General features: G+C 45.2%; 1 protein-coding gene and 1 non-coding gene across 3 annotated transcripts; one reads left to right on the plus strand and one right to left on the minus strand.

Annotated features, from left to right (window-relative positions):
* Positions 1 to 15378: 15378 nt before the first annotated feature.
* On the minus strand, positions 15379 to 88232 carry MFHAS1 (multifunctional ROCO family signaling regulator 1). Of its 2 annotated transcripts, XR_011470729.1 has the most exons (4): positions 84680 to 88232; positions 28974 to 29100; positions 23120 to 23227; positions 15379 to 18243 (listed from the first exon to the last, which is right to left on the minus strand). XR_011470729.1 is itself a non-coding variant. In XM_070408319.1 (3 exons), the coding sequence occupies exons 1-3, from the start codon at positions 87672 to 87674 to the stop codon at positions 18210 to 18212; spliced, it is 3156 nt and encodes a 1051-aa protein (XP_070264420.1). In that variant the 5' UTR covers positions 87675 to 88232; the 3' UTR covers positions 15379 to 18209. The 2 variants fall into 2 exon arrangements, 1 of the variants encoding a protein (XP_070264420.1); XM_070408319.1 differs by lacking the exon at positions 23120 to 23227.
* Positions 88233 to 110960: 22728 nt separating this feature from the next.
* Positions 110961 to 111092, plus strand: LOC139007895 (small nucleolar RNA SNORA51). Its single transcript, XR_011471028.1, has one exon. It is a non-coding gene; the product is annotated as a small nucleolar RNA SNORA51 (small nucleolar RNA).
* The last annotated feature ends 33087 nt before the right edge of the window (positions 111093 to 144179 follow it).

The raw sequence follows: 144179 nt of genomic DNA on the forward strand, positions 1-144179 counted from the left end.
GCTAAAATGTACTTTCAGGAAATGTATTATCTGATAGAATTGGCCCTTGAGCGCCAAATGCTGTGTTTTCAGGAATTAAAATTTTTTTAAATGAGAATTACATTATATAAATTTATACTTAGCTAGATTGCATTTAAAACAAAGATAATAAACACTCAAAGCTCATTGTTACCTAATTATTTCATTACATTTTATTATTGCCTGTGCTCTTGAGCGCATTTATACGTCTACTGTATCCATACAACAGAAATCCTATATAATGGGGTTCTACTGCACATCTCTTCCCAGCTCCAGGCCCAGTGACATCAAGTTGGAAATCTACAATTGGCCACTTGGGCCCTAGCAGGTTTGACTCAGTGGCTAGAGCGACGGCCTGCAGACTGAAGGGTCCCAGGTTTGATTCGGTCAAGGTCACGTACCTCGGTTGCAGGCTCAGTTTCCGATAGCAGTGCACGCGGAGGCAACCAACAAATGTGTCTCTCTCCCATAGATGTTTCCCTCTCTCTCTGTCTCTCCCCCTTCCACTCTCTTCAAAAATCAATGGAAAAGTAACCTCAGGTGAGGATTAACAACAACAAAAATAAGTAAATAGGTAAATAAATGCACACAAAAATTTTTTAATTAAAATAAAATGGGCCACTTGGAACCTGGCCATGGAAACTAGCAAATGATCAGCTCTTTGTGGGCTGGCTGTTGAATGTTTACCAAATACCAGTGGGCAGGAGGAGAAGGGGAGTCCACCCATACCAGTAAATGATGCTGGAAGTATATTTTGCCTTCTCTAAAGTCGAACAGGGAGGTTGCTCAGGAATGGGGTTAATAGAAACGTTATGGCTCATTCCTCTAAATGAGGGATTAGGAAGTTTTCTCCCCGTTTGGGTGGCTGTCTTTGAGGATACATTCGGGGAATCATCTCTTGTAGTGACAGAAGGGAATGAGAAGAATCTAGACTAAGTGAACAAACGACAAATTAAAGACTGGGTTGTGTGATATGAAGAGCTTGATCCGTTAGACCTGGGTGATGAGGGACACGGAACTTAGGATGTCTGCGGCATGGAGTTGTGAAATCCCTGCGGAGCCTGTTGGAGCACAGCCGACCCCCTGAGAGCCTGGCCTGCACACAGCCTGTCTGGGCCAGCGGCAAGCTCAGCGAGCCCCTGAAGGCGCTTCCAACTGGCAGAGACCGGACAGCTGTGGGATGAATTGGATGAGACTGTCAAACCCATTGCATAATCCGCACTTCAAAACCCAGACTGCAGAGTTTTCTCACACCTTTTAGATTCACTTTCCGATGAGCTCATCAGACGAGTATGTGTTGGCTCTCTAGTACTTAAACCAACACTGAGAAGTGCTGTTTCAATTTTTATTTTTAAGAGCTATAACTATAAAGAGAACATAATACTTTCCCAAGGCACCCAAACTGTTCCATACACTATAACAAGTAATAATTTGCTTTAAAAAAAAAATCAATGATACTTGCCTGGCCAGCATCAGTGGTTGAGCGTCGACCTATGAACTACGAGGTCAGGGTTCAATTCCCTGTCAGGGCACATGTCCAGGTTGCGGGCTCAATCCCCAGTGTGGGGCGTGCAGGAATCAGCCGATCGGTGATTCTCTCTCATCATTGATGTTTCTATCTTTTTCTCCCTCTCCTTGCCTCTCTGAAATCAATAAAAATATATATTTTTAAAAACATACATTTATTCAAAAAGAAAAAAGGGGAAAAAAAATCAATGACACTTTAGCACAGTGATTCTCAACCTTCTGGCCCTTTAAATACAGTTCCTCATGTTGTGACCCAACCATAAAATTATTTTCGTTGCTACTTCATAACTGTAATGTTGCTACTGCTATGAATCATAATGTAAATATCTGACATGCAGGATGGTCTTAGGCAACCCCTGTGAAAGGGTCATTCGACCGCCAAAGGGGTCGCCACCCACAGGTTGAGAACCACTGCTTTAGTAAGTGCCTCCCTCTGGAACTCGGATGCCACCAAAAAACGGCCGCGTGTTTCCTCACCGGAGTGTGCACACTGTCATTTTTAGAATTCCTTCTGTCATACGATGTCCTCATCGCCTCAGGGGAGAGAGATGTCACGTCGGAGTCATCTGAGACCCCAGCTGTCTCGCTGTCACCAGCCCTCTCCGAACTATTTTGGCTCTGCCACAGCTGCGGTACAGCCCAGGGTGTGACCAGGCCTGGGGACAGCAGCGACAAGCACAGCAGACGCTGACAAGGTGCCACCGTAACCCACTGGGGCCACGGCCCCTGGCAGTGCCTTTACAATTTTAGCTATATGTACATTATTAAAAAACAAACAAACACATGCTCATGGTTGAGTATGTGTAAAATAGAAAAGCATAAAGATGAATTTCATTTTTAAAATTTCCTCCCAGCTTTATGGAGCTATAATTGACCTATAACATTGTATTAACAACAGAATGATTTGATACAAGTATGTACTGTGAGACCTTTACCAAGTTTCCTTCACCTCACAGTTATCTGTGTGGTTACAGTGAGCACGTCTATGATGCTTGTTAATTATAGTCGCCAGGCTGTACACGAGATCTCAAGGACTCTTTCACTTATGGCTGGAAGCTTGTACCTTTTGACCAGCATCTTCCCATTTCCTCACCCACCTCCCCAACCCTGGCACCCACTATTCTACTCTGTTTCTATGAGTTTGTTTTATTTTATTTATTTGTTTTTAAAATATATTTTCATTGATTTCAGAGAGGAAGGGAGAGGGAGAGAGAGATAGGAACATCAATGATGAGAGAGAATCATCAATCGGCTGCTCCTGCACACCCCCGACTGGGAATCGAACCAGGACCTCCTGGTTCATAGGTCAATGCTTGACCCACTAAGCTATGCCAGCCAGGCTATTTATTTACTTTTAAATCTTTATTTTTGAGAGTATTAGAGATATCCCCCTCCCCCCGGCCACCTGTTGTTTCCCTCCACCAGTTCCCACCCTGCTCCAGGCCTTCACCACCCTATTGTCTGTGTCCATAGGTAATGCACATCTATATATATAAAAGCCTAAGTGACTGTTATGACTGAACGACCAGAATGACCAGAACAACCAGTCAACCAGTCGCTAGGATGCGCACTGACCACCAGGGGGCAGATGCTCAATGCAGGAGCTGCCCCTTGGTGGTCACTGAGCTCCCACAGCCAACATTCCACAGCTGGCCAACCTCTCGCAGCCCCTTCCCCCTGCCCAGTCAGCCCCCATATCGGCCCCAATCAGGGGTGGGGGGCAGCCAGCCAGACAGCTGGCCAACCTCCCAGGGCCACTCTCCGGCCAGCCAACCTCCTGCAGCCCCTCCCCCCCTGCTGACCACTCCCCCTGATGGCTCTGATCAGGGAGAGGGGGGCAGCTGGCCAACCTCCCGAGGCCACTCCCCCGCGGCCGGCCAACTTCCTGAGGCCCTTCCCCCCGGCCGGCTGGCCAACCTCCCAGGGTCCCTCCCCTCAGCCAACCAACTCCCTGATAGGCCTCAATCACCAGCCAGGCCAAGGGACTCCACCCGTGCATGATTTGTGCACCAGGCCTCTAGTATGCATATAAGATCTTTGGTTAATCTCTTCCTGCCTCCCCCTGCCCCTTTCCTTCTGAGATTCATCAGTCTGTTCCATGTTTCCATGCCTCTGGTTCTATTTTATTCATCAGCTTATTTTGTTCATTATAGTCCTTATTCATTTATTTGGGGGTTGTAAGGAAGTGCTCTCCCTCCTTCCCATCTATTTATTCACTTATTTATATTAGTATCAATACTCGTGGATTCTCATTTTAGTTTGAATTATAATCTATTGCTCTCTCTTTATTTTGAGACTTGGTCAGTGGAACCCCCATAACCTGGCTTCTATGTCCTTTGGGTATGTCCCATCATTTTTTGAGCACGTCCTTGCTTATTTGCACAGCAAGCTGCTCCAGCCCTAAAACCAGTCAATTCTCCAAAGAATTCTAGCTCTTTTTAGTAGACCATGGTATTTAAAAATCCAGATGTGGGCACTACGTGTGTTCATTGCTACTGGGATATCATTGCTTTTAGTCTCTCTCAGCAAACAGGAATATATGTTTATGTTCTGAGATTCACATTGATTTGTGTACCTATGCATTTAGAAACCATATGTTTATACTGATACTTCGAATTCCAGTACAGTAAGCACCACAGGGTGCATTCTAGCCTCCTCCTTTCGTGTATTTGAAATTCTCTTCTCTGGTAGTTAAAAATCTGGATCCTAATATTTACTCACTCTGAGAGTATCCATAAAGTAGTTTCAGAATTGTATACCACTGGAAAAAAAACCACAACCTTAATCACTACCGTAATTGCCAATAGTTTTTGCCTTTAGCCTGAGGGTGTAAAATCAAATTACTGTGTTCAGAAATTACTTGATTGATTCCCTATGCTCCCTTTCTGTGTGGTTGTTGTTTATTTAAATACTATTAGGATTATTTGTTTCTGCTCATTTATATTTGCAGTTTTTATCCCACATCCTCAGTGATTCTATTTACTAATGCTTTTATTTATCCTTTGAGTATGTAAAACATAAACTAAGTCTTACCAGTAAAAGTCATTGCTTGTTCATTTAACAGTATATCCTGGAAATCACTCTATTTAAGTTTATGCTAAGACCTTCATTCATTTTAATAGCTGCATAGTACTCCATTGTGTGTATATACAGTCATTTATTCAACCTCTCCTCTATGTATAGGCACGCAGGTTATTTCCAACAATTTGAAATTACAAATAATGCTGCAATGAATAACCTTGTACATGTGTGTTTTTGTTTTGCTGGAGTTGCACCTTCAGAAGTGGTGTTGCTAGGTCAAAAGGTCATTTTAAATAGGTACGTAGCTATTATTTATTGCCAAGATTCCTTCCAAAGGTGTTGTACCAGTTCCAGCCAGCAATGTATGAGAATGCCCGTTTCCCACTATTTCTCTAGTAGAATGTGTTGTCATACTTTTTAATTTTCACCAACCTGGTAGGTAAGAAATAGTGTGGTTGACCATTTTTCACATTTAAGCTATTCTTAGATTTTTTTTATGAGTTGTTATTACTATCTTTTCCTCTTTTTCCTATCTTGTGTTTTTTTTTAATCTTCCTTTAGTTTAAAAAAGTTTTTATATGTCAGGGACATTATCCTTTTATCTGTGATAAATGTTGCTAATATTTTATCCAATCAGGTAAATTTTTATTTTGTCTATTTTTTTGGCAAAAGATATTTTCATCTTCATCAATCTTTTCTTTTATTTTTTGCTTCTGTATGTTCTTAGGAAAACTTTCTTGGCATACAAGTTATAATATAATCACCCCTGCTTTCTTCTAGTGCTTCTATGATTTTATTTTTACAAAATTCAAATAGTGAATTTTGTATCCTTTTTAAAAAGGCAACATTATATATGAAAGCTTTCCTGTGTAATAAAAATTCTATAAAAATATGGTTTTATAAATACTTCATTTTCTTTGAGTGGGTTGAATATAATTGATTTATCTTTATTATTGGATATATGAAAAACTATTTTTATAATGTAAATAATGTTATTATGATATCTTTATGCATAAATCTTTGAACAAATCTCTATTTTCTTAGAATAAATATCTAGAAAAAGACAGCAGGCAATTTTCTGCTTATAGACAGGTGAATGGATAAATAAATGAAATAAGTGATTGTATACCATACCTGGAGTACCACTTAGCAATAAACAGAAATTTACTAGATACACGAAACAACATGGATAAATCTCACAATAATCATGTTGTGTGAAAAAATAGAGACCAAAAAAATAGAATGTGCTGTACTATTTAATTGACATAAAATTAACTTATAGTGACAGAAAGCACAGCAGTGGTGACTTGGGGGTGGAGGTGGAAAGCTGAGTAACTTACAAAGAAACACAAGAAACCTTTGGGGGGTCATTCTCGTGATTGTGATGATAGTTTCATGGGTGTATATGAGTATTAACTTATTAAATTCTGTGCTTTAAATATGTGCAGTTCATTGTTTACCAATTATACCTCATAAAACTATACAACCAAAAAGATATAAGGCCAAGTGGACCTGGAGAGAAAAGTTAACAGGCACCTTTAAAATTCATAATACTTCCTGCCAACTGCCCAGCAGTCAGCTGTGCCATCTTAGACTTTACATAGAACAGGTGCATGACCACTTACTTCTCCACGCTCATTGCTAGTTTGGTCTGCACAGTCACAAGATTGTTCTAATGTGCACTTTGTTAATAATGCAGCCCAACATTTTTAAATGTGTAACTGCTACTTGTATTTCTTCTTGTATGAATTGTCCAGGTTCATTGATCATTTTGCTACATTTAATTAGCTTTTAAGATTTCTTTTTATAGTATGCCATCTCTTTAGTTTTTCATGTTGCAAATATTTCTTTAAATTTGTCTTTTACTGTCTTATTTTGTCCATGGTATTTTTACATGGACAGAACATTTAAAAGGTATGTATCATCAAGGTGTGGTGATCTCCTTAAACTCAGGTAAACATTCACTCTACTTTCTTAATGCTTGTTTAATTTCAATTTTTACATTGAATCTCCTTATTCCCCTTGGGAATTGATTTAGGTGTATGCTAAGAAAAAATATCTAACATTTTACCTCACAAGTGATAAAACAGACATAAGAGGACCATTTTTGTGATATTTCCAAAGAATAAATGACCATTAAAAAGTAAGGATTTCCATTTCCATTGTCCTGGTTTTCCTGTCTGCAAACCAGGTATGATGATTTCCATCTCATCATTGCATCACATCTGGGAGACATCAGCCCGCATCCCACCAGGCTATTAGTCCTTATGTGTAAGATACGCATTTTGAAAAGAGGATGTGAAACCCCGATGCCCTGAATTAATGTACCAACAAGGGTTTTATTAGCTATGTCTGTGCTCCATCTGAGCCGAAATGAAGCACGTTGAGGGAAAAGTCCTCACTGGTGGCATTCTCAGTGCTATTCCTGAGCATCTTGTTTTTCTCTTTTCCAGTCCCTGGATGGACCATTCATCAGATACAGAGGAAGGTAAATCGCATCTGCTGCAAGGCAAGGAGAGGGCAAGAAGGAAGCAAATGGGTAGTAAAATTCACCAGGTTAACAAAGAAACCTACAAATAATTTCAGCTACACGAATTTGACTCCAGATTTCCCCCTCTGTATGCTATTCTCATATTTATTCCTCAAACACATAGATTTGTTTTTTTAAAAAATGATGTAGTGGCATACTGACTCCCACCTTATATAGACTTATTAACTACTAGAGGCCTGGTGCACGAATTTGTGCACAGGTGGGGTCTCTTGGCCTGGCCAGTGATCGGGGCCAGCTGGGGGAAGGGACCATGGGAGGTTGCCTGTGGGAGTGCACTGACCACACATCATAGTGACCAGTCAACCAGTCGTTCAGTCGACTGGTCATAATGGTCACATAGGCTTTTATATTTATATAGATTGCAGATATAACCCCTAATTTTGCACCTAATATGCAAAATTCCAAATTTATATAAAATATAAATTAGAAAGTAAATGGGCTACTGCAAAATTATGTACTCTAAGGAACTTTTCAAAGAGTTAGTTCTCCTGATACATTTAAACCCCCACCAAACAAAAGACAATGAAGTTCATGTCATTTATTTGGCTTTTAGTCTAAAAGCAGTTGAACTTCTACCCAGGGAACACTGCAGTCCTCTTTTTGACCTTTTTCCAGAAAGCATTAGGTAAGTGGCCTGTTTTAATAATATAGCATGTTATGATCACAGGCTTGGATAACCCACTGATTGCATTATGAATTTATTAAATATAGTCACAATCAGGGTCACTGCCTCCACAGCAAAGGCACACGATCAGCTTTGTTAGCATGTGCAGCCTTGTGGATACTAGTTCGTTGCTTCCTCCCACGCCCACGTTTGGAAGTCTCTGCGGGGCTATTGGTGCTGATATTACCAGTGGCATTTGCAACCATGAACAATGGAAGTGAGTTTGCAGTGTGTCTGCGGGGAGAAAGGCATGGCTGTACTAAACGGGGAGACCAAGCAATCTCAGGTAAGGGGGCAAGGGTGGTCACCTAAAGGTTTTCTGTGATGCAGTTATAAATTCAAGGTAAAGCTTATTGTGGGTAACTTGGAAAGCAGAGTGAAATATAAAGGAGGAAGGAAAAGAAATCAGCCGTCCTCCCAAATCTAAAGTAATCTCTGTTAGCATTTTAGGTGCTTTAGAATATTAAGAACCAAACAGTGAAACCACTTTTAAACTGAGATCCCTTCTTACCGCAAATCTTGAGAAGTCGCAGCCACGGGTCTTCTTGGAGCAGAGCTGGTATCTGGGTGCTGTCATTTCAGCAAAATATTCATGCAAGAAACCTTCATTTTTCCTCCTAATTGGCCACATGGAATTTTTTTTTCCATATATAAGCTTTTTAAGGGAGGTGGAAGTTCGCATTTGAGGATGGTGACCTGTCATGTCCTCTGGAGAGATTGCTGTCAGGAGGCCTTGGAGAGAGCTGTGTGACAGGAGCCTGGTCTGTCCCTGAGGTGTCAGCTCTCCTGTATTTGGTGGGATCTCTGCGGAGGGGGAGGGGCCTTCGGTGGCACTCTAATTCCTGCATTTGTCCTTACATGTGTTGAAAATACATTAGATATAGCCCTGTCTGGTTTGGCTCAGTGGATAGAGCGTCGGCCTGCAGATTCAAGGGTCCCAGGTTCGATTCCAGTCAAGGGCATGTACCTTGGTTGTGGGCACATACCCAGTAGGGAGTGTGCAGGAGGCAGCTGATCGATGTTTCTCCCTCATCCCTCATCGATGTTTCTAGCTCTCTATTCCTCTCCCTTCCTCTCTGTAAAAAATCAATAAAATATATTTTTAAAAAAGAAAGAAAATACATTAGATATAGCCCAGCCAGTGTGGCAAAATTGTTGAGCACCAACCTATGAACCAGGAAGTCACAGATTCCCATTCAGGGCACATGCCTGGGTTGCAGGCTCGGTCCCCTGTGTAGGGTGTGCAGGAGGCAGCCAACCAATGGTTCTCTGTCATCATTGATGTATCTATCTCTCTCTCCCTCTGCCTTCCTCTCTGAAATCAATAAAATATATATTTAAAATAAATGAATAAATAAATAAGAAAATACATTGAATATAAAACTTATAACCTCATTTTTTCACATAAATTGTAGCAAAGCCTTTTGTATATTATTGTAAACCATTCTTCAGAAGCATTATTCTAATGGCATTTCCCATCATGTACTTCATCACGTTCCCACTGTTGCTTTATATGTTTATGAGAAACATCCATATACTTATACCTTTGACCATATCTCTAGGATGTTGGAATAGAGTCCTGAGAGTGGGGTTAAATTTGGACACATTGAAAGCTTTTTTTTAAAAAAATATATTTTATTGATTTTTTACAGAGAGGAAGGGAGAGAGATAGAGAGTTAGAAACATCGATCAGCTGCCTCCTGCACATCTCCTACTGGGGATGTGCCTGCAACCCAGGTACATGCCCTTGACTGGAATCGAACCTGGGACCTTTCAGTCCGCAGGCCGACGCTCTATCCACTGAGCCAAACCGGTTTCGGCCATTGAAAGCTTTTGCTAGCTATTTCTATTCCCCTGGGAGTCCCACTCTTCTGCCATGCCTCAGGCTCTGAGTGCAGACAAGGTAACATTTAAAGGCACCTTATTTGGGAAAGTCCTAGTGGCAGATGGCACAAAGTGACAAAAATAAGGTGGTTTATTGGCACGATCCCTCTCAGTATCTTCACTTTACAGTCCTAATAATGGAGCACAATTCCGTTTGCATTTCCATCTGGGGAGTTTGGCCTCAGAAACGCCTCACATTATAGTCCAGTCAGTCCATGTTTTAAAAACATGGGTTCCAAGAACAGCATTCCAGAGGTGCACCCAGGTGTTAACATCTCTAGTGAAACCAGACTCACTGTTTTCCTTATGCTGTGTTGAATGTCCTCCTCGTTTTTACAAGGGAGCACCCTTGCATAGAAATGTACCACTCCTCCAACCTGTCCACTTAAGAACTTGAACACTGAGTTCTTTTCACTTGCGTTTGAAAATAACACTGTGACCAAATCCTTGAAGGCCGGTGATCACATGAACTGCTTCATTAACTATCTGTTGGTCTCTGCAGCTAAGGAGACTGCAGTCCTAGAGGCTGTTCCTGTGAGTAAGAGGAAAAGTGTCCCAGCACCAGCCAGATCCAACTATTCAAGGCCACTGCATGACAGATGCAGGGCTAGCCACAAGGAGAACCAGGTCAGAACGTGTGTGTGGATCTGTGCAATTAGAAAAATTGACCAAATGTTGACAGGTCAGCTGCAGTAATTTTGTAGCTGTGGGACAACAGCCTTATGAACTGACATACTGGTAGATTCTATTCAAACTGTGGAGAGGACTGCAAGCAATCACTAGGAATACAGATGAACAATCTGTGGCCTAAAGAAGTCCCATCCCATGTACAACATCCCATGGCTAGTTAGAGGCTATCCGGGTCTTTATCCAGGTCATCTGATAGCAAGCTCAGTGCTCCTTCTAGTCCTGCATCAGCTGTATCTCTGGCCAGGTCCATGGGGACTTGGCAAGGCCCACGGTGCTTGGCAGAACTGGTTGAGAGAGAAGCCTGGGTATGTGAGAAGACATCCCTTTTTATTATGTTGCTGTCACCTGCACATAAGTAGTGGAATTTTCTGATGCAGCCCGAACACGGACAGCCATCCACTTGTCTTCATTTGCATCTCTTAGGAGGAAATAAAATTATTTAAGAATCCCAGCCCCTTATTTATAACAAGCTCCTTCCTTGTGCATGAAGGAATAGCTCCAAATCAAGATTCTTTCCTGATGAGATGCAAACCAGTGTGCAGTGAAACATGTAACCAGAGCTGTAATTTCCTGACCTCAGCAGCACTAAACCTCACCAATAGCATGCCAGTAGCTGGTTTCCATGTAATGGCATAAACACAGTTTTGCCAGTTCAAAGCACTTGGAAGTATTTCATTATGCCTTCTTCCTAGCTGGATGACACTGACATACGCCAAGTCTGAAATAATAACTAGCTTGTCCATCGACTAGTGATGTTTTGGATTTGTAAGAAGGCAGCTGGACCAAACAGTCTTTAGATATATGTCATCATTTCAATTTTGCTCTAGGATCCAGGGTGATAATGAGGGGCTCATGACCATATGCTCAGATGCGGAAGCTGGGAATTAGGGGGAAGGGTGAATGTCCACCTCATTTCTTCCTCCCTGGTTCCTCAGAGGTCGGATGTAGAACCAACACACATTAAAGCAGCGGTTCTCAACCTGTGGGTCGAGACCCCTTTGGCGGTTGAACGACCCTTTCACAGGGGTCACCTAAGACCATCCTGCATATCAGATATTTACATTACAATTCATAACAGTAGCAACATTACAGTTATGAAGTAGCAACGAAAATAATTTTATGGTTGGGTCACAACATGAGGAACTGTATTTAAAGGGCCAGAAGGTTGAGAACCACTGCTAAAGGGATGGAACGTGGAAGGTGTTCCCAAGGAGTTCAAGTTCCTGAAAATAAGATATAAATAACTTCAACTCTGAGCCAGAATGCCAGAAGTGCCATTTGGTCTGGGGCAATGGAGGCAACTCTAGGGACCCCTGATTGTCTCCAGACCCACTCACAGGGGTGTGGCCTTTGGCCTCATTGTTGAGTTCTATTCTCTTCTGCCAGCTTCCTCGACTTCACCCAGATCTCCTCCATCTTTACTTTGGTCTGGAAGTGGCCCTAATGGCCACTCTGACCCTTCTCTCCGTATCACGGCATTCTTCCTACTTCTGCTGTTGGTTGGTTTCTATTCTAGGAGCGGGAAACTTATTTGTCTGGACAGTTTTTGCATACCAGGCCACCAGATGCCCATGCCTACTTTAGCCAGCACTGTAGAACTGGCGGAGGGGCATTGGGAGCTGTGGGCAAGGTGTTACCGTTAGACTTGAGTGTGGTTGCACTGATACTCTCAAGTACACCTCTAGAGGGAATGGAGTTTAGATTTATGCCAATTGACTGAGGAATTGCCTCTATGCAGGAGGCACATGTTGTGAAAGGCTTTCATCTGGTCATAGGCCACGGGCTCTATATCCTTTCACGGTTTCAGACTCTACCATGCCATAGGCAAGCAGCCTAACAACTCATTGCCTCCAAATATCTTCCTTTATTTCAATTTTGTGTCTTCATTTGAAAGACTTGTCACTCCATTCTCAACGTGGCTCTATCACTCGGTCTTTGTACACCGAGGCTTTCTCAGAGAAGCCTGTGCTCTCAGCTTTCATAACTGCAGACTGACCTCCATCATATGAGTAGGCCTCACCCAATCAGTTGAAGGCATGGACAGAACCAAAGGCTGACCTTCCCTCAGAAAGTCAGAATTCCCCTGCCAAACAGCCTTCACACCGGACATCAGCTCTGCAGGTACTGGACTCGCTAACCTCCCTAGTCAATGAGCCAATTTCCTATCATCTGTCCCCAATGTATCCTATTGGTTCTCTCTCTGGAGAACCCTAATACACTCCCCTAAAAGAAACCCTGCACCCCTTCGCAGTTATTGCCAAACCCGCCCCCCCCCCCCCTCCTCGCCCAGAGCAACCACTATATATTTGCCTATTCTGGATATTTTATAGAAATGGGGTCATACACTATGTGATCTCCTGTGACTGGTTTCTTTCACCTAGAAGAATGTTTTTAAGGTTTCTCCAAGTGGTAGCATGTATCACTACTTCATTTCTTTTTATTGCCAGATAACATTCCATTGTATGAACATACCAACGTTTTAGTTCTCCATTCATCAGTAGATACATATCTGGGTTGTTTCCATTTTTTGGCCATTATGAATTGTACTGCCATAAACATTTATTGACAAGTGTTTTTTTTTGGATAGACACGTGCCTTTTTTTCTCTTGGGTATAGACTGAAAGTGGAGGAATAGAATGTTTAACATTTTGAAGAACTGCCAAACTGTTTGCCAAAGTATCTTGATCATTTTAGCAGCAATGTACAAGAGTCCCAATTTCTCCACATCCTAGTCAACACTGCCATTGTCTATCTTTGTTATGACAGCCATCACAGTTGTGAAGTGGGATCTTACTGAAGTCTTGATTTGTATTGCCCTCATATTTTCTAATAATCCTTTTGGTTTCTTCTTTGACCCATTGGTGATTTAGCATTGTGCTGTTGAATCGATATTTTTATGCATGTCCTAAATTTCCTTTTCTTCCTGATCGATTGACCTCTTTTCGTAATTAAATATCCCTCTTCACCTCTCATTTTTTTAAATTTTAATGTCTATTTTTATCTAATATTAGTGCAGTCAGTGCAGCTCTATTGTGGCATTTGTTGTTGTTTTTTGTTTTGGTTTAGTTTTGTGTTGTGTGTGTTTATGTTTTGGCCTGGTATATCTTTGTCCAACCTATATTTTTAAATTAAAATCTGTGTCCTGTAGAGAGCATAAATTTTTAGTCCAATCACAAAACTCTCTTATAATTGAGCTGTTTAAGCCATTCACATTTAATGTTATTTGTGATGTTGTTAGTGCAAACCTCTCAGGTTGCAATTTGGGAAAACTGGTCTCAGTGATGTCCACAGACAACTCTTGGGAAAGACTTCCTTCCACAGTCAGATACACGTGGAAATGCTGCATTCTATCCCCTTCGGACACTCACCATTTAATCGGCATCTGAAAGGTTCTGAGTCTTGCAGCAATAACTCTTAAGCTTTGTTTAATGCAACATTTCTCAAACTTACTTGATCTCAGAACTCTTTTGCAGAAGAACAAATCTCAGGAGACATGGATGTTTCATGGAGCAGTTGGGGAAACATAGTGTTTAGAGTGAAATTAATTTCATTCAAAAATCTTTCCTGTATATCAAGATGAAGAAGATATTTCTTACCTGTGCTTAAATATTCAAACAGGGCTTCTGTCACCAGGTGAATTTTCTCATGTCATCAAACCCAGACAACTTCAAAGGGCCACTGCTTTCTAGAACTTCTTCGGAGTCCCCTCCCTGCAGCAGCCGCAGGTTCTACCAGGGGATGTCCCTTCTGGCACCCAGGACCAGTGGGTGCCACAAGCAGACACAGTCAAAGGCAAACCAGGGCTTTTGAATTTAACCACCTGTGGTACTCAAAGCAAATCTGGAATCTATTTCAAAAAGCTCACAATTAGGTAGGAGAAATAGACTTGGGAGGGAATGATTGATGTGATAAATCAAGAACTTCTATTGTCACCACGGACACCCGCTGACCACGTTTAAAGAACTCGAGGTCCTTGGTAAAGAAAAACCACGCCCACAGCGATGACTTCTCTTCTGCCCTGTTCACCAGGAGGGACAGAGGGCTGGGCACGGGGCCTTACTCACCTGGACCAGCTTGTCAGAGCAAAACCATCTATGCTGCTCTTTTGAAAATTCCGCCAGCCTCGTGGTTTCATCCTTTCCATTGGCAGAGGTACGTTTGGATTCAGGGCTCCCGGTGGCTCCACCTACCTTCTCAGGAGTCTCACATGAAGCCTCCTGGCTGAGGGGGCCCCTTCCTCCCTGTGCCCCCAGGTTGGGGCTTTCCTGCTTTGGTTCTTCTCTAGAGGCTGTGGCGTCTACAGGAAGCAGCCTCATTCTTTTTCTTTCCTTAGCTTCTCAACTGTCCTTTCAAACAAACAGGGAGAATAGGGCCTCTGGTCCTGGTACCTGGTCCCAGCCTGAAATATACACCCTCCTTCCCCGATAGTAACATGGTGGTGGCAGGCTGCTAAGAGCCCAGGGAGAGAGAACTTGCAAGCTTATCACACATTCATAAGCTCTGATTCAGGAGGATAGCAGATCACTGGGAAAAGGATCTGATTTAAGAAACCAGAGTTGAATCTCCAGTCTGAAAACAGAGGACAGAGTGGGTTTTTTGTTGTTGTTTTAAATATGTTTTTTATTGATCTTTAGAGAGAGGAAGGGAGAGGGATAGAGCGATAGAAACATCATCAATCAGCTGCCTCCTGCACCCCCCCCCCCCCCCCCCACACACACACACACACTGTAGATTGTGTCTGAGCATGTGCCCTGACCAGGAATCGAACTAGAGACTTCTTGGTTGCTGGGTTGGTGCTCAACCACGGCGTCACACTGGCCTCCCCAGAGGGCGGGGTTTAAACAATTTTCTTCTTTGGAACTCAATCCCCAAACAGAGCTGCCACCACCCACCTCCCAAAGCTCAAAAGTGACTTAGCTAAAAATATAAAAGTTATTCCATAAGTGATAAAATCAAAACTAAAAAAAAAAAAAAAAAAACACACACACACAAAACACCCATAGAAAAAACTAAACTCCGGAAATATAGTTGCTTAAACATTTGTATTTTTATTGAACTTTTTTTTCATTTCTGCCCGGTTACAACAATTAAATAGGAAACCGCAATTACAATTCACAAACTGTGGCATGAAAAATAACACACATCCCATCACCCATCAGGAATGACACCAAGCCCTTTCCATGTTTTTCAGTCATAGGAGTCCATCACACAAGTGTCAAATATGAGCACTGTCATTTTTCTTGGAAGGGGAAAGACATTAATCCTGGCAGCACGTCACAATTCCAGGAAGCGGCTCTGATACTGCGAGTTGCAGGGATAGAAACCATAACCAACGTGGAGGGTGTTTGTTGGGGGGCCAGGGACTACTTGGCGGGAAGACTCCCCGTGTGCTGAAGGACCTGCCTGTCGCCTCCGCTGGCTGAGTCTTCCCAGGTGTGGAAGGAGGAAAGGACTTCCTGCACAGATGGTGCAAGTTCCCCGTAGAGCAGAGTGTTTCCTGTATCTTCACCCCTCCCCCACCCTGGGGCAAGGTCTCAAGCTTTTCTGGAGCTGCTTTCGGTCACATGACCCTCGACTGCATGGTCTTTTTACTTAAACACATGTGACCCCAAGATTTCTTCTTACTCTGCTTCTCTAGGGTTCGGATGACAGCACAAAACGTCACTTGTTGAAAAATTGATATTAAGAACGTGGGCATTTACGTTCATAATAACAGCACACACTCTTCAGGGTATGTCACCCAAAGGGGCATTTTTTTTCTTCTTCATTTAATATGGTCCCAGGAGAATTAGCTCAAAGTCACACACTTAAGAGTCTTTACAAAAGACGGGGCAAAATCCGTTAACGTGACAGTTTAGGAACCGTCTCGTGCCAATTAAAAACGTTTATGATTCAATGGCCCACAAAGCAATTAAACATTAGCATTCAGTTGACACACACGCACACACGCCCATGCACACACACGAGAACTGTGACAAAAGGCTCCACCAGACTGATTTTGTGACTGTTCTCATGAGAGCAAAATCTCAATTTTGAGGTGTCATATTCAAGTATTTAAAAATAGAGAAACAGTCCGATTCCACGTGGTTTTCTGATCATCAGAAATCACCCTTGTTTAACTGGAGATTCTGGAATTGGTCAAGTTAACTCCTGGGGGCAGAAAATAGTCTATAAAAATTGATTCGTGATTTTTTGTGACGCAGCCACTTGCTCCTTGACACTTGGTGGACCGTGGCATTCCAAGAGTTAATACTTTATGAGAGAATACGACCAGCGGACTCGCTTTTCCTGCCTCACACGGGTGAGAACAGTCTTACACATTTTCGATCAACATGCAGAGGAGGCAGATGTTAATGGGCCCTCACATCCCTCAGACGAGAAGGCGTTACTACTGCAGGAGATGCTGCTTGGCCCTAATTAGGAATCGAAGGGAAAGCAATTTGTTTGGTTTGCTTCTTATGTTTTGCTTCGTGGAGATTTTAAAACAAGTTTTCCTAGTTCTTGGCAGAAGACCGACCAGTCAGAGGCTCTGTATTTATAAATAACCAACGGGGGATTATGCTCTCCAATTAGGCCATTGACTATCTGAAGCCTGACAGCCAGATGTGGAGGCTTGCCAAGTGCTCTGCTAAATTTCACAGACTCTGTCCTAGAAAAAAAGAGCACTCACTCTGAGAGTTCTCTGCGTGTTTCAGAACTGACTCCTGATTATCTTAAGCTGTTGAAAGACTCAGGCCCTGCCGGCGTGGCTCAGTGGTTGAGCGTCGACCCATGAAACAGGGTGTCATGGTTCTATTCCCAAGCAGGGCACATGCCCGGGTTACGGGCTTTGTTCCTAGTAGGGGGCATGCAGGAGGCAGCAGATCAATGATTCTGTTGCATCACTGATGTTTCTCTCTCTCCCTTCCTCTCTGAAATCAATTAAAAAATGTTTTTTAAAAGAAAAGACTCAGGTTTTCAATGGACTCGCTAACGCTTCGGCCTCCTGCTAAAGAACCCTAACCCCAGACCTCCATCGGTGCATCACCAGTGACCACAAACGGTCTGCGAGGAACACTGTGCTCCGCAGGAGTGACATGTGGCAGTGAAAAGGAACCACCCCAGCACCCTGCCCAGCGGCTCACAGGCAGGGCCTTTCGTCAGAAGGAGAGGAGTCAGTGCCTGCGTGCACCTTGCAGACTATTGGCAACCTCTACGAGCCAACCCTTACCCCATGGGCAGACAGGTATCTTTTTTTTTTTTTTTAATCTGCATAGGATTACAGAGTAAAGACTGAACAGAAAGGTCTTATGCTAAAATAAGAAGTCAGCCCCATCTTGGCACAGTTCTCATGCGAATATTGCACCCAGTGTTAACTAACGCTAGAAGCTTCCAACTGTATAAATTTAAATGTCTTTGCATATTATAAAAATAAAGATAAACATGTACATATTTTACACTAGTTGCGGAACAGCAATGAATGGTCAGGCGCGCCCTCGTTCACATTGAACAGAACTGAAATCTGAGTGCTCTAAATACCGCCACCTGCGCTGGAACCATGGCTTATATGTGCACAGAAAGCAAAGTCCCTGAGAAGCCATTCGACTTTTTTTTTGTCTTTTCTTTTCTTCAAGTAGCGCTCTCCTTGGAGGATCACAGTTCTGAGGTTCAGGTTGTAAAACACTTGCTCCATATTCTCTCTCCCGACCTCCCCCCGCCCCTCCCCACCTCGTCGGCAGGCCAGGCGGGCTCCCTCCTCTGAGAGCACCCTGAGCCGTGCGCTCAAGTTCACGACACACTGGGCGTGTGGAGGGTTACCAGGTACGAAACGTGGTCCAGGTGAGTCTCTTCACGGAAATTCCACAGCCATAAAGGTCACTGGTTTCTGTGCTTTTCACCAACGTTCTTCCTACGTGGGTGGGTGAGAAGAAAGCACAGGAATGACAACAGGCAATGGTATTCTCAACGATAAGCACAGGAAGCGATGCTCTAAATCTACTTTGCACGGATTTTATTTCTATTTCTAGAGCACCTTATCGTTGCCTAATCATGTTCCTACCAAGGAAAGAGCCCTTTCACGAGACACCTGTCGGACATTTCTGTGACATGAGGCTCAGACATTGAGACTAGACCAGCCGTGGGCAAACTACGGCCCGCGGGCCGGATCCGGCCCGTTTGAAATGAATAAAACTAAAAAAAAAGACCGTACCCTTTTATGTAATGATGTTTACTTTGAATTTATATTAGTTCACACAAACACTCCATCCATGCTTTTGTTCCGGCCCTCCAGTCCAGTTTAAGAACCCATTGTGGCCCTCGAGTCAAAAAGTTTGCCCACCCCTGGACTAGACCAATGACAAAGAAGCACTTACTCCACTGCAATCTCAGTTCCCTGGGTCTGTAATTAAGAACCCCGAACTCTAAACACATCACTGCCCCCTGACCAGGAACTCACACGCTAAATAAATAACCCTCTAGGAGTAGGGATGTATACTAAAGAGTAAGAAGGACTGTACTTAAAGTGTTGTAAACAAGGCTGCTGAACTACACTCAGGAGCCGGGTGAATAAAAAATGAAGAAAGGGCTGTGTCTTCAGTTAATTAAACGAAGTGACCATCAATTCAGACAAAAGAGAGAAAAATGGCAAATGTCCCCCTCCCTTATTTCAGCTTTCCTACAAAGGCGAGCTGTGATGTTTTAAGAACTGCTTTAGCAACGTTTAGAAAAACATACGAAGACATACAGGGGTGAGGATCCCCCTCCCTCACCCTCCAACCTCCATCTCTCCTAAGGCTGCTTGATCTTAAGGAAACTGATAATTCAGTATCTACCTAAGACATCTCTCCAGCCCATACAAGAATCTGCTGAACATAATAATAATGTCACCAAAAACATACACCTTCCATTTACTAACAACATACTACACGCCGTGAATAGCACCATCCACTGTAGAGCATTATTTCACGAATCATCAGCTCAGCTCATCCTGCCAGGTAAGAACGTTTCCCCTGCATTTTACCAAGATGCAAACCAAGGCTCCAAGTGGTTAAATAACTTCCCTGAGGGTCCACACCAGAGAGCAGCACGGCCAGGACTTCAAAGGAGTTGCCTGACCCCAACCTGTGCTGGGCGGGTTGGAATATTCAGGGCCCCGAGGACAGTCTCCGGCTTCTATGGCACTCAGCCACAAGGACACTTTGAAGGCCTGTTAATATAGTAACTTCGGCCCTAGCCGGTTTGGCTCAGTGGATAGAGCGTAGGCCCATGGACTGAAGGGTCCCAGGTTCGATTCCGGCCAAGGGCACATGCCTGGATTGCAGGATCGATCCCCAGTAGGGGGTGTGCAGGAGGCAGCCGATCAATGATTCTCTCTCATCATTGATGTTTCTATCTCTCTCTCCCTCTCCCTTCCTCTCTAAAATCAACAAAAATATATTTAAAAAATAGTAACTTCACAGTAGAGAAAGATTTGAAGACCACCTGAAATTCAAGTAATAATACATCTCACTGTAAAGAGGACGCCTCGTGAAAACAAACATTTCAACCAAGCAGTTAACTTTGGCGCTGGAAGATGTGGATTCATGCGAGAGAAGTGCTACGTAAATGTTTTGTTCACGGAATCCAAGAACCTGCGGAAATGCCGACAGCTGTGTCTGGCTATCGGCTCCCCTGAGCCACACGTGAGATTGAGAAACACAAGAATCCCTCACCAGGGGCACCTACAAGGGATTCTCCAGCGCGGAAGGGAATGAAAGGAAAAGCAGTGTGAACATTTCCCCACATGCATACCACTCTTCATGTTCAGGCTCTTAGAGAAAAAGGATCCATCGAGTCACCGCTTCCCCATCTCAGTTAGCTTGTCCTCACCCATCAATTAAGATCCACTCAAATTCCTAGAACTTCTCCCTGGCTGGTGGTGTTCTTTCTTCCCTGTGCCTACAGGACTTGGCTGATCCCCCGGTCAGCAGGTATCACATTTTAGTTGTAATTACTCACAAGACTGCCTGGTTGTAGCTTTGGTTCTCATTTTCCCCAAGGAGGCTATTAGATTCTTGAGGGCAGAGTCTAACTCAGTTATTTCTGCATCAACATCTGGCACAATGCCTAGCAGAGGTTAAACACTCAACAAAGATCCCCTGAATGAATGATTAACAAGTTGTGATGAAAAAGTCACAGGTAAAAAATAGCCAAGCTACTGTGAGCTCACTGCTATAATGGAGGTGTATAGAGGTACTGAAGAGATGTGAAGGAAAGCGTGACCGGTGAGTTAGAAGGGCTGATGGCTTCTCAGAGGTGACACATGGCCTTGGCCTTAGGAATAATGGGCCTTCACTGGGTGGGAGGGAAGGGGTGGCAGCCGGCTGAGGACTGAGACCCGGCCAGGGGTGCAGTATGGCTGACCCCCTCTACCCCCCACAGTAAGAGGGTGTGGGAGTCATGCCCAGGATTTAAACCTGAGACTATAATCACTAGGAAGCCACTCAAGGCTTTTTCATAAGGAGAGAAGTAACAGGGTCTCACACTTGACTTGAGACTTAATCACAGAAATCTTGGCAAAGACAGGTGGATATAGAGAATAGTGTGGGTCGAAGAGAAAGTTACACGGCGGGGTTCACTCCTGTTGAGACACGTGGATATGACCGTAGAAGGTGTGCACCTGGAGAAGGGGGTCAGTGCTGAGGCTGACGGATCCTTAGCTTCACAGATGGGTGCAAAGCACAGGCTGATGAAGGGCTTTGGGGGAGAAAGACAGTAATTCACACCCATGACGCCTACAGCCAAGGGGGTTGCCAGGTAGGAAGTTGGAAACAGAGGCCTGGAGAAGGGAGAGATCAACTGGGGGTCGGGGGGGAGGGTTTGAGACCCAGCATCCTCTCGGGTTACTGAACACGCATTCCTGGGATATATGTTATTGAAGGTATTGAGAAGCTTAGCCCAACACTGAAGCCACACCATGATGTGATAGCCATGCCTTTTACTTCCTGAATTCTGAAGTTGTGACATCAGGATCTTGCTGCCCCTGGAGGGGCTGCCCCTCCAATGTGAGCCAGTTGCCAGAGATGGTAAACAACTCAAATATGAATGTACTTCTCAAATGCAAACCAGACCCCACAACCTCCTCACTCTCTGGGCCACCATCCACCTGCCCCAAACACTGCAAGGGTCCCAGACAACCAGGCCCCAGAGCCCCCTGAAACTATCCCATCTGGCCAGTGCTAAGCCTGACCCTCTGCTTTCCCACAGAAACCACAATACAGGCCCTTACCCAGTTCCTCCCTCTCTCTCTGCCTCGTGACCAACCCAGTGATTCCCCATGTAGCTCCCCGCTCAACCCCCCGCGGCATGTCTGTCCTCTAAGGAAATGTGAGTAATCAACTACCTTTTCAATGGCAGCCGTTTCCTGATCTGCTGGCCTTACTATACCTCCAATGTTCTATTAATACACTATGTTTTGAAACCAATGTGGAAGGAAGAGCTTGCTGTGAAAACAGCACCGACTGGGAGCCACGATGCAGATTTCAGCCCAGCGGTGCCCTCAGTAACTGTGTTGTGGGCTCAGTGCTCCGGCCTATGGAACTTAAGGCACTGTCGGGAGGAGCAAAGGAGTCGGGGTCCCCTCCGAGGAGTTCATCCAGTCACGTAGGCATGCGTGACTACAACACGAAAGAAATGCTACTGCTTATCTCTTAGCTCCTGAAGCCTGGGCTGGGTATCGATGCTCACTGGTAACTGCAGGCGGCCTTACCAACAGATCCTCGTGCATTCTACCTGGACCCCTTCATGGAAAAGGCAGGGAAGGGAGGCCAACACCCTCACCTACCTATCCCGCACTCATGTGTACCTTCCGTGGGCAGGCACCTCCATTAACAAGCTAAACCCTGCTAGTAAGTCAGAGGGTGGATTTTACTCAAGTATCTCTATGTGTATTATGAATTTTTTTCATTATTACCTGTATGTGCCACCCCCAGTGCACAACACTAGTAATTCTGGGTAGAAATAAGAGCAACTGAATTTATTGAGCTATATTTACTCAGTGCAAGGAACAATGCTAAATGCTTTCCCCGTGATAGTCTCTCTAATTATTATTATTTTTTTTATTTTTTACAGAGAGGAAGGGAGTGGGACAGAGAGTTAGAAACATCGATGAGAGAGAAACAGCTGCCTCCCGCACACCTCCCACTGGGGATGTGCCCGCAACCAAGGTACATGCCCTTGACCGGAATCGAACCCGGGACCCTTGAATCCGCAGGCTGACGCTCTATCCACTGAGCCAAACTGGTTAGGGCTGTGATAGTCTCTCTTAATGCGCCCAGTAACCCCAGGAGATTAGCGCTTCCGTAATCTGCATCTGACAGATGCTACCTCACAGCTAAACAAGTCAAGTCCGGAAGATTCCAACTCAGGAAGTTAATTCCCGAGCCCATCAAAGTGCCCTGAGAAAATAAATACAAACATGGCTTTTAGAAAGCTATCGGCTGTGCTGATCAACTGAGCTTTTCCTGATGTTATCGTCTTGTCTAATATTGGAGTAATTTTTTTAGATGACTTCTTTTTTCCAATAAGGATCTGATGACTGATACATGCCGGATTACAGTGAACTGGGTGAAAGAATCAAGCATTTTCCTTATCCTTAATTCCCAAATGGGTCTTGATTCTGGACAAGTAAAAGATTTGTAAGCTGTCCTGCTCTATACAATCTCTTCATCCCAAACCCAATCCCCCCTTTGCCCCTAAACTCTCTGAGTCAGTAGTTCAGAAACCCTCTCTGCTTCCCAGAGACTTACCCTTAACACTGGTGCTCCTAAAGTCAGAGCGGGCACAGTAAAAATGGTGGCATAAGGGAAAGAAGCACTATCTTTTCCACTTAATTTTCCAAGAAAGTATGGAGATACCTAAGCAGAGAGGGAACAAATGCCATATCAATGCGGCTGACGGGAGACTACATCACCAAAGAAACACTGCTCCTCACCTGTGAAAGCGGCAAGGCAAGGAGCTGCTCACTTTTTGCAAAGAACAGGACAAGTCAATGCAAATCAACCTGCTCCACACCCCAGGCAAACTCGCAGGCAGCCTGCCCCGTCCTCCGCTCCGCATTTAAAAAATTCTGTGACCAATGAAAAAGTCCCCACTGTGATAAAGCCAAATTTAACTCATTCCATTGTTTAAAGGAATTTTTTTTAATCGAGTTCATATTAACAAATCTGAGTGCGATTAAACATACTCTGCCTGTTTAGTTGGTGAGATACAGGCCACAGGGTCTTCATCTTACTTTTTATAAAAGGCTATTTCAATTGGTCTTGAATATCCTTGTCATAACAATATAACTGCCAACATTCCTATGCAAAGTAATCACTGTATTTTTGAGAATACTTACAACAGGGCATAACTGGAATTTTACTGGGATCTTGCTTGAATGGAACGCTCCAGTATATACACAAGAGCCCATGTTTAAAAGGCAGTTTTGAAATGCGGTACCTCAACCTTGCCTCCTATTATTAGTAGTACTTTTTGGAAAAGGAGGAAGCTCAGCCCAACAATTTTCAAACCGGCCCATTTTTTTTCTCGCTCTGCAACACACGACCTGCCAAAATCAGAACTGAAGGTCCTTTTTCAGTGCTACCACCCCACAAATGACGGAGCCCAGACAGACATGTACCAACACAAGAGGGATGGCAGCTGTCGGGAAATAAAAATGATAGATTCCCATTTCCTGTACATTCAAGGATCAGTCCATTAACAAACCACAGGGAAGAATGTGGGCTGCGCTCCAGGATGGAAGGTAAAGCATTTTCATATGCTAACCTGTTGAATTCTACCTTTTACAGGAAAATCAGTAGATACACTGGGGTATCTGGCTGGGGAGGGGATGGGGCGGGGTTGTCCTACATGTTTTTGGAAATGAGAAAGAGAAATATTCTACAGGGAACCTAAAAATGAAATACACAGGCTGCTTTTTGCCCAAAGTTCCCACCTTCCCTTCAGAATTGGAATTTTAAGAGGCTCAACATGCATAGCAACAGGATGGAGACGGGAATTCACAAAGAAACACTTTTTCAATAAAATGTAACCATTATCCATCTACCTTCTCCTTTCTTTTCTGACTGAAAGTGTATTTTTGTCCCTTATGACTCCTAACGTCCAAGGCTCAGCATCCCTTTAAAGCCTGGGGGTCGGCTGGGCTGCTGTCCAGGAGCCCTGAAGGGTAGACATGTGAGGGGGTGGGGGGTGGGTGTGTTCCTTCACTAGGGGCTGGCCACCCGTTCACAACGTGCACACGTTAAATCACCAGGGTGCATACTTTAAATATCTTACAACCTTATGTGTCAATCACACCTCAATTAAGCTGAAAAGACAAAGACCAGTGTCTGCCAAGGGTTAAGGGGGCGAACACAGAGAAGTTTTAGGGCGAAAAAATCTTGTGTACGATACTGTAACATGTATGATATATGTCATTATACACTTGTCCAAATCCACAGAATGCACAACACCGAGTGAACTCCAACATAAACTGTGGACTTGGTGATTACGTGTCAGCGCAGGTTCATCAACAGTAACAGTAACAAATGTGCCCGCTGGTGGGGGTGGGGGTGGGGTGGGGATGGAGATGGTGGGGGGGCTGTGCATGTGCAGAGGCAAAGGGCATATGGGATCTCTGTACCTTCTGCTCAATTTTGTTATGAACCTAAATGGCTCTAAAAAATAAAGTTTATGTTTGAAATTGCTACCTATACTTAAAAAAAAGACAAAAACAAAAAACAACTTCCCTCCAAGCAGCTCTAATTCCCCTCTTTGTCCAGTAAACTAGCGGCGGGGGTGGGGGAGGAGTGGGGGGGGGGGGGTGCAAGTCAACTCACTGCCTTTAGACTGAATGGGACCAGGGATAACAGGTGTTTATAAGAAATTCGTTAAAACTACAAATCTGTTTAATGCCATCACAACAGGCAGCAAAGCCATTCCTGAACGTGCTACTAAAAATCTGTACTGACTGCAGGGAGCTAGGTGTTATACCAAACACAAGTGATCACAAATGGGCCGGAAGTTTCTCTTTGGACTGTTGAAAATGTTCTAAAATTAAACTATGTTGTCAGTTGCAAATATCTTCATAATCTCTGAATGGGCCAGTTTTATGGTATGAAAGTCTATCTCAATAGAGCTTTAAGAAATGTACCCTTAAGAAGGTCAGAATTTTTTAGAGCAACCCAGCAAACTTGCTGCTGGATAAATTTTCATCTCAACTCAAATGCAAATCTTTGAAAATCAGCCCCAAAGGGCAAAGTATGGAAATGGCTTGTATCTCTATCTGATAATCAACCCCTCAGTGTCCCCCTGGAGGCTGAGGTGCAGGAGCAGAGGCACTTCATTTCCTTCAGGACAGATAACCTTTCGCCAGGGCAATGTCTGTCCAGACCTCAGCCACCAACCACTGAGACAAGCCAGAATAAATCACTCCCTATTCTTTGTTCTCTGTCTCTCCCGACTTGGGAAGAAAACACCTAGAACATTTGTAAATGAGCAATAGAAAAGCTTAGAATTCGTAAGGAATATCCGATCAATCACAGTCCTCAGTGGATTTTCATCATAAAGCTCACTGAGCACCACCGTGTACACATGGTCAAAGGCAGGCAGCTGCATGACCAGTCTCTGACTTGGCCAATAAAGGGGAGGAGTAAACTGGTCCAAGAAGAGCTTGGAATGTCTTTTTAAAAACCACGCTAAGGTCTAGATCTGTGACCCGAGAGCAGGGTGATTACTCTGTTCTGCCTGGGACAGCTCTGGTTGATGCCTGGTGTCCTGGTGTAATAATTAAACAGCCCGCCTGCCACTCTCAATCCTTCCCTGATTTGAACAATAAATTATGTTCAGCTCTAAAAGTGAATTGGGGGTGGAATGGGTGTGCTCATCCAGGCAGCATGGCTCAATTTTGCTCAGTGAGGCCCCCTGGCCAGGGGATCCACACTTAGAGCCATCCACCTGCATTTTATGGGATGACAGAAGTCAAAGATCACTCTACAGTGACCTGCTTAAGTTAACTCGGCTGGAGCTGCAAGGCCGTCCCCCACCCCCACCCCCTTGGTCTCCCTATTTCTCCTGCCCATTTGGGCTCCAAGTCTAACTCTCAGGCTCAGCCCACAGCTGTGCTGATGTAATGCCCACCTCCTGTAACAGATTTCCTCATTGTCTCCTCAATCTCCTGCTTCCAATATATTGTCATCTACTTGTAAGTTAGACCTCCCACTGGGCCTGGCCTGGATGTGTTTGTTTTCACAGATTTCCTTCATTTAGAATAGAGACCTACACTCCAAACCTGCCATCCACTGTATGAGGCCTTCAAAAAAAAAATCCATTTCAAAATAAAACCATTCACAGAGCGAGGCCAACAGCAGTTCAATCCTAAAGGCATTCCCTCCAGCATCTTGATGTCTGAGGCGAGGAGGCTCTGGTTACTGGGGACTTTAAAGACCTGTTCATTTAGGTATAATAAACTGTGGGAGAGACAGGGCTGATAGCATTTTTCCAGGTTGGTGTAAGTGTCTTTCTGTGGCAGGACAACAAGAAGCCCCTGGGAAAACACCGATAAAGCTGGCTCCAGGCCACGGCGGTTTCTCCTGCAAATGGATATGTGAGTCCTAGCTCTCTTCTGCCCATTAAATGCCACGTGGCTAGGGCAAAGCAATAGGTTAATGCCTCTCCTGGCTCAGGAAAGTCTACACCAATGCAAAGTGTATTGAACAACTGTTTCTCTCCCTCCCACACCTGCTGTGCCTGTACTGTCCCCGTGTCCTTACCCCGGTGTATCTGAAAGAAAGGGACCCATTCAAAGACCAGGAAAATTTCTGTGGTCTGATAGGTTCATGACTGGGGATTTTCTGGTTAATAAGAAGTTACTGTGTAATTCGACTTAATATTTAAGAAGCACTTCAAGATCTGACAATGTCTTAGGGGCATATTGGCGAGGCATCACACTGTCTCTATTGTGTTAGCTAAAACAGCATTCTGAATATATTGACATTAGATATGTGTTTCTGTGAGTGTTCTTATTTCCCAGGAAAAAGGGGTTGGAGGTGTTCTGTCTAATGAGGCGAATGAGTGTGACAATGAAGGCCCCTCCCTCCTCAGAGAGCCCCCCACAGGCAGGAGAGCCGACACCCCAGGGACACAGCTCTCCCCAACACAGCCTGGTAGCAAGCTTCTCCAGAGGAGATGACGGGTCACCATCCTCACATGTTAACTTCCCAACCTCTCTGTAAAAAGCTTATATATGAAAAAAAAAATTTCTATGTGGTCAAGTAGGAGGAAAAATGCAGGTTTCCGGCCTGAATACTTTGCTGAAGTGACAGCACCCAAGATACCAGATCTGCTCCAAGAAGACAAGTTTTGTGGTAAGAATGCATTTCATCTCAGTTGAAAAGTGGTTTCACTGTTTAGTTCTTAATACTACGAAAGAAAGAAAGAAAGAAAGAAGAAAGAAAGAAAGAAAGAAAGAAAGAAAGAAAGAAAGAAAGAAAGAAAGAAAGAAAGAAAGAGGGAGGGAGGGAGGGAGGGAAGGAAGGAGGGGGGGAGGGAGGGAGGGAGGGAGGAAGGAAGGGAAGAAAGAAAAAGAAAAAGAAAAAGAAAAAGAAAAAGAAAAAGAAAAAAGGATGAGTTTTATCTATAATACTAAGTTAACATTGTATCCAAAAGTCTTAATTCAGCCCTAGCCAGTTTGGCTCAGTGGAGAGAGCGTCAGCCTGCGGACCAAAGGGTCCCAGGTTCGATTCCGGTCAAGGGCATGTACCTCAGTTTGATTGCAGGCTCCTCCCTGGCCCAAGCCCTGGTCAGGAGGCAACCAATTGACATTCTCTCTTTCCCACTCTCTCTCTAAAAATCAATGGAAAAATATCCTCGAGTGAGGATTAAAAAAAAAAGTTAATTCACACAGGTGCATTCTCTGTCTTTAAGCCCCTTTTGGGGAAGATGAGAACAGACAACACAGCCTCTGACTACCAAGGACTGATACAGACCAAAGGCCCAGAGGAAAAGTAACCTACTACCGCTTTTCCGCAAGCTTTTCTTATTTAACTAGAGACCCGATGCACGAAATTCATGCAAGAGTAGGCCTTCCTTCCCCTGGCTGCCGGCACCGGCTTCCCTCTGGCACCCGGGACTCAGGCTTTCCTCACAACCCCGGCTGAAGGACATCTAGTCTAATTAGCATATTACGCTTTTATTATTATAGATGGGCACTCACTGTTCCCTGAGGTGAGGGCCCACTTACTTCTGCAATGACAGAATTAAGACTACCCATGAGAACAATGCTTTTTTTTTATTGCATTTAGCTGCAAAAACGAATTATACATGTTTGATGAGTGAATTGTATGGCATATAAATGATATCTCAATAAAGTTGTCAAAAATGCTCTGACTTTTTTTTTCTTCAGCAAAGGTTAAAAAAAATCACAAATAAGAAAAAAATAAAAGCTCCTAGTTTGCTACATAAGCCACAGTGTTGATGTCACCTAGATAACTAGGTCTGTTCTGGGGGCTGGGGGAGACACTTTGTAAGGTCTGTTGAGATATACTTGAACTTGGCTTTTTGTCATCACAACTACTGAGGCAGGATCAGGAGTGAGGGGCAGGGGCGACCACGTTCAGAACTCACTTGGAACAGGGGCTGATCACAGTCGGTGTAGGTGGGTAAACCAAGGCAACATTCACTCGCTCACTGCCGTTCTTGGGGCAAATGATCTCGGCCACTCCTTCCGGTCTGGGCTGACTCAGCAGCTCCCCTGCAGGAGGAGAGAGAAAAATGCATGCATGAGATTTGCCTTAACATTGGGACCATCTGACAGAGGAACAGAGCTGGGATGAAGGAAGCAAGGAGAGGGCAGGTAGTGGGGAAGCGCCGGGTCCACAGCCCATGGGCTCCCAGAACAAATATGCGACGAGAACAGCAGCCTTGGCTCTGCGCCCACCTGCGCTGCCGAAATTCTCATCTGCACCACCACGGAGAGTATGCTGAGGGTTGTGGCAGGAAGGCCATCATCCCCGACAAAGACAGCATCTGCCCCTAGTCTCCTCACCTTCCTTTTCACAGACTGACTCCACGGAGCATCTTTATTTACACTCAGGCAAACTGAGCCAGGGTCCCCAGAGCCCAGAGAAGCGGGCGCTGCCAAGGAGTTGTACACCAGGAGGACGGGGCAGATGGGACGCGGGCAGAGGGAGCAGCCTTTCAACAAAGCCCCACACAAATGACCTGGAAATGCAGCCACCAAAGGCGTTATCAAGGTGAACAGCCCAGCCTCGCACTGGCAAGAGGATTTCCTGGGTAGGTCTGTGTGCGGATTTGAAAAGACCAACACAATACTATCTTATTAGTAACGGGGTCTAGGAAACACAGATAATTAACATAATGGATTCCCACAATACCCAAAGGAAACCTGTGTCCCCAGCACGCCCCGGATACAATTTCTCTCCAACTGGATCGTTAAATCCCAAAGAGCAGGGATGAAGGCTGCTCCTTAATACCCCCCACTCCCCCACCCCCCACCCAGCAGCACTTTCTCTGTTGCCATGGCCAGCACAGTGCTCTCGCTCAGTACAACCGTACACTCCAAAAGGCACAGTGACAGTATTCTTAGGATTTAAGAAATGTGCCCAATTGCTAAATTAAGAAAATAACAAAAACGGCTTTTTCACCCCCCCCAAACCTATCTTAATCACGAGTGCAGAGAGTGGCTCATAACATGTGCTATCTACTAAAATAGAGGCTCATCGTCTCAAATGTCTTTAACACAAATTTGATTTTAAACTAAAGTGCAGCCACTCCCTGAATATTTAAACAGAGAGAAGACCGTGCTGTGTGCGAGGAGCTGCAGAAGGTGCAGGGGATACAGGAGTCTAAGGCAGGGTCTCCCGCGTGGAGGGTCTCAGCATCCGACAAAGTCAACTTAGCAAAAGGGCAGTCCTGCGTGATGGGTGCCAGCAGCCTGAGTGCCCGTCAGTGGATACAGAAGCTGGGGCACATTTACACAATGGAACACCACTCGGCTGTAACACAAGAAGGAGATCGTACCCTTTGTGACAACAGGGATGGACCTGGAGCGCACTCTGCTGAGTGAAATCAGCCAGTGAGAGAAAGACAAGTACCCTATGGTTTCACTCATATGTGGAATCTGATAAACAAGATGAACTAACAAAATAGAAACAGACTCATAGATAGAGAACAGACTGACAGCTGTCAGAGGGGAGGGGGGTTGTGGGGCTGGGTGAAAAAGGTGAAGGGATTGAGGGATTGAGGGAAAAAAAGCATAAACACTCATAGACACAGACAAAAGCATGGTGGTTACCAGAGGGGAAGGGGGTTGCGGGGAGGTGGAAGGGAGCTAGGAGGAGGTAGAAGAGGGTATGGGGCGGGGAGCGGGGCGGGGGGGGGGGGGGGGGGGGGGCGGAAATGGTGACTGAAGGAGACTTGACCTGGGTTGGTGAATACACAATACAACATACAGATGACGTATTATATAACTGTACACCCGAAACCTATATAATTTTATTAACCGATGTTACCACAATAAATTCAGTAAAAAAGTAGGCCTTGCTTTCTGACAAAAATTATACAATGATTCCTCATAGCAAGACTATTCACAACAGTGAAAACTTGATAACCCTCTCAAATGTCCAACAACGGGGACATGATAAATTGTCTGTGGTCACTAAAAACTCAGACTGACATTTCAATGTGGAAATGTAAACTTGAAAGCACATTCTAATTAGAAACATAAATTGACAAAGCACACACGTGAACTTAGAGCGAAATGGGTCATTCGAGATGAAGAGGCCCTGGGGTTGCTGGCTTGTTTATTTTAGGTGTGAGCCAATAAGAAGAAGAGAACAGAGTTTGCCTCACACTGAAGGGAGAGGCCAGTGTGAAGGGCCAAGGCTTTCTCCTCTGCGGGAAATTGTCTAGTCATGTGCAACGTACAATGAATGCAATCAGTCTTCCTGGAGATGCAGGCATTTGGCCTGATAAACAGACCCCTCCATTAACTGAAGCTGTGTTAGGCCACTGAACTGTATCCTTGTGCCCATGAAAGTTATGAAAAACTATTCTTAATTGCTCTCGCTCAAGATTTCTGGCATGAAAATGCGAGCAAACTCTTATAAACTGTGTTCCCCCGCCCCTGTGAAAGGGCAGAACACACCACGTTTTATGATGGTTTTTCAAAGTAAAATCAACGGAAGATAAGTAAAATGAGCTCAGCTTTTTCTGCCCCTCATCAGAACTCTCCCATATGAGGCACATGATGAAAATACTAAAAATGTACCACACTGACAACCCAAACCACAATATTAAAAGCCCCAAACCTTGCTTTTTAAGTGCAAATAAAACCCACTTCCTGATCCAGGATAATGGTGTAGGTTAGGAACATCCCTCCAAACAGCAAAAGGAGTCTTGACATTAAACAAGAATAGAAGGTTCTATTAAATAAGACATTATCTGGATGTCTTTAGGCCTCTTTCAGCTCCAATACTGTAAAATTCACACCCTCCAGCCCTGAGGCCCACTCCTGTCTTTTAATTAATTTAATTAAGTGAGACTCTGGATGTAGCTATAACGAGACACACGAATGCATGTTTCCCACGTCTCCTCAGGGCAGAGGCAGCATCCGCTGCAACCAGTGAGCGGGCAGGTTCCGCACCTGGAGAGCTCAGCATCGTCGGGGGCCGCAAGCACTGGCGAACTCCTCGGTCCCTTTTATGTGGAACAGGAAAGCCAGAGATAAAAGGACACCTGGTCTTAAGACAAAATAAAGCCCAGAAAGCATATTCACAGGAGGAGTAAACACGGAACAGTAACATGTTCACTTTAAAACCGTGCCACTGTATCTGTTGGTGCCAACGTCGCCAACCGTCCACAGAGGTGGCTGCCCTATGCGCTGCAGGGCGGGTCCCAGTGCCCGCACCTCATCCCAGCACCAAGGTGCCTCCCTCAGGACCACGGCTAAATCAATCAAATAAATAGGCCAGGTTGTACTTTTGGGTAGCCTTGATTTAAAAAAATATTCCACTGGGTGAAGTGACTTTGGTCTCGGCTCTTGATGATGAACGGTAACATTTTTTGGAAGAGAAAGTGACAGCAGGAAGGAGCAGAGCAAGTCTGTGTAAAGAGCAGAAACAGATCTGGGCCTTTGTCGCCGAGCCCAGGGCTGTGCCCATCTCTGACAGTCAGAAGTAAAAACTGCATAATTTGCAAATAATTTGTAAAATTTTTTTTTTAAAATTAAAATCCAAAAAGATGCAGGTCATAAAATGCCATGTAAAGGTGTTTTCTATCATACTTAAAGTAAAGGTGACGTTTAAAAGAAGATGTTAAATGCAAATGAATTAAAGGTAATATAACTTTGGAAGTGTTTTAGGAAATGTTACCATAAACTTTAAGTAAACAGCAGATTATCAATAAACCTGGAGCCAGGAAGTGCTTCACTGGCAAAAGACATCCTGGTATAAATTAGAGGAGAAATGAAAGAAGGAAATCCTATGTCCCAGGCCTGGCTCTGCCACTGAATTCCCTCATTCCTGCAACAGCTGCAAACTAGCCCTTGACGAATGCGAGACAGGCACCTGCAGAATGAGAACGGCAGGGAGCAAGTCCCCAAAGATCCCTGATTTCATGGAGCTTATAGTCTACAAAGAACACTAGTAAAAAAACAAACTGCATAACCGATAAAAACTTGTTATCCAGCCTGGCCGGTATGGCTCAGTGACTGAGCGCCAACCTATGAACCAGGAGGTCATGGTTCAATTCCCAGTCAAGGGCACATGCCCAGGTTGCGAGCTCCATCCCCAGTAGGGAGTGTGCAGGAAGCAGACAATCAATGATTCTCTCTCAACATTGATGTTTCTCTCTCTATCTAACTCTTCCTTCCTCTCTGAAATCAATAAAAAACATATTTAAAACAAAAAAGTTGTTACCCAGGTAATTAAAACAGGCTAATGAATCGGAGAGTGACTGGGTGTTTGCTTCCCCTGGCGTGTCCAGGACAGAATGCCTCTCTGAGGAGGTACCATTAAGCTGAAATCTAAATAATAGGAGACGTGAGCTACAGGAAGAACATTCCAGGCAGAGAGAACCTCTAATGCAAAGACCTGAAGTAGGATGATGCTTGAATGCCCAGAGAAGAGCCTTGGGTGGTTAGATCATGGGTGAAGGAGAAAGCGGACAAGGAGAGGAAGCGAGGCAGTGAGGGTCAGATCATGGGGACTTGGTTTTCATTCTAAGTGGTAGGAGCCATGTGCAAGATTTTAAACAGAGTTACGACATCTGATCTGTTTTAAGAAGGTCACTCTGATGAGGGCAGGGTCACTATTAGGAGGCTCACACTCCTGCCCAGATGGTGGAGGCCTGGTTTGGAGAGGTGCTGGTGGAGATGGGGAGACTGGGGTGTGTTTTGTAGACAGTCAACAGGACTTGCTAATGAACTGGATGTGCAGGTCAGAGGCAGAGAAGAACCAAGGATAATTCCAAATCTTTGGTTTGAGAAACTGGCAGATGGTGGTGGTACTATTTGCAAGACTAAGAGAAAACGTGGCTTGTTGGGAAGCGGAGAAATGAAGAGTTTTATTCAGGCCAGGTTAGATTTGACTGTTAGACAAACATGGGACTAGGTATTAAGTGTGTAATTACATAAACTACTCTGATTTGCAGGAAAAGGTGAAGGCTGGAGGTAGGGATTTGGGAGTGGTTGGCCAAGAGATGATATTTAAAGGCATAGAAGTAGATGACATCACCGAGAAAAGTGAGGAGATAAAGAAGAGAAAGGAACCACAGACAAACTCCTGGGGGGCTGAAAACCTAGAGGCTGGGAAGAAGAAAGAGAGCAGCCAGAAGCTGCCAGAAACAGAAGGAAAACAAGAACGTGGCTTCACAAAAGAAAACAAAATCCTCAACAAAAGGAAGTGATCAGCGGTGCCAAGTTCTGCTGAGAGGACAAGCAAAATCACAACAGAAAAGGGACCCCAGAGTTCAGAGGTCCCTGGGGGCCTTCAGCAGAAAGGTGGGATGGATGTGTGCGTGAAGAGTGTTTGCCTAAGAAGGTTTGGGAGTGAAGTGGAGACCACAACCAGAAGTGGTGAAATATGTTGTACACATCACTTATAATCTATGAGCTGGACAAACCACATCTGAAAAAAAAAAAACAATTAGAAAAATGGACTCGCTCCTCCTGGTTTCCTCCGAGGCTCTGTGTCTGAACTACCAACAGGAATGAAAGATCCCAGGGCTTAGGAGACAAAGAGGAGAAAGGAGCCCCGGAGGGGAAGGCACTGGGTTGCTATTTTGAAAAGATAAACAGACGTCTACTCCTGTTCTGGGAGGGCTTCCGTGAGAAGGAAGCCATGTGCGCAGTAGACATCTCCGTTCTTAAAAATAATGACCATGAAATAACACCTGTGCGCTATTTAAAATAGATTTTTATCAAAAATGTAAAAGCAGACTAAACGCCTTAATCACACTAATCAACTTAATGTACTGGAAATTACTGGTCCTTGAGAAATAATCAGATAGAGTCGAATCTGCAGTCAGACAGCCTTAGTTCCCAGCCTGACTAAGACTGATGGCTGCAGGAATCAGCCAGGGTCTAGTCACGCGACAGAAACCACAGAGTGGGGCTTAATATAAACAATTTGAGACTTTTTTAAAAATAAATTTTATTGATTTTTTACAGAGAAGAAGGGAGAGGGATAGAGAGTTAGAAACATCGATGAGAGAGAAACATTGATCAGCTGCCTCCTGCACACCTCCTACAGGGGATGTGCCCGCAACCAAGGTACATGCCCTTGACCGGAATCGAACCTGGGACCTTTCAGTCTGCAGGCCGATGCTCTATCCACCGAGCCAAACCAGTTAGGGCAACAATTAGAGACTTTTTACAGGGAATTTATTATCAAGAGGAAAGAGACTTCTAAAGGCCACCCTGAGACTGAGGGAGATTATCTAAGGAAGAAAACCTTGGATGTGTAGAGAGCCCTCCCCAGCCTGGTTGGATAGGGTATGGCACAGCCTCCTAGATAGTAGAGAGGTGGGCTGGGTTGCCCCGGGTCAGACCTGCCCACAGTCAACTGACCAAAGCCAGAAGGGATCTGTCCTCTGAGTGCCAACAAAATTCCTGGGAAAGCTGGATAGGGTACCTGCAGATTCAGCAGGAATCTTCTGGCTGGGCCACTGGGAAGTCAGCTGGGTGGGCAGAGATATCGTCCAGCACTTGGTCACATAGACTCTTAGGGAGTTCTGGGACTCAGAGAGGTCTCCCAAACCACAGGGATGTAGCATTCTTCTCCCAGTGAGTTCTAGGCAACTGAACGACGTCCAGCCATTGGTTGAATTCTCAAGTCCAGTTTTGATTCTGAATGCTGGGACTTCTTTCTAAAAAACACTCAGAAATGCACTTCTATGCCTTGAACTTTGAGGACAATTTTGTATTTTCTCACCTATAAGCCAAACAGAAGCAGGCCAGTGGGGTTCTTAAAAATGCCCTTGAACTAGGGGCACAACTCATACCTATCCTCAGTGAGTTTGTGTGGTCTGGTCATCAGGCTGCAGGAAACACACTAAATCTCAGCACTTCACTTCAGCTTCTTCCCTACATTCTCCAAAGTGGTGGCAGCGGTGATAGTTACAGGCAGAAGGAACAACAAAAGTCACGCTCCTGAGCACTTCTATGATGTGCACAATGATCCCAAGTTGCAAAGTCCTCCCTCCCCTGATGATTAATGCAACTGAAGCCCCACGCTGGGCACAAACGCTTCTTGTTTAGCCCAGTTCCTCACAGAAGGTGACTGTCCTAATAGTAATGTCTGCTTATAACGACACAAAGCGTTTTTGTTTGTGTGTTTGGGACAGAAGATGACCAAGTAGCTCAGGTGTCTATGCCGAGAACAGTGGCATTTGGTCCATGGGGTTTCCCTGATGGGTCATCACTGGGGTCTATTCTGGATCAAGAGCTGTGACCTCAGATCACAGCACCTATTCCTGAGCATTTGACTAAAGTTCAACCAAGGGGAGAAAAATCTGCTGACAAAATTTGTTTTCAAATGTCTGCCTGAGTTCAGGCACATCCCTCATATTACAAGCTAATACTTTCCTTTGCTAATGTCTCTTTTTTGTCTGTTTGTTTGATTTGCACACATCCAACCTGCTTTCCTACCGGCTACCTCCAGTCTGGCTATTTGAAATTCTCTCCCCTACATCCTCCCACCCCCATTCCATCACCTGCAGTGGAACAAAAGCCTCATCCCACCTCCTCCAGGCTGTTCTGCCTGGATCCTCTCCACCTGCTCAACCAGCATCGGGGTCTCCAAATCTTCAGAGTTCCTGAGAAGTTTCCTAGGGCGACATGCCAGGTAGAAGCTTCTGGAAGATTCCACTTGGAAGTGAGGCTTCAACGACACAAAGTGAATATCCCTGGGGCCAGAACAAACATCCGGGCCAGCAGGTGAACGTGGCTCCTGCGGCATTTATTAATCTGCAGGAGGAATTACTCCAGGGAAGCTGCAGGAAGCTAAGGCGCCTACCAGGAAGGGCTTTGCTTTTGGTTCTAAAAAAGTGAACAATAGCAAATAAAGGATTGTTTGATATCAAAGTTCCTTCTACTTGCTGTTCTCAGCATCTTCATCAGTTTCACATTAGGCCAGATAATATACAAACCGCAGTAACACAAAACCGAGGGATCCTGTCTTTAGATTCTGTGTGAGATTTTTCTAGAAGGTCTAAAAATGAATCACCCTGCATCCTAGAAACGCAGAACCACGAGGGCACCACGTGAAGCTTAAATGGAGTGGTTTCATGACAAGAAACCATTTGTATTGATGGCAAGCACACTTTCAAATCGCAATGCCCACGAGAAGTAGCAAGGGTTGGCCTAAAAAGGTGTAGACAAATCCGTGTGTGTCAATCAACAGTGGGACACACTGAGAAGGTCAAGCTTCCTTCTGAGGCTGAGTCAGAGAAAACTAAGGCTCCCACATCACTCTTCTCTTAGTAACAACGAAAAAATGAAGTGACTCAATCATTCATATACATACAGGGTGGGGCAAAAGTACGCTTACAGCTGTTTGTATAAATATAATAAATAAATAATAACACAAGAATAAACTCTGTGTTTCGTGTACTCACTACTGTTAACCTACTTTTGCCCACTCTGCATATGTAGCTCACTGACATCACGGTCAGGGGTTAACTGATTTGCTGCTGGTTCAGCCTACGCTGTGCTATAATGGTCCACAGATAGGCATGTCCTTCAGAAAATGCATGTGAGGTCTCTTACCACCCTCTCCTCGCTGACCCTTCAAAGGTCTGCCACCATCTGACCCACGTTGAAGCCGACTGGGGCAAAGGGACAGCCTGCCCTGCCTCTTCCCGCCATTTATTCATTCACTCATTCATTCATTCGCTCCACCTTGCCTCCCCGTGGACGCGTGTGCCTGCCACTTGGATCCATTTCCATTGCTAAGAGTTTATATAAATACAAATCCACCCAAGAAAGGAAAAATATTTCCCTTTTTCCTGCTCTGGATAAAGTTCCAGCAGACTTGGCTGAGGATTAGACATGCTTCACAGATCAAAGGGGGAGGGGGGGAGCAGGAGAGGGGAGGAGGATCAGAGCCTGGCCTTCCCTTTCTCCAAACGGAGTGAGGAGCGGAGAAAAGCCCTCCCTGCCCCTCCCTGCGGCTGCCGGGATGAAGTGCTTGCAGCGGCTCCTCTTCATGGGGCTGGCCTGTCACCTACCCCTTCCTGGAAGTGGTTCCAGGCTCAGAGAAATGAACGCAGATGGCATCAAAGCGTTCAGAATAAAACTGTCTCCCTCCATCATTAGTCTTCTTTTCAACTAAAAATGGGAGGAACTTTTGTGACCCGAATTGAAATTTGAAACGCTGGCCCAGAGGTCTTCTCCAAATCGACCTGATTCTGAAATACTCGGGAGCCATTGGAACTCCTCAGCAATGATCAGAAACCACACATTTCTTCCCGTCTCCTAACAAGGAAGATGATAAAAGTCTCTGCACACTCGTTTCTTTGGAGGAAAGGAGGGTGGAGGAGGAGTGAATGTCGGGCTGGGCAAGGGGAGCCCGGGAGCCTCTGCGGGGCCTGGAGACAGAAAATCCACGGAAGTGAGAGTGGGACAGGACCGCGGCGCCTCACGGCTGGAAGGAATCTCGAGATGGTGGACCTCCTGACCTCCTCCTTTTGCACATGAACAGGATCTCCCACGTGCATAACCAGCAGTGCAGGGGGCGTGGGACAGCTGGGCCCTCTCCCAACACCAGCTTTTTGTATCTACTCCCCTACCCACGTTCATTCCCAGCAGATCCAGCCCGGACTGGAGGCCACTTTAACCAAACAAAAAGCATCTGTGATGACCTGAAAAGCAGTAAATTGCACGGACAATCAAAACTGAGCGCTCCTCAGCCTCCGCGGCCTCCTAAAGGTTGTCATTACGGACGAGAAAGGCTCTTTCTGTGTCCGCTGCGCTCCACCTGCAAAGCCGAGGCAGCTGGCTTCCAGACTGAAGCCCAGAGGCAGACAGACCAGGAGGACACACTCACGGTAGCCACAGCCAGTGACAAAGTACGGGATCGCCACGCAGGACCAGCTTCACCGGAGGCAAGGGCGGTGCCGGCTCAGTACTCAGGGGAACCACCACGTAACTAGGCCACTGGCCTGGCCAAGGTCTCAGTTGACCTTCAGTCCTGAACTCTCGCCTGAATATCAGACTGAGATCAAAATATCCACTAAAGCCCTGGCCGGTGTGGCTCGGTGGTTAGAGTGTCGGCCCTGGGACTTAAGGGTCTCAGGTTCGATTTTCGGTACCTCAGTTGCAGGTTCCATCCCAGGCCTGGGTCAGAGCATGTGCGGGAGGCAACCAATTGATGTGTCTCACTCACATCGATGTTTCTCTCTCTCTCTTCCCCCGCCTTCGCCCTCCCTTCCACTGTCTCTAAAAATCAATGGAAAAAGTAATAAATAAATAAATAAATATCAATGAAAAAATATCCCCGGATGAGGATTAAAATATCCATCAAACATTGCCACTTGGATACTGATGTGTATCCCAGACTCCTCCATATCCAAAAATGTCCACTCCATGGAGTCATCTTTGCCTCCCCCTCTCTCTCACACACAATGAACCCATCAGCAAGTCCTGTTGCTCTGCCTTCAAACCATCCAGCATCTGACCACTCAGCAGCTCACAAGTCCACACCGTGGTCTCCTTAATGCTCCCCTTCTCTGCACTGCAGCTTGGACACTTTCGAGGCAATTCTGGGACTCGTCCCCTTTCTGTCTCTCAGGATAATGTCCTTTGTTGCCTGATGCTCAGGGTCTTAAAGATTATTATTTTATATATTTTACTTGTTTGGTGGTTTTTTCCACGTGTGAGAGTAAAGACAGGCTCTGTTACTCTATCTGAGCTGAAAGTGGAAGTGTGGCTATAGGTCTCGAAGTACTTTTGATCCCGTGAATAAAATAGTATCTTTCTGTATGGCAAGCCCATCATCGCAGTGAAAAACCTATACTCTTCCAAAGACACTGAATGAAAGACAAGACACTGAGAGGGAATATTTGCAAAGCACATATTTGACAAAGGATTTGTACCCAGAATAAAGAACCCTCACGACTTAGTAAGAAAAATATAAGCAGCCCAATAAAAAAAACTGGGCAGAAGTTTGAAGAGACATTTCACCAAAGAAAGTATACTAACAGTAAATAGCACATGATAAGATACTCTGCATCATTAGTTGTTAGGGAAATGCAAACAAAACCACAGTGAGATGCCACTTCACACTTAAGTTGTCTAAATGGAAAAGGCTGACCACACCCGGTGTTAGTGAGTGTGTGGAGGAACTGCAACTCTCATACACGCTGGTGGCATTTCTTGAAAAGATGAAACATACACCTACTATGTGATACAGCTATTCACTCCTATTTACCCAAAACAAACGAGAGTATAAATCCAGACTAAGACTTACACATGAGTGTTCACAGCAGCTTCATTTGAAGTGGCCAAAAACTAAAAGCAACCTAAATGGTCATTAAAGGTGAGCAGGTAACAAACTGTGGTACAACCATGCAATAAACTACTACTCAGCAATAAAAAAAAAAAAAAGATGAAGCATGGATATGTAGAACAGAGATGAATCTGAAAATTACTGTGCTGAGTAAATGAACCATACCAAAGAAGAGTCCATGTTGTATGATTCCACTGTATAAAACTCTAGGAGATGCAACCTAATCTATCGTGACAGAAAAAGGATCCGTGGTTGCCTGGGGTAGGGATGGGGACAGAGGGGACAGGAAAGAAGAGTGTGAGCAAGAGAAAACTCCTGAGGGAGATGCATTTGTTCATTATCTTGATGATGGTGATGGTTTCATAGGTCTAGACATATGTCAAAACTTACCAGACTGTACACTTTAAAATTGTGCATTCTACTATATGCCAATTATATCTCATCTGTGCCTCAATTAAAAACAAAGCCCTACAGTTAAGCATCAACCTGAACTAGAAACAACAACTGGGGTTTCAGCATGACCACCCTTCCCAAGGAAATGAAAGGCTTGACAGATTTCAGGAAGGACAAATTTCATTTACCATATGCAATGAGTTTCAAGTTAAAAAAATCAGGGACTCTCACAGATCAATCCACAGAAGACAGAAATGCCATGAAAGCATGTATCTTTTGCTGAGATTCTTTTTTCAGCTTATACTTATGATTATTTCATTTACGCCTCACTGCGATAGTTATAAATAAAAGGGAAAATACATATTCTATTAGATGATATTCAAGCTGAAGCTATACTCAATCATGTGGAAAATTCCAATATGAATAACACTAGTACATACCATCTAATATCTAATAATAATGGGTAGGTGACACTACCTGCTAATAGCTATAAATTAGTAGGTCTGAGTAGGCAAAGATAATTAATTGGTGGGTGTCAGCTGTCAAGGAGCAGCAGTAACATGAACATGCTGTGGTAGAGCAGGTCACAGTGAACATACTCCCAGCACCTCCAATCAACTAGAGACAACTGAGCTTGCCTTCTTCCTCCTCTCCTTCCTCTTCCACCTCAGGAAATTACTCCCTGCCTACTGCAAGGTTAAGAGTGTGTATCTTAGAAGTGAAACTTAAGTTTTAGTTCATCCAACACTATCCCCCCAAACCTCCAGAAGACAGGGTTAAGGATGAGAAGGAATCAGGACACTGGCTCCCTTCAGTCTGGAAGCAAAAAGTCATCTACCGGCCAACCCACACAATTAGCTCAGAAGAACACCATCTTCTCTCCATCTAGACTGGAAACTATCCCACTTCTGATAAAACAAGTAGAAAAATGAAAAACTACCATAATAATCCCTATCACCCATGAGAAAATTTATCCTGGCTTGGATGGGAGGGAAAAGCTCCTTGTCTCTTGAGCTGAAAAATTACACCAAATTATATCCAAGTTCTTTAACTGAAGCCCATTTGTATCAGAGGTTATTAGCTTAATAGAGTCACGTGAAACAAAAAGTAGAGGGAGTTGCCAACCTACAAACATCTAACTTTCAAAAATAACAAGTGGCCCCATTCCTTGTGCAGTGATGTTGTAGCACCTCAGCAAGCCTCTATTGTCCCGTATCCCCCCTGGTCCCAGCCCTGACTCACTGCAGACAGGCCCCATGTCACCCAGCTGTTTACTCGTAGGGATTTACCTGAAAGAAGGTGAGGTCTCTCGCCTCTCCTATTTTTTTCCTCGCTGTGGCTCTCGCCTATGTCCATGCATCCTCCCCACTATGGACTGTGCACACCAAGGAATTACAGCCACCACACTCTCAGAACACTGTAGGTTATGTGGGCTCTTGTGATCCAGCCTGGAAGCGAACCAGCTTTCAGAGCTCTGCTGCTTTAGGTCTATCTTCTCTGTCAGAGTTAGTAGACAAAAAATAATAATAATAATAATTTTGGGGGGGAACACAGCCCTTTGTAGGTTAAGGACAATCCTTATAACCCGATGGCAAACTTGAAACAGATGCATTGAAAGGGACTTCTGAGGTACAAGCAATGTCACACATTATAGATCAATCATAGGTGATATCCACCTTCTATACCTAGTTCATGCTCAGTGCATCTCCAGATTTTCTGCAATGCAAGAGCTACAGAGATTTCTAATTTTGGCCGGGGGGGGGGGGGGGGGGGGGGAGGGGGGGGGGGAGGCGGGGGGGGGGGGCGGGGGGATGAATGAGAACCACAAAGATCACGATTTCTTTGGCAAAGTCTGAAATCTGAGTCTCCATGTATCCACTATGTAGCCCTGGGAAAGTTACCCAGCCTTTCGGAGCCTCATTTTTCACCTGTGAACTGTGGATAGTTCACAGGGGTGTGACAAGAATTAAGTGATGATGCTTGCAACTGACCTAAGCCTATGCCTGGCACATAATAGCATCTCAGTAAATGTTTATTTCTTCCTCATATCCTTGTTAATCTGAAACATAAAAACTGAGGTTTGAGCAAAATCAACTTCTCGAAAGAAAAAAGCCTATGAGAGGAGCAGCGGAAAGGCCCTGACATTCCCCCTGCCTTCCCTGAAGTCCCCGCCGCTCCAAGACAGCACCTAGTCCCTAAAAAATACTTCCATTCATTTCTGAAGGAAGTGTACATCTCACCTCCACTCTGGAGAGAAACTGGACAATTCCACTTCTAGGTATTTACTCTATGGACATACCCGTACATGTCAAAGGATACAGTCATAAGTATTTACTTCAGTGCTGTTTCTAAAGTAAAAACCCCAAAACCAACTCAAATGCTCAATAGAAAGCTGGTTAAATAAAACCAGCTTATGCAGCAGAGTAATATACAACCAATAAAAAAAGAATCAGACAGTTGGCTACATATCCGTATGACCAGTACTAGTATATATTTTCAATTTTTTAAAAAGATACAAAACAATGTTTTTCTTTGGGGGGGGGGGCGCTCTCTCTTCTCCATTTATACATAAGAATATGTATATATTTGTAAAAACATAGAGCATCCTGGAACAACACCTAAGAATCTGGCAAAACTGGCCTCAGGGCAGGGAAACGGATGGCCTCCTTTTCCCCGTAGCACCATTTGTACCTTCTGAATTTTGTGCCATTTCCATAGACCACAACTTAAACATAAAACTTAAAATGATCTACTCCAGTGCAAATTTCAATATTTTTCCTTTTTTCTCCCTAAAATGGCTTTCTGGTTTTTTTAATCTTACTTTAAATCTATTTATTTTTAATTACAAAAATCAGTATGTGCTCATTTTAATAAGTAAATTAACAGAAATTGTGTAAAGAAGAGGGTAGAATCACTTCCCCCTTCACCCCTCGGCAAGGATCCAGGGCTGGGCTGAGCTGAGCGCATCCCTCTGTCCATTTCTCCCGCTCTGACGTACTGAGAAAGCCTAGATACGGACCAGGTTTTTGCTGATTTCCCTTCTCCAGGCAGCAGAATCACACGGTAAGCATAAATGCAACATTCCTTTCTTTCACCTGACAGGATGTTCTCTGACAGCCACGTGAGAACTGTATTTGTCCCCAATTCCTTTATTCATCTGATCTCAATGTCTTCCTCTTCCCTGCCCCTCCTCTGCCCACACAGACATAAACAATCTATATATATAAAAGGTTAATATGTAAAGTGTCCCCTCAGGAGTTTGACCAGGAGTTCGCTTGCTTGCTATGACGTGCGCTGACCACCAGGGGGCGGCACAGAACAAAGGAAGGCCCCAACTGGCAGCCGGCAGCCAGAAGGCCCCGATCTGCCCTGATCACTGGCCAGGCCTAGGGACCCTACCCATGCACAAATTTCGTGCAACAGGCCTCTAGTCCTATATAATAAAAGGGTAATATGCAAATAGGCCGAATGGCAGAACCGAACAACCAAAGCATAATATGCTAATGATATGCTAAGGATGCTCAACTGCTCACTATGATGTGCACCGACCACCAGGGGGCAGACAGTCAACTGGTCGACCAGTTGCTATAACATGCACTGACTACCAGAGGGCAGTTGACCAGGTGACCAGTTGCTATGACATGCACTGACCATTAGGGGGCAGATGCTCCAACCAGTAGGTTAACTTGCTGCTGGGGTCCGGCCGATTGGGACTGAGCAAGATGGGCCGGACATGCCCTGGAGCCCTCCTGCGGTCCCTCCCCAGCCCGATTGTGCACCCGTGGGGTCCCTCAGCCTGGCCTGTGCCCTCTCGCAATCTGGGCCCCCTCGGAGGATGTCAGAGAGCCGGTTTCAGCCCGATCCCGCAGGCCACCCCCCTTGGGAGGGTGCCAGACACAGGGCTCATGGCTGGTGAGCCCTGCTGTGGCAGCGTGAGCATCTCCTAATAGGGACTGCTGATTGGCCGTGAGCCCACAGCAGGCACAGTGGGGCTGGGATGAGCGGGAGCGGCAGGTAGGAGCTGCAGGTGGCATTGGACTTCGGGTTTCAGCCCAATCCCTGCAGGCCACCCAGAGGGACCCCACCCATGCATGAATTCGTGCACCGGGCCTCTAGTTTTATATAAATAGACTCATGTCACACATGAATATTTTTATTGGGGTCCTTTCATCTGTCTGATTTTTACCACCATCACCCTGATCTCTCTAAACAACCTCGAGCCCCCTGGCAGGTGAGTCTGGTGCCCACATCCCACGTGACCTGTTGGTCCTGCAGGGGCTCTGTGCTGAGGTGGCCTTCTCCTCTGAGGGTGGCTGAGAGTCAGGGATGCCCTGGGCAAATGGTGGCCAGCTGGCCAGTCAGGGAAGCTGAACTCTGGCCACGTGGGAAGTGTGATTCCGGACTCAAGCCCAGGTGCCACTTGCATCGCAGAATTAAAGGATCTAAAGCAGTGGTTCTCAACCTTCCTAATGCCGCGACCCTTTAATACAGTTCCTCATGTTGTGATGACCCCCAATTTCATTGTTACAAATTGAACATAATTAAAGCACAGTGATTAATCACAAAAACAATACGTAATTATACATGTGTTTTCTGATGGTCTTAGGCGACCCCTGTGAAAGGGTTGTTCGACCCCAAAGGGGTCGCGACCCACAGGTTGAGAACCACTGATCTAAAGAGAGAGGCCACAGGCAGCCTTTCCCAGACCTACATCACATATCTGATTAGGAAATAGTTGTACAGGGACAGAGAAAAGCTCTCCAGCAAGTAAAGGCTGCTCGTTTCAGCTTCCTGCCCTACCCTCTTCCTTTAAAGCCAACCGAGATGAGAGAGGCAGATCTGGACAGCATCTGGGTCTGGCCGCCTACTGGGATCCCAGGCCACTCCCTGCCCGGCCTTGGCTGTGACAGGGAGCAGCTGTGGACAGAGCCAGAATGAACTGCTGGGAGATTAGTGGCTTCTGTGCAAAGCTCCCGGGATGCCAGGGCCCAGGGCAGGAGGTCAGCGCAGTGCCGGGGAGTGGAAGTGAAAGCTCTCTGACCACTAAGCCCATTTCCACCCTGTATTTCTTGTGTCTTAGATTTCATCACGGCAAATTTCACGGAATGTAAAAAGTACTTAAAATCTTTGTTTGCAAGGAAGATAGTGCAGAAATGATCACCTCCCTCCCAAGTATACCTCCAATTCTTACGTCCATATAAAAACTTTACGGATGCCAGGGGTTATGAAAATATAGGCTTATTACCCCTCATTAATCAAAATTAGATTTATGCCAGAGCTTCAAATATTCTTTAAAAGGGGGGGGGGGTGCAAAACCAGCTACGATGTTTAAATGTTTAAACTGTACTGGGTGTTTCTACAAGGCCTTGACCTAGATCCAAGAAATCCTCTTCACGCCCTAGCTCAGTGCATAGAGCACTGGCCTGTGAACTGAAGGGTCCCAGGTTCAATTTCTGTCAAGGGCACTGCCTGGGTTGTGGGCTTGATCCCCAGTAGGGGGCATGCAGGAGGCAGCCAATCAAGGATTCTCATCATTGATGTTTCTCTCTCTCTCTCTCTCTCTCTCCCTTCTCTGAAATCAATAAAAATATATATTTTTTTTTAAAAAAAGAAAGAGCCCTAACCGGTTTGGCTCAGCAGATAGAGGGTCGGCCTGCGGACTCAAGGGTTCCAGGTTCGATTCCAGTCAAGGGCATGTACCTTGCTTGCGGGCATATACCCAATAGGGGATGTGCGGGAGGCAGCTGATCGGTGTTTCTCTCTCATCAATGTTTCTAACTCTCTATCCCTCTCCCTTCCTCTCTGTAAAAAATCAATAAAATATATTTAAAAAGAAAAAAAGAAAGAAAGAAATCCTCCTCGGGCTCAAGGCACGTGAAGCTGTCAGTAGGTACCATGCAGCTTCAAACAAGGTTTTCACAGAATCCTATTGACATCGAGCCTATACTGACAGCTCAGGTGCCTTCATAGTAACTTCCACATACAGTCTGTGCACAAGGCAGTGGGGTCTCCCAGCATGAGGACATTGTGACTCAGTAGGACTAACTGACTCACTGCAGAAAAGGCCAGCCCCAGGAGGTCAGGGCAGTGCTAACCCCAACGCTGGCTCCCAGCTCAACCGCCTCCTGCTGTGGAACCCTGAGATCATGGCTTTAAAGGGCAAGGCCTGAGTGTCCACACCCCTAAGGTTGTCGTGAGGACTGAGATGACACACAAGCATTTCGCACAGGCGGCTGCCTTCCTCAGCAGTCCTGCGGCCCCCGGGACCCCGCTCCCACCTAGAGCAGGACTGGCCACCTGGCCACGGGCAGCCCATGCCTGGGTGTGGCAGGAACCCCGCCTGGTGAGAAGAGATGAAGTAGGTGGGTCAGGAGGCTCCCCAGGGCACTGGAAATGGGGTGAGAGGCAGAATTAGTCTGTGGGAGTGATGGAAGCAGAGAGGCTGGTCTGAGGGGAGAATGAAAAGCAGGGCGAGTCGTTAGGGACAGAAAGAGGTGGCACTGAGAGGTGACCACACCTGAGGTGGAAGGACAGAAGCTGGGACGGGGACAGGGGACTGAGGTAGGCACAGGGGACCAAGAGACAGAGGATGGGACCAAGTCAGGGGAATGGAGTTGAGAGTCAGGTTGACTGACAAGTAGAATGAGACAGAACACAGGAGATCTGGGGCAAGGGGCACAGAGAGAAGCCGGGACAGAGGGACAGAGACAGACCACTCCCAAGTTCCAATTCCCATCAGGAAAAAAGCCTCTACTTTGCTTCCTTTCCTTGGACTCTGGGGTTCGCTCTACTCCTGACAAATCCTTTATCCCCTTTAAATTAGCTCAAGAGCTCTGACTAGGACTTAATAATTAATACATGGCTTTTATTGAGCATATCCATTTCTTTCATTAACTGTAAATTATTACTTGCAACTAATTATGCTGCTCTGATAAATTATTATAAAAACAGCTTCTTAAAAAAACATCCTTTTAAATATTTTCATTGGTTTCAGAGAGGAAGGGTGGAGAGAGAAAGATAGAAACATCAACGATGAGAGGGAATCATCGATTGGCTGCCTCCTGCCTGCTCCCTACTGGGGATCGAGCCCACAGCTCAGGCACGTGCCCTCACTGGGAATCAAACCGTGACCTCCTAATTCATGGGTCAATGCTCAACCACTGAGCCACACCGGCCAGGTTATAAAAACAACTTTTAAACCCTTGGCTTTAAGAGTGACAGCGTACTTCTCTGCATTCAGGGAAATGCTTTGCAGAGGCTGGGTGAGCATTCCTGCAGGGAGGGAAAGGGCAAGGAGTAGGCTCTGGGTCCTGGGTTCTAGTCCCGGGCTGCCCTAACTCCCTGCGAGGTCCTGAAACACCCTCACTCTTCTGGGCCTCAGTCCTGCAGCTGCAAAAGGAAGAAGCTAAACTGGTTTATCTCTACGGTCTGTTCAGCTCAAAATAGTCTGTTCCGGCTTAACATACTGTGAAAAAGTATTTTCTACTCAATTTTCTAGGCTTCTCAAGTTAAACTCCTCGCAAATTCAGCATGATGTAGAGCAATCTCTTAAAGAGGCCAAACAAAGACGTCCTGGGCTCTCCCCAGCCACCATCCTGCTACCTCCCTGGTTCCCCGGCCTGGGCCATCCACACAAGGTACTGCAGCCTCCTGGCACCTAGGAAGGTGTCACCTGATCCACTGCTTATACAAACGCCTACCTTCCTATTGGGCTTGTTTTGAGCAAGGCACAGAAACTGGAATATTATATGCAAACTTAGTTATTATGAAGTTTTAATTATATGTAATACTTTAAATGTCTTAATTTAACCCTGAATAACTAATAATAATAATCTGTACTAATAAAAGGGTAATATGCTAATTAGACCAGGTCGATCGGACATCTTCCGGACGTCCAACTTCCTTCCGGACAAAGCCATGGTGGCAGGAGCTGAGGCGGTTAGGGGCAATCAAGCCGGCAGGGGAGCAAGCAGTTAGGGGCAATCAGGACGTCAGGGGAGCAAGCAGTTAGGGGGTGATCAGGACGTCAGGGGAGGGCAGTTGGGGGTGATCAGGCCATCAGGGGAGGGCAGTTAGGGGAAATCAGGCCAGCAGGCAGAGTGGTTAGGGGTGATCAGGCAGGCAGGCAGGTGAGTGGTTAGGAGCCAGCAGTCCTGGATTGCGATCCTTGTCGGGCCTACAGTGGCAGTTGGACATCCCCCCGAGGGGTCCCAGGTTGGAGAGGGTGCAGGCCAGGCTGCACCTTTGTGCACTGGGCCTCTAGTAATAATAATAATAATAATGATAATCATAATAATAATAAAAACAAAGGACAATTACATAAAGCAAAACTCCCTAATAAAGATCCGCAAACTAAATACATAGCATCTCCTTAAAGATACTTGCTAAAGGTACTGGTGGCAACTGCATGAAGATACCTCTTGTTTTCTGGAAATGAACCTACCACATACAAAACACTAACTCACTTCCCTCAAGTAATAATGCCAGAGGCAGTGTGAGCTAGCAATGACCTTGTCAGACGGCCCAGTTGGAAGCCCTTATTGGGAAACTTTCACACTCAGGCCCAAAGGGTTTTAAGGTGCTCACTGCAGGCTGCCGGGACAGAACAGGGATAAGAAGTCCCCTGGTCCCGACTGTCTCAGTTCCCGCACGTCTCCCTGACCCCGACCACCCCGCATCGCTTTGTATTCTCTGCGTGAACAGTACAAAAGCCTTGATCCTATTCCTCTAGTCCTAGAACATATCACCCCTCATGCTGCTCCATAATTTGAGGAAACATACCATCCTATTTTGGCAACTCTATGTAAGACTTTCTGAATTTAAAGACAGTCTATGTGTTCCGTATCGGTACTGGAAATAAAAGCCCTCCTGGTCTCAGCAGGTGTGCAGCTAAAAATCATCAAAGCCTGGCCCTAGCCCATTTGGCTCAGTGGATAGAGCGTCAGCCTACAGACTGAAGAGTCCCGGATTCAATTCTGGTCAAGGGCACATGCCCAGGTTGTGGGCTCAATCCTCGGTGGGGGGCATGCAGGAGGCAGCTGATCAATGATTCGCTCTCATCATTGATGTTTCTGTCTCTCTCTCCCTCTCCCTTCCTCTCTGAAATCAATAATAATATATATTTTTTAAAAATTTAAAAAATCATCAAAGACTGGCTCTACACTGAAAGGAGGAAATGAAGAGCAAAACCACGTGAAAGGTCAGTGTAAATAGGTATTCTCTTCTTAATTACTTTTGTACGAACAAAGATTTCATTTACATAGAACAAGCATGTCAAACACTGAGCTTGCAGCTGGCCGGCCTCGAGTTTGACATGCTTGACATAGAAGGAAATCTCAAATTAAGGATTTTAAAGCATGAAATTCGTTTTTAAAAGATCTAGAAATACTTATGCGCCTGATCAGGAGGGAGGCTTTCCTGGAGTCGGAAGAACATCATATTCATATTTCAGTTCTTTAGAAATAGCTTAAATTTGTAAAAACAAAAATCTCCTATTTATTTGTTTTTATTTTTAAAGTTTTCACTCAATGTTTTTGTTTGTTTGTTTGGCTTTTCTCTTTTAATAAGGGCTGCCCCGGAGAAAGCACTGCCCGCCTCCAAACTTTCTAAGACTATCATCTCAGACACCAAGTTTTAGATACCAGCGCTTCCTCGGCCCACGGAAAAGCATGCAACTTCAAATTGACGTGGGAGACACGTGTAGGTCCTCCTAGAACAGTGACGGCGAACCTATGACACGCGTGTCAGGGGTGACACGCAAACTCATTTTTTTGGTTGATTTTTCTTTGTTAAATGGCATTTCAATATATAAAATAAATATCAAAAATATAAATCTTTGTTTTACTATGGTTGCAAATATCAAAAAATTTCTATATGTGACACGGCACCAGAGTTTATTAGGGTTTTTCAAAATGCTGACACGCTGAGCTCAAAAGGTTCGCATCACCGTCCTAGAAGCCCACCGCCTGCAGCCGTGCTAAAAAGCGTGGTCAGCAGCAGCAGCAGCAGCAGCAGCAGCAGCACACAGCACCTGGGAGCATGTTAGGAATGCAGAGCCTCCATTGGGAAAAGCAGCCCAGGTGACTCGTGTGCACACAAATGTTTGAGGAGCACTGACTGAATTCTGGGAACCACTTGCTTTTCTCAAAGAAATCCCTGGATGCTGCCTCGTACTTATTCCCAACTGGTGCTTCAGGACATACAGATGCTTGTGACATTCCATATTACCTCTCAGCTTTCTCTCTTCTATTTTGCAAATTTTGATTTACAGATTAGGATGGTTTTAACCAACATAAAAACAAGAAAGTAGGTGTCTGGTGTGCATGTAGGGAATGTGGGAGAGAAAGGAGGGGGTCTGTGTGAGAGAGAAAGAAAGAGAGATAAGGGAAAAGAGCAAAAGCTGGGTAGATGCAGGGTAGATAGGGCAAGGCAGAGAAGAAAAAAAGGAGAGGAAGGATGATAGAGGAATGGTCATTCCCCACCCCCTGGACTTCACCTTGTGCCCCCTCTCTCTCCATAAACACTAACAAATGCATCCCATATTTTATAGACCGAAAATAAAACACTAGCATTCCTCTTGAATTTAGCTTTTACACTGATGAACCAAAAAATGGAAAGGTAGAAACTGAAGATTTATCTGTTTTATCATTGTCCGGGGCAGGATTAAATTAAATAGCAGAAATCTATTTTATAAATGATTGTAGGATAATCCTATATAATAAAAGGCTAATATGCAAATCGACCAAATGGCAGAATGACCAGTCGCTATGATGTGCACTGACCACAAGGAGACAGACACTCAACACAGGAGCTGCACCCTGGTGGTCAGTGCGCTCCCACAGGGGGAGCGCCGCTCTGCCAGAAGCCAGGCTCATGGCTGGCGAGTGCAGCGGCAGTGGTGGGAGCCTCTCCCACCTCTATGGCAGCACTAAGGATGTCCGACTGCCGGTTTAGGCCCACTGTCTGTCAGACATCCCCTGAGGGCTCCCGGACTGCGAAAGGGCGCAGGCCAGGCTGAGGAACCTCCCCCCATCCCCCACCCCGAGTGCACGAATTTTGTGCACCGGGCCTATAGTTTACTATAAAAATCTACTCTTCTCTGGGACTCTGATGGCATGGATGTTGTGCTGAAATACATGGAGACACAGACGCTAATCGTTTGGAAAAGTGGGATGGATGGAGAGGGAAAGAGCCCTGAAGTCGGAGAAGCCTGGGCTGCAGTGCCCGCCCTTCTGCTCACCAGCAGGGTGACCTTGGGCTCAGATTGTCAGGCTCGGCTTTGTCATCCAAAGAAATGGAAGAAATCAGGCCTGATGATTTCCAAAGGTCCCTCCATTTCATTCCTAAGAACCATGATTCTAAAGCATATACCTATTCCTCCGTCTCTTAGAAACGGGGAAAATAATCCACAGATGTTCTCACCAGGTGCAGGCTTCACATGTGCTATTTGTTCAGTGTGGGAAACAGAACAGCCCTCTTCAAAACACAACTCTATTCACACTTAACCAGGTTTCTTTACAAAAATACAAATAAACTGTGCATGGGCACATACATCACTCCTGTCATTGTTTAAAATTAGCATGCCTTTGCACCAGCTTCTCACCCGGAAAGATCTAGGAGTACACAATTGAGATGCTATGGTTCTGCAGAGACAAGGCTGGCTTCCCTCCACCTTCTCTGTCATCACCCAGGAGGCTGGTGAAGGTCAGATCTCAGCCTCAGATGCCTCCTTCTCAGATCATCCTACGCACTGCCCATCACTCTCTCACTCCTGTCAAGCCTGCATTCCCAGCCTCTCAAAGGGTGCCTGGCCCATAGAGGTGCTCCACAAACACTGCTAAATAAGCAAATTTAAGTTCCAACACTGGTCATGTAAGAAGGCCCAAATACTATCAGCATAAAAGAGCAACACTGGGGTAAAATTAAAAACCACCACCACGACAAAAGGTAAAGACGAAGAGAGAAAAGAAAAGTCAAGGAGGACTCTGAGAACAAAATAGACTAAGCTATAACTCCCCTCGGTATCTTAAATGCAGACGTGTTGTTTTTTCCTTAAAGCGAGGGATAGAGCTTTAAGCTGGCTGCTCTCATCCAGATGCAAACAAAAGGAAGTGGCTCAGTGGATTTTCTTTCTTCCACATTCTGTTTCAACTGCAATTCTTTCTCAGGCTGAATAAGCTGAACAAATAATGAGGTTTTCTAGAGTTAGTTTGTAGAGAGTCAGAAATAGTTCCATAAAAAAAAAAAGGAGAATAAAAAAGCTTCTTTCACAGTGAATGCCAATACTGGCAGGATCACAAAGGATCCATGAGGCACCAAAAAATCATATTCCTTTTTAGTAATATTAGCCCCATCACACAGCACGTCAGGTACCTAAGTCCAAAGCTGGGTGCACACCAGCCAGAGCCAGACACAGGAACAAAAGGTCATAAAAGACATCTGTGAGGCTGTCTGCAAAGAGGTCTCAATTAGAAACGTACAGTTTAATTAAATTGCCTTGTAAAAGGCCCTCAGGCCGGGCCCAAATCATACTCTTGGAGGTGCTTTCTCCTAACTGGTCTTTTCTGGTCTTTACCTTGAATTTTTCTTTCCATCACTTAATGTTTCCATATCTGAAGTTAGTGTTACCCTGAGATTTATTAACAAAAGCACACTGGTCCCTTTGGGAAAGCATTGGGAGGATTAAATAAGAAAATAATAGGTTTTAATAACAGGCATAATGAAAAAACTAAGTAGGTTCCACACTCAACTTTTGACTTTTCCCTCAAAATCCCAGCTGTCTTTCCCAGCTCAATAAATGGCAATTCCATCATTCTGGTTGCTCAGGCCAAAAACCTTATGCCTTCCTTTACTTCTTTCTCAACAAACCCTTTAGCTCTATCTTCCACCAGATCTAAATGTGAGCGCGTCACTGGCTCCACTGCTCATATGAGGTCCAAGGGGCATGTGTCTTCCGGGATTACTGCACCAGTCCTACCTCCCCTCCTACTTCCCCCGTCAATTCACCACACACCCTAGGGTCTTTGAAAAATATTTAATTTAAAATGTTCTTAAAAAAAAAAGTCAAAGAAAAATAAAATAAAATGTTCTTAGCCCAGAAACCCCCATTGGCTCTCCAACTCTCATAAAGTTGGTGAGATTAACAAGTGACTTATTTTCTCCTTTCTACTTCTATGCATTGTAATTAACATATTTTATTGTCCCTGAAAGGAACAGTGACAGGGTTTTTGGTTTTTGTTTCCAATAAACTTGTTAGAAATGTCACGAGAGAACCAGATTCTTGGAAGTGGATGAAATGTATTTAAATCGTAGGAAGAAAATATGCGCTGGAATAGGAATTCATTATTGACAACTAGTGGTTAGACACTAAGAAATAAAAAACAACCTCTATTTTTTCAATCTTTAATTTCTTTATTAAGGTATTACATATGTGTCCTCATCCCCCCATTAACCCCCAACCCTCCCCCCCGACTCACGCTCTCATCCCCCTGTTGTCTGTGTCCATTGGTTAGGCTTATATGCATGCATACAAGTCCTTTGGTTGATCTCTCCCCCTTACCCCCACCCTCCCCTACTTTCCCTCTGAGGTTTGACAGTCTGATCGCTGCCTCTCTGTCTCTGGATGTTTTTGTTCATCAGTTAAACAATCACTATTTTAAATTGTCATATATGAAATAAAATGAAGACACCTCATCCTACACGTACAACTAATTTTGCAATCAATTCCTTGCACATCCTACCTAGACCTTTGGAAAACACGTACTGACTAAAATTCTGTTTTACCATAAATGAAGGGAATATTTCCATTTCCAACGACTTCAAATAGCAGGTGCCTAAGTCCAATCAGGGCATATGCTGCTTAGTATATACTAAGCATACTGAGTAGAGTAATATTCAGTGTAGCCACATAGCTGAATAACCTCAACTGCCCACCACATTCGTGCATAAGCAAAATGCTGCAGATATTTGGTACGGCACAAACAGGTGAGATATAAAGCAGTACACACACATCCCTCCCTCTGTGGGGTATCTTCCCCATCATGACAAAAGTGAGGAAGGACAAAGCACAACCCAGACTCGGACTTAACCAAACGTTGGGGAATCCACCCGGGCCACCTACTGATTGACACACGGCTAATTCCTTGCTTCCCAGTCTCCTGGGGCTGGACACAGAGGGTGCCCCACCTGACACCTTGAAACAGCCACTGTGTCCTGCTGTACTCTTCTCTTTAATCATTTCCAGCGCATTTCTCATAACAGCACTCCTCCAGTTCTTCAAAGAAAGGATTGTGACCGCAATTTACACACAGCTGAGCACGTTAGCCATTCTGAGGGAGTGGCTCTACTCTTCATTTTATAAAGAGCCGGTCAGGCTTAAAAATGAAGAAGAAGTCATCCAATCTCATTCCCTCCACCATCTCCAGCAAAGGGATAAAAGTGAAAGCCATTAATATAAGGAGACACAAAAATAACAGCAAATGGAACTCAGGGGGACTCCAAAGCTCCTCGTCATTAAGTCTGAAACTAAAATATTAAAATATTCATGAGATGAAGGAGGCCCTTTAATAAGGCAGCTGGATAATCATTCTGAAACAATAGTAAAATATTCAACAGAGAGAACTGAGAAAGCTCTCTGTACTTACACTGGGACTTTTTCTAAAAGCCAACAAATGAAAAATGCAGACTACTGTAGCAAGCCACCAGCCCGCAGGCTACGTTAAGTATTAACTTAGAATTGAATGTCCACAGAAATACTTTCATCAAATACATCGAAAAGTAGGCTTCCACACACAAAACTGGTTTGGAGAAAAGTGGTTAAATCAAACAACCTTTTTTTTTTTTCTGACGATGAGAGGTTTACTTCTGATTTCAAACAACCCTTATACTTACTTTCCTCGTAGTTGCTAACTGCTTGAATTTATCATTTCCCCCCAAATATCACAGTGAAGGTACATAGCTAAATGTAATCCAGCTCTCTGAAACAACTCTGAAAGTTAACAATTCATGGGCTTTTATCTCTTCATCCACCCACGTGTGTGTGTGTGTGTGTGTGTATACACATATATGTATGCGTGAATACTGAATACATACTGTCAGTAATGTCTATACTATAATGACATAGTAAAATAACACACAGCAATATATTTAGCATTGCACATTGCTAAATAGTAAGATTATATATTTTTCTATGTCAGGAAGAAGAATGTGCATTTATTACAAAGGCATCTATCCAGTCGCACATTTGTACCTTCATGGTTCCCTCAGAATCCAGCCCAAATCTGGCACCAAAAGAGCCCCCCACACGCTGAAAACTCGTCTCTGGGGCACGAAAAGGAGCAGCCGAACTGGCCACTGCATTGTGGTCAAGGAAACTATGCTTTTGAATAAACAAACTATCCCTTTCTTTAAAGTGCAAACAGGTAGGGGGAGATAGGCTTTGCTTTCTAGCAAGAGCAAGCGTTATCTCCTTTCCCTTTCTCTCAAAGGGAACCAAACCCTGAGAGAGGGTTTACAGCTCCAAGCCCGACTGCCTGGCATGACCCAGGAAAACTCCCCTTCGACAAAATGTGCTTTCCTCAAACACTCCGAGACACACCGCAGCCCGGTCTCTGAAGAAGCCAGGGACTTGCTCAGGAAGGCAGATACTTCTAGAAAAGCAATGGAAGTTAAGGTACTGAAACCTAACAGAGTTTGAATCCTTATGGGCAATGCTGATAGCTAGTACCACGCCTGCTCTCCTGAAGATAATTTCATATGCACCACCTCTGCCTGACTAGGTTTTGAGGCAAAAAACACTAAAAATCAGATTGTAAACTTTTACATCCAGTGGCAACGACCAGCTATTAAACTAGTTAGCACTTTGACACTATTAACTCTCAGCTACACCCCTTGGTAAATGTTCACAGTCCCTCAAGGTTCTCTTTCAAGAACTGGAATGCAAACAGTCTAACATGGGTGTGACAATGCACACTAATAATTTCCCGCTTTTTATAAAGTGTTAATAGCAAGAGTAACTCTCGCTGATACCCAACTGGGAAATACTTCCCACATCAGGGAGGTGGACTGCGGGGCTGGTATTTTCCTAGTATGTGTGCAAATGATAGCAGAATTTTTAAACTGAAAGAGACTTCAGAGATCACTGACTCCAACCCCTCCTTTTAAAGATTAGGAGACAGGGCCAGAGAGTTGAAATGTCCAAAGCCACAGAGTTTATTAGTAAAAATAATATCAAAAGACCCTGAATTCCCAGGCCATCGCACTACACACCAATCCACACAACCCTTCACCACTCATGTAATCGCCACAGAACTCTTCTTTTCCTTGTCTGTCTCCAAACTCACTACTGCCTCTTCCAGTGAGTTCCATATACACAGCACATCCCAACACAACAGCTCCATCGAGGGTTGTGCCGCCCTGGGAACAATCGGCTTTTCCTTAGAGTAAACCTCCTCTTCATAATATAGAAGTCTTACCTAAGTCAGGTATGTATGTTTCGCTCAAGGGCTTAGGGAAAAATTTCAGAACTGGATGAATTACCGAAAATTAAAAGTACCAAGTTTGCTGTCCCGTTGTATTAAGTTTGGGTTGTTTTCAGGATGCCCAACTCTGCCAACAGGAGTCTGCACTTTCCATTGTGCAATGGTTTAGAAGTGGGTGTCTGGTTATTGGGAGCTCAGTTTTGTCGTCTGATCCCAGCTGTTGACATTTAGTATTCTTCCGGTGTTTACCATTGGCACAGTTTCTGTCACTGAAATGAGAAGTACACTGGCAAAAGGAGGACCATGACTCTCTCAGAGACACGTGATGCCAGCAAACAGCTGCTCCACGGATGGGTGAGTCGGGGCAGGAGAACCCTCTCCAGAGTGAAGTCTGGAGTCCCCAAAGCAGCCTCAGCAAACTCCACATCTGGAGTTGCCATCTACACGAGAACACTGATTCGCTTGGCAGTTTAACCAAATGCACCATATCATGTAGTACTACAAAATAGAGTTCTGTGGTTGTTTTATATGTGTGCATATACATATACATATACATATATACACATATACATACTAGAGGCCCGGTGCACAAAAATTTGTGCACTTGGGTGGGGGGCAGTCCCTCAGCCTGGCCTGTGCCCTCTCACAGTCTGGAACCGCTCAGGGGATGTCTGATGGCAGTCAGACATCCCTCTGGCAGCCCGGGAGCCCTTGGGGGACGTCCACTTGCCAGCAGGGAGCAGGCCTAAGCTGCAGTCAGACATCCTTAGCACTGCTGAGAAGGCGGGAGAGGCTCCCACCATCACTGTTGTGCTGGCAGCCATCAGCCTGGCTTGTGGCTGAGCAGAGCTCTCCCCGTGGGAGTGCACTGACCACCAGGGGGCAGCTCCTGCATTGAGCGTCTGCCCCCTGGTGGTCAGTGTGTGTCATGGTGACCAGTCATTCCCAGTTGTTCTGCTGTTAGGGTCAATTTGCATATTACCCTTTTATTATATGCCTGGTGCATGGGTGGGGGCTGGCTGATTTGCCCTGAAGGGTGTCCTGGATCAGAGTGGGGGTCCCGCTGGGGTGCCTGGCCAGCCTGGGTGAGGGGCTAAGGGCTGTTTTCAGACTGGCCACACCCCCTTTAGGGTGGGGGTCCCTGCTGGAGTGCCTGGCCAGCCTGGGTGAGGGGCTGAGGGTCGTTTTCAGGTTAGCCACACCCCCTTCAGGGAGGGAGGTCCTGCTGGGGTGCCTGGCCAGTCTGGGTGAGGGGCTGAGGGCTGTTTGCAGGCTGGTCAAGCCCCCCAGCGGGGACCCTCACCCCATGATGGTGTGGCCAGCCTGGGTGAGGGGCTGATGGCTGTTTGCAGGCTGCCAAGACCCCCAGCGGGGACCCTCACCCCATGATGGTGTGGCCAGCCTGGGTGAGGGGCTGATGGCTGTTTGCAGGCTGGCCATGGCCCCCAGCCACCCAAGCTCCCAGTGGAGGCTGGCTGGAAGCAGGTATCTGGGATTTATCTTCTATAATTGAAACTTTGTTGCCTTTAGCGGAGGCCACAGCCGACCAGGGCAGGCGGGAAGCTTGGCTTCCTCCATCACCAAGGCAACCAAGCCTCCTGCTTGCTCCAGCTCCGTGGCTGCCGGCCGCCATCTTGGTTGGGTTAATTTGCATATAGTCGCTCTGATTGACTGTGGGAGTGGCTTGGGGGCATAGTGAAGGTATGGTCAATTTGCATGTTTCTCTTTTATTAGACACACACACACACACACACAAGAGGCCAGGTGCACGAATTCGTGCATGGGTGGGATCCGGCCGGCCCTGATGGGGACCGATCTGGCCGGCGGGGAGAGGGGCCGCAGGAAGTTGGCTGGTCAGCCCTGCCCCCGTAGGCGTGGTGGGGGCTGATCAGGGGCAGGGTTGGCCAGGGTTGGGGGGAGGCTGCGGGAGGTTGGCAGGTTGGCCCTGCCCCCGACCAGGGGGAGGGGGCCAACTGGGGGCTGGTCTGGCCAAGGGGAGGGGCTGCGGCAGGTTGAGGGGGTGCTGATCGGACTAGTTGGCCGCTGCAGTGCGCATCATAGCGACTGGTCATTCCATCGTTTCAGTCACTGGGCTTTTATATATAGAGATATATTTTTTAATTGATGTCAGAGTGGAAGGGAGAGGGAGAGAGAGACTGAAACATCAATGATGAGAGAGAATCACTAGTCAGCTGCCTCCCGCACACCCCACACTGGGGATCGAGTTCACAACCCAGGCATATGCCCTGGCTGGGAATGGAACCATGACTTCCTGGTTTATAGGTCGACACTCAACCACTGAGCCACACCACCCAGGCCAAAATGAAGTTTTAATGTGTTATTAAAGGACCAGAAAACACAAAATTTACAGGACTTATCTATTATTACAGAAACAGATGGAAACAAAACTGTTCTTTAATATTCTATTCCTGCCTCTTTTAAATGCTGTGTTCTCAGGACACCACCACCCTTCATTAAGGCTAGGATTCCAACTTCTGTGGCCATTTGCCACCAATGCTCTTAATAACCAGACATCGATTCAGTTCTCAAGTCTAGAGAAAAAGCTTTCTATTTTTGTTTACCCTCACAGGTTTCAGCCCACAGGGCACACCCACTGTGCCAAGCTCTAATTTGGCTGACATGGAACAAAGGCTGTTCAGTGGTCTCTTACATTAGGCCATAATTGTTTTTAGCCCTAATTAGTCAAATTTACATTCTGGGAAAAGGGCATAGATTCCCACTTCCAAATACTTACTTTGCGGGCGGGAAGATGACCTAAAAACACCAATGTAACCCAAAGGAGGGGAGTTCCCGGTCTGCTCTCAGCAGCAACTGCCTGCCTCAGCCTGTGTCTGCTCTCAGCCTCTGACCTCACCCCTCCCTGACGCACTTTCTCCTTCGGTAAGATGGGGTATTACCATCCACTCAACGCCTATTTAGTTACATTATATATTTACACTGACCCCCCCCAACACACACACACACACATCACACAAAAAAACAGAAACTTACAGTACCCCACGCTGCCACAGCCTGCTCTGAGGTTATCTCTCCCAGCCCAACAGACAGCCCATCCTGCCTGCCCCTGCCCACCTTCCAGCAAGGGTGAGAGCACTGGAGAGCTGCACAGGGAGAAACAGAAACCACAGTTCCACAACCCAGACAACTACTTTACTAGGTCACATGCACAGTCTCACAGGTGGCTGGTCAGGGACATGGAAAACCTGGGTTAGGCGGCCTGGCTCACAGCGGCCGGAAGCACCCCAAACCCACCCATCAGGTCCTCCTGTGCAGCCTAGTGGCAAGGCTCTGTGGCTGCTGTGGTGGAAACAGCCATCTTCACTACCACTACTGGTGAAGGAGAGCAACCACTCCTATTTGCAATTCCCACCCTACATGCCATGGAGGAGACCACACCCAGGGACCACCTTGATTTGCCTTAGGTGTGGATCACAATACAGAATTACTAGAGGCTCGGTGCACGAAATTCATGCACAGGTGCAGTCCCTAGGTCCGCCGGTGATCGAAGCGCAAGCATCTGGCGTGGAAGGGCAGGTCCCAGCTGACCTCTGGGCCCTGGGCAGCACCTGGGCCCCGGACCCCCGCGCACCCCCCTCCACCTAAGTCACGGCGTTTGAGTCCCCACACGGAGATGCGATGAGTGCAGCAGGACGCCACAGGCCAGGGTGCAGCGTGGGCCTCTGGGCTGCCCAGGAGCACCACAGGGAAGCCAGGCGGGCAGTGCGCTCTCTCCCGGCCAGCCTTGTAGACCGGCTCCTGGTGAACCCATGGGGAGCCCAACCAGCCCCTGCAGACTCGACGGCTGCGGCCTGGCTCACTCAGAAGAGGCCGCGCAGGTGCAGTGCGGGCTCCTCGCAGGCACCCGACACCTGAGCACAGGGGCTTCCCCGGCAGACGAGCCCTGGCGTCCCAGGGAAGGGTAGCAGGGGGAGTGAGAGCAAGCTCAGCAGACACCCTGCATTCTCACCACACCTCCGTCCCTGTCACCCCCTGCCCCCAGGTAGGCAGCGAGAGATCGCACAGCCCCCTGCCCAGGTGCTGCAGGAGGTTGGTCACCGCCGTCTGCAGGGCAATCGGGCCCCTGCTCACACACGCCTTGGCCTGGCGCTCCCTGCTCACCTGCTCCACCACCTCGCCACAGTCCCACTCTCGTCAGGGCCCATCAGGGCCGGCAGCGCCTCCGCTGCCGCCCGCTGCCAGCACTGTGACGCCGACGCCTGCCATGTTCTGCTCCGCCCCTTGGTGGTCAGCACATGTCATAGCGAGCATGTGAACTCCCGGTCAAACAATTTGCATACTAGGCTTTTATTACATAGGATACCTATTTTGGTTTTCTAAAAAAGTTCCTAAGTACTGAACTTTCTATAGGTTTGCCTGATTTAGCAAGTAAAAACACAGGATGACCAATTACATCTGAAGACTGGATGGCATACATTTATATGAAAAAGCTATTTGTTGTTTATCCAAAGTTCAAATTTAACAAACACAGGCACAAGATACATTTAGGATAAAACTTAGCTGCTGTTTATCTGAAGTTCAGATTTCACAAAAATAGAGCATCCTCTATCTTATCTGGCAACTCTACCCCAGCTCCAGGACCTGGGAGAACAAAGGTGAGTAAGACGCGGCAGCTGACTCCCCGGAGCTCACTGTCCGGCGAGAACCAAACCTGGACGAGGACAGTACAGGTTACAGTGGAGGTGAGAGGTGTTTCCCAAGTGCTTCCCCGAACACAGGCACAGGAGCCATTAAATCCTAATTTAGCGCCTCCCGTCCCCATCCTTCACAACGAAAATGAACATTATGGAACTTCTCATTCTAGAATTCTCTACATCCTACAGATTCTATAATCCTGATTCATGACCTTGCTAAGTGTTCCGAATGTTCCTCCCTGACAGGACATCACACACACACACACACACACACACACACCCCGGAGTAATATCCACAGCAAAAACATTTTCTGACACGCCCGGGGCTCAGGGAGCTCTCTCCTTAACCCCACACTGCGCCGGTAACCTCACAAGAAACCACATAAGAGCAGAGCGCCATGTGGTTTGCACGCAATGGGCGCTCAGTAAGGGTCACTTGGGTAAGAAAACCAAACTTCACTAATGCCACCCCATCTTCATGTGCAACCCCAAAGCCTGAACAACTGTGAACGACATTCATTGTGCCTTCGCCATGGTTTCCATCAGAATCAAGTGGCTGTCAAGGTCGTCTGAAAGGAGCTAGAGAACACCAGGCACAGGACAGATGTGAGAAGTCAGGTGAGAAAGCACACGGAGTTGCATACACTGCCACGTAACCTCCATCACTCGCATGCTCTGAGAGCGAGTGTGGTTGGAGAGTTGGCCTATTTCAGATCCAACTTAAGGTCGTCCTCACCGTATCTGCTGAGATGAGGGACGCCCACATACTACTCATGAGCACACTCCTGAAAGTACAATTTTGGGCCCATATTTGGAAAACTCTCTGGAGCTCTTTTCTGAGCCAGCAGCTAAGGGAGCTGGGCAAGGCCCGGAGTAGACTGGTCAGGTGGGGTCAAGCAAGGACAGTGCCCAAGAGACCAGCCCCAGGCTCACCTTATTCTCTCCTCGTGGCCCTTGGGCAGGCGTGAGGTGCACAGCCTGGCACTGAAGCGGCTCCAGCCTGAAAATCACCTGAACCGTCTCGTGAAGAGCTGCTCCATTTCCTCAGGATTTCAAGATCACAGGAGACAAAGCAAAAGAAGGGCGGGGCGGGGGGTGGATGGGGAGTGGGAGGGAAGAGGGGGAGCAAGGAAGCTAAGAAATAGGTGGTAAGTACCTATTTTTCTGCCAGGATTGCCTTAGACCACGGAAAAGAGGGCACGACCCAATATTGCCAAGTGCATTTGGTAAGACTTTGGGACCCACGGTGAGAAACCAAAGACCTATTTCATGTCAAAGACAACAATTTGAAGACTCAAATGGGATAATTAGCTGAGTAGTATTTTACTGTCTTGCAAGGTCTCTATTTCCCAGTATGAAAAAATAAAACTGGTCTTCCCTTCCTAGCCTATCCATCTCTGCATCCCCGGCACTGAGTACCATAAAGGCATTTAGCAGACATCCCAGGTGTCCGATAAACTGATACGTTAATGGATGGCGTCCAGGACGTTTCAATCCTATGAGCCAGATTCCCTGATGGGCATCCGTTAGTTGATGACTTCACCTGGGAAACTGCAGCCACATGGTTTTGTTTATAGATTTTCCCTAACAGCCAAGGTGAACCTCCAAGTGATAAAGAGAAATAAGTAAGTATACTCAAATTCCCATCTTTCAAGGCCCAACATTAAAACTTACTCAAAATAAGATCCTTTTACAAGTCAGAAAAGTGAAGACACTTTTACAACTTCAATATATCAAAGAAACATCAACTTGTCTATAATTTTGTTTTAGAGGCAGTGCAGAAGAAAACATTTTGAAAGCACCACCAAATTCTAAAAAAATTAAAATAATTTGTACAAGTCCCAAAATAAACTCAGTCCATTAAAGCAGAAATACACACACACACACACACACACACACCTGTTTCAATTCAAGGCAATAAGGGTTTAGGCAGAAAGTTCATAAAAGATTAACAAGTAAATTCCAGATATGGCCCTACTGTTTAACTATTAAACAGTCAGCCCAATATAGGAGGACAGGTTTGCTTCTAACAATATCCCTTTTGGATCTCTGACTCTATATAGCAAGGTGTCTTCCAAGCCAAAATATGCCAACTATTTCTGCCTTGAAATAAATACTGTATGTGAACTTTCTGGGCTTAGGTACTTTCTTCTCTTTTATCCAGCCACAAATGGTCCAGTCATCTCAACCACATTTAAAAGTGTAATATGCTAATTAGACCAGAAGGACGAAGCCCAGGGTCCCAGGTGCCAGAGGAAAGCCGGTGCTGGCAGCCTGGGGAAGGAAGGCCTACTCTTGCATGAATTTCGTGCATCGGGACTCTAGTGTAAAAATAAAAACATACGTATGTGTACAGAAGCCTCCCTCCCCCACATCCGCAGTATCGCTTTGTATAGTTTCACTTACCTATCGCAGCCCATCGTGGTCTGAAAATATTAAATGGAAAATTCCAGAAATGAACAACTCATAAGTACTAACATTCTGAGGAGCATGATGAAATCCCAGGGCATCCTGCTCCATCCCACGTGGGACATGACCATCCCTTTGTCCAGAGAATCCACGCTGAATACACTCCCCACACATTACTTACTTAGTAGGGGTCTCGTTATCACAGTGCTTGTGTTCAAGTCACTCTTGTTTTACTTAATAACGGCCCAAAAGTGTAACAGTAGTGATGCTGGCAATCTGGATAAATCTTTAAGCAAAAAAGTGAGTACAGTACATTAAGACATTTTCAGAGAGAGGGGGAGAGCACATACGCATAAATTTTATTGCAATGTATTGTTGTAATTGTTCTATTTTATCATTAGTGATTACTGTTAATCTCTTAGTGTGCCTAATGGACTAATGGTAACTCAAAACTGTGAACTACTGCACTGCACTTTTTTAGTTAACAAGTTAAAAGCCCAGGGATTAAAAAACAATTTTTTTTACCATTTTTTATTGATTTGAGAGAGAGAGGAAAGGAGAGGGGTGAGAGGGAGAAACACAGATGAGAGAGAAACGTCCACTGGCCTGCACGCCCCCTACTGGGGATCAAGCCTGCAACCTGGGCATGTGCCCTGACTGGAAATCAAACCTGAGACCTCTGGGTGCATGGGACCTGAGCCACTAGGGCCGGGCAAAAGCCCAGGGATTCGATGTTGGCTCTAGTAGAAAAGGCCATTTGTAACTTCCTTCATTCGCAGCCTGCCTTTCCCACCATAATAAACAGAACTCTAGTTCCTCCAAGACCCACTCAGCTGGAAGGAGCCTCTCTTTCCTCTGAACTCCCGTGGTGTTTGTCTAGATTCATTTCTCAATGCACTGCAGCTGCGCACAAGCCTCAGCTCCCTTTCTGGACAAAGGTCCCCGAGGACAGGCTCTGGGGGAGGTTCCTGCTGACCCTCCCCTGGTGCCCAAGCCCGTGCCATGCTGGAAGGCTTGAGTCAATCCCTGCTGAACGAAGACAGGATTCGCGAATAAATACCCTACTGGCCTCCTGTGCATTAACTGTAAATACTATTCTATTTTTCTGTACTGCATGAGCACTGTGCAGTGCTCTTAGCTAATAATAGAGACAAACTAAGTTAAGTAATGTTTCTTGCAAAGCTTCTTTTCACCTCGTATGAGCTAAAACCATCCTAACTGCTGAGAAGGCAGCCCCAACATTTTTCAACAGCCTGGGAGCTGGAACTCTGACGGGGGAAGCTGCCCTCCGTAGACGTGGACTTCATAACAGAGGTGGATTCCCCTCCATGTAGAGCCACACCCAAATGCTGGGATCCCTACCTCTGATCATCCCACAAATGACCCTTCTAGGAAGATGAGAGCTCAGCAACCCGCAGTGCAATCCCTGGGAAGCCCTTTCTAATTAATCAGATGAGCCAGGCGGACACCTGCCCGGGAGGCTCCTCCCCACAGAGCGGGTCATCGCCGTCACTGTAGACATAAGCACTGCTTTAAAGGACCAAACTAAGCAGCGTTACAAGTGGCTTCCACTGAGAGTCATCATGACTTCATGTATGAAACTTAAATAAGACCTTTGATATCATAACGCAGTTCCCAACGGACTCTTTAGGGGAGGGGAGAAGGGGACAAAGAGCACACCCTCATTCTCCACTGCGTTGCAGTTTTCAGTCCTCTAATTGCAGCGAGAGGCTAGAGGAAATCGGTGGGAGAAAAGATCATGGGCGTGTTCTTAGTAACTTAGTCCATTTTATTTTCTCGTTACGAGGTTAAAAAGTAGTTAAGGCTTAAACCGCTCGGAGCCTGAAGATCTGCATGGGGGCCCCTGCCTTGAAGATGTAGAGGGAGCAGGAAGGAAGAGGACGGGGCAAGAACAGAACTGCTTTACAGCTGCAAGGAGCCGGGAGAGGTGTGCCCGCTTTCTGCTGGGTCCTCAGACCAAACCTCAGCTGTGAACATCCCAGGGCATCTCCTCCCACAGTCCCCCAGCCCCGCCCTACCGAGGACCAATTTGATAATGAATAAACCAAGCACAAACAAAAGCCACTAACAGAATAGAATGAACAGCAAAAGAAGATCGTCTTACACCAAACAGATTTCTTTAACAGACTGGCTGTGACCTCTTCTTTTACCAGCACCACCACGGAAAATAAGCGAGAACAAAAGATGACTCAATATGCACAGCCATGAAGAACCCCAGGGCACACCGCATGCATAATTCACGATGCAAAGCAAGCTGCTATCAGCATCAGTTATCCTTTCAATATTTTAAAGTGGTGAGAGGTTACTAGATATTCATAAAGTCTCTTATTTCTTCCACACGACCCTTCCAAATTTAAGAACAAATTGGGAACTTTATTATCTGCAAATGACATTACTTACAAACCTGACACTATAAATCTGCTAGAATTCACTTGGTATCCATCATAGGGTGGTGGCTAAGCAACCCTAACCAACCAATTAAGGCAGCAGGCAATATATATCAGCCCTGTTGGAATTGATCTTATCAAATCACTTCTGCTTTGTTTTAAAACAAGAGCCCCCGTTTTCTTCCCACTGCGGTTAAAACTCATCCCATACACTCAAATCAAAGAGACACGCTTTCCGCCTCACAGACGAGGACTCTGAAAACCAGAGAGGTCACCTGGCACATCTGAGATCTCACAGCCAGGCAGAGAGGCCCAGGACTGCCTCGCCTCAGCACCCGGAGTGCCTCCTCCATCCCCAAGGACCTGCCCAGGGGCCTGTGTCCTGTGCAGTGGGGTCTGAATTAGCCCAGGGTGGCCCCCCTGACTCCACTCACATTCCATCCAAGGCCATGGTCCATGCTGCTGTCCTGAGTGTTCGTAAATATTGTAAATTTGACATTTCGCCACTTGACCCTCCAATATTTCCCCCTCACCCGAGAGGAAACAAATATCAAATCAAAAAAATACTTTAGCTTTATATCAAGCTGCCAAGAGTTCTGTTCTAGTGGGGAAAAAAGTTAGCTGACAGATTAGATAGGCTAAAAAAATATTTACAAGGAATGTGCACCTACAAGGAAAATGGCTGATTCCCAGTAACTGGCACGACCCTCCTCCCCCCACCCCGACTGCATCGAAGTTCGATGGCTCTGGTGGTTTGCAGAGAGGCCCCCAGCATCACCTCCGCTTTGCTGGAGACCTGCTCCTATGCCTCCAACCCCAGCCACCTGGCTCCGAGGGCTCCCTTCCTCGGGCCTCTCTTGGCTCCTGAAGATCTTTCCGTCCCAGCCTTTACTACCCAGCCCCGCAACTCTATGTCTACTGCTTGCTCCCCTCCCTGGACTGCAGCTTCCGGGGACAGGGGCCTGGTCGCCCCGACTCTCCGTGACCTTCCCAATGCCCCGTCATTGCAGGTTTCCAGTTAATGTGTACACAGAGTTAAACAACCCGTGCCTTGCACTCACACTATTTTGTTTTTCATTCAACCGACCACCCAAGTTTGACAGGTGGAAAGCTATCATTTTCCCAAGAGGCATTATATACAGGGTGGTGGCAGAGAGCGCAGGTTCCGGAGTGGTAGCCTGGGCCCTGCCACGTGCCGTGGTTCCCAGGCCAAGTTACTCAGCCCCCCTGAGCCTCAGTGTTCCTACCCTGTAAACAGGGATCGTGGTGGTCAGAGCTACCATTTATTAAACATACGGCGAAAACTACTCTGGACACTTCTTCCTTCAGCGAATCCTCACATCGTCTGAGGCGGCTGGCAGCAGGGGCAAAGGCGTAGGAGCTGTTAGAACGATTCCCTTTGTTTACAGGGGAGGAAACTGAGACCAAGCTTCTTGACTCCCTAATCCACTGGATCTCAGAGATAAAAGGTGTAAGGCCGCTTTATCTGGTGCTGGTTAAGCGGCTCGCAGAAGGCTTCCCCGAAGTGTTCATCTCTGTCCACAGCAGCGGCCGCCAACCTTTCGGACCCCGCGGACCACCGGTTGGCGACTGCTGGTCTAGAGGACATCTGTCCTCTGTCCCCATCCAGAGAAAAATACTGGACTCCTTGGGGTGAAGGTGGAGGAGGAGGAAGTGGGAAGTTACTCGTATGTGACAATCGGAAGTGACACACTCGGATTCCAAGCATTATCCACTTATCTGCGTGACTCCTGCGCCTGCGTCCCTAGAAGGCCAGAGCATGTCTGAGCTCGGCTGAGAACAAAGCCACCAACACACCACCAGATCCTTCAAAAGCAAGTATATGTCTGCAACTAAAGACACAGGATTCTTTTCTAACAAAGAGCAACGTGACGCTTCCCCCCGGTTTTACACTGGCTCTGCCTGCAATACAAATCCTCCCCTCCCCCCTCACCCACCCCTGCATGAGTTAACTAATGTGCCTTGAGTCACAAATGGCACCATAAGTCAGGAGATTTATGAGCTGTAACAAGGGACAGCGGGCGTATTCCGACCTTCCTGTGAACACCTGGGGCTTCACCAGGGCACTTCATCACTTCCTGGAAACAGTACCTGTGTTTTTGGCTCAGGGACAGAATTTTAACAGCCCTGCTAATCGACCAGATGCAACCATCCCTGCTATGTGGGTCAGCTTCTCTCTCCCTCTTTTTTAAAATATGTTTTTATTGATTTCAGAGCGAGGAAGGGAGAGATAGAAATATCAATGGTGAAAGAGAATCAACTATGGGCTGCCTCCTACATGCCCCCTACCGGGGGGGGGGGATCAAGACAGCAACCCAGCAACCCAGGCATATGCCCTGACCTCCTGGTTCAATGGGTTGACGCTCAACTACTGAGCCACACAGGCTGAGCTGGGTCTTCTCTCGCTGCCCCATGTCACACAGACAAGGCTCGGAGGGCAGAAACAGTCTTCAAGAAGCGGCCAAGAGGCTAGCACAGCCCTAAGGAGCTCTGTCTGGCTGCAATAAAGCTGGGCCCAACCGTCTCAAATGCCAATTCCTGAAATGATCAAGCAGAAGACAAGCACATTTTCCTTTTGCCCACACCAAGAAAAGGAGATGGAAATGCTGTCGCAACCAGAAAGAATGCACATGACAGAGGAGGAACCAGAGGGTGTGCACGTGTGTGTTTTTCTTGGGGAGAAGAAAAGGCACACACAGGCACAGAGGCTTAATAAAAGAGAAAACTCAAAAGAAACACCTGCCCCATCCTAGAGGGGCACAGCCAGGGCCGGCCATCTGGGAGCGAGCGGGGTCAGCGAAGGGGACGGATGCAGCCTACGGGGCTGTGCGTGCCATTTTTGTTACTGTGTCCTGCGCACAAAACAGCCCGGCTCTCAGCAGCCCAGTGGGCTGTTCTGGGCATCACAGCGTTCTGGAAAATTCACATTTCTCTCTGTAGTTCTTTCCCACGCAATTTATAAGCAACGGGCCTCCTGAATCCAGGGCACCGCAGCCATGCCATGCGGAAGTGTGGCCGAGGTGAATGAAGAGAAGCCCAGAATGAATACAAATTCTCAATAACACGTTCGGAAAACGTGGCTTGCGCTTTCCTCCTCGCCGTCTGCATTGACTTGGACACTTAGTATGAGATGGAGGCTTTGTGTGTCGTTCTCTTTCTCCGAGAACCTGATGGGTGATTTTGTCAGCTCTGAATAACATATTTTAAACACAAAAGCCACTCTAACAGGATTTAATTGTTTACTTTTTTTTTGCAAGTTAAACACATTTTAGTGGGCTGGGTTAGACCCATCCTTTTTTTAAAAAATATATTTTTATTGATTTCAGAGAGGAAAGGAGAGGGAGAAAGAGAGAGAAAAACATCAATGATGAGAGAGAATCAATTATTGGCTGCCTTCTACACGCCCCCTACTAGGGGACTAAGCCCAGAACCCAGGTATATGCTCTGACCGTGATCTCCTGGTTCACAGGTCGATCTCAACCACTGAGCCATGTCAGCCGAGCTAACCCATTCTTTATTCATTATACTCACTGAAGAGCAAATGGTGCGGATGATCTCTTAAATTTTGAACCACTACTGATACCAGGATCCACCCAAGGCACATTTCCTGAGCAGAACTCCCCAAGCTGGAGTCTAGAAACACAATGGTGTGCACTCTGAAGGTGTAGGGCAGAAGGAGAAAAAGCCGCCCCCACCGGCTCAGGGGGTTTCCCCGGGGCCGAAAGGCAGAGCAAGGTTTGCAGTCAGTGAAACACAGCTCATTATCAATTCTTTTCCACTAATTTCTCACCTCGACACCACATTAGTCTATCTGCCACTGTCTTGTTGTAATCAGCAGTACATTTGTTTGCAGGCATGTAAGATTTGTAATTATTGCTGTGTCTAAACACTACATCACGTTAGAATGGATGAATTAAGCTGTGAAATGCATAATTATGCTGAAAACAGTGGTATTCCAATATGCATCACAAAAGCCAATTACAAAGATTACTCTTCTTTTAAATCACAAAGGTAAGCTTTATTATAACTCCAAAGCCCTTTTTTAAGTCCCACCATTTTGACTCAGTCATTTGTCTTTTTCTAATTGCACCGCAACAGTGTTGTAAGCACAAGGAGGGATTATCAACCCTGAAGGAAATAAGGTTGTTTCTCAAAATTCTGGAAAGTGGAGAGCTTGCTCAGCTTAAAATCTGTAAAAGAATCTTGAAAGAATCAAAGGCCTGTCACTATAGGACTAACTAAGCAGTACATCCATTTGTAAATTATGATATATATACATATATGTGTGTGTGTGTGTGTGTGTGTGTGTGTAGATAGATAGATAGATAAATATAGATATAGTATATTATATCTATACTAGGCTCCCAGTGATAGATAGATAGATAGATAGATAGATAGATAGATAGATAGATATAGATATAGTATATTATATCTATACTAGGCTCCCAGTGCATAGATTCATGCACATTGAAAGGAAATTAATTAGAAGAAATATTTTAACCTCTAGAGTGCCAGGGAGCACTATCGCGCTCCTCCTGTAGTGTCCAGTTCTAAGTCTGCTTTTATTAGTGATGATGATATTGCTAAATATGTCAATTCTTGCTGTGAGGATGACGATTTTGTGGAAGATATTGAATATGTAACTTCATTTACTTGCGATTCATAATTTTTTTCCTAAACTGCTGTAAAATCAGCAAAAATGCCTTGGCAATTTTAGCATAGTTCCTAGGATATTGGTTGGCACTCAAAGGGTTAATATCATTATTTGCCCTTTCTCTATAACAGATATGTCAACCAAATTCGCGATCAACAATGACAGATCAAAACACAAGCATGCAATTGTGGTGCCAGTGAGAGCTTTATATGTTTCGTGCATGCACAAGTCAGCTTAGCCTTTTATATATATGCTAGAGGCCTGGTACACAAAATTCATGCACTCAAGGGGGGAGGGGGGTTGGATCCTGCTGGCCTGAGGAGGGGGAGGGACCGAGAGGTCGGCCGTTCCCGCCCACTTGCTGGCCCGACCCCTGTTGCTGGTTGCCCTCTGTGTGTGGGGCGACCAGCAGGTCGGGGGTCTTGACCTGGTGCCACCCGCGTCCCCTGCCACCCACCCCTGGTTCCCCATTTGCCATTGGGCAATCGGAGCCTGCTGGCCAGGAAAGGGACCCAGAGGTGGTCGGTGCGCTCATAGTGACCAGTTGAGCGGTCATTCTGGTCATTCCGCTGTTAGGGTCAATTTGCATATTACCCTTTTATTATATAGGATACACTCATCACAGAATCACTCGTAACAACAAAAACTTGAAACAACTTAAATGTCAAATGGTAGAACAAAGGTAAAAATCCATTGATGTACTATTCTGTAAGCATTTATAATTACTGAACAGATACTAATAACATAAAACCATATTTGAGACAGCTTAGGTTAAAAAAACAATAAATTATGTATACTAGATTTCCAAATACAAGGTGGGGCAAAAGTAGGTTTACATTTGCTCATATGGAAAAGAATACAATAACTAATCTATAATAATAAAAGCATAATATGCTAATTAGACCAGACAACCTTCCGGACATAGCCGGGGCTGTGAGGTAAGCCCCGGTCCTGGGTGCCAGAGGGAAGCCTGTGCCGGCAGCCGGGGGAACGAAGGCCTACTCTTGCACCAACTTTTGTGCATCAGGCCTCTAGTAAATAATAATACAAGGATAAACTGTTTCAAAAACTCACAACTATAAACCTACTTTTGCCCCACCCTATGGAAGTATAAACCTGGGCTTTCGGAATAATTGTAGGAACAGCAGCCTCTAACACCTCTTGAGCTCTTGTCATGTGTCAAACACTGTTCTGAGCATCTTACATGGATTAACATAATCTTCAGGACACCACATGAGTAGAGAATATTAGGATGCCCAAAGTCACACAGCTAACAAGTGGTGACTTGTGAACCCAGCATTCTCCTTCAAGAGCTCTTGCAACTAGCCACTCGGTGATAATGCTTCTCTTTTATTTTTTTAATAATACTTCCATTTTAAACTGCAACACAAAATTCCTAATGTTTCAACCCAAAATATAAAGATAAACAAAATATAAAGTAAAAATTTAAAGTTATCTTGCACTTCCTAGGATTTCAATTACAATGTAACTTAAGTAGAAGTTTGATAAATTGAGGGACAAAGGAAGACAACCTCCAATGTTGATATGATGAAAGATGTAAGAAAAACACTCTTATGGTGGTAGGTAGTGTGCAACCTAATGAAACGCATAAAACATGGCGTTCCACTAGTGCAAAATTAATAAAAACCAGTAATTCTAGTCAGTCTGTGGTATCATAAAAATAACAGAGGGTAAAGTCAGTGAATCTAGTCCACAATAAAGTGCTAACTGTCTTCTGGCCAAATTCGCCTTTATCCCAGGATCTGTTATGGTTGAGGTTCAGAGGAAGGAAAAATCAATGTTTTCGGATGCATTCCCAGGGATTACAGAGGCATGCGGCCACCTGGCTGTGAGGATAACCAACACTCCTTTTCTCCCGGGCTCAGAGGAGGAAGTCTCCAGCGGCACCCTTAGACATGGGCCTACAACCGTGGTCGGCAAACTGCGGCTCGCGAGCCACATGCGGCTCTTTGGCCCCTTGAGTGTGGCTCTTCCTAAGCCTTAGGAGTACCCTAATTAAGTTAATAACAATGTACCTACCTATACAGTTTAAGTTTAAAAAATTTGGCTCTCAGAAGAAATTTCAATCGTTGTACTGTTGATATTTGGCTCTGTTGACTAATGAGTTTGCCGACCACTGGCCTAGAGGACAGGTGTGCTGTCAGCCCAACAATAACTAGAACGTGAGTCTGAACAAATCATTTGACACTACCTTTACGTTCTCCCAGCTGCCAATCGCTTCCGTGGCCTCAACAGAGGCCTGCCCGATGGAAAAGCACAGGCTAGGACAATGCTTCCGAAACTCTAGCTTATGGGCCGCCAGTGGTCACTGGCATCCTTTTACCAGTCCACAAATGTACCTTAAATAAAGAAGCCTCTTCCTTGTTACAATTGCTAAATGCTGAAATGCTTTTACGGACACACGCCCACTCACAGGCAGAGCATGCCGAACTGCCTGCCTTTTTAAATGCCATTCTAATTTGAATTACCCTTCCCCTCTTCTCCATGTGCTTAACTGGAAATCACCCTGCAACACTCAGCTGCCGGGCAGCCCTTTCAGAAGCCCCTCTGAGACCCCACCGCTCCCCTGCACCTGACTATGGCCTCCCCTGACCTCCACATGGGCAGTTCCCACCTATCACCAGACCCGTATGCCCAGCAGGGACCACAGTGCCCAGCACTTAGTGATACAGAATGGACATCTAGGAAAAAGGCAGGAAGGGGGTGAGCTTGTGTATGTTGGGAAGCAGTGGGCAACCCAACCCCAGGGCAGGGCAGTGGGTAGGAGCAGAGGTCTGGGCAAAAGTCCAAGGGCACTCCAACTCTGGGGACTTCACTTTTTAACCCTCTATTTCTCCACCTGAAAATGAGGACAATGATAATCCTAGCTCCTAGGGTTGCTGGGAGGATTAAATGAGATCGCCCATAAGAAGCACTTAGCTGTGTCTAGAACATGATGAGAACTCAACAGTCACCGACTCTCATATCTTCCCCCAAACCTCCACTCTTAGGCAGACAGATGTGATAATTAATACAGTAATAACCCCATGGCGTGAAAAATAAGAATCTTATTGAAACTATAATAAAGGTGATAAGTCAAACAGTACCTAGGAGAAATATCATTTTTCTGATTATCTCTTCCTCCTCCATTTTTTTTCTTTTTAAATCCCCCTTTTCAAAAACAGAAAGGAAGGGAAGGAGGCTTGTTCGACTAACCCAAATTCACTAGTACCATAACAATGTACTAATACTACATTCATTTATATGCATTGTTTTAGCAGTGGGGAGGATCTAAGAAAAATTAACTCTTTAATTCTCTCAACATTTAATATGCTAAGAATGAAAAACCATCTCAACAACGCGTCCTTCATCAAAGAAATCTATAAGTAGCAGCCATATATTTTCCTGATGACAGGATCCAATTTAATTTATACTGCCTTTGGAGTGAGTGTGCATGCAGTCTTTGGTGTTCAGAAATCACTGATGACTTCAATCCCTCTCGATACAAAAGCAAATCCATAAATAACTCTGAGAAATGTAAAGCCTTCTGAAAGAGGAGGCATTCCCCCCCCACCCTGCCCCATCGCCCCAAAAAGCTGATTAGTTTTGGAAGTTTTTAGAGATCTTCAGATACCATGCATTTTCCTATCTCAGGATCCTGCCTATTTTGAGATCTGCCTCAGATTTCTCGAAAACAAATGATCCAAACTGAAAATCAATGGAAAAGAATGATCTGGATTATTACTTTCCACATACTCACCTAAGTCAAGCAAATTCAAAGCTGTAGCCAGTCTTTCTCATATTTTTCCCAAAAAAAATCAAAAGCCAGTTTTTTCAGTAATTACTCAAACATGCAAGTGAATTTCTCTGTGTGTGGTCAGATTCCATATATACAAGAAACAACAATTACATCGCCAAAGTCCCTGATCAGCTCCCCATGGCCAATGCCATGTAATTGTGGACAAAAGGGGCCACATGCTAACCCGACAAGCTCAGGCAAGGCCTGCAAGGCGGTCTTGCAAACCCAAAGACCTAAAGTAACCACGAAGGACGTCTGAAATTAAAATTTAACTAAATGCAGGTATGGTGGGTAGTCACGTCCTAGGCCCTTATCTTCCCTGACAAGGTCAATCATTACCTTAACTGAGCTTATTGTCTTTTTGCATCTACGATAACATATCATTGAAATGTCAGGGTAACTTGTAACCTCTCTTTTTTCCAGACTCCTCAAGACACAACCAATGCCACAACAGATACCACAAATTCCTTCATTGTTAGTGTTACCATGTTAATTGTTGACTGTTAACTATCCTGTACCCACCTAAGTAAAAGAAGTGTCTATCATTTTATTTTTTATCCAATCCCAGAGGTTTCCCACTTTGCTTTCTCCCACCTCTCTAATCTATCACCAATGGATTTCATGTAACCCACCTACATCTCCTCCTTTGATTGTAATGTACAAAAATATATATTTTTTTTTAAAAAGCCATTTTCGGGAGCATTATCCCAATCCATTGAGATTCTGCTTCCTGACAACTGTCGACAGTTTGGCTCAAAGAAACTCACAAAAGCCCTAGCTGGCTTGGCTCAGTGGATAAGAGCGTCAGCCTGTGGACTGAAGGGTCCTAGTCAAGGGCACATGCCTGGGTGGCTGGCTCGATCCCCATAGGGAGCATGGAGGAGGCAACGATGATTCTCTCTCATCGTTGATATTTCTAACTCTCTCCCTCTCATGTTCTCTCTGAAATCAATAAAAATATTTTTTTAAAAATTAAGTGCAGCCCTAACTGGTTTAGCGCAGTGGATAGAGCGTCGGCCTGCGGACCGAAGGGTCCCGGGTTCGATTCCGGTCAAGGGCATGTACCTTGGTTGCGGGCACATCCCCAGCAGGAGGTGTGCAGGAGGCAGCTGATCGATGTTTCTCTCTCATCGATGTTTCTAACTCTCTGTCCCTCTCCTTCCTCTCTGTAAAAAAATCAATAAAATATATATTAAAAAATAATTAAATGCAAAAAAGCACACACAGATGATAGGAATTGCACAGTACTCAGGTGTGTTCTTCTCTGTGCTCTTTATGGGCCGGTCCCCCATTAACTCCGGAATGCCACAGACAGACCTCTGTCCTCTCATCAACACTGAGTAAGAGGATGTCGGTTGCAGCCAGGTTAAAAGATGTTCAACAGCGTGGCATCTCAAGGCCTGGCCTAAAAAGCCCTTCTCTCCTTCCGCCATGCCTTCGTGTCTCAAAACTGTGCAAAAGAATTCCCAGTCAACTCCCCCCAGGCGGGAAGCCAGCAACTGAATCTGCTCCTAGCCTCCAGAAGCACTTGACTTAAAGGTGTGGCTGTGCAACACTGGATGCACTAAATGCCAGGGAACTGCTTCCTTACAAATGGTTACTCGGATGGGATGTGAATTCCCATAAGAGGAGGAGGAAGAGGAGGAAGGAGCAGCAGTGTGGACTCAGTAAGCCACTCCGCCCAGAACCGAAAGGCACACACAACCGAAGAGCAGTCCTGACACAGCTCCAGTTCTCCTTTCCTCCTTGCCCTTCTCGCAAGTGCCCTTTGCACAGATTTGCAAAAGCAGAGGAAGCAGCTGGAACAGCCTGGGCGCCTGGGGCTGCCAGTCTAGAGCTCGGAGTTCCTTCCTGAGGCCCGTGACACAGCCTCCAGGCTCACAGCGCCCATGGGAATCCACCGCCGGCCCCCATCAGGACCCCGGGACCTCTGTCCTCCTCCAGTTCCCCCCACCCCCAACATTCTCTCTGCTTCTGCAGTCTTTGCCTTCTGTAAACCTACCGCTAAAGATAAACATTTGATTTTTGTTTTGTTTTTTTTTACTAATTTACTCTCTAAGTAACAATCCGTATTTTCAGCTAAGAGACTATGTTGAGGAAGGAAAATGAAAAAATGTTTTCAAGCACTCAGTGCCAAAAATAGAAAATAACTACAAATGTTCCCTTCTCCCTCTGCACGTAAGTCGGCCCTGCTGGCAATGGTGTCTGGGAGTCGTTATCCATCGTAAACAGCACCTATAGAACCATCTCTGCACTCATTACAGGCGGCAACTTTTCCAGGGGCTTCCATGAGCTCAAACCAGCAACCTTAACTCTGTCCGGAGCTTCGAAAGCAATGGCACGTGGGAGAAGAGAAAACAGCTGGTACACACCATGAGGAACATCTTCCCGCACCACCCTCCTCACTGTCTATAGTTTCCCTCTTTGAGAGGCCAATGTCAGGGTTGGGGTGGGGTTAGCTGGAAAGAGCTATGGAACAGCAGGCTTGGGGGAGGGGAGTGCTCACTGCCTAAAGAAAGAGAAGGCAAGGTCAGGTGGTAGAAGGCAGGTCAGGTGGTAGAAGGCAGGTCAGGTCGTAGAAGGCAGGTCAGGTGGTAGAAGGCTTTCTGTATTTTGGGTGTTGAATGCTTGAAAACATTTTCTCACTTTCCTTCATTCGCTTTGCATCCTGATAGCTGCCCCTTGCCCGCTCTTTCCCCCACCACATCTTTCCTGAAAGAATTAGGAGTTGGATACAGAGGACAGGAATATATGTACCAGAAAAGTCACGTGGGAAAATTATATGCTTACCTTAAAGTGCACACTTTAAGACAAAGAGCACTTTGTCTTAAAAAAAGCACTTTGCCAAGGAATCGATTAAGAAACACCAGAATTTCTTGAGTTCTTTAAAAATAACCAATCTGCTTTGAGCCCCTTCCCCACCTGCTCAGCTCTGCACCAGGCACTGTCTAGGGCAGCGGTTCTCAACCTGTGGGTTGCGACCCCATTGGGGGTTGAACGACCCTTTCACAGGGGTCGCCTAAGACCATCGGAAAACACATATATAATTACATATTGTTTTTGTGATTCATCACTATGCTTTAATTATGTTCAATTTGTAACAATGAAAATACATCCTGCATATCAGATATTTATATTACGATTCATAACAGCAGCAAAATTATAGTTATGAAGTAGCAACGAAAATAATTTTATGGTTGGGGGTCACCACAACATGAGGAACTGTATTAAAGGGTTGTGGCATTAGGAAGGTTGAGAACCACTGGTGTAGGGAGTGTGACCTGCCAGCACAGGAAACATCGGGTCTCAGAGAAGAGAGTATGCAACCGTAGGGGAGAACTGCCATACTTACAGGGAGAGAGTCTTCGTGGTTCAACAAAGACATGTCATCATGCGTGTTCTGTGGCTGTCTGGGATGCCTGTCAATCACTCTGGTTTCTATAGGCTGCCCAGACATGAGGAGCCAAGTGGGGCTCAGAGGGTCAGCTTCATTAATGCAAAAGCAGGGCTGGGGAAGGCAGGCCAAAACGGGGCCTTCTCACCCCCCGATGAAGGGAAGGAAAGCAGCCCCCAAAGGAAGGGAAACCTGACCGCCACCGGCAGCTGGTTTTGCAATCAGAGCAGCTGAACCAGGGAGCACAGACCTGGCCGGGCCTGCCCCCAAGCAGACCCACCTGGTGTGCTTTCCACAGAGCCTAGAACACAAAGCAGCTCAGCTCTCCTCGCCACCCAGCGCACAGGAGTGCCAAGGCTGCAGAGACAAGAGAGGGCAAGAAAAGAGGGCGGCACCTGCCTCCTGGTATTAAAAAAAAAAAAAAAACGGGGGGAGGAGGGGAAGTCTTGCCAGTGTTGCTCAGGTGGTTAGCGCATCGTCCTGTACACCAAAGCACCTTGGCTTCGATTCCCGGTCCAGGCACATACCCAGGTTATGGGCTCAACCCCTGGTTGGGGCACGTGCGGGAGGCAACCCATGGATGTTTCTGACATCGATATCTTTCTCTCTCTCTCTCTCTCCCCTTCCTCTCTCTAAAATCAGAAATAAATAGGTAAATTGGGCCCTACTGGAGGGATAGTCAGGTACTTAATCCTAACAGGCTCCTATGACGAGAAGGGAGTTCATGGGTGGATGGAGACAGCGACCAAAAATATAAAAATGTTCGCTCCACTATCAGCCCCACTCCTGCCCCCACCCACACCCATACCATGGAGCAGAAGCCCCTCACTTCCTTACAAACACACGGAGAATAACCATTTTCTCAACACATTCTCTCACCTAATCCCCAAAACAACCTTGTGAGGTACACTGGAAATGTTTTAAGCATTAAAATGAAGTGAGGAAGAACTAAGCGTTACGTGAGGCTTACTGGGAGTAAGACTAGCAGGTGGCAGAGTAGGGTACAAAAGCTCTGTTAACAAAGAAAAAATACTTTCTCTAGGAAATCTACGCTGCTTGGGCAGGGATGGGCTTGCGATTTAAAGAGACGGCCACCACCTGATGCGATTTACTCCTGAAGGCCTGCCCAGCCTTTGAATTCTATCAGGCACAGTATTTGTTTCTCCCACTGCATGATTAAGGTTTTAATTTTTATATGAAACACAGCCCAGGAGAGTTCAAAGAGGACACTTCACAAAAATAAAAGCCAAGACGCATCAATATCAATAAAGCTAAACTCCAAAGATATTTAATAACCTTTGTGAAATTAAAAACAGTGACTAATTCAATCCAAACAACTAGGTCAGCTCAAATTCCAGTAACTCTAAAACTGAGATATAACAAGGCAAGAACTTTGCTCTGCTTCAGTGGTCAACATGAAGGGCCTATTCAAGGGAAAGACCAGCAATGCAGCGACAATGGGAACACGTGGGGCATCTGGGGCACAGGGGGAGGGAGTTGGGACAGGGGACGAAGCAAGATGATCACTACAGTACCACCTAGGAGTTTGACAGAACATGTGAATATCCAAAAAAAAAAAAAGACATTTCTCACAAACCACCAAAGAGTCATTCAGCCAACATTTGACAGGCTCACAGAAGCCACAAAGCCTCAGGCGTGTCTCCTGCTCAGAGAAGGGAACAACCTCATCACAGAGCAATCAGGACACACACACAGGCACCAGCAGAGCAGGGCAAAATGCCCGAGTGCCTCGGAGAGCTACACCGTGGGCGAGAACTTGAACTCAGGCAAAAGGGACTTGACTGGAGATGTGCAAAGGCATCGAGTTAACTAGCGAATGAAAGAAACCAAATCTAAAGACCATGTACCAATGCTCTGTCTACCTGCTTTGGGTTGCTTCCCAATTATCCTTAAAAATAACCTTTAATAATCTGGAGAGTAGGATGTTTAGTGAAAAACTACACTGAACCCAAGTTCGACTCATTAAGATGCGCTCTTCCAATTTAAAAACACACAGCATTCATTCAACTGCTTACATGGAATAGGAAAGCACTAGAATCTTGCTGTAGGCCTATGTCCTGGCCTCAATAATCCACATACCCAACCTCAGGAGTGTTCAGCTTTTCTGCCATATTGGTAGAAAAGAACAGAGGATGCCCGGCCAGCGTGGCTCAGTGGTTGAGCATCGACCTATGAACCAGGAGGTCAATAGTTCGATTCCTGGTCAGGGCACATGCCTGGATTGTGGGCTTGGTCACTAGTGGGGGGAGTGCAGGAGGCAGCCAGTGAATGATTCTTCCTCATCATTGATGTTTCTATCTCTCTCTCCCTTTCCCTCCCTCTCTGAAATAATTAAAAAAAAAAAAAAGAACAGAACAAATAAATATCGCACAAGAAGAAACTTACTCCAGAACACCCAGACAAGTAAGGGGGAGGGAAGCCTGGCTGTTGGACGCTGGCAGTCCGGCCAGAGCCTGCAGAAAGCAGGGGAAGGCTCCCACACCTGACTTTTAGGCTCATTACTGGCCTCATTCAAATTTCCTGTCACTCAACCCATTTATCTTAAGATAAATCAGTAATCTCTCTGGCCACATAATTAGATCTTTTTTTAAAAAAAGAGAGAGAACTTTTAAAACCAAGAGGTAGTCAGCTGAGTTTTCCAAAACATGGCATTTCTTTCATTGGTCAAAATAAAAAAAAAGAGAAATACTGTACTTCCTTAGGCCTACATTAGTGCGGTGTAGGCTGGGTTTAATGACCTATTGACAATGACAGGGCCAACACAGACTTTTCACAAAATAACGTTTAAAACCATTAATTCAACTTTACATTTCTTCTGTATAAAATCAAGGAAGACAGTAATTTGCTTTTTACTCACAATGTCCCAAAACTGAAAAAAAAAATTCAAATTCTAGGTGTTTTCTTTTTCATTGTATCAAAATTACCAGTTTACATGTAATAATCAATAAAAAAAAAATTTACCAGTTTATAGGGGTACTTGGCACTAATAAAATGTAAAACTAAGTAACCAACTTTTTCAATGTTTCTAAAAACAAAATGACTTCTTAAAAAGACAAAAAGCTACCAATAGAGTCAAAGGTTTCTGCCAAGGTAAAATATATTTTAATAATCTAGGGACTGGATAAACATATTTTAAATGTATGCCCTAACCCAGTGGTCGGCAAACCACGTCTCTCGAGCCACATGCGGCTCTTTGGCCCCTTGAGTGTGGCTCTTCCACAAAATACCACGTGCGGGCGCGCACGTACAGTGTCATTGAAACTTCGTGGCCCATGCGCAGAAGTCGGTTTTCGGAAAGGAGATAGACGAATCAAGTATACAAGACAAGTGTGGATGGGAGAGTTGGAAGGGGTCGACCTCAACGAACGTACCTCAATCAGATTGAGGACGTTTTTAGCAAAGGCCAGTTTAGGAGTACCCTAATTAAGTTAATAACAATGTACCTACCTATATAGTTTAAGTTTAAAAAATTTGGCTCTCAAAAGAAATTTCAATCGTTGTACTGTTGATATTTGGCTCTGTTGACTAATGAGTTTGCCGACCACTGTCCTAACCAATTGAACACCCAACATTATAATTCTGTTCCTACATCACCTTCTAATTTTTTATTACTTTAGCTCTTCCCAAATCTTTTTTTTTTTTCTTAATCCTCACCTGAGGATATTTTTTCCACTGATTTCTAGAAAGAATGGAAGGGAGAGGGAGAGACAGAGAGAGATAAACATGGATGTGAGAGAGACACATCCCTCATGTGCCCCGACCAGGGACTCAATCCTGCAATCGAGGTATCTGCTCTTGACCAGAATCAAACCCACAACCCTTCAGACTGCGGGCTGACGCTCTAACCACTCAACAACCGGCTAAGGCATTCCCAAATCTTTTGGAAATGTGGCAAATACTAGCAGATGATGGCTATCACAGGAAAATATGAAAGAGGAAAATGTATTTTTTCCTTGTTGTCTTACTGTAATGAATGTACTATAATCACCTTTTTCTACAGCTTTTGTGCCCTCTGCTACTTTTAGAATAGAATCCTAAACAAAACAAAAAGATAATTTATTTCTCTGCCCATAAATAAAATAGAAATAGACAGTCTATATTATCAAAACACCTGGTAATTTATTCCTATTCAATATATAAGATAATTTACAATTTTCAACCATTTCTTTGTTGAGAAAAAATCATCTCTTCCTTAGAGCCTGGATGGCAAACCAGGTGTGCCTCCTTTAACTGGCAAATAGGCCAAATGATAACGAGAATGGACCTGTTTGTGGAATTTTTGACTATTACCAAAAATAAACAGCTGAGGTTAGGAGACAAAAATTCCAGCCTCATTGTTTACTCCTCAAAGTTCTTGGAATTCCTCTGCACAGATCTTTACTTGTTCAATAACCTATGCCTTTCCCTTTGTTGCTAATAACCTCCGTTGTATGAATGTTCCATCTGGATTAAGAATTGGCTTTCATTAGCTCCTTCAATCAGCTACTCTGTGAATATGTAACTCTCAACCACTTCATTCAATTTAGTTAGACAATAGAGAAGTATCTGCTTTCGGGAAGAAAATACAATGGCAAACATAAAATGAACTGAAGCGTCTACCAAGTCTCGGACTGTGAGAAGACACCAGATAATCATACAGAATGGACAGCTCAGTTGACAGGTAACTGAATACGATGGCTTTTTTTCAAGTTGAAGAATTAAACTCAGCCTAGATCTAGGGCGAGGGGAAGATGTTACCTTCGGAAATATTGGTGTCTGGTTCCTTCCTGACACTATGACGAGGTGCATCAGCCAGGACAAAGATCACAGTGGTACAGTCTTCTATTTCATCACCTCTCGATGTGCTCTGGGGGTGGGGGGCCGAGGGGAGAAACTGGCAATGATACTATCATTAGGTTTGTCCTCAGGACACTTGGAATGTTGTTAGCCAAGCCTGTGCTCCACAAATATCTGAGATGTTTAAAGAATTGCTCCAAAGAATGCCTTCACATGTGGGAAATGGACAGAGTCCAAACTGAACACTCAGGATGCCAATTAAGCAGAATCAGAAGTCCCAGACAACTTGTCCTGGGTCCTCCCATTCATTACAATGGTTCAGGTAGGTAGGTAGGTAGGTAGGTTGGAAGGAAGGAAGGAAGGAAGGAAGGAAGGAAGGAAGGAAGGAAGGAAGGAAAGAAGAGAGGAAGGGAGGAAGGAAGGAAGGAAGCTGGAAAACATTTCCCAGAAGAGAAAAAAATTATTGGCAATATTTTGTCTCTTCTATTTTTTACAAAGTACTTCCAAAAAGCTCCACTCTCTAACACAAAAAAACAAACAAACAAAAAAACACCTTAAAACATCTGTAAAGCACCAAATTGCCAGGAAGTGCCCGAGGAAAGTCCCGAGAGAGCTCAGTAGGCTGCGGTTCCTGCCCACGAGTGTGGTGAGTGAAACTGTGATCCCAGGAGTTAGTCATGCATTACAGACTGAAAGTTTTGTTTTCACTAATTCATCATGAATATCAGTATCACTGTCTTCACTAATCCAAACCCGATTACAAAGCATCCTTCTCTGGAATTTCTTAAGAAAAGTGAGCTATACTTTTTACTTTATGAAGGCACTCTCTGAATTTAAACAACAACAAAAAATGGCAATGACATGTCAAACTCGGAGCATCTCAAACCCTCCGGGTGTGTCTAATAAGCATTAAAGCCCAAGTTCAGCAAGAGACTAACCTCAAACACCATCTTCCGTTCAGCTACCTGACATTTCCTCCCATGAAAGGCGGGCTCAATTGGGAAGAGGGGAATAAAGGGAGACTCACATGTTTTGACTAGAACCCACTTGGGAAGTCTGAATCTCTCTTGTACGAGAGTCTGAGACTGGGGACTGTATGCCATATTGCTCATGTACTTACTGCCTTTTGCTTGTCCCCAAACCCCCTTGTATTTACCTTGAGAAGCTTTCCTGGGGAGCCTGTGAGGTTAAACATCTTACAAAGGAGAAACAAAAATCTTCTAAAGAAATGCATTCCAAAACACAGCACAGAAGACCCACATCCCTCTCTCCACTTACCCGGGAAAGCGTGTGGATTGGGCGACCCTCTCTTAAGGCACTTAGAACAGAGAATGTGCACGGTGTAGTGCAGTCCAGGCCATTCCTGAAGTAGGACATTCAGTTCTTCCACCAAGGGGGTTATGGCTTGCCATGCCGTCCATATGTTTGGTAATGATGCATGGCTGGCGATGGACAGAGTATCTGGCTGCAGGACCCCCTTGGCGGGTCTGTAGCTCACCACCACAGGAACTTTCCCTCGATATGCAAAGATCTGAAGTTTCCCGTCCGACCTTTGCACCACGTGGCTGTTGATCTGGACGCTGTAGCGTGCAAACAACCCAGGTGGGAAGGTAAAGGGAAAACTATATTCAATCTGCAACTGCTCAGCCACAAAAGACTGCCCGGCAAGGTTGGTCCCGTTAATCCAGGCCTCTGCGTGGGGGACCTCGTTCTGCACGTAGCAGGGGAACTTGTACCAGGCCGTGGACCCATTCAGAGGCTTGCCCTTGGGTTTATTGAGGCAGTAGCAGAGTCCCATCTTCTCCAGCAGCTCCAGCAGCAGTTGCAAATCCTGCTGGGCCTGGACGTGAGGCTTAAGCAGCAACCGAATGACATGGGCCGGCAAGAGCCCGTGAAGCAGAAAGCCCTCCACGTAATGATGGAGCTGGGTGGCCGGGAGCAGGTCCTGGCTCGGCGGTGGCAGTGCCATTACGAGGGAGCTTTCCCCATCTCCCTCGCCCTCTCCGTTGGTCCCTAGGAGCAGCTTATGCAGCAACAAGGAAGGATCCCTCTGGAAAAAGACATTGAGGATGTCAATGAGGCGGGTGAGGTTGTGGAAGACGTGTTCCTTGAGGGCTGGGCTGTCCTCAAAGTAGAGCAGCTTGCCGCTCTCGTGCAGGTAGGACAGGGCGCTCTGCAGCCGGTCCTCGGTCAGACCTGCCTGCAGGCCCAGGCGTGCCGAGTCCCACCAGCTCAGCCAAAGCCGCTGTGCCTGAGGGGGCTGGAAATGCAGTTCCTCCAGCACCTGCCAGGACCGGGGCAGGACTCTGTGTAAGTTGGGGAAGATTTCCCGGTGCTCAGCTACCGAGAGCAGCTTGTCCCGAAGGCGCTGTAACTGGCGGGGGTCCCTGCAGCTCACAGGCAGCACCGGGGAGAGGATCTGCAGCCGGTGGTTGAGCAGGTACTGGAAGTGGGCCTTGCGCCGCCGAAGGTTCTTGTCTGAAACACCATAGTACGCGGCATGGGGGCTGGCTGAGCGCAGCTCGAAGTCGCGGGCCAGCGCCTCATCCACCACCTGGGCCAGGCGGCTCAGCCCCTCAGCATCGCGCTTCTCCTGCAGGGCGATCTGGCGGTGGATGTCCAGACACTTTTCCTCCAGCTCCCGCTCCCCACACAGGTCTGCGTGCGTGCCCACAATGCACACCACCGCGTGAGGCACGCGGGCCCCCACCCGATGCAAGAAGGAGCCCACGGTGGTAGGAAATCGCCGTGGCTCGTAGGTGGCCAAGTTCACCACCAGCACATAAAGGGCCCCCGGGGAGAGGAAGAAGGGCTGGATCACCTCGTAGCTTTCATCTCCGGCTAAGTCATACACAATGAACCGCAGGCCCCGGGAAGCATCGGCCGTCCAACTGGTCACCTCGATGCCCTTGCTCGCGGGCGGCGGTGGAGGTGAGTAGCCCTTCTCCTTGTCCCCTCCTTCACTTGCCTCCACTCTGTCCTCAGTGAGGCAGTGCCGGAGCAAGGTCTTCCCTGCAGCCTTATGGCCCATCAGGAGCAGCTTGAGGCGGGGCTGAACTGCCGGCTGGGAGTGGGCCAGCTCCTTCTGGTAGGCTGCGATGTAGGGGATGCCCTTCATACAGACCTCGTAGGGCGGCTGGATCAGTGGGTTGTCCTTGATCTTCCACAGGCCCACCCGGGAGAGCTGGCCAAAGTTGTCCGGCAGCACAGCGATCTGGTTGCCCTGCAGCACGAGCTCCTCCAAGCCGGTCAGCTCCACAATGGAGTCCGGCAGGTAGCGGATCCGGTTGTTGTCCAGCCACAGGGTGAGGAGCCGGCCCAGGCCTGAGATCAGGGATGGCACTGAGGTGAGCTGGTTGCGACTAAGGTAGAGCTCCTCCAGGCCAGCCAGGGGCAGCAGCGCGGCAGGGAACTCCTCAAAGAGGTTGGAGGAGAGGTTGAGCATTTTGAGTCTCTGCAGATGGCTGAACTGGGCGGGCAGAGCCTGCAGCCTGTTGTTGTCTAGCATGAGGCTCTCCAGGCTGGCCAGCTCACAGAAGCCCTCAGGCAGGGTGCCAAGCTCGGCCCCACTCAGCCAGAGGATTTTAAGGGCACGCAGGGCACTGATACCCTCAGGTAGGCCTCGGAGCCGGTTACTGGACACGTCCAGCTCCTCCAGGGCAGCCAGCTGCAGCAGCTGCCCAGGAAAAGCGGTGAGCTGATTGTGGTCCACATCGAGGGTGCGCAGGCGGCAGAGGCAGGAGAGGGAGTCGGGCAGGTGCGCCAGCCGGTTAAAGCTGACATCCAGCTCCTCCAGGTGGGCCAGCGAGCCCAGCTGGGCGGGCAGGGCGGGCAGCTGGTTGTGGCTGAGGTTCAGCTTGCGCAGCTCGTGCAGGGCGCTCACCACCTCCGCGCCCAGGGCCGTCAGTCGGTTGTGGCTCATGTCCAGCTCGGTGAGGTGGTGGCCCAACTCGGCCACCGCCGGGGGCAGCCGGGCAAAGCGGTTCCTCCGCAGGACCAGGACGCGCAGGCTGCCCAGCGCCGACCCCAGCCCCTCGGGCACCTCCTCCAGGCAGTTGTTCCCCAGGTTCAGCACCTCAATGTCCCCGATGTTGGCCGGCAGCACGAGCTGGGGGGCGTCGGGGGAGTCGATCTGGTCGGCCCCGACCCCCGGGCAGCCCCCGGCCGCGCTGAGGGTGAGCTGGCGCAGGTTGCTCCGCAGCTTCCTGGCGCGCAGGGCGGCGTCCCGCCACAGCCTCACCGTCTTCAGGTTCCCACTGTCCTTCCCAGCCATGGCGGGGCCCCGGGCCGACACCCTCGCGCGGGCGCGGGAGCTCACAGCTCCATGCCGCGCTGCGCCCGGGCGGGCGCCAGGCTCCCGGTCGCTCCCGCTCCTCTCTCCCCACCCGCCCTCGGCGACCGGCGGCGGCGGGTCCTAGCGCAGCCAGCGGCCGGGCGCCCGCAGCTGGGGGGCGGCGGCGACGCGAGCAGCTCCGGGGGGCGCCGAGCCGGCGGCGCGGGGGGAGGCGGCGGACGGCGGGGAGTGCCGCTCGCATTCTCCTACCTCCGGGGCCATGGGCGCGCCGCGGAGGATGCCTGCTGCTCCTCCTCCGCTCCGCCCGCCGCGCGGCGCCTCCGTGCCCGCTCCGGCTCCGCTACCCTCGCAGCCGCGGCCCCGCGGCCCGCAGCGCCGTCGCCTCCGCGAGCTCCTGGAGGAGGGCGGCGCTTGGCTCGGCGGCGGGCATGTTGCGAGCACAGGGCCGGGGTGCAGCCGGGAGGAGGGGGCGGCGGCGGCGGCACCTCCTGGTCTCTGCTTCCCGGGGCCCGGGAGAGAGCGCGGGCGCCGCGTCCCCGGCACTGGGAGGGCGCGATCGGGAAGCGGCAGCGCCGCCCGGCGGCTCGGCCCCCACGTGACCGGCGGAGGCGCCGCGTGTTCCCGGCACCGCCCCAGGGGCGGGCGCCCGGTGCGGGGACGGGGGCGCCTGGCTGGGTGCGGGCCACTTGGCGGGGACGTGCGGGAGTGGGTCCTGGCAGCGCACGCGAGGCCCCGGGCCCTCGTGTCTGGATTCGTCTGCTCTGGCTCTTTGTTGCCCCCAAGCCTCCAAGGATTTCTTTTCTCTCCGGGTGCGTAGGCTTCGCTGTCTCCCTTTACTCATTCTTGACCGCCCTCTCCCTTCCACTCACCCGACATCCACACGGTAATGGAACTGGCAGAATTCAGGGGCCTGGGTTTCATTGTTGCACCTAATAAGTACACAAAAGGAGAAATGCAAGCAGCCGTTCATTCATCTGATATATATTTATTGAGGCCCTATTTTGTGAAAAACCAGCAAAGACAGGTTCTCAGAGCCCCTGGAGCAGGCTTTGAGCAGGCTCTCGGCAGACCTAATTGGGGGTTGGGCTGTGGGTGGGGTGGGGGGACGGTGTGCATGGTGAAACACAGTGTTTTTTTCTGGGGTGTCCCATTTATCATTACTACAACCCTGGGAGCTAGGTACCATCTCCCCAAACTACAGGACTTATGTTGTAGGTTCAAGAAAATGGCAGGCAAACTTAGCAGCCCCGTGCTCACTTCTAAAGTTGATATTTTCCTTTTTGAGGAAGTTTCCTTGTCACATCTATGCTAAGTAAATAATTTCTTCAGAATCTTAAGACTTATTGAGTCTCTGGGTATCACCTCCATCACTGCCTCCAGGTGAGTTCAGAATGAAGCAAATTCTTTTCGGAGACACAAAACAATTCATTGGTTAAATCTACCACTTAACACTTGTGACTGTCCCCCATGCCTGACAATGCCGTCCTTTGGGGACCCATAGCCAGGTGAGAGGAGTTAGCTTGACACACAGGCAGGCAAGGCAGGGGTCCAGTGGAAAACAAAGGCAGGTGGAACAGGCGGAGGCAGACAGGGCAGTTTGAGCAGCCTAATCACAGAAACCAACCATGCAGGAATAACAGACTGTTTTTAGACTCCGAGCCAGAGGCATGTGAAACTAGGGAGGGACTGCAACAAGGAGGTGAACTGAGGGTGAACTGACGCATAGAAACAGGGAAATTTCGGGTCCCTTGCTGGGCAAGAATGCTTGAGGGAATCAATCAGGTGGTGACACAGGCTTGTAACACATATATACTCCTATAGACCTATTAGCTTCACTGGAAACCCTTCATTGGGCCCCTCCCGGTGCCGGCAGTCTGAATCTGCTTGCAATAAGTTTTCCACGCATTTGCTTAAATCTTCCGAGATCTCATTTTTTCAGCTTCGAAACATGACAGGGGGACGACTCCACTTGCTATTCCAGTTATCACTGGGGCAGTTATTGCAGTTATTTTAGTAGTTACAGTTTGTCTCTTCAAAAAGAGAAACTGAATATTTCAGCTGGTAATCTGCCCCAGGGATGGCTGTCAAACCTGGCTCTACATTCGAGGATGTGCCCTCGGACAGGAGGGTCCCAACTCTGTGTACGTTACCAGGTAGAACTGAGCGGTGTGCACCTGAAGGATTTCCTGGAAGATCAAATTGCTGGAGGAATCCGTGACCTCCCACCTCAAGAAAAATTCTAAATCATTCTAGGCTGACCTCCCCCCCCCCCCCCCCCCCCCCCCACACACACACAGAAGGAAACAGGACCAAGACATGAAGCAACTTCCCAGCCAGGTAAAGGGTAGAGTCAGGTGTGTCAACACCCCTTGTGGAATGATTCCCCTGAAGGCATCAACTTTGTGGTCAGACCCCAAATCTCCATCCTCTGGTGCATCTAACTCCAATCTGAACCTCAGCCTGCAGCTGGAGATGGGAGAAGGCATCGACTTCCTACCTTAAATGGCTAAATTGAAGTCCTAGAGTGGTTTGGATTAGATCTAAGTAACCTGTGCTAAGCTGTTCCCCTTTAGAAGCCATCAGAAAATTACACTTCCATTTGAAATGTCTCTGAAAATTGTGCTCTTCCTCTGTCAGGAGATAATGTGTCATTTGCTTTATCTAATAAAGAGAGCTGGCTAGGACCAGACAACACCCTGTTTGTGGCCACTCTGGGCCCTCACTGAAGCACCGAAGCCTGGTGTGAATGAGTTTGCTCAGCAGCAATATTCTTTTTGAGCCCCTTGGCCTGCTATGTGCTGTTGCCATCAATGTGGTGGGAAGCCTTGTTGTAAAAAGACTTATCTGAGAGTTTGTTCTTTGAAAGGTAGATCAGGAGAATGCAATGTGCCCAGTGTGGCTCTTAAATCCAGACAAGAAGGATCCTGCCCTGGGCTCCCAACCTGGTCCTCCTCTTGCCACATCCCACCCCTTGTGGTAAAATTTCTGATGGGCTGAGGGGCAGGATGGGAAAGCCCCTTCGGCCATCTAGAACATGCTTGGTGTGAAGGACACGGAAATGCCTGTGCAAACAGCCTCAAGCCTGCTTGTAGGAGGCCGGGCAGTCTTCCAGAGCCATTCGGGAGTTACGTGGCCATTCGAGGCCTATGGGGTATGGAAGGAGTTGACTGTCCCTCTGTGCCCACAGGCTCCTCATTGTGCTCGATGGAGCCCAGGTTGGGATGAGAGGACCACATTTGCTAGCCTGATATAGCACACTAGAGGCCCGGTGCATGAAATTCCTGCCTGTGGAGCAGGGGGTGAGGGGGGTGGGAGGTGTCCCTCAGCCCAGCCTGCACTCTCTCCAGTCTGGGACCCCTCGAGGGATGTCCAACTCCCCATTTAGGCCCGATCCCCAGGATTGGGCCTAATTGGGCAGTCAGACATCCCTCTCACAATCCAGGACTGCTGGCACCCAACCACTCGCCTGCCTGCCTGCTTGATTGCCCCTAACTGCTTCTGCCTGCCAGCCTGATCACCCTCTAACCATTCCCCTGCCAGCCTGATTGATGCCTAACTGGTCCCCTGCCAGCCCAATTGCCCCTAACTGCCCTCCCCTGCTGGCCTAGTCACCCCCAACTGCCCTCCCTTGCAGGCGTGGTCCCTCCCAACTGCCCTCCCCTACAGGCCTGGTCACCACTCACTGCCCTCCTCTGCCCGCCATCTTGTGTATTAGAGTGATGGTCAATTTGCACATTACTCTTTTATTAGATAGGATTTAAACATTTAAACATACGGTATATGGACCTTCGTGTGTAGTCTTGCCCCAAGCCCGTGGCCCTGCACATGTCAGGATCTTCTTAAAAGCAAAAAATGATCATCTCAGTTTGGAAAAGAGGGATGCCAATTATTTGAAGTTTTCTTGCCTTGGATATCTATCCAATGCCATGGTCCTCATCTATAAACTTTCCCAAATCTTTTCAATATATTTTTATATATTTCAGAGAGGAAGGAAGAAGAAGAGAGAGATAGAAATATCAATGTTGTGTGCCGAAACCGGTTTGGCTCAGTAGATGGAGCGTCGGCCTGCGGACTGAAGGGTCCCAGGTTCGATTCCGGTCAAGGGCATGTACCTGGGTTGCGGGCACATCCCCAGTAGGAGATGTGCAGGAGGCAGCTGATCGATGTTTCTCTCTCATCGATGTTTCTAACTCTCTATCTCTCTCCCTTCCTCTCTGTAAAAAATCAATAAAATATATTTAAAAAAAAAAAAAAGAAATATCAATGTTGTGAATCACTGATCGGCTGCCTCCTGCATGACCCCTACTGAGGATTGAGCCCACCACCCAGGTATGACCAGGAATCGAACAGCAACCTCCTGGTTCATAGGTCTACACTCAACCACTGAGCAGCCATGCCAGCCAGGCTCCCAAATCTTTTCATTTTTCCTGTTTTTCTTACCCTGAGGCTGTTTTCATTTTAGCCACTGCCCTATGATTACAGTAATATCTCAGGCACATTGGCTTTCTCCCAGAGTGTAGACCCCCTGTTAGGGCACAAGTCTTCTAGGGGAGAACATGTGTGAAGAGGTTGGGTCTTGAGCTATAGGGGAGGATCCTGTGCATTGTGGGCATTAGTCTTCCATTCATTACCTGTCCATAACAGTGTGGATGGCCCCAGGCAGCCGGGGTACTCTGCTATCACCCCTTGGTAGACTAGTAACAAGCTCCAAGGAAGCTTTCATCCCTTATTTATTTTGTTCTGCCTTCAACATACTTGACTTTCTTCCATCTTGACAGATTTTTTTCTTGACCTTGCTAACCTTCTAGCTACTGTCTCATTGCCTTACTTCCTTTCTCTGTCAAATATCTTACATAAGTGGCCTGGGGCCAGTCTGGTTGTCTCCACTGGTTCCCTTCTTAGACCCAGTAATCTGGCTTCTATCCCCAGTAGCCAGCACATTGCTCTCTAGAAGGTTCACTCACGCTTCTTCCTTCCTTGACCTCCCATCATTGAAAATGTTAAGTAACTTCCCTTGGAAACTTTCTCACCTCCTTGATTTTAACCTTTTTTGTTTTGATTTTGTTAGATGAAAGTGTAGGAAATCAAGGGAAAGGTAGGAAGAGGAAGAGGAAGGCACGTCCCTCTAAAACAGCGGTTCTCAACCTGTGGGTCGCAACCTCTTTGGGGGTTGAAGGACCCTTTCACAGGGGTCTCCTAAGACCATCGGAAAACACATATATAATTACATATTGTTTTTGTGATTAATCACTATGCTTTAATTATGTTCAATTTGTAACAATGAAATTGGGGGTCACCACAACATGAGGAACTGTATTAAAGGGTCGCGGCATTAGGAAGGTTGAGAACCACTGATTTAAAAGGTTTAGGCCTGTTCCGAAGAAGAGGATTAGAAAGAAAAATAAAGCCAAATTTGACAGAGGGCAGTTTAACCACAAGGATCTTCAAGGTCATGTCCTCTAAACTCTGGATATTGGGATGGCTGAGCTATCTAAGAATAATCACCAGCAATAATAGCTAACATGCATGAAGGCTTCCTGTGAACTCAGGCTCTGTTCTGTATGCTCTTCGTGCAGTGTTTCCTTTAACCTGCACATCAGCCTTGAATAGCAGGTCCCATTATTATCCCGTTTTACAAACGGAGAAAAATGAAAACGGAGCTACTAAATGGCAGAATCCAGGCTCACAGTAAGGCAGAGTCCAAACCTCCTGTTTTAATCACTGTGCTGTTTCTTGGAGGTGTGGTGGTGGGGGGGGGGGGGCAGGGGGGGGGTGAAGAGGAATGGGTCTAAGTTTATTGTCAGCCAACTGAGTATTTTAAGCTGCAGAAAAGTGGTACCAGCTGAAAGCAGGGAAGACACCCATCTACAGTTAAAGTGAGCTCTGCTCTTATAATATGTATGAAGAATATTGGGCCACCCAAAGATTAAACAGCCCCAAACATAAGAACTAGGTTTAACATCTGTTATTAAAACAGAATTTCTCTGCCATTTGTTGATAAATTGTTTGATTTGCTTCTTCGTTTGCTTATTTGAAGGAAAAAGGTATAAGTACAAGTGTCCATAAAAATCTGTCCTTCAATTAGAGGGCATTTTAGCTTCTGTCTTTTAAGATTTAAAAAAAAAAAAAAAAAAAAAAAGGAGAAAGAAAGCTTTCCTCACTCTTCTTTCCCAAAATGTAATAAATCTGCCTTGGACTCACCGTCCGATTTGAATGAGAGCCAGTTCATATCAGCACTGGCTGAGAAGTCTGAGAGTGGTCACTTCACTACCAACAGGGAGCGTAAAAAATGTGTTCAAGACACTGACTCCCCCTGAGAGCAAAGGCAACACTGTCCCAATGTCTGTTGTTTTTCCTCTCCCCTGCACTACAGAAAACAAATTTATCTTGGACTGGGCAGCATTCGATTTAACATTGGCTCTCTTTGTGTTTCCAGGTCAAGTGGGAACACATATGCTCCCTACTGAGGAAAATAAACTGCAGTGTATTTTTAGCATCCGGTGGAAGGACTCGCAGCTGAAGCTACGCAGGATCCAGGCCATTTACTGAAGGCCCAAGGATTGGCCGCAGTGTCACCAAGAATTCCAGAATGTGCCCTGGGGGTCTGTAAGTAACAGTGTCCCCTTGCCCCCCACCTTACCCTCCACCATTCGCAACCCCAATCCTGTTGCAAACATTTTTCTCCTGAGAAAGAGAGAGAAAACATTCCAGTGAAAGATCAATGAGAAGCATCTGTGAAATAGTTATGACACATGACGCTAACTATAGCACACTTGGCACTCTGAGATGGAGCAGGTTCAGGAGGGAAGGGGGAGCATTGGGAGCAGAGATGATGCCCTCCCTCCCCTTGGTGCCTCACGCTGGAGATAAGCCATGCACAGGGAGCCACCATATGTGTCTTCGTGAAAGAGGACAGGTGCCACTCTGGCACACCTGGCCGCTCCATGGCATGGTGAGCTTGCCCAGATGGTCTCACCCTCCATGGGTGGCATGGGCAGTGTGCAAGGGTCCCTCGTCTGAAATGGAAGGTTTGCTCACGAGATTTGGTGACAGTGAGACATACAGTTTAAGACCTTCCTTCTGCCTGCACAGTTTTGAAAAATATTTTCCATTTTTGAAAACAGATTTAGGCAACTGTGTTAACGTAAAAACATTCAAACCTATAAAGAATGTTTGTGAGTTTATTTTAGCCAAACTCTTGACAATTGCCGGGTTTGGGATAATGCTCCAGAGAATGGCAGTTTTCATCTATTTTTTTAAAAATATATTTTCTTGATTTCTTTACAGAGAGGAAGGGAGAGGGATAGTGAGTTAGAAACACAGATCAGCTGCCTCCTGCACACCCCCTACTGGGGATGTGCTCACAACCAAGGTACAGGCTCTTGACTTGAATCGAACCTGGCACCCTTCAGTCTGCAGGCCAATGCTCTATCCACTGAGCCAAATCAGCTAGGGCTTTCATCTATTTTTAAACATTGCAATCAAAGGAGGAGACATCAGTGGGTTACACGAAACCCATTGGTGATAGAATAGAGAGGCGGGAAAAAGCAAAGCAGGGAATCCTCTGGGATTGGATAAAGAATAAAATGACAGACACATACATAGGTGGGTGCAGGATAGTTAACAGTCAATGATTTTCATAACAACAGTAACAATGAAGGAATGAATTTGTGGTATCTGCCCGGGCACCCAGGGCATTTGGTTGTGCCCTGAGGGGGTCTGGAAAAAGGGAAGTTTGAAGTTACCCTGACATTTCAATGATACTTTTTGTTATCATAGATGCAAAAAGACAATAAGTTAAAGTAAAGGTTGACCTTGTCAGGGAAGATACAGGCCTAGGTAGTGACTACCCACCGTAACTGCTTTTAGTCAAAGTTTTAGTTTCAGACCATCCTTTGTGGTTACTCTAGGTCTTTGAGTTTGCAAGACTGCATGCAGGCCTTCCCTGAGCTTATCAGGTTAGCATGTGGCCCCTTTCATCCACAACTGTTAGCTTTTAAATGAATGAGACAGTGATATTGTATCCTTCTTTCAAAAATAAAAACAAGCCCTGACCGGTTTGGCTCACTGGATAGAGCGTCAGCCTGTGGACTGATGGGTTCCAGGTTCGATTCCAGTCAAAGGCATGTACCTTGGTTTCGGGCACATCCCCGATGAGGGTGTGTGCAGGAGGCAGCTGATCGATGTTTCTCTCTCATCGATGTTTCTAACTCTCTATCCCTCTCCCTTCCTCTCTGTAAAAAATCAATAAAATATATTTAAAACCAAAAACAAAATCTTGAGGCATTTGTAAAATAAAAACAAAGTCTTTGGTGGCGTCATATAACACACATCATGAAGCAGAGCATAAGATAAAAGATGTGAGATCTTCCCGAAGAACTATAATTTTGATTAGTATTGTAGTTATTAAAAGACAGGAAAGGCAAAGTTACCATGGATGTTATTCACGATATTTATTACTCTTGTACCCAAAAAAGAAAACTTTCTGCTTAAAATGATGTAGAACAATAAAACCTGATCCCCTACATACTCTACATCCTACGAAATAGTGAGATGGCTTGAGATAAGGGTTTATGGTGAGCTGTTATATAAGAATCATGGTTGGTCATAACTTTATTATAAATTCATCTAATATTTATAGAAGGCCTGTGCAGGATGGCTGAATACGAGACTCTCTACTTGGGAAAGCTTCTATCTCTGTTCTCGTCATCAAGGTGTAAAAATAAAGCATTCATCTGATATTAAGGCCGTCTCAAAAGCTATGGTCCTCTCCTAAATTAGATACTGTCTAGTTCAGAATTGTCAGAGCAGGTTGAATGGAAGTCCTGATGAAGTCACCAGCGACCCCTCAGCTTTGTTCCTTTGTTCCCTAACTACAGTGGTTCTTCAGGTGTAAAAACAATTTGAGGAAGCCCTTCCCTTCCTCTGCAAGGTAACATTGTTCCGAGGGTGTGGTTGTTCTTGAAAACAATTTTATTAACACTACATTTTCAAAGCTAAGAATATTAAGTTTATATATTAGTAGTTTGGGTTTTGTTCTAAGTACAGAATATTGAATGTGTTACTTTTCCCTTCCTTTGGCTTTTAAAATACATTTTTTTAAAAAAACAAAATAAGTTTAACATGATGTACAAATTAAGTGAAAATATTTCCCAAAGTAAACTGGAGAAATTATAGGAGCCTTATACTAGAAGTTAAGGTTTGTAGGAGAGAAAAAAAATAATTTTCCCTCTACCCTTCTGAATTCTTGGCTAAGACCTCTGTAATGAAAGACAGATCAACAAGAGAAACACAAACAGAAGTTTATTAACATGTATAACTCATGTACACATGGGAGATACCCAGGGATAAGCGACTAGCTCCCAGGGGTGACTTAGAATCAGGTGAAATACCATGCTACTAGGACAGCGGAGAGAGACATAAGCCTCTTGCAGGAGAGTAAAGATTTTTTTAGGAGAGATGAATGGGCCCTGAGAGGAACAGGCGGGCAGTATGATCCTTTGTGACAGGTGTGTCTGGGTGTGATGTCCATTTCTAGCCTCTTCTCCTGGCATGAGTCAGTCCTCCCTGGTTGATGACACTCCTGGGGAGGGATCTGTGACAACCCAGTTCCTTTTGGAAGATCTTTAGGCAGATGAGGGAGCTGAGAGAAAGCCTTTCCCTGCATCTGCTGTTTCTTAAGTGCTTACAGCTCAGAGAAATCAATATGCCCAAGCAGCATGTTTTGAAGTGGCTCGTCCTGAACTCCTACAGTCGTATTCTGGGTGGCATTCAGCTACTCTTCAGGTTCCACGTGACACTGGGCATAGTCACCTACCCCTCCCGCTTGTCATTGTTGTGTCAGAGGCATTGTCTCTGCAAAACAACGGAATTAACTAGGACCAGGTTCTCAGGTTTTTTCTTAAATTTCAGTGGTTACTTTCTTGCAGACGATATTCCTAAAATGGATAGTTTTCATTTATTTTTAAATTTCCTGGCATGTAACATTACATCTATGCTAGAAGTTATAGGGGAGGATCTTTAAAAATACAGTTAATGTGATGCGTACTTTTTGTATCTGTGTAAATTCACAGCAGTCCCTTTAGCTGCCCCCTGTCCACCGAGCAGTGGGTTCCCACAGCCATGTAGACAATGTGACCTCACATGCCTACTCTCAGTGCCCAAGGTAGGCACCGCATTAAAGCTGGACCAAAGTTCCTATTCTAGAATTTTAGATTTAGGATGGTAGGGAAAGAAAAATCTCCCTCTAACCTTCTGACTTCTTGGCTAAGACTCCGGTAATGAAAGACAGATTTATAAGAGAAAAACAAACAGAAGTTTATTAACATGCATACCTCAAGTATACATGGAGATAATCAGGGGAAATGAGTAATTAGAACGCTGGCTTATTGGGCAATTTCAGCTGACACCATAAGAAAGTGTGGGGGAGGCCAGTCTTGGGGAGTGGTGGAGGGTTATGCACATAAATTACTGCCTTTGTTAAGGGTCTAAAGTTGTTTCCAGGGATTGAATTTTGTCTTTCCTGGTAGAGTAGGAAGTAGGGAGACCTTTGAAAATGTATGTCTGCTTTTAGGCAAATAAGGGGAAGGCAGGATACTTTTCTCATATCTGCTTCTTCTCAATAGCCTTCAGGCTCAACATAATCCTATGCCAACATGGCGTATTCTGCAGTGGCATGTTCTGCTACCCTTCAGGACTGAGAGTAGGAAAGTCGGTCTTTCTCTGTTAAATTGGAGACCATGAGCAGCTATCCCTAGACCATCACAGGGACTCGGGAGCAGAGGAAATCCAGTCCACCAAGAAAGGAAAAGGCTGATATGACATGATAGCAGATATGAGTGTGAGAGCATGTTTCTTGGATTTCCAACATTTTGGTTTCTTGCCTAGTACCCTTGAGTCTTAGCTACATTTCCTGCCCCAAAGACTTGTAATAAATCCTCTGAGTTTGCTAGAGCACCCTTGAGTTGGTTTCTCTTCTTTGAAACCAAAAGAATCTTAGCATAGAAATTATATGGAAGCGAGTTTGCAAGTTACAGACCATCAAAGAAAATGGTTATGTCATAGTAGATGAGGCGAGAAGTGGGTAGTCCTGGAAGCAAAGAACATACATATGTTAAAGTATGTTCAGTTTTTGCACCCTCAAGGAAATACAATAAGATCAAGAAAAAGAGAAGCTTCAGGCCAAGGTTGCCCAGCTAAAAATAGACAGAAAAGGAGAGTAAGAATACAATTATGGCCCTGGCCCGGTGGCTCAGTTGTTTGGAACATTGTCCCATACACCAGGTTCCATTCCTGGTCAGGGCACATACCTAAGTTGCTGGTTCAACCTCCAGTATAGGAGGCAACGTATCAATGTTTCTCTCTCACATTGATGTTTCTTGCTCTCTTTCTAAAATCAATAAAAACATATCCTCAGGTGAGGAATAAAAAAAAAATACAGTTATGTTCCAGAAGCCTTTCTGACTATAGCCAGCCACCTGAGACTGCTCAAAGTTTGTCCAAGAGGCATCTAAAAAGACACAAATAAATACAACCAGCTTCTGTATTGTAGCCTTTTTTGAAATGAAAATTGGTGTGTTTATTGAGAAAATGTATCATTTCAGCGATTAGAATGGGAATATCTGGGAGAAACCAGAGGTGCTGAGAACTTCAACTCCAGAACTTCAGCTTTAACACCCCAAACCCTCCATAGGTGTCCCCTCTATTTGTCCCACCAGATAAATGTGATGAGGCCTGCCCCATTGCAAGCAGTTCAGCTCAAATCTACTGGAGGCACAAGTAACATTTCATGATACATTAAGGGGAGAAAGTGCCATCAGAAGCTAAAGAAAGTAATGGCAGAAATATTTTCAATTCCTAAAACATAGGGTTTATACTTAAGTTATATAAGGAATTTTTATAAATCAGCTTGCAAATGATAAGTACCACAATTTTTAAAAAGCATGCATGGAAAACAATCTATAGTAGAAGAAATAGAGATTGATAATATATAAAAAATAGTCTCATCTCAAGAGTAATCAAAATAATGACCTTAACGTAGGATACCATATTTAGCCCATCAAGTTACAGTAGATTTTAAAAAAAACTTTCATTCTTTTTTTTTAAAGTGATTTATAGAGAGAGGAAGGAAGAGAGAGAGAGAAAGAGAAACATTGATGTGATATGCTACCCATGATTGAACCACACTTGGAATCAAACACATTACCTTTTGGTGCATGGGATGATGCTCAACCAACTGAGCCACGCTGACCAAGGTGGCATCAATTTTTTTATATAGCTACTAAGCTTTATTTTTCCTAGTTATATTGAAATATAATTGACATACATCTCTATTTAAATTTCAGGTGTCCAGTGTAATGGTTTGATATATATATATATATATATATATATATATATATATATAGTGATATGATGATTGCAAAAAGTTTAGTTAGCATCCATCATCCAATATAGATACAATGAAAATTAAAAAATTAAATATAGAATATTAATAGGAGAATAAGGAAAAGGAGCACTCCCAGGTATTACGGCAAGAATGTATTGGTACAACTCTGTGTAGAGCAATTAATAAGAAGCAGGAAAATCCTAAAGAAATGTTTACCCTGGGAATTGTTTTAAAGAAATAGAGATCCACATAGAAAGATATTTGGTGGGGAAAAATGACTTCACCATCATTTTCTTTAGCTTCTTATGTAAATAGATACATACATTGGGATACGTATGTATGTGTGTATGTTTAAATGTACATTCATAGAAAAAAAACCCTGAAAATACATGCATCAAATTGTCAGTGGTTTTTATCGCTGCTTAGTGAAATTACAATTTTTTTCTTGTTTTCCACATTTTCTATAATAGGTGTCATCTTTATCATTAGAATAAATCATATTTCAAAAGAAAGTCATGCAGACAAATACATCTTTGTTCAAGCAATCACAAAAAGCACTTGTTATATTTAATATACTAGTATTTCTGTATTTCAATTTCTGATTTGTTTGAGGGCAAGTATGTTCAAAAGGAAATCCCATCTTTCCTGGAATCAGTCTAAGAAGCTTTCTTCTTGGCCTTACACACAGCCCTTATCCAACATGTGCAAGTTTCTCCAAGTTAATTGCATAAGACTTATAAAACTGGAGACTTCTAAATACATTCCAACAATGCTGAGAATATGGTTGCCTAGTATTACAATATAAAACATTTCCAGAACTCTGACTTCTAGCTGCAAAAATATTTGAACCAGATGAATTTCTGAAAATGCTGCCTTTGCTTAACTTTAATCTTGCTAAGGAGAGTTTTCTGCCCCATCCCCCTTTTTCTTTTACACCAGATCTCTCTAATCCCACCTCCTTGTTCCACTGAGCTGATGTAGGAAAAGTAGGCAAATGCATGAAGGCACCAAGGACAACGACAGGTAAGGAGACCCAGAGTCCCAAAGGAGAATTCCCAGAGAAAGAATCTGGGCTAGTGACTCATATCATCCTCTAGTTGGCCTTCTCCTGGCATTTAAATGGAGGCCAGTGCTTAATGTTTTGTTCACGTTAACACAAATATGCTACCAGAAGACCTCACGTGTGAGAATTGAAGGCACTGTGAGAGGCTCGGTAGGGAGAGACATTTAGGCCAATGGGGCCTCTCACATTAGTCATCTAAGTTAGGTGAGCTCTTCTTTAGAAGTTTCATAACCAAGTGGTAGTAAAAATCACTTTGCAATTAGAGTGAACTCTCTACCCTACCTCACATGGTGGCTGTGGGCACGTTGCATAGCCACCATGATTCTCAGTTCCATCAACCATAAAAGGAAGGGGATGAATTATATCTGATGCTTAATTTGGAGTCCGGCAATAGGCATCAGAGGGTTTAAGAACATGGAAATTATAAGCAGAATTATATACATTTTTGTCGAGGGAAGATCCATAGCTTTCATCAGATTCTTAATTCATGATTCCAAGGAAATGATGACCCCCTGAATTATATAATGTTTAAATATCAGTCAACGTTAATATTCTTCGATTCTCCATTTATGCATATTTTGGATAGTGTTTTTTTACCTTATTAAAAGATTTTATTTTATACCATATTAGGTTTACTCAAACTTCAGGTTGTTAAGGTCAGACTCCCAGGTGAAGTAAATATCATTATTTCCTTTCTCATTTACAAGGAGTTTTGCTACAGCAAGGATTTGTGTATGTAAATATGCACAAGAGCTACAAAATGCAGAAAACTTAGTAAAGTAGTTAACCATCTAGTGCAGTGATTTTCAACCTTTTCCATCTCATGGCACCTGTAAACTACTTACTAAAATTCTGCGGCACACCAAAAAATATATTTTTTTGTCCATCTGACAAAACAGGTATAATTTTGATTCATTCACACCAGATGGCTATTGTTGTGTTGACTGTTGTCATTTTTTTATTTGACAATCTATAGGAAAAGAGGTCAGTGCCCCTGATTAAATAGTCAGGAATTGCATGTTTTAAAATTCTTGTAGCACACCAGTGTGCCTGCCACGCACACAGGTTGAAAATCACCGATCTAGTATATATGATGTCAATGATGGAAATCTTGCCATTATGTGAAATTTGAAACAATGTACTAGTCTAGTTGATCTAATTAAAATATCTTAAAATGAATATATGTTAAAATGAATATATATTGATTTTTCACAGTGTTATCACTATATGATCCTGATACTGACTTTGTTTTTAAAGAGTAGGTAGGAAAGAAATTGGGAAAAGTCATAGAACTATAATTCCAAGACCCCAACCCCATCTATAATAATAAAAGCATAATATGCTAATTAGACAGGACAGCCAAATGACCTTCTGGACATCCTTCCGGACAAAGCTGCCATGGCGAGGGCCAAGGCAGAGGTGGTTAAGGGTGATCAGGCAGGCAGGCAAGCAGTTAGGGGCGATCAGGCAGGCAGGCAGAGTAGTTAGGGGCGATCAGGCAGGCAGGCAGGTGAGCAGTTAGGAGCCAGTGGTCCTGGATTGCGAGAGGAATGTCCAACTGCCAGTTTAGGCCCGATCCTGCAGGAATCGGGCCTAAACCGGCAGTCAGACATCGCCCGAGGGGTCCTGGATTTCGAGAGGGAGAGGGCGCAGGCCGGGCCGAGGGACCCTTCTCCACCCCCATGTACGAATTTCGTGCACCAGGCCTCTAGTCAATATATAATTAACTGTAATAAATTCAGATTCTTCAGATTTTCATTTCCTGTTTGACATCCATAATCAAATTGTCTGTTCACATCAATCTGTCTGAAAATTGCCTACTCTTTCAAGAGACTGCATTAGAAGTGACTTAATGATGACACACAGCATCTTCTTTCCCCATAAGCTGACTTCAGGTATATTGGGAAATTCTGTCTGGGAATGAACCCTAGCAGTGTCTGCCAGGAGCACTGAGTCAACACTCCAGAACACGGTCCTCTTTCCCAACCAGACAAGCTGGGCACCTGGAGCCCACCTCGTGGTCCTGGGCTCTCAGCAGTGATGTCTCACCATTTGACAGACATCACATCCACTACCCAAAGAACAGCCTGGCCCCATAACTGTGAAGAACAGTCTGCTTTTATTTTTAAAGTATTTAACTTTGGATTGTTAGAGCTCTATAAAGGTCTCCAAAAGGGTTTAAATTCTGTAATTTGATTCTTAGATTTCTCATCTCTTTGAATTTTGGAAAATACCACTACCACATATTTTATGTGCAGCTTTGCTTCCAAAGAATAAAGTGGATTTTCAAACAAAGACTGAAATAAAACAGTTAAAAAGGAGTATGAGACAACTGGATAAACAAAACGTGGTATGTACATACAATGAAATATTATTTGACCTTAAAAAGAAATGAAGTTCTGATAGATGCTACAACATGATAAACCTTGAAGACATTATGCTAGTGAAATAAGCCCAGTCGCAAAAAGAGAGATATTACATGATTCGGTTTATATAAGGTATCTGGAGTAGCCAAATCCGTAAGACAGAATGTCGAATGGTGATTGTCATACTTACTCTGAAGGAAAAGGGGAGGAATTAGGAATTGTTTAATGGGTATGAAGTTTCAGTTTGGGAAGAGGAAAAAATTCAGGAGGTGAATGATGTGATAGTTGTACAACAATGTAAATGTACTAATGCCACTGAACTGCACACTTGAAAATGGTTAAAATGGTAAATTTTATGTTATGTATATTTTTACCACAATTTTTGAAAATCTGCTTTATTAAAAAATTATGAGACTATAGAGAAATTTGAACACTAACTGGATAAAGAAAGCATTGTTCTTTATTTTAAGACTATCTTTATCTTTTTAGAGATACATATGAAGTAGTTATAAGCATAATGATATATCTGTCATTGGGTATAGATGAAACAATTTTGGCTATATGTTGATTAAATTTAAAAAGAGAAAGAAAAAACAGCAAAGCTATAAGCATGTATTGCTGTTAACCTGTTAAATGAAATCAAAATGTAGATTGTGGGTTATTTTTTTAATCAAAATGCATTATCCATTATATTATTATTTATAATTTTTGGTTTGCCTGAAATATTCAATATTTTTAAACATCTCAATGTTTTCCTTCAGTACAATAGACTGTAAGATGTCATGTTATAGAAGGCATTCACCGTGTTCTTTTGAACGATCTTTCAGCTTAATAAATTTAGTGTCTTGTTTGAGATCATAAAGAAAATATAAACTATGCCTTTGAAGTCTCGTTGCAGTGTCATTATTATTTAGGAGTCACTTTTTTCTTGCTATGCAATTTCTCTGGATTAAAAAAAATATATGTAGCATTGTCATAGAATCTGCCTAAATACTAACACCAATTTAACACAAATTTAATTTAGTTTCCTCATCCAAACTGTTTGGTGTTGTCTGTTTCCCACACAAGATTGTAACTTCACGAGGACAAGGAATTTGTTTTCACCACTACACATTGACACATGGAAGATCACAATTGAATATTTGTTGAATCAATGAATAGACAAAGAGCTGAACATGAACATATGGCTAAAGAGAGTTAAACTTCTAGCTAGAACAATGAACTCAGTCATATCGTCAGCAACCTCTATGGGAATGTTCACGGAATTCAATTACATGTATAGTTCATCTTCAAAGTACGTTATAAATAAAATATTAAAACCTCCTTGAAACAGATGCCTAGAGTCCATTTTACAGATGGGAAATCTAAAGCACCAAAAATCTAAATCCTTAAAGAAGAATGCATGAATCAATGTCAGAGATAGATTGAGAGAAGAATTTTAAATATTTGGTCTTGAGCGACTGTCTCCCCAAAGTCGTTTTTCCATATCTTGTGCTTGTTACAACTCATTTGCAAGTATTTACTATTCCTGAATTTGAAAGTCTCTCAGGCGAGAAGTCAGTTTGTTGTGACAGCAGGTGACTCAGTTACTGTCAATGTTTTCTCAAGAACTTGTTCCTCAATCTGTGTCCAGTAATTCACAAAGTAAGTTGCTCTCTCGGCTGAAATATATGGCATGTAATTAATTTACCAATGAGTTTCATTAATGCTTGTCCCTCATTTAGTTTTTAAGTGGATTAAACCACCCCAAATCTATTGCACACATAGGGGAAAAACCTTGTATGTCGCGTCTATAATATTAGAATTTAAAAGTCTAATTTTACTGATGATTCTTCAAACATTACTAGAAATGATATGACCCCAAAACTTAGTATGCCAGAGGGATCACACAACCTCATTTTTAATTGAAAAGTCTCTTCTGTTGGGACTGTGGTTCTCAAATTTGGCTGCATTTTGGAATCACCTGGAAACTTTACAAGTACTGATACCTGGATTCTACCCCTGAGATACCGATTTATTTTATCTGGGATGTTGTCTGGGTTTTGTGAGTTTTAGAAGAAGCTTCTAAAGTCCAGCCAAGATGGAAGAGCCTCTTCTGACATGACCTGGGAATGGAATCCAGGAAGGAGGCCAAGCCAGAGGACTGTGGATACAATGATTTCTAGATTTCTCTTTAAATCCAGATATTTTAAACTATTTCAATAGTTTCAATATCTTATGGTATTCTTCACCCTGGGGTCATTTCTTAGAAGGCTCTAGTTTTACATATCTCAGATTTAAGTCAAATTGGGCTAAGGTGAAAAAGATGTCAAGGTGACAACTAGGATAAAGTGTGTGAAACACCCCTTAAAATGTAAGTAACAAGCTATACAACTGTGAGATACAATGATTATTAATCAAAATTTTGACATGCTACGTGAGCCATACAAGACCAAAGTGGTCATTTGTATGATATGAACTGCCTCCAAAATAATTCTTCGTAATAAACAAAAGTTACTCAAAATGTGTCAATTTTTATTTTGGAGACGTCCTTTCATCACCACCACTTTCGCTCGCAGGAAAATGAATTTAGTTCTTCATGCCTGAAAGTTCTAATGCCAACAGCTTAAAGTAAAATAACCCTGTTGCATCACCCTAGTTATTACATTTAACAATTCCGATCCCTCCAGAACAAAACCATTATGAGAGTGACTCCCATGCATGGTTTTCATTTGTCTTCTATCAAGTTCTTACACTTAGTACTTCCTTGGTTGGCTTGCTTGCTTAATTGTGAATGGTAACTAAGGCAACATACAAAAACAGATCCAAATGAGGAAAGAATTACAGAAAAAGAAATGCTTTAAAAAAATCAGCAAGAAAAAAGACGTGAACTCAGCTCTTGGAAAGCAAGGACTAAACACCCTGCCTGTATCAGTGTCTCGCCCTTGGCATCTTGTTGGTTCTCCCAGAGTCCTCGCCTCCCTTCGGGGACTTGCTTTATAATCACTTGATTACTTAAGCTCTTGGAAACCGAATAATTTACCCTGCTTTGCTCTAGGCTGTTGGGCTTGCTTTGGGGTAGGTTTTCTGAAGCAGGAGGCTAGTGTCATCATTTAGCACTCCTATTAAAAACCCCCTAAATTCCTCCTGTTTAGTCTGGCTCATTGGGTGTTGCCCATAAAAACAGTTTGGCTTTTGTAATCACAATTAGAGCAGGGTGGTGTGACTAATCAGTCAGTTCACGGCATCTCTGTTATCTTCTATAAAGTGACTCAGTTTCAACATTCGCTTGTGCTCATGTGTCACTCCCTACTTTCTGATGTGCAAGTCTATATTTGTCCAGATGCTAGATGTTTTTTTTTTAAGGCTGTTTGTTTTATTTCTAAAAACATGTTCTATACTCCCTCTCAGGAGTGAAACTAACTCCACAGGAATTTGGAAGAATTCCCATAATAGGAGTTCCTATACAGAATTCCCAGGCCAGAGAGGCCATTCTGTTCTCTCAGTTTGGGAAATTGTACCAATAATACAACTAGTTCAGGCCAATACACATGTACTGAATATTTACAAAGTGCCAAGTACTTTTCATATAGCATTGTTTTCCAGGGAGTCTGGAAGACAGTATTCTGGATGGCCCTGAGCCTTGCGTCAATCAATAATTCTGTTACCAAGGAAGAAGGGAAGGATCGATGAGAGAAGACAGTGGTCTCCACCATAGAATGCACTGGAGTCGCAGATCAGGGAAGGGAAAAACAGTGATCTGATTTTGAATTTTAGCTGTGAGTTTCTATGAAAAAGTCAGTTATTTTCTTCTGCAAATGGCAGCCTTTTGACATAATGCTCATTTCCTTCCTCTGCCACAGCACGAGTTCTGTCTTGCTTTAGCCTCCACAGCCATCAGCCATCACCAGCAGAAGTAAGGGGAGAAACCCCATTAAGTACATTGTAAACTCCGAGGTGAGAGGGCAGGGTAATGTGGTGAGGGATGGATGGGTGGGAGTATCAGCTAGTTATTGGGCAGCTGAAAGTAGCAGAGATTGCAAATAGGTGCTGCCTGATCCAAGCTATTAATACAACAAAGGGGAAGAAATGTGGGTGATGGGCTGGGCTGTATAGTGGACCATTAGTGATGCCCTATCCACCACTTTGACAAGTCTGTGCCCTTTATTGATCTACTAGAGGCCTGGTGCACGAATTCATGCACCGATGGGGTCCATAACCCTGGCCTGCTCCCTCTCGCAATCCAGGACTCCTTAGGGCCAAAACCAGCAGTCTGATGTCCGCAGAGGGATGTAGAAGTGGGACCAGGCGCCACACAGCTCCTGCTCACCCCAGCCCCGCTGTGCCTGACACCCGCCACCACTTGGTAGCACGCTGCTATGGAGGCAGGAGAGGCTTGTGCTGTGGGAGAGGCTCACACCGCCGCAGCTGTGCTCACCAGTCATGAGCCTGGTGTGTGGTGCCCATCAGTCAGCTGAGTGGTGCTCCAGCTGTGGGAGCACACCGAGCACCAGGGGGCAGCTACTGCATTGATTGTCTGCCCCCTGGTGATCAGTGCACGTCATAGTGACTGGTCGTAGATCTTGCGTGAATTTTGGGACACCCTATAGGTTATCAAATCAGTTGTCAATGTGCTATTTTCATCCAATGGAGCTGGCAATTCTAAAAAAAAAAACCCTTTCAGAGCCACTCTTTAAGCTTGACCTGATATCTAGGAAGTGCTGTGCCAATACATGGGAAAGAGCAAGTGACCCCACACAGGAAATCTAAAATTCTTCCTATAAAGTGAGAAGACTCAGAGGTTAAGATTCTTAAAAAAGAAAATAGCAAGGTAGAAGGAAAGAGGACTTTGCAGATCCATTCATCAGGGTTTGAATCCTAGCTCTGCAATTTAACAGCTTGCAACCCTAAGCAAATTATGTGCTGTTGTTTCTATTAAATATATATTAACACACTAAATTATTGAATACTAGAGGCCCAGTGCACAAAATTCATGCATGGGGTGGGGCTGGGACCTCAGTCGGCCTGCACATTCTCTCAATCCAGGACCTCTCAGGGGATTGGGCCTAAACCAGCAGCCAGACATCCCTCTCGCAATCTGGGATGCTGGCTCCTAACCGCTGGCTTGCCTGCCTGCCTGATCACCCCTAACCACTCTACCTGCCTGCCTGATCGCCCCTAATTGCTCGCCTGCCTGCCTGATCGCCCCTAACCTCCTCTGCCTTGGCCCCCGCCTCGGCGGCTATGTCTGTAAGGATGTCTGGAATGACATCTGGAAGGTCATTCGGCTGTCCGGTCTAATTAGTATATTATGCTTTTATTATTATACACTAGAGGCCCGTTGCAGGAAGATTCCTGCAAGAATAGGGCTTCCTTGGGCCAATCGCGCTGCCAATCCCTGCTGCCCAGGGCTGCACACGGGGGTCCCGCCGCCCCGGGCCACACATGGGGGTCCTGGCTGGTGGCGGGGCTTAGGCAGCACACGGGGGCCCGGATGGCGGCTCGCGCTGGCCAGCCCTGCCTGCAGTATGCAAATTAGCTGCCATCTTTGTTGGTGGCTAATTTGTATATCGCTCTGATTGGCTGATGGGTGTAGCGAAGGTATGGTCAATTAGCATCTTTGTCTTTTATTAGATAGGATAATTTATTAAAGCAATATCACAATGATACAGTTTATTGATGTTTTAAACAATATGTGACAAAACCCATAGAATGTTGTAGCATAATGAGTGAGCCTAATGTGTACAAATTTAGAAATCATTTAGGAGGTTGAGGGATCCCAGAATGTGACAAAACTATGGGAATTACAAATGCATGAAACAGCCTCACTGGGGAAAGTGTTGACCTAAACTGGAACGGAGTAGAGTCTGTCAGACTGCAGGCAGAAGAAACTGCACATAGACACTGCTCTAGTGGGAAGTGAGATGTGGTACTTCCAGGAAGTGTCCTTAAACAGAGGGTGTGTCCTTCTCACTTTCCTCCTTCCTGCTGGGTAGATAGGATGCTCTGCGTGGGTGGAGCTGCCTGTCTTCTTATGATTGTGAAGCCACTACACCAGTTGAATTTGCATGAAAAGAAAAAGAAACTACTGCCTTAACCACTCTTTTATTAAAAGAATAAAATTCTTTTATTTCAGAGAGAGGAAGCGAGAGGGAGAGAGAGATAGAAATATCTATGATGAGAGAGAATCATCAATTGGCTGCCTCCTGCAGGCCCCCTACTAGGAATCAACCCTGTAACCCAGAAATGTGCTCTGACTGGGAATCAAACCTGACATCCTGGTTCATAGGTCACTGTTCAACCACTGAGCAACACCAGCCGGGCTTACCTCCCTCTTATTTTGACTTTTCTGTCACGAATGAATCTAATCCCAACTAATATAGAATTTACTTGTATATGTTCCTCACTGCCTTTTACCCCTCCACCAATTCTTCAATTACACCCCCCACCCCCATGAGATTACTTAACTTTCTTAAGCAATTCTAGCCAATGAGAGATATGCTCCCCCCAAATGTGGGCTTTTGTTCCTAAAAAGATTATGCCTTTCCATGGAATGATAATTATTCAATAGCATAATTTGTATCCTCACAAAAAGACTTATTTAAATGAGCTAAACAGTATAAATTTAGCTTTTATTTCCTTTATATCTAAAGTACACACTTACTGAATTTTGGGAGAAATTCCAAAAAGTATAATCTTTAAAAATGTAAAGCAACCCAAAATAAGAACACTAACATGTTGGTTTATGAAGTAAATTCCATTGACCTAAAACAATGGAAATGTTAAGAAAGTAGTTATTCATGAGTGGCCTGTTAGAAGGCATGTTGCTTTTCTTTTAAGTATTTCCATTAGTAGGCACTAATAGTCTAAGATATCTCCCCCCTCACCACCACCCCCCCACCCCCAACTTTTGATGTTAGATTGAATTCAGAAACTGCAAATCCCTTCATGGAATGATAGAACAGAAAAGGAAAGTGGCAGTTAATAGCCACTAGGTGTCCATTTCAAAATGGTTACCTAGCAACAGTTCCAGTCCATAGCTAGCAGGAGTAGTGCTAGGGGGCTTACAGTTAAACAGCTTGCTTGAGCTACATACTTGCTCTGCTGACATCTCATCTGCATGGTTCTCAAAATTAGCAGCACCTTTGGTGTCACGTGGGCTGATGCACAACTAACCATCTGTTTTATCTGTCTTGTCTCACCTTCCGAGTGAATGTGCTCGCTGTGTTTATAGAAAACCACTCAGGTTGTGGAAAATACACACACACACACACACACACACACACACACACACCCTAACAGTATTTGAAAGCAAAACAAAATCTCTTTCAAAGTTCCTAGGGGCCAGGGATAGCAGCTATGTGAATTTATAAATAGATTTAAAAATGCAAAGTCCACTTTCAAATAAAGAAAACGAACAGTTTATTTTAACCTACAGAATAAGTTTGAGAAGTTTAAATAAATATTAAACAGGCCTCCTGGTGCTTACCATAGGCTGTGTGCTTACACTGACTGTACAGAAATAGGAGGCAGAGTAAACTCACCCCATATACACCTCAGCTCAGGCTCTTTGCCTGGTCTGTATTGTGAAGGGGGAGACATTGAGAAAAAAGAATTAAACAAAATAATCTTCACTAAAGTTAAGTATCACGCTAAGAGCACTCTAACTAACCCAGCCTCCCAAGTTTATGTTCAGTTCCTGGAAATTAGGACAAATATCTATAAAAGAAAAAATGCAGGATGTGTTACGGTGGTTGTGGTATTTAATATTTATATCTGGTCACCAAGCTGCTGCACCTGTATTTCCTCTGTGTTAAGTCTCTCTCCTGGTTTAAGCCTATTTTCTATCTGTACTTCACAATTATAAAAATATTTCATTTGTATGACTTCTTTATAAAGTCTTTGGAAATTTTTTAAATTTTTTTTATTATTTATTTTAGAGAGAGACAGAGAGGGCTAGAGAGTTAGGAGCACCAATGAGAGAGGAACACTGATCAGCTGCCTCCTACACGCCCCCTACTTGGGATCAAGCCCACAACCCAGGCATGTGCCCTGACTGGGAATCAAACCATGACCTTTTGGTTCATGACACCCAACCACTGAACCATACTGTCCAGGAATCTTTGGAGATTTAACCTGTCAAAGGGAAAGTCTCTCAAGAAGGTTTAAATACTCATCACACATGATGTATGTGTTAAGACATGAGATTTTTGTTAAAAATCAAATTTGTAGGGACTCAGATTTTAGCACATCAATGTTCATAGTAGCACAGATATGTGTACACCAATGTTCATAGTAGCATTGTTCACGATAACTAAAAGGTGAAATAATCCAAGTGTCCATCAACAGGTGAATGGATAAACAGAATGGGACATTTCCATACAATAGAATATTATTCAGCCCTAAAAAAGAATTAAGTTCTGGCATATGCTCCACATGGATGAAACTTGAGGACATTATGCTAAGTGAAATGAGCCAGACACAAAAGGACAAGTATTGTAGGATTCTTCTTATATGGAGTACTGATAGTAGGCAAATTCATAAAGACAGAAAGTAGAATGGCAATTGCCAGGGGTGGGTGGGGAATGGGTAGTTCTTGTTTCAGTGGCAGAAGATGAAAATTTCTAGAAATGGATAGTGGTGATGATTGCACAACATGATAAATGTAGTTAATGCCAATCAACTGTATACCCCAAAAGGGTTAAAATGGTAAATTTCAGTTATATATATTTTACAAAAATAAAAAAATTAAGTGCATTTATTTAGTCCAGACCAAATAGTAACAGTGCACAGGGTTCTAAAGGGAGACAATTACATGGACATGAAAATGTGTTGTGGGTATCATTGTAATGTGCTCCCATGTACAGAATGAGCCTCATTGTCAAAAGACCAAAGTCCTGCCAGATTCTTGCTAGGAATTCTGACATCTGTTAAACCAAAAGTTGTAAAAAAAAAAAGAAAGATTGACTCTTTTAACGGGAGAAAGGGCTGCCAATATGTATTCTAACAAATATATTCATTATATTGGTTTTCATTGGACTTTTTTCTTCTATGGCCAGACATCTCTTAAATTATGTACCCTAAAGAATTAAAGAAAATATATTTAAAAGTGAGCTAGACTTGAGATTAGACCCCTGATTCTAATTCAGTTCTTATTGCTTCCCCTGAGCAGAATTTTCATAACCACACATGGCTTTTATAATTGACTAGGGGTCTGGTGCATGCACCAGTGGGGTCCATCAGCCTGGCCTGTGCCCTCCTACAATTTGGGACCCCTCAGGGGATGTCGGAGAGCTGGTTTTGGCCTGATCCCCACAGGCCAGGCCAAGGGACCCCACCGATGCACAAATTCATGCCCTGGGCCTCTAGTATTCATATAAGATCTTTGGTTAATCTCTTCCCACTATCCTCCCTTCCCTCTGAGATTTATCAGTCTGTTCCATGTTTCCATGCCTGTGCATTAAGCATCTGCCCCCTGGTGGTCAATGCACATCATAGCTATCAGTCGGCCAGTCACTTAGGCTTTTATATATATAGACTAGAGGCCCGGTGCACGAGATTCGTGCACTGTGGGGGAGGGGGCGGTCCCTCAGCCTGGCCTGTGCCCTCTCACAGTCTGGGGCTCCTAGTGGGCAGTCAGACAGCCTTTGCGCTGCTGCGGAGGTAGGGCTCCCACCACTGCCGCTGCACTCGCCAGCTGTGAGCCCTGTTTCTGGCTGAGCTGCTCCCCCTGTGGGAGCACACTAACCACCAAGGGACAGCTCCTGTGTTGAGCATCTGCCCCCTGGTGGTCAGTGCGTGTCATAGCATCATAGTGACTGGTCATTCTGCTGTTAGGTTGATGTTCATATTAGCCTTTTATTAGATAGGATTCTGCTCTGTGGTGTAATTATAATGCTAGATTCGCTTGTTTTCTCACCTGGCCCCTATACTGAAACACCATGGTAGCTGTTACATTGAGATATTGCCATTTTAATTATAGTGCTGTAAGTTAATCATGATGGACCCCAAAGGAAGACCAAATTAGACTTTTAGGCTCTCCTGAGTCACAAACATAAAATGTGTCATTTTAATAAAGGCAACTCGTTTCACTTAAAAGCATGATTTTTAACTTTTGACATATATTTTCTTTATTTTTTTCTTCTTGCAAAAGTAAAATGTGTCTATTATTTTAAAAAATCAGGAAATATATGTAGGCCTACTAAGGCCTAGGGGCCCACCTAGCCCAATGGCCACACAGAATTCTATCAAAGAAGCCTGGTAGGCTAGCATGTTGCTCTAACTGCATTGAGCTGATTATGTCCCATTTACTGTATCCATTTCCTCCTTGTAACCCCCCAACCTTCTCTGTGCTGGTCCAGCCTCTCAGAGGCCAACCCTTGTACACTGTGTCACCCAGGTTTCCTGTCCTTTGGTTGGAGTCAGCCAATGCAAAGACTAGCAGCCCCACATCTCCAGCATCCCAAAGAAGTAGCTACTGCCCAGCAGAAATACGGTGTCTTATGTGGGGTTCCAACAACAGCAGATCTCGAAAAAAGGATTTGAATGCAAGTAGTTTATTTTGGAGGTGATCCCAAGCACAGTGGTAGGGAAATGTGGACGTGAAACAGGGAAGAGAAGAAAACAAACAAAAGGGAGTGTTATCATGCAAGTCACCCTATGGGCAACTGAAGCCTAATCTCTTGGTGGGAGATCCTGGAAACAGTGAAGAATCTGCGGCTTGGAGCTGTCTGGGGATTGGGGTATTTATCTGTCATCGACGGAGGACGGGTTGGGGGTACTGTACATGAGCATGAGCGGACAGAGGACTTTAGGAGGACACTGCATATTGGGTCATGAGGACAGAGAAGAGCAGGGAAAGATGGAGTCAAAAAGCTGCATGATGATGCTAAACTGTACCCATTGGTTTCTCCAAAGAAGTTGCTGGGAGAACAGTCTTAGTGTAGTGGCAGGAGTTGAAGCAGGAATCTTCAGAGAAGGAAGTGGAGGTATTGTGTGTGGACAATTCTTTCAAGAAACATGATTGTCACCCGGCCGGCATGGTTCAGTGGTTGATCATCAACCTATGAATCAGGAGGTCGAGGTTCAATTCCTGGTAGTTGCAGGCTTGATCCCCAGTGAGGGGTGTTCAGGAAGCAGCTAGTTGATGATTCTCTCTCATTATTGATGTTTCTGTCTCTCCCTCTGCCTTCCTCTATAAAATCAATAAAAATATATTAAAATATAAATAAATAAACTTGATTCTCGAAGGGAAGAAAGTAAAGGGGCTACAGCTAAAAGCTATGAGCGTAATGTTTTTCAAACTGGGATCTTTGAAAGTATTTGCGGTCCATAAAACGTGCGAATTTTAACCCAAGCGCGTGCACACACACACACACACACACACACACCCCCCATATCCACTGACTGCCCACTTATAACTAAATACTGTCTCGGGATTTGAGTTTCTCCGGTTATATTTGTGTTTACAATCAACTTACAGCCAGGCAGTCATCCTTTAAAAATGGCCTCTGAGCAGAAATTGCTCATGCTGTCCCGGAGAAGGGATGATCTCCATGAGAGCGAACGCCGCTTCTTGTTGACAAAGAGAATTGGGATCCTATTTTATGCCCCGCTGTTCCTTTGAATTAGATTGAACATTCCCAGTGGAGAAGGCTTATGTCCTAGAAAAGACACTGAGACTCAAAGAGAACAAAGGGAAACAGAGGGAACAGACAATGGGGATGGGAGATTGGTCCTATTAAACCACTGTGTGGCTCAGTGGTTGAACATCAACCTATGAACCAGGAGGTCATGGTTCCATTCCTGGTCAGGGCACTTGCCCGGGTTGCGGGCTTGATCCTCAGTGTTGGGTGTGCAGGAGGCAGCTGCTCAATGATTCTCTGTCATCATTGATGTTTCTATCTCTCTCTCCCTTCATCTCTGAAATCATCTCTGAAATTAATAAAAATATACTTAAAAGCAAACAACAACAAAGAAACTGGAGCACAGGCTGAAAGCTCTATTACATCGCTACTAAATCACTCTGCTACTCCAGGGCACCTCTCCTGAAAGCAGCTCTGGAAACTTCCTACCACAAACTACTCAAGGTCTTGCTTTGCAAAGGGGAATCACTTTAGTGGGTATATACTTGGGTATATAAGCAAGATTCAGTGGGGCTGGGCTCCCTTGTGGCCATAGCAGTGTTGGAAATGGGGACACAGTAGCCAGATGTAAAAGCTATTTGTTTTGTGCCACCCCAGACAGTCTTCCTATCGGTATGGGAATGCAGACCACACATAGGACCTGTGTGTACCTGGGAAAACAAAGAAAACCTGTGTTATAGGTTCTCTCACGATTTGATGTCAATTAAGGAAGCTGAAAAACATAGCTGCAATGATTAAGATATATAGCCATAAAGATATCCAGTGTTTAAAGGAGCTTTACAGAAAACAAAACAAAAAACAAACATACACACATAACCCTAGAGAAAAACACTTTTTTTTTTTTAAAGAAAAACACTTTGTTTTAACAGAGCAACTTTTGCAACTTGTTATGGTCTTTCCAATCTTGATCTTTGTACCTACGGTTTTTAAATCGTTGTGGTCAATGAGTTGAATATTTCATGAGTGACCCCAGAAAACCACTTCTTCTCCACGAGTTGGTTTTCTTATCAGCAAATGGCGAGAACGACTTCTGTTTCATAGAGTTGCTGTGAAGAGCCAATGAGATAATGTGATGCAGAAACAACTTATAAACTCTAAAGTGTCTAATTACGAGGTATAATACTCACATGGATTGCTTCTTATATGCTTTTCTAGGTTCCATTTTTGATGGTTACAGATTCTAACTGAATTGCTATCATAGTTTATTTAACCACTGTCTAATTGTTGCTCATTCTTTCCCTTTTGCTATCCTAAAGCTGATTGCAATCATCTCTGTGTGATTAGCATATTTCCCCTTGGGAAATGTTTTTTTAGGATGAATTCCTGGGACTGAGTCCGAATAGTAGCTGAGACAGACATTCTTCTGTAGATGATGTACATCTTCTCAGTACAACCCCTGCCACGCCCCAAAAGTAAAAACTTTAACTATGATGCATCACAGTCCAGATGGATTAAAAAACTAACCTAATCCTGGTGGTGGTAGCAAGTCAGCATATCAAAAACTATACGATTAGAATTTTCAAAAGGCAAATAGGTTAACTTTTCTCTGATTCCAGAACATGTCTCCTAATGGCTTAAAATCCTCTTCTTTGAATGTGGCCGGGAGAATGTGAAATACAAAGACCCTGACTTGGTAGCTGTCTTTTCCAGTGAGGGTATCATCTACTAGTATTGACAAGAGACATGGGTTATAGGGGATACATTTCTTCCCACCTGAGGCTCCAGACATCTTTACTTCAATTGCTTCAGATTCAGAGCAAAGTGGTTTGGGTAAAGAATGGTTTGCTATACAGCTTTTAGGTTAAATTCAGGAAAGTGAATTCTGTGCTGCATGTATAAAAATACAAAGTTATATTTCTCATAATTTGGTTCCAGTTTCCTGGAAATATTATCTTAGTATTTATAAAGCATATGCAGATTCTTAGACTCTTGAACTGTAGATGCTTTTCACATCTATTACGGAGGCTTAAATGCTCATATTGGCAAGAGTTCTCTCTGCCCAAAAGATTCCTTATTGGATTGAAATTTTGCCTTCTTCTGGGCCATTTCTTTGGGGATGGCTACAGGAATCAAAGAAGAAATATCTGACCAAACTAAATGGTTCTGTAGGAACTTTCCCTATAATATGTTTCAGGGGAAGTTTACTTAGATTCTTAATCAAGGAACCAGTGTGATTATTAATGATTTGCTCTACTTCACTCATTTTATTTCTCTGGGTACTTCTTTTTCAAATGGCTTGAGGGGGAGTTAAGAGGAGGTAACAATGGAAAAGCACTGGCTAAGAGATTTGACTTATGGTTTTAGCTTTTCCACTAACTGGCTGTATGACCAGATCCATGTTACTTAACCTGTTTAGGTATTTAAAAATTTTTTAAATTAATATTGACGTACAATATTATATGAGTTTCAAGTGTACAGCATAGTGATTTGACATTTATATACCTACGATATGATCATCATGGTAAGTCTATTCACCATTTGTCACCATATAAAGTTATTATGATGTATTGACTACATCCCCGTGACTTATTTATTTTATAACTGCAAGTCTGTACCTCTTATTCCTCTTCACCTTTTGCACTCATCCATCCCCTCAGCCGAGTCCCCTCTGGCAACCATCAGTTTGTTCTCTGTACCTATGAGGCTGTTTCTGTTTTGTTTGTTCTCTTTATATATGGAGTTTCTGTTTTGCTTGTTTGTTTGTTTTGTTTTTTGACCCAACATATAAGTGAAATCATGGTATTTGTTATTCTCTGCCTGAATTATTTCACTAGCATAATACCTTCTAGGTCCATCTATGTTGTTGAAAATGGCAAGATTTGATTGTGTTTTGTTTGTTTTTTGCTTACCTAATGGCCCACTGCATTTTTATACATGCCACATCCGAAGAAAAAGATCTTGAATATAAGATCTGTCCCAGATCAAACACTGATTCAAATGGAGCAAAGGCCCTTCCCCGTGACAATAACCCTCTGAGGGCCAAAAAACTTAAAAAAGTCTTTCCCAATTGTTGGGTTGCAGTGTGTGTGTGTGTGTGTGTGTGTGTGTGTGTGTGTGTGTGTGTGTGTGGAGAGAGTCCAACTCTCTAATATCAGCAGTTTAAAACAGGTTGAAACAACACTGTGCTCTCCTGTGTTTGGGCAAACAGGAATCAGGCCACCCTGACCTCATGGTCCCACGGAGACTGGCTGCCAGGAAGCCTGCGAGGCCGTCCAACACCCGAGGGGGGGGGGCGGGGGTTGGCAGAGTCCAGGGTTTGGCAGAGCCCAGAGGAAGCTGGAAGGAGCTGTGCACAGAGTTAAAGCCTGAAAGAGGGGGACACGGTGCTTGGCAAGGGCGAGGCAGGTATGAAGAGCTGAATTAACACCTGCTTATTGTCATTATTAGCACTTTCAGCAATAGCCAGTAGCCTTGACTGGGGCGGGGGAAAATGACCTTTAACTTACCCAAACTTCACTTTGGGTACATTAATAACTTTAAAAAACAAACTATAATACTTCTTTTATAATTTTTTAATTCTTTTAAAAAATTTATCTTTTTTGTTGAAAGTATTACAGATGTCCTCTCCCCCCCGTCCCCCATTGACCCCCATCCACCCCCATCCACCCCCATCCACCCCCTCCCAGGCCTTCACCACACTATTGTCTGTGTCCATGGACTATGCATATATGCATATAAGTTCACTGGCTAAACCAAAGAACTTATATACTTGTATGCATAGCCCATGGACACAGGCAATTGGGGGGGGGGGGGGTAGGGCTCGGAGGAGGGGGGCTAAGGGGAGGGGAAAATGGGAGACATCTGTTATACTATCAACAATTTTATATATATGCATATATATATATATACATACATATATATTTTTATATATACATATATGTATGTATATATATATTTAAAATAAAAATCCTATATAATAAAAGGCTAATATGCAAATAGACCAAACAGTGGAACAACTGAACAACCCAACAACTGGTTGCTATGACGTGTGCTGATCACCAGGGCGCGTGTACGGAACATGGTGGGTGTTGGCTGCAGTGGGATGATGGAGCAGGTGAGTAGGGGCGCCAGACCAAGGCGGGGTGCTGATCGCTGCCATAGGGGCAAGCCTCTGGTGGTTACTGAAAATTGTTTGCTGCTGCGCGAAGTGGTCCTGCCAGGCGCTTGCACCTGCTGCTGACTCTTGCCCTGCTCGCACCCTCTGCCAGCGCTGGAACCGCCGCTCACATCCACTGCTGGTGCCCCGCACCGGCCCCAATCTCTCAGTGCTGTCAGCGGGTGCGAGCGGCAGCTGCTGGCCCCAATCACCTCTCAGGGCTTCTCCACCTCCCCCTGCTCCTGAGGTGGTGGTGGCAGGAGCGGGAGCTGCTGGCAGACAGGGGACTGGGGCCGAGGTGGGAGGGGCCTGGAGGGTGCAGGGAGGATGGGCCGAGACCCGCCCCTGTGCCTACTGCAGCCTCACAGCCCACAGTTCCTTTCAAGGTGCACAAATTCGTGCACTGGGCCCCTAGTTAAAAATAAAAGGCACACCTGAAATGCAAAAAAAAAATCTCTCCCACCCACCACCCACTCCCGCCATCCCTCTGAAATTCATCAGTCTGTGAAGGCACTAATATTTCTTTTAGGTTCAGATTCTGGCAGCTGTTTATTTCTATCTTCCTTTGGTATTTTTCTGCATCACCATTGACTCTGAGGTCCACATGGAGGGTCAGCAGCTACATAGTTCAGTTGTGCGAGCTGAGTGAGAGCAGGTCCCTGTCTCCTGGGCCTGACTCTCCATCCAGCAGCCACCTTCCCCCTCGGCCCTGGTAGGCCCAGGCCTCTGGCTCATGCAGTCTGCACACCTCTGCCACTACCTCCTGTAGCCACACTCTCATTGCCCCTGAGACCTCTATGGCCGCCTGCTGGTCCCGCTCTGTGTGTTTCTGCTTCTTCCCACTGGTCCTGAGCTCCAGGGAAAATAATCCTGCTGTGGGCTTCCAAGTGCCCTTCCCTGGCTCTGCCTCGTAGGTTCCCGTAACTCTAGGAAACTGCTTGTTGGCCTAGTAAACTGGTACAGCTGACATCCTTCGGGACTTGGCTCAGGTGTCTCTCCCAGGAATTGTACAGCCTCCTCCTCGGAGCTGCCTCAGCGCCAGGACAACTATACACACACAGGACACTGTAGGTTTCTTAGGGCACTTTACTTTGATTTTTGCATTTCTAGCACAGAATCTGTCAAATAAGTGCTGAATACATATTTAGACCCACATTCTAAAACTCTCATCTTCAATTCCTGTTTAGAACAAGGTGGGGGAATTTAAATGGAAAAAAAAAACCTGACAAGAGGGACCTCATATTAAACCCTGTTTGTATTTCACTGCCCTGTATGGAAACTCATCTTTAAAGATGAAATGTGGGACCAGATGACCTACAGCCCCTTTTAGTTTTACTAGTAAAGATCTTTCCTAAGAGGAAAATCCCTCAGCATCCCCCAAGTTTCCCACTGTGACTTTCTTGTACATTTTCTACCAACCATGAACCCATTTAGGTTAACATGTTACTTTTAATATGTTTATTATTTGCTAGAAAGGCCTTCTTTACCAGTTGGTGGGAGTGACTTTAAGTAGAAATCCTCTTATGGAGATTATGAGAAGTTGTGGCAGTTCATAAGAAAAGCAGGACAGATGGGTGCTGGGGACAGTGAGTACTGGACAAGCGGACTTTGGATGGAGGACTCTTCTGGCATACAGGTCACAGCTCTGATGCTCATTAGTGCTCCTCAGCTGCAATCCACTCTTGGCCCCAATTCCTGGCCCATGAAAAGCCAAAATCCGTAAAGAGCCTAGGGATCCTTGCCAGACACAGCTAGTGTCACATCCCGGCTCTGTCGCCTACTGGCTTTATGATTTTGGGTCAGTTATAGATCCTCTATTTTCTTTTCTTTTTATATATATTAGAGGTCTGGTGCATGAAATTTGTGCACTGTGGGGGGGGGGGGGGCGCGTCCCTCAGCCCGGCCTGCACCCTCTCCAATCCGGGATCCCTCTCGCAATCCGGGACTGCTGGCTCCTAACCACTCACCTTCCTGACTGCCTGCCTGATCACCCCTAACCACTCTGCCTGCCTGCCTGATCGGCCCTAACTGCTCTCCTCTGCTGGCCTGATCGCCCCTAACTGCCTCTGCCTCGGCCTCTGCCACTGTGGCTTTGTCCAGAATGACACCTGGAAGATGTCCGGTCTAGCATATTACCCTTTTATTAGTATAGATATGTAATTGATTTCAGAGAGGGAGAGAGAGAAACATCAATAATGAGGGGAAAAAATCATTGATCAGCTGTCTCCTGCATTCCCCACACTGGGGATCAAGCCCACAACCTGGCATGTGCCCTGACTGGGACTCGAGCCGTGACCTCCTGGTTCATAGGTCGACGCTCAACCACTGAGCCACGCCAGCCAGGTGATCCTCTATTTTCTCACCTGTAAAATTGTGGTAATAACAGTAAATGCCTCGAAGGTTGTTGAGAAGATTAAAAGAGATGATGGGCTAAGGTCCTGTCACATACCAAATGCACATAAATGGCAACTGTCGCATTTTTGCATGGCTTTGGGGCTCCCTAGACTTCCCAGGACTAAGTTTGGGTCAGTGGATTATTGGGTCTTGCTGTGAACTGGAGATGGGGTGGGGTGCAGTTTGGTCATAAGACAGGAGGCCTGGGGAATAGTTGCTGTGGAACTCTGAGGTTTGATCTGCTGAGGGATGTGGTATTCCAGGAGCTCCAGCACAATCACAAATGCACATCCTGCCTACGGGGTGATGGTTAATTAGATTCAGGTGTCTACTTCCTCTTTCAGCTCTGAACCCAGAGAAGGCCACCACTTTACAGACTTGGAAGGCACACAGAAACGTTTATTTCAGATATTCAAACATTCATCTATAAATTATCTGTCTTACCTTTGGAAGTACCCATAAAAGATTCTTTCTCAAAGTGGGGGGAATTCAGAGCAGCTACATCTGAGCCCCCTGTCACACGTGTTGAGTCAAGATCTCTGAGATGGGGATGGAGAATCTATAGTAAACCAAGTCCCGCAGGTGATCCTGATGCACCACACTCTTGTTCTGCAAGTGCGGTCTCAGGGCCAGCATCAGCTTCACTTAGAGGCTTATAAGAACTGCAGAATCTCAGGCCCCAGCCCACACCCACTGACTCTGCATTTTTAAACCATCGTCTAAAATACACGTAACACAAAGTTTACCATCTTAGCTGCTTTTAAGTGTACAGTGTAGTAATGCTTAAGTGCATTCACATTGTTGTGTAACCAATCTCCAGAACTCTTTTCATCTTGTGAAAGGGAAACTCTATACCATCCCTCTAAACCAGTGGTTCTCAACCTTGGCTGCACATTAGAATCAGCTGGGAATCTTTTTAAAATCCTGATTTCTGGGCCTCATCCTCCGGAAATTCTGTTTCTTTGTTATGGGGTAGGGCCACAACATTAGTAACAAAGAAACAGAATTTCCGGAGGATAAGGCCCAGAAATCAGGATTTTAAAAAGATTCCCAGGTGATTCTAATGTGCAGCCAAGGTTGAGAACCACTGCTCTAAACAATCCCTCTCCTCCTGGCCTCCGGCAACCACCCAGAACCTGGATTTTCACAAGCTCTCCAGGTGGTTCCCATGCCCAGTAAAGGTTGAAGAGCACTGCCCTAAGGGTGAGAACCACAGATGATAAAATCAGCAGCCACAGTGAGTTTACTGGGGCAACCAGGCCATGTCCTTGGACAAGGCAGTGGAGACCAGACGGCAGAGCGATGACACCTTCTGTAGACAATGCTGATGCCTGTTGCAGTGTGAGACCCACTGCCCTAGGGCCAGTGATGTGCAGCCTGCCTACATATCAGAATCAGCTGGAAACTTTAAAATATCCTGGGACCCATCCCAAACCAACTCCAGTCTCTAGAGTTAAAAGATCTCCCAGCAATTCTAAGGTAGCAATTCTAAGGTAGCAATTCGTGTGTGTGTGTGTGTGTGTGTGTGTGTGTATGTGTGTGAATCTTCACCCAATGATATGTTTTCCATTGATTCTTACAGAGAATGGAAGGGAGGGAGGAGGAGAAAGAGAGAAACATTGATGTGAGAGAGACACATTGATTGGTTGCCTCCTGCATGTGCCCTGACCAGGGCTGGGGAGCAAACCTGCAACCCAGGTCCCTGCCCTTGACTGAGAATCAAACCCATAACCCTTCAGTGCCCAGGCTGACACTCTAATGGTTAGAGTCTAACCACTTAGCAAAACTGGCAAGGGCAAACAATTCTGGTAAGTTGGTAGGATGACATGTATTCTGCAACCAAGTGTGGGCATCAGAGAATATTGGTCCCAGGGAGTACTTGTTCTAAGTCTGGATTTCCTAACCCCTTCTTTTCCAAACCTTTTCTTTCTTTCGTTTCGCTCAGGTGACTGCCTCATTGCTAGAACTTATGGTCTGTACCTTTGATTTGAGAAATATATATATATATATATATATATATATATATATATATATATCACACTGACTTGTGAATTGTCTTCTATCATTATACCAAGAGCTCTTGTAGAGAGAATATACAAAAAATTGAAAGATTTATTTAACTTATTTCCCAGCCCAAATGGAAATGTCTTTTGGGACAGGGACCTAACCTTCTGCTTCTTTCTGTGTTCCAGCCTAAATTCTGCAGTCAGACTCACAGAGCTGATTAAGCACTTTAAAGATCACAACAAGGACAATTAATCAGATGGTTGGTGATGCTCCCAGAACATTCTGCGTCCCTTCAAGGAACCTCTGTTCAAATGCAGTGCATCCATGCATGGCTGACACCATGGACCTATTTACATTGTGACCATGTACTATACTGATGGAATCATATTTTTATGTGCTTTACCTTTTAACAGAATTCAAAGTATTATGAAAAGAGATATTATGCTGAGGCTGACCAGCAGACCCTGAGCGACAGTGAATGGATTACTCCAACATTTGCTGTGAAAAAGAGGGCTAAGGGATTGCCTGGCTAACGGAACCAGACAGCCTCAATTGCCTGCCTCATTAGGCTTTTATTGTAATAACAGTTTGAGATAAAGTTTATCTTTTAGATACAATCAGTAGAGTAATATTGGGAGGACACATGTGTCTGCAATGTCTGTTAAGCAAGGACACCTAAAGATTAAGCATAAGGATTCCAGTAAACACCCGGGGTCTTCACGTGCACAGACTTGTTTGGAAAGGTCCAGGAATAGTTAGGACACTGCATTTAGCACTCCATTAAGTCGGAATTCTGGTAAACAGGGCAGGTGGCCTTCTGCACACTTCCCTTTTCTCAGAATGTCCTCCTTACAAATTTTCCAACCAAGTCTTATGTGCTCCCCAACAATATTACGTCTTTAAATTGTCATGCTATTGTTTGTGTTAAGACAGTGGCAGAGAATAGAAATTTCCTTCCCCAGTTTAATCTCCCTGGTTTCTTTAAGTAACAGATCCCCAGTTTTTGGTTGGTGCATTGCCGTCCAGTTAACAGAGGACATTCCCTAGTTTCATGTGCAGATGACTTGGTCAGATGACTAGGTGCTTGCCACAGAGATGTGAGTGAGAGCATCATGTGGTAAGTCTGCAGTAGTGTCCTTATGAAGAAAGTGTTCTGTGCTAATTCTTCCTCTGGGCCTGAAACATGGCTGAGATGGCTGGAGCACCAGTTGTCTTGTTAGATGATGAGTACAGGGGCTGTTAGAGATCATAGAGTTGACAGCCAGAAGGAGATCGAGCCCTTAATGAATTTTGGGCTCCTTGCCACACCAACCCCCAAATTGCCTATTTATAAAACCCATTTGCAAGAGAAAGTGGCCAACAGTTATATGCAGCTGACTCAGTTTGGACTGGTACAAGGTATAGTTACATTATGCTCCTTTCACATTCAATTCATATGAATGAGGCTTAATCACAGATAATTAATACACCGATTCCATGATGATAAAATAGTGTAAAGTCTACAAATTGTACTGAACTGCTGGCTAAATGTAGCATTTTTATTTATAGTACAAAATAAAAAATGTTAAGATGCTTCAGAAAGTGTAGCTGATCCCAAAGCCAATTTTAGACAGCAATAAATAGCTCTAGCCACCAAAGATGTCCCCTGAATGAAAAAAAAGCACCATAGTCTAGTTAAAATAGAAACACTGCCATTGGTTTTGTCGATTTACTAGCTACTTTTGTTTTAAGTTTTAAGTAGATTTTAAACACATTTATTGTGCTGAAGAATTTTCTTCCTCAGAAAGAAAGGAAGTCTCTGTTCTAGAAACACATACATAAAATTTTTTTAAATAACCAGAGTGGGAGAGAGACAGAGACTCAGGTAAAGGCAGTACAATGGAAGATCATGATGCTGGTCAGCAGGAAAACTGGGAAAAGCAGAACTTGGAGGGAAAGGATGATAGTGGGTGTCCTATGTGCTGGCTGGGACATAGGGTAGTGATAATACCCACTGCAGTCATTCGCCACATAACAACATTTCGGTCAACAACAGGCCGCGTATACAAGGGTGGTCCCACATAATTATAATGAAGCTGGAAATTCCTACTGTCTAGTGACATCATAACATCCTGGCTCAGTGTTTGTGTTTGTGGTGATGCTGGTGTAAACAAACCTAATGCCCCACCAGTGGTATAAATGTATAGCACATACAATTACAGTAGTCGGCTATGCCATCCACGCTTATGTAAGTGCACTTTATGATGTCTGTACACGATGTAATAGCCTAATGATGCATTTCTTGGAAGGGCTCATTACTAAATGTGAATAATGGATTTCTGTTTACAAAGCCCATGAATTAACTCACTCAGAGACAGAAACACTGGGAGGGTTGTGAGGGCTTATGGGTGAGGAAAGGGAAGACCATAAAGGAAGCAGGAGGCAGTTCTTCTGGGTGACGGAAAAGTATAAAGCCTTCACATTCCAGCCATCCAAGATAACCAAGGTTGGTCATAATGTTTGGTCGTGTTTATAAATAGCAGGGAATGAGTCAGGTGTTTTTTTTTTAATAATTAAATCTTTATTGTTCAGATTATTACATTTGTTCCTCTTTTTTCCCCCCATAACTCCCCTCCTCCCAGTTCCCACCCCACCCTCCGCCCTCACTCCCCACCCACTGTCCTCATCCATAGGTGCATGATTTTTGTCCAGTCTCTTCCCGCATTTCCCACCCCCCTTCACCCCCCAAGCATAGTCAGTCCATTCCCTTTCTATGTCCCTGATTCTATTATAATCACCAGTTCATTCTGTTCATCAGATTATTTATTCACTTGATTCTTAGATTCACTTGTTGATAGATGCGTATTTGTTGTTCATAGTTTGTATCTTTACCTTTTTCCTCTTCTTCCTCTTCTTAAAGGATACCTTTCAGCATTTCATATAATACTGGTTTGGTGGTGATGAACTCCTTTAGCTTTTCCTTATCTGTGAAGCTCTTTATCTGACCTTCAATTCTGAATGATAGCTTTGCTGGATAAAGTACTCTTGATTGTAGGTTCTTGGTATTCATCACTTTGAATATTTCTTGCCACTCCCTTCTGGCTTGCAAAGTTTCTGTTGAGAAATCAGCTGACAGTCGTATGGGTATCCCCTTGTAGGTAACTGAGTTTCTTTCTCTTGCTGCTTTTAAGATTCTCTCTTTGTCTTTTGCTCTTGGCATTTTAATTATGATGTGTCTTGGTGTGGTCCTCTTTGGATTCCTTTTGTTTGGGGTTCTCTGCGCTTCCTGGACTTGTAAATCTATTTCTTTCACCAAGTAGGGGAAGTTTTCTGCCATTATTTCTTCAAATAGGTTTTCAATATCTTGCTGTCTCTCATCTTCTGGCACCCCTATTATTCTGATGTTGGTATGCTTGTAGCTGTCCCAGAGGCTCCTTACACTATCTTCACACTTTCGGATTCTTTTTTCATTTTTCTTTTCCGGTTGGGTGTTTTTTTTGCTTCCTCGCATTTCAAATCTTTGACTTGATTCTTGCACTCCTCTGGTCTGCTGTTGGGAGTCTGTATAATATTCTTTATTTCAGTCAGTGTATGCTTACTTTCTAGTTGGTCCTTTATCACACCATCGAGGGTCTCATTAGATTTCCTGTACATCTCATCAAGTTTATCGACAGCCTCTAGAAGCCTCTTGAGAGACCTCAAAAGAGTGGTTTTGAATTCTATATCCAGTAGCCTGCTTTCCTCTGGTTCTGTCCTTTGTGGCCTGTTTCTTTGTCTTGGCATTTTTTTATGCTTTGCTGTGTCGATAGAGTGGCTTTCCCTGTGGTCTCTGTGAGCAGTCTTGTAGTCAAGCCTTGATTGTTGTAGGTAATTACTACTTGACCTCCAGGCCAACTGGCTGTGAGAGTCAGCTGTGTTTGCAGTGGGAGAACTTCTGTCCTCTAGGGAGGTGCTAATCTAGCCTTTGCCTGAGGCTATCCGGCAAATGGCTCTGTGCAGGGCTTGGGCGGGGCAGGTCCCACAGGATCAACAGGGTGGAGGAGGGAGCAGTTATGGCTGCTCTCAGTCCGTCCCCAGGGGCTCTGCCTCTCTGTCCCAGCAACCGCTGCAAACCTCGGAGGGACTGAAGTTAGACAGTCCCGCTTCTCCCATTTGAGTCTGGGTCCCTAGAGACTCGCCCAGATCTGGAGCTCAGAGTCTGAGGCTCCCTCCGGATTGAAACAGACAACTGCGCCCTCAGCCACCAGCCCGCGCTGCGCGCACTCCGCACCTTAGTATTTTACTTCAGCACTGCGCCTCCTCTGATTCTCGGTTCCTCCTAGTTGTAGAACTTCCACTCAGCCAGCCTTCCTGTGGTTCTGGATGATGTCCGTTCTGTCTTTTAGTTGTATTTTTGAAGTGGTTGTTCGAGGCAGCAAACTCCCGCGTTAACCTATGTCGCCATCTTGGTTTCCCTCTGATTCAGGTTTTGCATCTTACTCTTCTGCTGTTTTGGAGAACCTCTTTAAGAAGAATACAAAATTAAGTTCAGGGTCTTGAAAGAGACCTATGCAAGTGAGTTCCTAAGACTTTGTTAGTGCCACAGTAAACCCAGCTCTGGTCATTCTTTATACCTTAAAAACAAACAAAGCCGGCACCATAGTATACATACTCTTCTGTAAACTCTTCCCCTCAACTACATATCTTGGGTACCCTCCTCTGTCAATACATGATTTAGCTCATCTTTTAAAATAATTCCGTGGTTGTCCCTCATTGATGATATTTAAGTTTTATTGCCACACTTTGATCTTCTCACGGGTGGGGGGTGGTGGAGGCGTGCTTTACATAACAACTCAGCCTGGAATATGGTGAGTCCTAAATAAACATTTGTTAAATTGGTATGCTGTTCTGAGCTGTACAGTCTCCAGGTCTGCCCATGTAAAAGATGGTGATCTGTACTCCGAAGCTGCCTTTGGCTGGAGTGGTAAGAGAGAGAACAAAACAGCACTCTTCTGTCCTGGAAGCCCGTCCTTCCTCAGTATCTCCTTCCCCCTCCCACTTCCTTAGGCTGTCAACACCCAGCCTGGATCTTAGTGAGAGGAGGGAAACCTCACTGAACAGGTTTGGCCAGAACACAAGATGGAGTTTCAGGAATATGCTCTAGATTTCAATGCACTTAAAAACAAACAAAAAGCCCCACAACTTTTTATTTATTGATTTGAGAGAGAGAGAGAGAGAGAGAGAGAGAAATGTTGATTTTGATTTGTGCAATTCCACTTATTTATGCATTCATTGGTTGCTTCTTATATGTGCCCTGATTGGGGATCAAACCCACAACCTTGGTTTATCAGGTCAATACTCTAACCAACTGAGCTACACAGCCAGGGCTATTTCAATGCACTTTTAACTTTAGAGGGAAAGTTTCATGAACATTCTTTCCCCAGATCAATGACAGCCATGTTTAAAAATTAAAACCTGAAAAATAGTGCCAATCGGGACGTCTTGAGCAGTGCATTTAGCTGTTGTGAACCTGAAAAACAAAGAACATTAGAAATGAACAAAAATTTCACAAGGAGTGCGGCACTCTAGAAATAAATTTCGCCTTACATTTTATATGATAAAGGGGACCGGGAATATATCCACTTTAGCTGGGACAAAGGCATAAGTAATTCATTTGTGAGTAGAGATATTCTCTAGAAATAATAAACAGACCAATAATATCAGCGAAAGAAAGAAAGGCTTCTATCGTCCCAGAATAGTGGATAGAGTTTTGGTGTTTTTGATGAGAAAATCTGCATGCTCATTTCCTAGAAGAAATCTCTACAAGCTTGCTTAAGGTCACCTAGTCTGGTAGTGACTGTCCCCAGGTCTTGTCTGTCCCCTGATGACTAGACACAGGTGAATCTCCCAAGAATCTACTAGCTTCTGAACCATAAAGAGATACACTTCCTAGCAGCATCTGGGAGGTCATGCTGCCCAGTCACAAGGAAACATGTGAATCTCTCCTCTCTGCCAGAGGTGGGGGGGTGGCAAGAAATAAATTCTTCAATCTCAGTTGGAATTCATATTGCCTTTTACAAAAATGCACCCTATTCCAGAGAGAAACCTTTCAGATTTGCTTGTTCATATTTTATTAACACTTATACAGACTTTGTAAATATATTACTGCTATTTGGCCCAGATGACTGATGAAATATTGACAGCGCGTGATTTATGTGCGCAGAATGGCACAGCAGGAAGGCTATTTGGCTGTAATTACTTAGGGTTTTATTACCTGCTCTGCTAAGGGAAAGTGTGAAAAGGTGAAAGCACCAATTGTTCCCAATTGCTTGAAGTATTTTCTGTAAATATCTAACCCCTTCCTGCATTTTTATTAGCCAAACTGAAAGAGAAATTACCAGATTATTTAATGGATTTTTTGTTGTTGTACAAATACTGATAGTCGACATGAAAACATTTCCAATTCTGTATATATGACAGAAAAATGTAGTGAAACCCATAATAATGTATCTTCAAAAAATCAAAATGGGGATTTAATTTATGGTGTAATAATTTCCTGTGACAGGAATAATCAAAATCACGAGGTTTAAGCATGAGCAACAGAGATGTGCATGAAGACCACGTCTTGCTGGTTCACACCACCTCCAACTCAGGAGGTGACCCACATTCTCTGTGCTGTCCTGGGGTGGGCGTCTGCCAGGGCTTCACTGCTGCCCATTTAAGCTTGTTGCCTGAACAGCAAAAGCTTCTAGGAGCCCCTGCACCTGCCCACAACAGCTCTCCAGAGCAGGGACCGTGGCCTGCCTCCTACACCACTCTGCGCCTGCTGTTCTAAAGCCTCCACCTCCCACTCCGGGGCCCAGCGCCTGTCCTTAGCCTAGAGGAGCTCAGCCAGGGACACATCTGTGCTCAGGCCCTGAGCCTCCCCGGGATCTTGCTCTCAATCTGCAGTGTCCAAGGAAGCCTGGTCCTTATCAGAAGCCCCATTAAACCACAGAACTCCCCAGATGAAAAGGCCCCCCAGGTGATATGCCACCAGGGTGTCAGGCTGAAGTGGGTCCCAGGCCAAAGGTAGGAAGTCCATTGAGAACTTGTATTGAGGTGGGCAGGGGTCCAGGGTGCTCTTGCTGTGGTCAGTGGCGGCCCTTTGTGGAGCATGAAGTCTAAGGTGGAGTCCAAGGGGGTAGATCTCTTCCCCAAATAATCTAATAATACAGTGATTATTTGAGTAATCAAGGTGGCTTTCAAAAGAAAGAAGTCCTCCTAAAGGTTCAAAGAACCAATGTAAAAAGACTAATAGTTCATTCTATAAAAAGATTTTCAATTGAAAAAAAAGAAAAAACAAACAAATAAAGATTTTAAATTGTAAATGATCACTGCAAAAGCCATGGTTTTTTGCGACTGGAGCTTCTAGAACAGCGGTTCTCAACCTGTGGGTCGCGACCCCTTTGAGGGTCGAACGACCCTTTCACCAGGGGCCCCTAAGACCATCGGAAAACACATATATAATTACATATTGTTTTTGTGATTCATCACTATGCTTTAATTATGTTCAATTTGTAACAATGAAAATACATCCTGCATATCAGATATTTACATTACGATTCATAACAGTAGCAAAATTACAGTTATGAAGTCGCAACAAAAATAATTTTATGGTTGGGGGTCACCACAACATGAGGAACTGTATTAAAGGGTCGCGGCATTAGGAAGGCTGAGAACCACTGTTCTAGAAGGAAATGATGAGCATTGGTTACCCTTTGAACCCCTACTATGGCTATTATTTCCCCTGATGGAGTTTAGGAACTTTTGTTATTTCCTATTCCCATTTTCCAAAAAATTGCAGATGTGCTTGGCAGGACATGTATCTGAGGGAAGCGCCTAGGCTTTTCTAAAGCCTTTATGCTATTCATACACACACATATTAAAGGGTACACTCCCCCAAGAAGAGTTTGTTCTGCTAGCAGTGGTTCTCAACCTGTGGGTCGCGAACAATGAAAATACACCCTGCATATCAGATATTTACATTACGATTCATAACAGTAGCAAAATTACAGCTATGAAGTAGCAACGAAAATAATTTTATGGTTGGGTCACAACATGAGGAACTGTATTAAAGGGTGGCAGCATTAGGAAGGTTGAGAACCACTGTTAGAGCTATATGGGAAACCCTGAGTAGAACTTTGGTTACCACGGAAGAGAAAAGTCACTTCCTGGGGAAAAGGTGACATTACCAAGAATATAGTGAAAATGAGAGAATGCAAGTAATGGCTGACCTAAGAATTCACAGCTGGAGGTGAAATTAATTAAGCCCCCTTGCAAACTCCCTACTGCTCAGGAGTGCTGCTCATTTAGTGTAGCTCCAGGGCCTGTGGAAACGGATGACATTTGGGAGAAAAGTAACCAAAGGCTCTCTCTCATCAAAGATGCCAAAAGGAGAATTTAAAGTGAGTGTTCTATTTGACTTTGTTTTCAAAAGCACTTTCTTATATAAAAAAAAAGCCGGACACCTTTTAAAATAAGTTATTTACACACATATATTCCAGAATATACTAGTATACAGGGTGGGGCAAAAGTAGGTCTACAGTTGTATGGAAAATAATGCAACCATTAATAAATAATACAAGAATAAACTTTTACATTTCTCACAACTGTAAACCTACTGTTGCCCCACCTTGAAGTATAGAATTTTTTGTTACTAAAAGAAGACAATATTCGCATAGGCTCATTTACAAAGAGGAAGTAGCTAGTAGGATACATATAAAAATGTCAAGAGTGGATACCTCTGGGGAGTGGGAATAAGGCTGGGGGCTGGGGTGATTTTTATTTCTCATTTTATATATTCCATGTTTGAAGAAATGCTCACCTGAAGTGGGTATCATTTTTATAATAATCAAACTTGTGAAAACATTATGCCCTGTACCTGATCTGCATAAGGGGAGAATGCAGAAGTGGGTAGACAATGTGGGAGTGACTGCAAAGTGCCCAGTGTGTTGGATGCAGAAAGTCATTAATAACCATGTTTGGTAATAAACACTAGTATCAAGGTTACTTCTAATTTGTAATCTCTTATTTACAGATGCATCAAAAAGGCCAGTAACTGCCAAAAATTGGAAGCAAGCAAGATACCCTTCCATAGGAGAATGGATAAACAAATGATAGAACATCCATACAATATTTATTGTTCAATGATTAAAAAAAAAAAGACCTATCAAGCCATGAAAAGACATGGAGGAACCTTAAATGTATCAGTGAAAGAAGCCAATCTGAAAAGACTACACACTGTATAATTCCAACTTTATGACATTCTGGAGAAGGCAAAACTGGTGTCAGTAAAAAGATCAGTGCTTGCCAGGGGTAAGGGGAGGAGTGAAGGAGGGAGGGATGAATTCCGGGAGCACAGGGGATTTTTAGGGCAGTAAGATGCTGTAATGATCCATACATGACATGCATTTGTCAAAACCCACAGACGAGCTGGCTGGTGTGGTTCAGTGGTTGAACATCAATCATGAACCAAGAGGTCACCAATTGGATTTCTGGTCAGGGCACATTCGGGGGTTTCGGGGCTCAATCCCCAGTAGGGTGTTGTGGGGGTGGGGGTTGCAAGAGGCAGCCAATGGATATTTCTCATTGATGTTTCTCTCTATCCCACTCCTTTCCTCTCTCTCTAAAATCAATAATAAAAACATATGGGGGGTGGGGGGGGAGAATCTGTAGTTCAAGTTTTCCTTCTGTGCCCTCTTTCATAAAAAAAAAACAAAGCCCCACAGTACAACACAAAGAGTCAACCTTAAGGAAAACTATGGGCTCAGTTAATAATAACGTAGCTGTGCTGACTGGTCAGTTGTAACAAATGCACTGAACCAAAACAAGATGTTAATAGGGAAACTGGGGCGGGCGGGGGGGGGGGGGGGGGGGGCCCATGGGAATTCTCGGTACTTTCTACTCAATTTTTCGGTAAAACTAAAGCTGCCCTTTAAAAAGTCCATTAACTTTTAATGACTTAATGGTGTTTTAAAATATTTATATGCAATAATAAAAGGCTAGTATAACATAATACGATTACAAACTAGCATTTCAAATCCAAGCAGGACTGTGGTGCTCCTAGGCCATGTTTTATAAGGTAAGGCGCAAGAAAGGTTCTCTTCGCTATCTGGTTTGCACAGCCTTCCTGGAACCCATCCCAGGCCCTCCCTCTCCCCAAGCTGGCGCAGACCTGGTGCGCCCTCGTCCCGCCTGCGCAGCCTGGGCAAGCGCTCCCCTCGCGCGCCCTCCACCGACCGCCTGGATCCCTCTGCTTCCCACTCGGCGCGGGGCACCGCGGCAGTTCCCGCGTCCTAACGCGCGCATCTTCTACCAGATCGGTGATCACCGTGGACACCCCGCCCCATCCGCACACGCTACAGTTCCGGCTCCCCATGCCTGCCCAGCCCCTCTTATTACCAGCACCCCGTGCGCTACGCTGGGGCACCAGGATGGTAAAAGACACTGAGAGAGTTGGTCGGCTATGAGCACTTCTGTGCGCATGGCGACCTTGCCTACTGGGTGCAGGAGCCGGTGGCCCCGGGAGCACCCGGAGCCCTCTTGGTGGGCTGATTTGCTTTTCACGCTGCCCAGGCCCAGCTAAGGCCCCTAAACCAGCAGTGCAACGGACACACGTACACGCCGCTCAGGACGTTCAGTCTGTCATTCCGTAAGCCTGAGTGGTGGTGCTTACAGCCTAAAAATAAACACCCACTTCCCTTGGGAGTATTGGGATTTATTCTGTTTAAATAGCACAGATTGTTTTCATTCCTTGGTGTCTGAAGTATTGAAATCTGCTTCCCAGTTCTTTGCTTGTATTTGTTTTAGTGATGGAGCCACCCATGCAATAAGGGCTGCTCCTATGGCAACTGCAACAAAACAAGGTCAGGCTTCCACCAGGGTGGGAGAGGAAACCTCCCAAGAAAGCCAGGCGCCAAGCCAGGGGTGGGGATCTTCCTTTGGGGGCCTGGGTGGGGAGGGCTGGTTAGCAGGCCTTGAAGGAAAGCCAGTATGACAACGATGGCTTCATGATCAATTCTGCATTGAGCTAACTGAGCTGAAATTTTTCAAAAGCATGCCCTACCCTTTGGGTTAAAAGGAAGTATTGAAATTCAGTGTTAATGTTTATTTCAGTTACATGAAGGAAAAGTATTCCACCTTAGTTCATATTCAGAAAACTGCATGCATTATCCTTTATATGATTGGTATATATCCATGGTCGGCAAACTGCGACTCGCGAGCCACATGTGGCTATTTGGCCCCTTGAGTGTGGCTCTTCCACAAAATACCACATGTGGGCGTGCACGTACAGTGCGATCGAAACTTCGTGGCCCATGTGCAGAAGTCAGTATTTTGTGAAAGAGCCACACTCAAGGGGCCAAAGAGCCGCATGTGGCTCACAAGCCGCAGTTTGACGACCACTGGTATATATTATATACTAGAGGCCTGATGCACAAAATTTATGCAAGAGTAGGCCTTACTTCCCCTGGCTGCCGGCACCAGCTTCCCTCTGGCACCTGGGTCCTGGGACCTGGGCTTCCCTCACATTCCCAGCTTCGCCCAAAGGTCATCCAGAAGGACGTCCGGTCTAATTAGCATATTACGCTTTTATGATTATAGATATTACAACATATCCTATATAATAAAAGGGTAATATGCAAATTGACCCTAACAGCGGAATGACTGGGAATGACTGGTCACTATGACACACACTGACCACCAGGGGGCAGACACTCAATGTAGGAGCTGCCCCCTGGTGGTCAGTGCACTCCTACAGGGGAAGCTCTGCTCAGCCACAAGCCAGACTGATGGCTGCCAGCACAGCGGTGGTGGCTCCTTAGCCTCCTCAGAAGCGCTAAGGATGTCTAACTGCAGCTTAGGCCTGCTCCCTGCTGGCAAGTGGACACTGAGAGAGGGCTCCTGGGCTGCCAGAGGGATGTCTGACTGCCAGCTTGGGCCCGATCCCCCAGGGAGCGGGCCTAAGCCAGCAGGTGGACATTCCCCAAGGGGTCCCAGACTTCGAGAGGGCATAGGCCGGGCTGAGGGAACCCCCGGGTGCACAAATTTTTGTGCACCGGGCCTCTAGTATCATATATAATATCCTATATATAAAAGCTTAATATGCTAAGTGTCCGACTGTTAGTTTGACCATTAGATCAGTCGCTATGATGCGCACTGATCACCAGGGGGTGACCGGTATGTTAGCTTGCTGCTGGGGTCTGCCGATCGGGACTGGGGGAGACTGGCCAGACATGCCCTGGAACCCTCCTGTGGTCCCTCCTCGGCCTGATAGTGCACTGGTGGGGTCCCTCGGCCTGGCCTGCGCCTTCTCCCAATCCAGGACCCCTCAGGGGATGTTGGAGAGCTAGTTTCCACCTAATCCCCACAGGCACGCCAAGGGACCCCACCCGTGCATGAATCCATGCACTGGGCCACTAGTAATCTATAATCTATGATCTATAATATAACATATAATATAACATGTATTCAAAAATTCAGAAATAACAGAAGTAAAACCAATGATTCACCGAAGTAGTAACTAGTAAAAGTTTATTCTGCACACACCAAAAAGACAGTGCAAACCAGGAGCACTGAGCACTCAAACCAAATCATGGAATGAGACTCAGGGGTATATTCTTATAAAGCAGCTTATCTAGTGAGAAAGCTGTGACTGTTTATTCTTCACAGTGATTAGTTATGATACTAGAATTTTCAGATTGTTACCACATATTAACCCTGGGAAACAGTTCCAGTTATGCATATATTTCCAGAGGCATAACAAGAAATGACCCACATCAAGTTAATCTTGCAAAATAAGCAAAATTAAGCTTTGTCTGTATGACTTAACTGGTTTGTTTGCTCAGGGAATTTTCAAAGCCAGTCTTCATTTAATACACACACACACACACACACACACACACACACAATGCATAGAATATATAGTGCATATATAATTATATGTAATTCATTATATATGATGTAATTATATAAATAGGACATTTATTTTGAAATTTTGTACTTCCAAGCTGATATTATTTGGAAAACACTTGCCCACTTTATACACTGAAGTTTATCTTCAGTTTTTATATTAAATATAGAGTTGAAATTCAATTTTCTTTAGATCCAGCCTAAAAAGTAATTCTTTATTTCATTCTAAAGGAAGAGTTTTCAACCCTATTAAACCTTGATACTCACTTTTTATAACAAACTAGAGGCCCGGTGCATGGGGGTGGGGGGTCCCCTCAGCCCAGCCTACACCCTCTCCAATCCGGGACCCCTCAGGGGATGTCCGACTGCTGGTTTAGACCTGATTAAAACGGCAGTCAGACATCCCTCTCACAATCCAGGACTGTTGGCTCCTAACTGCTCACCTGCCTGCCTGCCTGCCTGATCACCCCTAACTGCCTGTGCCTGCCTGCTGATCACCCCTAACTGCCTGTGCCTGCCAGCTGATTGCCCCTAACTGCTCACCCCCTACCCCCACCCCCCCGCCGACCTGGTTGCCCCCAACTGCCCCCTCTGCTAGCCTGGTTGCCCCATGCAGCCTGCTGTTCAGTCATTTGGTTATTCCTCACTAACCCCCCTGCCTGCCTTGTTGCCCCACGCAGCCTGCTGTTTGGTTGTTACTGTTACTGTGATGGCATCTCAGACAATTTGCATATTTTTCTATTATTAGTATAGATATTTCAGCATCTCCTTAACTCTCCTAAAATTCATTTCATAGGTAATATTATTCCCCATAACATAATTTAAAACATCAATACAATGCTCTAAATAAAGTATAATGAAGTAAAAGGAAAATTACAATTCTATAATTCTAGAGGCCCGGTGCACAAAAATTTGTGCACTCGGGGGGGAGGGAGGGTCCCTCAGCCCGGCCTGTGCCCTCTCGCAGTCTGGGACCCCTCGGGAGATAATGACCTGCTGGCTTAGGCCTGCTCCGGGTGGCAGAGGGCAGGCCCAATCCCTAGGTGCAGCCCCTGGTGGGGCTCAGAGCAGGGCCAATTGGGGAGTTGGGGCGCCACCCCCTGTCATGCACAGAGCAGGGCGGATCGGGAGGCTGCCATGCCACACTCAGTCATGCTCAGGGTAGGGCCGATTGGGGGGTTGGGGCACCGCCCCCTGTCACACTCAAGGCAGGGTCAATGGGGAGGTTGCGGCGACACCCCCTGTCACGCACAGAGCAGGGCCAATCTGGGGGTTGGGGCGCTGCCCCCTGTCACTCACAGAGCAGGGCCAATCAGGGGGTTGGGGCGCTGCCCCCTGTCACGCACAGAGCAGGGCCAATCAGGGGGTTGAGAAGCTCCCCCCTGTCACTCACAGAGTAGGGCCGATAGGGGAGTTGGGGCACTGCCCCCGTCACACACAGAGCAGGGCGGATCAGGGGGTTGGGGCGCCATACCCTGTCACACTCAGGGCAGGGCCGATGAGGAGGTTATGGCTCTACCCCGTCACACACAGAGCAGGGCCCGTGGGGGGAGGGGGGGGTTGGGGCGCCGCACCCTGTCACACACAGAGCAGGGCAGATAGGGAGGTTGTGGCCCCACCCCCTGTCACACACAGAGCCGCAGGGCGATCAGGGGGTTTGGTCACTGCCCCCTGTCATGCTGATCCCAGTGCCGGGAGGCCTCGCGGCTCCGCTGATCCTGGTGCTGGGAGGCATATTACCCTTTTACTATATATGATAGAGGCCTGGTGCACGGGTAGGGGCCGGCTGGTGTGCCCTGAAGGGTGTCCTGGATCAGGGTGGGGGTCCCCACTGGGGTGCCTGGCCAGCCTGGATGAGGGGATGATGGCTGTTTGCAGCTGGTTACACACCCTTCAGGGTGGGGGTCCCCACTGGGGTGCCTGGCCAGTCTGGGTGTGGGGCTGAGGGCTGTTTTCGGGCTGGCGGGTGACTGAAGCTCCCAACCGCTCCTTTTTTTCCTTTTTTTTTTTTTATTTATTCTGGGCCAGCTTTAGCTCTGAGGCTTGGCTCCAGCTCTGAGGCCTTGGCTGCTGAAAGCAGGTATCTGGTTTGTTTGGGTTCTATAATTGAAACAATGTTGTGGTCCTGCTGGCTGAAGCCCGGCTAGCTGAAAGCAGGTTTCTGGGGGTTTTATTTAGCTTCTACATTTGTAACAATGTTTCAAACTGCAAGCTCAGAGGCCGGCAGCAGCAGGCGGGGAATGTTGGAGTCCTCCATCACTGAAGCAAGCAAGCCTCCTGTTAGCGTCAAGCTGCCTGGCTGCCGGCCGCCATCTTGGCTGGCAGTTAATTTGCATATCGCCCTGATTAGCGAATGGGAAGGGTAGCGGAGGTACGGCTAATTACCATGTTTCTCTTTTATTAGATAGGATAGGGGCATGATAGGAAAAGACATAATGAAGTAGACATATGCTTGCCCTTATTGGTACATCACATATGAAAGTGACAGCTACAAATGAAGGCTAATCCAGGTGTCTTATATTGATAAGTAAAATGTCCCAAATTGGTAATAGGGTTTTCTGAAATGGCAAACAGGCTTTTAGTAAAGAAAGCAACAAAAAGTATGGTCTTCCCTCTTTTTACTTTGCAGTTGCATTCATGGACTGCAGTGTATATTGAAACCATGCAAAAGATATTTTGTGTTTATATGTAAAATGGAGTTGGGTTCTAGGATCGGATAATCATAAATAGGGTGTTGGGTTTGTTTGAGTTTCTTACGCAAATATCCGGTGGATATTCAAAATTTAGAGGAACTGTTTTATGCCAACGGTGCTATCCAAATATCATGACAGGGAATCCTCCTTCCCACACAGGAGGCAATTCCAAAACAGTCTACCTTTGAAACCACGGTTCTGAAGACTTAGAACTCTTCCTCCAAAGGAACACAGTGTTAACGAATTTTACACACTGACTTGAGATTTGAATCAAAGAACAAATGCATCATTGCTGAAAACCAGGCTGTCTTAAAATCAAAAGGCGGTAAGTTGATCACAATGAGCGGAGTCTTTTCCTAGTGCTTTCTGATTCAGGAAAGGACTGAAATGACTAGTTTATTTACAAATAAAAAGAGCTAAGTCTCTGAAAGCATTTCTCAGCATTTTATAAGGGCAGCTGGCCCCAAGTCCAAGTGATGCCTTAGGAGCTTTGTCATGGGGGATAACACTGTAGCAAATGCATGTCCAGTGATGAGCTGAATGAAATGGTGGGACTTAGAGGCAGTATTCTCAGCTTCTGCTTCTCCAAACAGCATCCTCTGCAGAAACCATGTCAAGCTGGCTTGAACACAGCATCCCTTCTGTAGAGCTAAGTGTCATTTGCTTGTCTTGAAATAACATAAATCACAGGCACTTCCTATGTGTCAGATGCCAAATAGTGAAGTGGGGATGTGCAGGGAAGTAAGACTGGATTAAAAGGAAAGAGATGAGGCAATAAATCTCAATCCTGTCCTTGCATTGGGATCTCTTGGGAAGCCTTTAAAAAATGGTGATGCCTGGGTCTATCTTTATGGTACTCTTTTTCTAATTTTATTTGTTTTGTGCTCTTATTTTTGCAAACTATCTTTCCTCAGTGGGATTATTTTTGAGAATTATTATTTTGAAATACATCTCAGTATTTTTCTCCTGAATTTGAGGCTCAGGATTTTTAGAAAATATATATTTTTTATTGATTTCAGAGAGGAAGGGAGAGGGAGAGGGAGAGGGAGAGACAGAAACCTCAATGATGAGAGAGAATCATTGATTGGCTGCTCCTGCATGCCCCCTATTGGGAATCGAGCCCACAACCCTGGCATGTGCCCTGACTGGAAATCAAACAGTGACCTCCTGGTTCATAGGTCAATGTTCAACCAATGAGCCACACCAGCTGGGCAGACCTCAGGGTTTTATAACCATCTTCTTAGGAAATAGAAAACCAGTGACTACACTTGTTTCATTATCCATTACTCCCTCTGCTTAACCTCCCGCTCAATGATGCTAAAAGCTGACTGTAGTACTATCTCCTTGTCTCTCTAATTCACATTCCCCTAGCCATGAATTTAACATGACATTTTCAATGTAATGATAGTTCCCCACCCGCCTCCTGCTTTTTTCCATCTCAATCCATTTGAACTTGTTAGCTTAACTTGTTCTATAGTGATGTCAACTCATGACATTCGGACTGCATTGGCTGGTGGTAGGACCTCAGCATCAATTTTATGAGCTCATTGGATTACTCTAACCTGCAGTCAGAACAAAGAACACTAATCTTGCAACTGGATACGAAAGAGAGAACATTTGTCTCTGTTGCCAGTGCAGAGTTTTCACAAAGTAGTTACATACATATGGATGCTTCCCCAAAGGAGATTTGGGCCACAATATTGTATTCATCCTGAAATATTAACTAGCATTATGACCTTGGGCTGGTTAATTTATCTAAGACTTAATGTCATCTGTCAAATGAGGTTAGACAGCACCTGCTTCACACAGGTGTGAGGCTTAAATGAGATAATATGTGTGAATCATTTAGCATATGCTTGATAGAAAGTGCTCACTAGATAACTGCTTTCTTATAATCATCACTAGAGGCCCGGTGCATGACATTCATGCACGGGGGGGGGGGGGGGGGGGGGGTTGGGGAGGGGGCCCTCAGCCTGGTCTGCAGCCTTTTGTAGTCCAGGAGCCCTCAGGGGATGTCTGACTGATGGCTTAGGCATCAGTTGGACATCCTTAGCACTGCTAAGAGTTGGGCCACTGCGCTCACCAGCCATCAGCTCGGCTCGTGGCTGAGCAGCACTCCCCCTGTAGGAGCATACTGACCATCAGGGGGCAGCTCCTGCATTGAGCGTCTGTCCCTTGGTGGTCCGTATGCATCATAGCGACCGGTTGTTCAGCTGTCTAGTCAATTTGCATATTACCCTTTTATTATATAGGATAGTATTATTATTAAATGGAATAAAAATTGGATTTAGGATTCAGAACAGAACAAATATGCCTCCATGAAGAAGTACACATTCTAAAATGCAAACAAAAATATTTAAAAATCATTTTATATTCTTAGAGAGTTTTTCCTTTGAATGTGGATGAGAGACAATTTACTAGATTTTCAATATTCAGTTATGAATCTGTCCCCCATCTTTTTTGCCATTCCCAGCCTTGAACCTCTATCTTGTTAATCCTCCAAAAGCCCACATTAGGCTTTATTTTTTAGGTTTTATTTATTAGGCTTGATTTATTTTCTCTCAGAAGATCCAATTTCTGTCCATTCATGCTCTATAAATATTAATTCTACACTTGTGCAGCCAGTACTTTTCTGGCCCTAAGGGCTCCACAGAATAGACTAGGACCTTCATATATAATGCATAGTCTACAGAGTTGGTGAGAGAAGATAAGATGAGCTGTGGTTTTGAAATTGAAAAAAACAGGCTGGGAAAATAATATTGAAAGTAAAAAAAAAAAAAAATACATAAAAAAAAGAATGGACTGGAGAGTCAGACTGATAATCACTTCATTTCTTTCCCACCACCAGGGGAGAGGAGGACAAGGGGAGGGGAGAGGTGGGAAGGGGAGAGGAGGGGAAGGGAAGACTGTGACAGATGTAGACATTTAAGCAGTCAGTAATTTCCTGGCTCGTTGAGGAACAGCGAGGAAATGCTCTATTGGTGGCCTAGTTCTGTACTGAGGCTTTGGGAGGTGTTCCTGGAAACAGCCTAGGTTCTGTTTTGTTCACCTTCCCAATGAATCTGGCACAGTGTTGCACATCTAGAATAATGTTCCTTGTGTTAATCAGGTGGGGTTTTTTTTTTTTCTGAAAATGAGTCCCAACATAATACATCTGCTATCATATTTATTTTATTGGTTGGAAGGCAGTGGTGGAAGGAAGATAATTATTGTGTGCTCTTTTCTCCATTTTGTGTTCTGTGCCAATGTATATATTACCTATCCAGATGATAGTATGATGATGATGATGATGATGATGGCGACGACAATAAAATTAAGTCCACCAAACATTTGTGAGTGATGCAATTTTTTTTTAATCCTCACCTGAGGATATTTTTTCATTGATTTTTAGAGAGAGTGGAAGAGAGAGGGAAAGACAGAGAGAAATATCGATGTGAAAGAAACACATCGATTGGTTGCCTCCTGAACACACTCCAGCCAGGGAACCTGCAACCTAGGTATGAGCCCTTGTTCTGGATTTAGGATTCAGAACACAGCAAATATGCCTCCATGAAGAAGTACACATTCTAAAATGCAAACAAAAATATTTAAAAATAATTTTATATTCTTAGAGAGTTTTTCCTTTGAACATGGATGGGAGGCAATTTAATAGATTTTCAATATTCAGTTATGAATCTGTCCCCCATCTTTTTTGCCATTCCCAGCCTTGAACCTCTATCTTGTTAATCCTTGACCAGAACTGAACCTTTGGCCCACAGTCAATGCTCTATACACTGAGACAAACCATCTAGGACTGCAAGTTTTATTGTAGATTTTGTAGGAAGATGGAGTAGACTAGTGTGCATATCTAGTGGGGAAACTTTTATTTTATTTTATTTTTATTTTTAAAATATATTTTATTGATTTTTTACAGAGAGGAAGGGAGAGAGATAGAGAGCCAGAAACATCAATGAGAGAGAAACATCGATCAGCCGCCTCCTGCACACTTCCCACTGGGGATGTGCCCACAACCAAGGCACATGCCCCTGACCGGAATCAAACCCGGGACCCTTCAGTCCGCAGGCCGACGCTCCATCCACTGAGCCAAACCGGCACGGCATACTGGGGAAACTTTTAAAAAAAATTCTTTGTAGAGACTTTTTTCTCCCAAAGTTCTTCTCAGCTGTCATTTCCCAAATTTCCCGATTCTTTCCCCCACAGGTTTCTCTTACTTTCTGAATTCCTCACTTCTCTCCCCATGGCATTTTAGTAAATGTCTTGTAATAGTTAAGTACTTCAGAACAAATCAACTCAAAGAGAGATGTTTTCTTGTAAAAGTAAAGAAAACCACACAGATGCACACTGTTCTTGAGTAGTTATTGTTTTGCAATAAAAGGTTTAGAATTCTAAGCAGTAGTTGGATTGCAAACCACTTTTTTGCTTTGCTAGCTGGCTCTCTGGTAGACTATGTCAATAGGGGGTGCTATGAGCCTGGAGGTTGGAGGAGGAAGGACTTGTTTCTTGCTTGCCTTTTTTAAAAAATATATTTTTTTTATTGATTTCAGAGAGGACGGGAGAGAAATAGAAACATCAATGATGAGAGAGGATCATTGATTGGCTGTCTCCTGCACAGCCCCTACTGGGTATTGAGCCTACAACCTGGGCATGTGCCCTTGACCAGAATTGAACCCAGGACCTTTCAGTTTGCAGGCCTACACTCTATCCACTGAGCCAAACCAGCAAGGGCTCTTGTTTGCTTTTTGATTCTGAGTGTCATTCCAGCAATGCTTCTTAACAGCAGTTCATTCGTTTAGTAGCAGCCCAATCCACTTTGAAACTTTTCTAACACATGTAAAAACAGCTTCATTGCATGTCCCCTCATAGACACCAGCACCTCCTGGCTGATGCTCCCCTCCCCCAAAACTATTGCTCATCTGGTCCACTATTGCATTTCCAGAATCTAAAACA

This window comes from Myotis yumanensis, unplaced genomic scaffold (genome assembly GCF_028538775.1).
Source record: "Myotis yumanensis isolate MYYU_CA2020_CCGP unplaced genomic scaffold, mMyoYum1.0.hap1 SCAF_3, whole genome shotgun sequence".
Classification (NCBI taxonomy): Eukaryota; Metazoa; Chordata; class Mammalia; order Chiroptera; family Vespertilionidae; genus Myotis; species Myotis yumanensis.

Excerpts from the sequence above, each read along its gene's own strand:
- MFHAS1 (XM_070408319.1), bottom strand. The coding sequence starts at position 87,674 with ATGGCTGGGAAGGACAGTGGGAACCTGAAGACGGTGAGGCTGTGGCGG. Across the intron at positions 29,101-84,679 it reads CAATCCACACGCTTTCCCGG|GGGAGCTGCTGAGTCAGCCC; the intron begins GTAAGTGGAGAG and ends CTCCTCCTGCAG. Across the intron at positions 18,244-28,973 it reads GTGATCAGCCCCTGTTCCAA|GAAGAACGTTGGTGAAAAGC; the intron begins GTGAGTTCTGAA and ends CCACCCACGTAG.